Source organism: Corvus moneduloides, chromosome 1 (genome assembly GCF_009650955.1).
Source record: "Corvus moneduloides isolate bCorMon1 chromosome 1, bCorMon1.pri, whole genome shotgun sequence".
Lineage (NCBI taxonomy): Eukaryota > Metazoa > Chordata > Aves > Passeriformes > Corvidae > Corvus > Corvus moneduloides.
Window position 1 is genome coordinate 40,469,312 of NC_045476.1, and position 144,179 is coordinate 40,613,490.

General features: G+C 41.8%; 3 protein-coding genes across 4 annotated transcripts in view; 2 read left to right on the forward strand and 1 right to left on the reverse strand.

Annotated features, from left to right (window-relative positions):
• Positions 1–8,373: 8,373 nt before the first annotated feature.
• On the forward strand, positions 8,374–72,335 carry TRIM71 (tripartite motif containing 71). Its single transcript, XM_032107403.1, has 4 exons — positions 8,374–9,499; positions 52,129–52,296; positions 61,742–61,876; positions 64,536–72,335. The coding sequence occupies exons 1-4, from the start codon at positions 8,612–8,614 to the stop codon at positions 65,985–65,987; spliced, it is 2,643 nt and encodes an 880-aa protein (XP_031963294.1). The 5' UTR covers positions 8,374–8,611; the 3' UTR covers positions 65,988–72,335.
• A 3,120-nt stretch (positions 72,336–75,455) lies between these two features.
• CNOT10 (CCR4-NOT transcription complex subunit 10) lies at positions 75,456–108,541 on the reverse strand. Of its 2 annotated transcripts, XM_032107411.1 has the most exons (19): positions 108,350–108,541; positions 102,665–102,756; positions 99,847–100,008; positions 99,190–99,340; positions 98,047–98,192; positions 96,523–96,609; positions 95,733–95,816; positions 94,877–94,994; positions 93,857–94,006; positions 92,059–92,261; positions 89,337–89,458; positions 88,550–88,726; positions 85,857–85,937; positions 81,045–81,158; positions 79,555–79,685; positions 78,749–78,784; positions 78,520–78,647; positions 77,209–77,284; positions 75,456–75,749 (listed from the first exon to the last, which is right to left on the reverse strand). In XM_032107411.1, exons 1-19 carry the CDS (start codon positions 108,369–108,371, stop codon positions 75,595–75,597), a joined length of 2,235 nt encoding a protein of 744 aa, XP_031963302.1. In that variant the 5' UTR covers positions 108,372–108,541; the 3' UTR covers positions 75,456–75,594. The 2 variants fall into 2 exon arrangements, with proteins under 2 accessions (XP_031963302.1, XP_031963307.1); XM_032107416.1 differs by lacking the exons at positions 102,665–102,756; positions 108,350–108,541 and adding an exon at positions 100,916–102,628.
• A 27,014-nt stretch (positions 108,542–135,555) lies between these two features.
• Positions 135,556–144,179, forward strand: part of DYNC1LI1 (dynein cytoplasmic 1 light intermediate chain 1) — a 25,967-nt gene continuing 17,343 nt past the window's right edge. Inside the window, exons 1-2 of the mRNA XM_032107429.1 lie at positions 135,556–135,765; positions 136,072–136,145. Of these exons, the coding sequence (XP_031963320.1) occupies positions 135,596–135,765; positions 136,072–136,145 (244 nt within the window). The 5' untranslated portion in view covers positions 135,556–135,595. The remainder of the gene's footprint in view (positions 135,766–136,071; positions 136,146–144,179) is intronic.

Below are 144,179 nucleotides of genomic sequence, written 5' to 3' on the forward strand. Positions count from 1 at the left end.
CGCAGGGCCCTTCTGTGCACAGCGAGGAGGCACGTGCAAAGGGACATTTAATAGCCTCCAAGAAACGTGCGGCTCCTTGGGCTCATTTTCTGGGAGGAGACTCTCACCCAAAGAGTTTTAGCTGCCTTTTTTCCCAGTGGCATGCGACAGGGGCTTTGGGCTGTGACGCAACTCATCAGCTGTTTTTGTAGGTCCACTTTTATGAAGGACTGTAGGGATGCCATTGGGGTCTCATGTAGGAGAGGAGGCAGCTGCCTGCTCCCACTGCCAGAGAGAGCCAGCCAGGCCAAGAACTTCTCCCTTCTAAGCTCCCTGATGGAGCAGTGAGGAGGGGAATAACCTCTTCACAGGTCACTTCTTGTTCCCAGAGTCTTTGCAGAGAAGCCAAGATAGGAGACTCCAGCCAAGACAGGAGACTCCAACCTCTTGCATGTCCCGTGACTACACAGCAGCTTCAACCAGTAACCTGAGCCTGGAGGAATGGCATACTGCAAGGTAGCAGAAGCTTCCACGGAGTCCACCTTACAGCTTTCCCTACAGGAAACACAATTATAACCACAATAAAAACTCATATGAACCAGAAAGTTTGATTAGCACCCTGCCTGGCTGCTTGCTCATTCATTCACTCTCATAAAGGAGCACATTACCTTTGTATGTACTGTCCCTGACCAGCGGTGGTTTCAACATATAAACCCTAAACATTTCAGGTCCAATTAGCTCCAACCATGTTTCCTGCTAAGGACAATGCAGAAATAGCACCGCTTTTCTCTCTCAGCATTCAATTTATACCTGTCTTGATCAGAGTGACTTCAGGAGAGAGCAGCACCCGAATGTGGGTTAGGATTAGCGCTGCATGTTACACGAAATCGTCTGGGGGAGCATGCCACTGGATGAGGGTCACAGTTTGCCAGTGCTCAGGGAATTACACTGCATGGCCCTGAGGGAGAATAGATCTGTCCACACTCCCCAGGGAATAATGCTGAGGAGGCAGAAGGGGAGAGGCAGTGCTTGGATGCAGATGGCCTTAAGATGTAGAAGATGTAGGCGACCTTCACAACCATCCAAAGAGATGGGAGGTACTGTTGTCCCTCTGAACACAACTGCACAAGCACTTCACCCTTCCCGGCACAAGGTCAGCCATGGCAGTGCTGCAGCGTGCTAGGGGACACTCACATGTCCCAGTTTGGGGGCTGGTAATGAATAGCTGAGGGTGCCAGGCTTCCCAGCTCCCACCGCCAGATCTGAAGGGGAACAGCTGCCTGCTCCCAGAGTTTACACAGCTGTGGGGAAGCATTACCAGCTGACAAGCCACTCTCCCTTAAGCGTCAGCGTACACCACCTCTTGCTGTTAGAAGCACTTCCCCAGCCGAGTAAAAGGATCTTGTGGACGTGAACAGGAGTGAAGGTAAGGTGAACTTTTGAGTTACAGCCAAGTTAACTGTGCAGAGAGGATAAATGCGGAGTGAGGTATCGGAGCAGAAGCAGTGTCAGGAAACAGGATGCTAACAACAAAACTTTTGCAGTTATTAGCCCATAATGTTGGCACCTGCTTTCTACCTCCAGCTGCTCAGAGCTTGCATTTCTTGACCTGCAGAGCATGTTTGCAAGGTATGTCTGTTTTGCCAAGCTTCTCCTGAAAGGGAAAAGTGATCTGATGGGACATTTTGTTGAAGGTGAGTTTGAGAACCTTTAAGACTACTCCAGCATCAGTTTTCACACCCAGTCAGTGAAGTCACTTCTTGTGATTGAGACATGGATTTAGACCATTCTTAATGGTAGGCATTGCATTTGAAAGCTGTTTAGAACAGAATCAGGGTGAGAAGAACCAGACATTTGCATCTTTTGGCCTTGAGCCCATCCTTGGGGGGCAATAGTTGAGCTGTCATCATCAAAGATTAAAGCCAACACAGGTACTTAGTCTAACAAGAAATCTGATTGAACAGATGGTGAATAGAGAGAGATTTGAGAAGTCTGGAAGAGGAAACTGGTTTTAGAGATGCAGTCATTGGGAGGTAAAGGTGCTAAAAGTCCTTGTGATGCTAAATCCCACTATGTGGTTAGAAATGGATGATTTTCAGCCAGAATTTCTGAAAAGAAGAAATTAATCAGAATGCATGGGAAAAAGAAAAAAAGAAAAGAAAGGTCATTTAGTTTTGTCTCAAATGCCCACTGTGCAGTAGGAAAGCTAGAGCAAGGCCTAAACATAAAGGTGCTCTTGGAGACATTACAATAAAGTGAAAAAACCCAAAACTTTCTATAGCACATTGAAAAACGACATCCTTGCATCAGTTGCCTGCAGAGCTTAGTGCTGTAAAGCAAGACAGTAGGTGTTTGCTTTTTCTGGGAATAGACTAAACCCGGTAGTGCCTCTGGGGTTAAAAGTAATGTCAGCTATTTGAGTGCAAGGTCTCTGCTGCTCAAGCCAGCCCTTGAAGTCTGTAGAGATGCAAAATGCCTACCAACAAGATCCATAGATTTCACTTGCACATGTGCATAGAGGAGGCTCTCTCTGCTCCCCTCTGGATCCCATCACACCCTAACAAGCACATCTTTAAACTCAAGGTGACCCTGCTGTAGAGGAGATAGATGGGTGGAGGAGGGGGTGTCAAGAGCTTGAATTAATATGCTGAGCAAGCCAGTTTCCAATGATTTATACCATGGGGACAACACTTACTGCTTCTTTGCTCCCCAAGCCTCCACCCTGCTCAAGATCCAGCATACCATACAGGAAGCTCAGCAACACATGCAGAAAGTTGAGCTTACTACTGTACTTACTAATGGATCCAATGACAGATATATGGTTGAGCGAGAGTCAGTGTGCAGGAGCAGGCATGGCAAATTTGGAATCTGAGGCAAATTTAGAAGTTTGTGCTCACAAGAGGAAAAATGAGGGAAGGAGAAAAAAACCCAGCACAAATCAGAGCTAAAGTGGCTGAACTTAAGTGGCACAGTTGTGCATGGATAACAGTTGTGGTGAAAACAAAAAAAAAAAAGATGGATATTCCTCTGAGTATAATGAATAAGTCACTAACAGCGAGTTAAAACCAACAACAAAACCTTCCTCTTTCATTTATCTGGCGCTATTTGTGGAATCTCTGAAGGCTACACCAGCATCAAGATCTTGCTAAAGACTTTCCTTGTGATAGACCTGTTGAAAGTGCTCTTTTTGTACACTGATTTACTAGATGAATTCTTGAGCAGGGGAGGCAAAGATCCAAGCAAGTTGTAATGCTGTGTCTCTTGTCTCTTTGTGAACAGCTAAACAAGGAAGGGGATTCTCTGGTGCATCAGGGAGAATTTTAGATCTTGGTAATCCCTAGAAAAGACTGTGCAGAATTTGAAGCGATGAGCCACACTCTGGGCTTTTTATGTCTGTGGTATAGCAATATGGGAGTTGGAAATGTTTTCTGGGTGCGAAACAGCACCAACGATAACAGGAGCTCAGACCTCTCTGTTTGTCATTACCTGTGCATGTTCAGGGACTTGCAGCAGCTTCTCAGTGACTCCTGCTCACAAGACCTGCTGAGCTCTGGGCTTGCAATACTGCCGGTGCTCAGCACAGCAGGGCAACCCGCACCAGACTGCTGAACCACTTCACACAGGCAGTACAGGGGAGAGCTCTTTCTGTGAATGTTTGCCTCTAAAATTACAGTAAAATGTCTCCAAACTCACGATTACTCTACCTGGTTCTCTTTAACAAATCTTTTAACCTCCAGACCCCTGGGTTTTCCAGCTGTATTGCTTTTGGCAGGAACACCATTCTGTTTGTTCTGTAGTGCTGCTGGCAGAAAGCAGATGCTTTACTTCAAGAAAACGGAGCTTCCAAGTGGAAATCACATCCCGATATTCTAAGCAGATGCTAGAGAATGACTCAGGTGCAGTCTTCTGCCCTAATGTCCTACTTTCCACTAAAATTTAAGGGGAAAAAAGAAAAAAAAAAAGAATTTTTAATGCATCCTTTAGCTGCAGTGGCTGGGCAGTTAGTCAAGGACAGACAAATGTTGCCAAATAGAGATTTTTCAACTAGTAGAAGCTGGCCTGGATCTTCAGAGTTATTTTGATTCTTGTTAAGTGTGTCTGAAGATCTGGCCAGTCATGCCCAAGTTTTAGCATTGTTAGGATGTTTTAATGGTTAATGTTTTAACACAGTTCTGATGTGATCATGACACAGTTATGATTTCAACACGGTTTAAAAGATGGGCTTGCCTTTAGTACAAACCACATCGTTTCAAATTCAGACCAGCAACAGCGTATGAATGGAGGACAAAAGAAAGATGAGAGAAATGGGTTGAAAAAGACTGGAAAAAAAGGGGATAAAATGCGAGAAACCTCAGCAGGGCGACACAAAGGAGAACCAGCAGAATGCAGAGAAATGTCTCAGACGCTCACGTAAGCAGGGAGATTTCATTTATTTGGCACAGAGGGACAATAGCCCGGCTAACCAGGATAGCTATTGTTCTTTTGTTTTTAAGAAACAAAAAGGGAAAATGTGAAGCACTAGCTTCCCAGGCGAAAATCATAAAAATAAGTTCTCATCCTGCTGTCCAACAAGGAATGAGAAGCCTCCCGCACTTCACCTATCGCCCCCACGCTGTTATTCACTCACTTGTTTGTCAGCTTAGAAAACAAATGAAATATACTGAGGCCTCGGTCTGAGGAGAGCTGAGGGTGTTTTTATAGCAGAACAAGTTAATTGAATCGAAAACCATTGAGTCAATGCACTAAGCAGAAAAATGCACGGTGCTATCTGCTGTGTAGTTGAGCACACAAGTGCTCCAGCAGCCAATGTTTCAGAAGGATTTTAATACCGGTGTGTTCCCTTTAGCTTTGTTTCAGCATTTCTCATAGTGGAGACAGAAAGCCATCCACAATTGGAGGAAGTCTCAAAATGTTGCATTCCTTCGGTGGTGGTGGTGGAGGGAGAAGAAAAGGAGGACTTTGATTCAGCAAGACAGAGGTTCTCCAATATGAGGGTGACAGCTGGAGAATAAGGACCCACTGTTCAGGGACAGTGAATTGCTTATAGCCTTTTACAAGCTCGGGGAGGGTGTAAGCTGTGAACGAGCCTTGGGAGCTTTGGCACAAACACAGTGGATCCTGTCAGCAAAAAAGACCTTCCACAGCACCTAGGTAGCATCGTGAGCCTGTTAAGGACCATTTGGAGCATCGACGTGCAGAATTGCCCCCTTCAGCCGGTTTGCTGGAAAGCAAACAGCTGTCACTGAGGGAGGCAGGGGTGTCAGATATGCCTGGAGACACACATCTGGGAATTTCTGACCAATTAAAATATTTCTGAACACAAAAGATGACAGTTTCTATTGAGGGAACTGGTGCAAAGCGTTATCTGGGAGACCCAAACAGATCAACCATGCGCTTGCTGCTCGGGGAGTTCCCGCTTTTCACAACTAACTGACTTCATCGGGGAAAGGACAAGCTCTGAAGCATCATAACTCTTTGCGGCAACCACAGGACAAATAAACAGAACTGGGGCAAGGCTCAATGATTTTTTAACCTGATAGTCAAAGCTGTGGTGGATTTCACCTGCATGCTCAAATGTGAAAATATGGATTTGTAATATAAAGAACACAGCCCCAGAGCCAAATCCTTCAGTGATACATAAGGCAAGTTCTCAGTAGAATATACTACTGAGGGGCATAATAAATATTCATGCTTGTTTACAACTTAATGCACGTGTGTTGCCCCATGGACTTCATCAGCGATTCCCATTGCTTGGTCTTGCATACGGATGTTAGCACTCCTGAGTTTCTCAGTTCTCTGAAGGGCTTTTGGAGAGAGCTCTCCACAGGCATGGCTTGAGCTGTGTTTAGTACCTGTCAGTAGAAGACAAAAGGCATTTTTAAGTAGACAATTTAAGTTACCGTTATTTGCGTGTCTAAGGCCTAAATAACATTAGTTGTTTGTACATCTAAGGTCTAAACAAAGGAGAAACATAAATGAATATGTTTTAATAACCAGTTTTCCTGTTCCGTGGTGGTTCTGAAAATTTATTATCATTACTGAACAGTAATTTGAGTTTATTCTGCTTATTTACAGAGGCTTTCATTCACTAATCTGTATATTTACCCATTTTTATTCCTTTTCCTGTTTTGTTGACTTTCCAATCCCTAAGCCAGTTCCACGTTGTAAAATTTCTCAGCATTCCCAGTTTCCTTGTTGAGGGTGCAATGCCACGCGTCCTCTCTTGCTACCACAAGCCCCGCTAACCAAGACAGTGGCCACTCGGTCGTGCTGCAGAGCCAAAACTTTCCACCCATACGTTGCTGGTTGCGCGGCGTTTCATTAGAAACAAAATGATTGTTGCGAATTTTTATTGAAGTGTGGTCTCGCAGCAGCGCAAATGGCATCCCCGCTAATTTTTGCTAAATTCATCGCGTCACTTTCAAGGAGAGGAAGCGCCTGCCCCTGCCCAGCAGCGAATCCCCCCGGGCTCGCCCGCCCGGGCATGGCAGACCCGGCGGCAACCGCAAGAGCGCGGAGAGGAGCCGGTCACCCCTAGACCGGGCGTCAGAAAACAATTACTCGAGAGACTTAATGTTTAAAGCTGCATTAACGCCTCGGTGCTTTCAAAGAACGGCCCCGAAGCCCCGCTCGCATCCCAGACCCAAAAAGGGCGCGAGGGTCTGGCGACCGCCCGAACCCCCGCGCTTCAGACCCACGGTGGGAGGGGGGTCCCCGGCGCTGAAACCGGCGGTATTAAAAAATGGGGGTGGGCGGAGGGGGCTGGATGCGGGCGGATGGGGGCAGGTCGGGCCGGAGGAGGGCGAATGTTTCCTGCCCGCCGCCGCCGCCCCCCGGCCGCCCCCCGCAGCCGGGCGGAAGTCAGCCCGCGCCGTCGGAGCTTAAAAGGCTCCCGCACGCCGCGCCGCCCCAGTGCCGGCGGCCGCAGCGGGGCCGGAGCCAGCGCCGCCGCCAGCCCCGCGCCCCCCGCCCCCCCCCCCCGGGGCCGCCCTCCGCACCCCGCCAGGCGGGGAAGGCGCCCGGCGCGATGGCTCTCCCCGGATCCCACGCCGCCTGGGACGGTGCTGCCGCATCAGTGAGTAATTCCTGCTAATTCACCCCCCGGGGCCGGTGGGCTCCGGCTCGGCAGATCGCGGGGGAGGCGGGCGTTTTGGTTATCGCTGCTTTCCCCCCCTCGCCCCTCCTCTCGCCTCTTCTCCGGGTTTTATATTATTTTTGTTTTCTCAATAAAACACCACGCGAAGAGGCGAGATGACAAAGGAAATGTGATCCTAGGCGCTGCAGGGGCTCAGAGCGAGCGAGAACCGGAGAGGAGGAGGAGGAGGGGGCGAGCGTAGCGCTCTCGGATAGCATTGCACAGCGGCTCCAATTTGTGCGAGCGAATATAATACACCCTCCATGAATAATTCAGGGCGGCCGGCGGGGACCTGCCGCTGCTCCTCTGCCCGGCCGCCGCAGCCTCTGCGAGCCGCGCCGAGCCCGCGGCACTGACCGGCAGCAGCCGCCCGAGCCGCCGGGTACCGCGTGTGGCGGGGCTGCTGCGGGCTCGGCGCTGCCCTCCGCGGGAAGCCCCGCGTAAAGGAAGGCGTCCGGCGGGAGTCGGGACTCGGAGAGGCGAGAAAGAGGACTGCCCTTCTTGGCCGCCCTCGGAGCCCTTTTATTCTTCCCATCTCCTCCTTCTCCTCCGCGTCCCGCCAGCGTGAGTCTCTGCCGGTGGGGTGGGCACCAACGCCGCCCTCCATCCCCACCCCCCCAGTCATGCGGTGGTGGAGCAGGCGTCGGCGGGGGAAGACTGGAGCCGGAGAAGTCTGCCTGGCCACTGTGTTTCAGTGCCTCTCTCTCTCCTAGAGCTGCTCTGGATTGCAAAAGTGGAGGGGGGAACTGAAACGAAATTTCCCCTTCCCCCCCGACAAGCACAGGTTTAAAGGAAAAGAGGAAAAAACCCAACGCCCCAAGAAGAAAGAGCGAAACTTGAGTTAAGCCCCTGCTGCCCCCCACCCGCCCGGCCGAGAGGGACTTGCACTGCCGCCCCGACCCGGTTCTACGGCCGTGGGAACCGGAGCCGAGCCCCCGCGGACGGAGTTCGGTCCCCGCTGGATGCGGCGGGGATCGGGCGGTCGGCGCCCATGCACTTTCCGTTTAGGAAGAAGACAAGTAACCAAACCACGTTGTCAAACTGCTGACCCGAGGGGGAGATGAGAAGACTGTGTGAGGTATTGACCGATCCGAGAATCGATGCAATTTGTCTAATGCAACGGGGGATCGGGGGTTAAGTACATGAGAGGGAAGAGAGGATCCATTTGCTGAGGGAAAACGGGACAGCTACACCTTGATACCAAAAATACTCCCCCCTCCCTGCAGCAGCCAGCCCGGCAGCAGCGAGGTACGAGAGGACCCAGCTCCCTGCAGACCGCCGGATCGATGACACCGTATTTGCAAAACCGGCCCATCGATCCCACTTGGCAAAACGACTGATCGATGCCAGCTTGCTCGTAAGCTGCTCGCAGAACTACCTTCTCCCCGCGCCTCTGTTTTTCCGCCCACGCTTTTTTTTTTTTTTTAAATTGTTTTTTTTTTTTGAGGAAGGAGAGACACGTTTTTGCCCCCCATCGGGGAGTCAGGCCCGTCGCAAATGGCTTCGTTTCCCGAGTCCGACTTCCAGATCTGCCCGCTGTGCAAGGAGATGTGCGGCTCGCCGGCTCCCCTCTCGTCCAATTCCTCCACCTCCTCGTCCTCCTCGCAGACCTCCAGCTCCTCCGGGGGTGGCGGCGGCTCCTCCTGCGGGGGCCCGCCGCGGCGGCTCCACGTCCTGCCCTGCCTGCACGCCTTCTGCCGCCAGTGCCTGGAGGCGCAGCGGCACCCCGGCGCGGGGGACGCGCTCAAGCTGCGCTGCCCCATCTGCGACCAGAAGGTGGTGATCTCGGAGCCCTCGGGCATGGACGCGCTGCCCTCCTCCAACTTCCTCCTCAGCAACCTGCTGGACGTCGTCGTCGTGGCCGCCGCCGCCGACGAGCAGAAGAACGGCCGCGCCGCCGGGGCCGGCCCCGCCGCGGGCTCGAGCGCTGGCGGGGGCGGCGGCGGCGGCAACAACCGGCACCACGGCCGCCCGCCGCCGGGGCCGCCCCGCGCCGCCGGCTCCTCGCCCGCCGCCGCAGCCTCGGCCGCGCCCTCCTCGACGTCGTCGTCGTCCTCCTCGGGCGGCGGCGGCGGCTCGGCGGCGCTCCTGCTGCGGCGGCCCCACAGCCGGCAGGGCGAGCCCCGCTGCAGCTCCTGCGACGAGGGCAACGCCGCCAGCTCCCGCTGCCTCGACTGCCAGGAGCACCTGTGCGACAACTGCGTGCGGGCGCACCAGCGCGTCCGCCTCACCAAGGACCACTTCATCGAGCGCTTCGCCGCCGGCTCCGCCGCCGCCGGTCCCGCCGCGCCGCTCGCCCTCAGCCCGCCCTACCCCGCCTCGCCGTACAACATCCTCTCCGTCTTCCCCGACCGGGCCAGCTACTGCCAGCACCACGACGACGAGGTGAGCGCGGTGCGCGGCGAGGGAGGGAGGGAAGGGGCGGCCGCGCTCCCGCCCCTGGCCGGCGCCAGAGGGCCCCCGCCCGCATCGCCGGGGACCGGCCGCGGCGCTTCTGCCGCCCCGCGGGGCTGGGGACGGGGGGCAGGGCTGGTGCGGGGCGCGGGAGCCGCTGGCACACCGGGGGAGGGCGTGCGGCGAGGCGCCGCCGCCCGGGAGGAGGAGGAGGAGGAGGAGGAGGAGGAGGAGGAGGAGGAGGAGGAGGAGGAGGAGGTGAGCCGGGGGCCCTTCCGCGAGGTGCGGGACACGCTGTCCCCGGAGGCGGCTGGCGGAGCCCCGGTCTGCCCGTGTGCGGGTTGTAGTGGGGGCATTGGGCTGCTGCGGGCGCTGTGCCCCTCAGAGGGAGCTCCTCGGGCTCGTGGAGATGCAAGAGAAAAAGGTTTGGGGCCCCCCAGAGCCCCAATGCTGAGTTAAACTGTTTTGTGGAGTCTTTGTACAGCCGTGTTCGGTGTGTAACCCACTAGAGAAAGAAAAACGAATAAATAGGGAAGGAAGATAACTGTGTTGAGAAAAGGACACCTTTTTGATTATTTATTTATAAATAAATAAAAGGTAGCAAAAAAGTTAGGAGATATATTCACGCTTGCATATGCCAGCTACATCTCCTGCCCTTGGTCAACATTTTGTCTACTTCTGTGGTGGCAAACATCTACTGATGCAAAAACAGGAACTTGCTTTATGTGGTGTTAATTTAAAACGCTTTGGCTTTGCAAGTTTTGATTCTGGTGACCCTAAGTATTGTTTCATAGATCTTAAGAGGTAGTGGCTTCTTCAAAATGTACTGAAAGTGTCTTAAGTTTCACTGGGATAGTTTCTTGCTGTGATAGTTTGAAACTTGATTTTTCGTTTGAAGCTGGAAAATGGCGATCTGCTGATTTTCCCCTTTTGCTCTGGGGGTCAGCGCAGGGGGATTTTGCTGGAATTTTCCAGTAACCAGCGTTGGAGGTAGTTTCCTCCCAGGATGAAATTGGACAGCACAACAAGGGGCTTCAGGGAAAACCTGCCTGAGGACAGGGGTAGTACAAGAGTTTCCTGTGGGATGCTTGCTTAACTGATACATGAAGGCATTTAGCCTAGGGAAATGTGGTGATGCCTTCAGTTTTCAGGGACGCTTTTTCTATCTCCTCTCATGTTGTTATAGCTATGAAATAGTTCCAGAAAGGTCAGGTTTTGTGTTTCTTGAAGTTGCTAGTGTCAGAGGACAGAATGTATGAATTCTGTGGAAAAAGAAAGACCTTAAAATGACATTTGGGAGACATGAAGTGTGCTTGAGGAACAATCAAGTTTTTAACAAAAAAACCCAAACCAACCCAGAAACGTTATGGCAGCTGGGCTGTTTACAGCTCTTTGTGGTATCTCGGTATCTCCCTAAGAGTGGGCTTCCTAAAGCACACTTGTAATACTGAATGCTAGACTGAAATAAGGCATGATGTTCTTAAGACGCTAAAAAAAGCCATCTTTCTGCATTCATTTTGGAGTATAACTTTGGTCTTGTGGTACAGGCTAGAAAGCTTCTAGTTTTTGTGTTCTCAGTAGGCCGAGTAGTTTTACACACTTCTTTTTGAAGTGTGTAAAATAAAACAGTTGAGGGCTTTTGGCCATAGCATAGAATATCCAGCTTCTAATGTGATATATTCTCCATCATTTAGTAAAAGAGTAGCTGGGATAGGAGCTCCAAGGTATTTTGTGGACTTAAAAGCTTAAATTGCAAGTGGAACAAAGGTATTCTAGCCTTGCTTAAAGTGTACAGCTTTTCTAGAAGTAACTTCTGAAAAAGCTTAATTTATTTTACATAAATAATTTTACTTTCAACAGTGTACTCTGAAAAGAGTACACCTCTTAAAGGATTGGGTTTGGGTGTTCCTGTATCCTGTAGACCTAGAAATTGTTTTAAAACAAGTAAGCATTTTCAAGCCTTCAGCTCCTGTTGAGAAAGGCTTTTATTCTGCAAATTAATGATCTACTACTGTTCTTGATTAGTGCATTTTGGTGGCTCCTTAATGCAGTTGTGCCTGATCAGTATTTGCAAGTATTTATTATTCACTCAAGGGGAATTGTTTGGGAGAGACTGACTGTTAGGAACAGTTTATCCTGTAAATCTTTCTTGCTTTGGCTAAAAATATGGGTGAGGTGTACAAGTTTTTTTCTGAGAAAGGGTGGCTGCAAAACTGTGAGGGTTATTGCTTGTTTAAGAATGCTATTTACAGCCTCATAAAAGGCACGATAATAGAAAGGCAGCCTTCCAGGAGAGTACTTAGTGCATCACTTAAGTACTTTGTTTGGCTAATAGTGTAAAAACAAACCTAAAATGCAAGGCAGGAATGGTAGCCGTAATATTAGTAGTTAAAAACTCTGGTTCTGCTCAGTATGTGAGAAAAGCTGGTGAGCAGGATATTCCCTCAGACTAATTCATGCAGGCATAGGCAGATCTCATCTGTAAGCTGCTGGAAGAGTAGTTCTCTTAAATGCAGAGTTCTCCTTTGCCAGGGTATGTCCTCCTCACCTTGTTTGAGATCAGTTATAAGGAGTTTGACCCCATCTCTGAGGGTTTTCTGCACAAAAGTTGCTGGTTCCCTTATTCTGTGCCTCCTTGCCTAGAACATGATGCTCCTGTCCTAATATTGCTACTCATTTGTTACCTTTGGTCCTGTTCCTCTCTGGTGTTTCCGTCCCTCCTTCTGGGAATCACTGTCCATTCCCCATAATTTTTCCTCATTCCACCTCCGTTTTGAGACTCCCTCGAGTGAGAAGGGAAATAGCACCGTGGGTGGTTACTTACTGGGTGTTCCAAGTCTCAAAACAAGACTACACATACACATTTGCCAGACAAGATCAGTGTAGTTGCTCATCCTCTTAATGCAGAGAAATGCAGATTTCAGCTCTTAACTGGGATGTCTGGCATAGTGTCTTTTTAGTCGTGATGGTTCTGGTCTCAGTTGAGCTGTTGACTCTGGTTGTGTGCTATGAGTATGTAGCAGTCTCTGTAACAGAGAATATTGACTGTTACAATAGTGGCAAACATTAAAGAGAACCCCGAACACTGCTTTTAGGGCAGCAATGCCTGCAGATACTACAGTGATGCAAAAAAGAAAGTGAATAAAAGTGTTGGGGGGGGGGGGGGGAGCAAAAGCCAATTCTTTGTCACAGAGCTGCTGTTGAAACCCAGTCTGGTGGTTTACCACTGGGAACCTCACAGTCTGATGTAAAATGCTATCATGGCAGCAGGGGAAATGCTTAATCTCAGATGTTTCAAAGCATTCTACAAAAGTAAAGGTGTCGCAACCCTGATAATTTTCTTTTGTCTGGCAGTGTTGTATGGACAGAACTATCAATGCTACTGTAGCAACTAGATGTTATTACTATAAAATCAACTAGAATAGGACTTGAAAAAGATTTTACTTTAGTTTTACCCATAATTAAATCAAATATCCTACCTGATATGTCAGTGTGTTCTTGATTGTTTCATGTGACTGAAAGAGCACCTCTATTTTTCTTTTCTTGGAAGTCTTAATAGTCTGCGAACGAAACCACGCTCTTAGAAAATGTTGGAACAGCTATAGGACACTTGGCTTGTACTGATAAACTCTCTGGATTCAAGTGAGTTTGCAGAAAGTGGAAAATGCCACAAGTTGCAAGTTAAATAACTGGGGTTTCATTTATGCCAGAGCTCAGCTGCTGTGTGCTTTAATATCATTTCATGATAACAGTGGCGGATGGTCCAAACACTTCAATAACAGACTTCTAACACTTTCTAGGGAAAGTGTGGAGTTGCCAAATTCAGTCATCTTAACAGTGTGTGACCCTTCTAGTTCTCATATTGCTCTACAGATTCCATTTTAGGAGTGGTTCATGGACTACCAAAACATACAAGACAAAACCCTGTAGCGCCACAGCTCCCTCCATTGCAAGAAAGGATTTTAAAGGTCTTTCTCCCTTGCCCTTAGACACACTGTTCCTTCATTTTCCTTGCATCAGTTCTGTCTTTGGTCAGGTTCTTAACTGATCAGATTACTTTACAAACTCCGAAGTTTTTTGCCATTTTCAGTGAGTTGCAGTGGTTCATGGGGCTATTGGAGCCCTATGGAGACTCAGTAAAATTAGATTGCTATGTTGAATTCTGGGGCTGCATATATTCCTGGATTTCTTATCTTTTTAGATTACAAATAAAATGCATTCCTTCTTACTGTCTTACAGACTGTAAAAAATGCGATTTTTGGAGGATTGTGCATGTATAGGGGAAAACATTCAACTGCGTATCTGTCAGTTGAACTGAAAGCTACTTATCTGGTACCTTGGCTAAATTTGCTGATTGAATTTGTCTAAGCTGCTCTAATGTAGGGTAAAGCTGTGGTTTCACAATAGGGAGCAAGCTGTCTTAACATCTCACGGCTACTCAGAATATAGGGGATCTCACTTCCTCTTCTGTTCTCACCAGGCTAGGCTGTGTGCACTCAGGAGATGCTTCTGTGAGCCAATTTAATTCACTTAACATGACAGAAAACTTTTTTCCCCTTTTCTACCACTGGTAAAAGTTTATTTTAACTGCAGGCTGAACTGGTATGAGGGGAGAGGAGGAATAGAGTCCTTAGACAGGAATGCTAGGTTAAACGGGGTTGCTTTTGTGTAATGGCTTTCCATACTGCCAAATGCTGAGCTTTGCTCCGAGGTGCTCCCAGTGCCATCCACCCACACGTCTCGCCAAAGCACTTGGCTGATGCAGAGGGAGTATGCTTGTGTTCCCAGTTCCAGTTCTCCATCTCTTGCTCAAGGGTTATTTATGTGAAACTGCAGTGTGTGATACAGGCTCTTGCTGTTTCTCTTTCTAATGATTAAGGGTTTTGCCGCCTAACAAAATGATTAAGGATTTTAAGAGTGCATCCTGAGGCAGTCATCTTAAAATGTGATCCTTGTGCACAAGATAGAGAAATTCGTATTTCCAGGGTACGTAAGAAACTGCATGTAGTTCTTTGTACTCATGCAGCCTTCATTTACCATACTTACTGTGTCTTTTCTGATGTCAAATGCACATACAGGTGCCCATCTGAAGGCAGTGCTTCAGATTAGGTTACTGACAGTTGTGTTTTCCTTTTTAATTTTTTCCTGATGAAGAAAGCAGGGTAGTGAGTTATTTTGTTCATATGTGATTTATGGAATGTGGATTTATAACATCCTTAGGATGATAAGGGATTGGAATAATCTCTAAATTCACAATATTTTAAAATTTACAAATACTGTTCAGCTATCAGCTGTTAAACCTCTTGGATTACCCTGCCTTACCTTCCCTTTAGATGCCTCCATCACATCTGTAGGTCCTGGCTCTTCCCTGCATGCAGAAGTCTTTTTATTTAACTCCTTCTCTTTAGTAAGAGAATGAAAACTTTGGGTTTTAAAACAGCTTTGATACCATACTGGACAGAATCCAAACCCCCCCTGCTGTGCTGTGACTGGTGTTGAAACCTACTCAACATTTTAGGGTAAACGCAGCAAAGTTGTCAGGTTTTTCTCCTGGTGATAATGATATTGTTACACTACTGGCTTAATTAAACATGACTTCAGACAATTTCCAGTGAGTAAAAACTGGAAGAAGCAGAAATGCCTTGGATGTTCAGGCACCTTTCATGGACTATTTTTACTGAGAGCATGTATTTGTAAAACCAAGTGTTGCTGTATGTAAGGATATTAATGCTTGCAGGCTGCAGCATAGACCTCTGAGGTTAATAGTGACTTTTTCTGAGAACACACAACTGGAGATGTGCATACAATAAATAGGCATGAAACTAGTCTACTGTATACCTGTAATTTTTTAATTACAGTTTTGTTTAAAAGTGATTTCTTGAAGCGTCTTGTAAATGGGAGAGAAGGTCTAGCTGAATTTTTGCTTCCATTTAGTGATGAAATCTTGCATCTCATGTGTAGCAGTTTTTCCTTTCAGCTAAATCTTCAGAGCATGTAAACATGCTTTCTAGACCATGCTTCCTTAAAGGAAAACTACTTAGTTCCTCTGTTTTAAAGTAGAGGAGGTATCATTCCTCTTTCAATACTGTCTTGACCCAGTCTCTTCCTAGTTTTCCTCCCATACTCCCTTCCTTCCTGCAAAGTTGTTGGTGTCTTTCCATGAGACAAAGAATCATGATGTGTTGAGGGCATAGATCTTAAGCTGCATGAACAATGCACTGAATGCAAGACCAATGTTACCACAGATAAGATTTCACAGAAGAGGTTTATTGTCTTCAGCTGTAATCCACTTTCAGTAGAGCAGTTACAAATATAATCTTGGATCATAATGACGTAGCACATAATTTTTACTAATGCTTTTAACCTATCATTTGAAGTCTAAAGTGTGGAAATACTGGATGGGAATGGGACTGGCTACTGCTTGGCAATTCAAGTACTGGTTAATGTAAGGAATGGATGTCCCTGATCCTAAAATATATTGGGCATATTGACTTTGTTTCAGCTGTTCTCCTCACAGGCTCAGCTGCAGCTCCTTCCCTGGGTTGTCTTCTCCTTTCCCTGGCTGTGCTTGAAGAAGGGCTCTGTGGGTGGGATGGGTTTGGTCCTTGTACCAAATTAAGCTTGTGCATCCAAATCAAGTCACAGAAAGATTCTACCCTTTTAAGGAATTGGAGCAATACTATCTGCCAACTTCTACCTTGAGTACAAAACCTTCTTTACTATGTAATGTCACCTCAGACATCATTTTATCTTTGCCCTAATATCTTAAAGAAGAGAAATTTTATGTGGCTAAGACAGTCATGTGCTTCTTTTCTAAAGTTCTTTTGACTCTAAGCTACTTGTTTCTTCCTCTGCTATCAACCCTCAACAAAATAAATTCTTTTCAGGTTTAGAGTCCATAGCTGCTAATCTTTTTTTAGCAACTAAAAATGTTGGCCCGCTTTGAATGCTCTAGCTGTATAGCACAGTATGAAAAGGAATAAAACGCAGTACTCACGGATGAGGCTCATGAATATATGTTCTGTGTTGCTCAGGCATCTTGGATATGTGTGCAATACTGACACAAGAATTAATTCATAGTTACATGTTAAGCTCTAAGAAATAAGAGCTCCATTCCTGTTATTTCTCTTGAGTGTGTAATATGCATTTCTAAAACCCCAGATGGTGAACTTGTTGGATAGGATGATGACTAGTTAGCAGTTGCCTTCATACGTGGTTGAAATATTTTTGAAGTGACTAAGACTTGAACTGGAAACTTCAAATGCTTATTGTTTTATGGTTCTGCATGCTTTGTGCTGTATGCCTCTGCACTGGTGCTGACTTGGAGAAAATGGATTACCTCCCAGGAGCAGGAAAGTGACTTGAGACAAGCTCTAAACCTGTTGGGCTGGCAATGGGTGCAAGTCACTTTTCAGAGTTGAACACTTAAAATTCTGGGGACTCTGAGGTGTGCCTTGACTGCTATAGAGGAAATGATCTCTACTGAAGAAACACGTGAATTGTCTTAAATTCATCTCTGAAGTGGACAGATTAACCCAACCAAAGGCTACTGCTGTCACCTCAGCAGGTATGTTTTACTCCTGTTTGTTACTACAGTATTATCTCCAAAGATCACACAAGCAATCACCGAGGCTGCTCTCATTCCAGTGCTTTCCAGGAATGTGAGAATAGCAAATGCTCTGAATTTGTGTTGTGGGGAAGAAGGGTTCTTTAGTGAGCTAAAGGTAATAGCTAAACTTGTGTTGTATCATTTTCACTCTAATGTTGGTTAGTCTCCATGCATAACCAAAATATTTAAAGGTGTTCCGTCAAGTTTGCTAAACCTTATCTTTTTCAGTTGTTCGTTTGTATTACATGCCCACCCCATACATTTTGTGGCTAGTCAGTGTTGTTATAGACTACCATCTACTGTAAATACTTTCTTTTGCTGGGCAAGGTATTGTGAATGTGCAGAGCTACCAAATGCTGTGTTTGTCTGGATTAAAAGGCTGGCAGGGATCTCAAATTCAGCAATCAAACTTCAGCAGGATTCTCGGATGGTAGTACTGGAGCTTGTTATTGTATCTTTTCCATGTCCCATGTTGTCTTGGGTTTTGTGGATTCTCTTTGAATGTGTAGGTACTTGCTGTCCAGAGTGGCTGACATATGCCAAAAAACTAATTTTATACAGCCTTTTGTTCAGCTCCTCTTGGTTAACAAAAGGCAAACTATTATTTAGGGTAAAATGTCAGCTATGAAACTTCAAATCCTCCCCTTTTCCCTCCCTCTTCACTTCAGTGGTTCTTTTTACTCAGCTATTCACACTGTCATCTTATTGTAGAAAATAAAAATCCCTAGCCTTAAATATTGGGCGCAAGCAAAGCTTGAAAGCTGTCTGCATTATGGATGCCCTTAAGCTTTGTAATCCAACCTGGTGCTGCATCAGGGAGTAGAGAAATGCTGCTGTCTTGTGTCAGGGTTGGTGGTGTGCTCTGTGAATCACCAGTGAGTGAGTCAGTACTGGTTGCCTGACAAGGTTACTATTGCTGGTCTTCTGTAACCTTGAATAATGCCATGTCAGGTGGTGGAGGGTGTAAGGGAATGTGATCAGGTAGCTCCTGGGGTCTTGCTGCTGCTGTGTCTTGCTGTGCTTTGGAAGTCAACTATATAGTTCCTGGATGTTTTAGTAAGTGCATGTATCTGTGAGGCAAAGTGGGTCTGTTACTTTGAGTAAGAACTTTCTTAGGGCATGGAAAGAAGGAGCATCATGCCTCCAAGCCTTCTTTTTTCCCTTTAAAAGCAGGGCTGGTAAAGGGTTAAATTCCAGCCCCCTGCAGCACACCCCGCCCCCACCGCTATATATGGTGTGCCCAAAGGCACTGGAGATTTAATACATTGAAGTTGGAGCGTGAAGGGGGTCTGCAGCCTGCTAGACAAAGTCACTCAAATTTCAAGAATACTTGATCCATACAAGGATGTTACTTGAGAAAGGCATGGCTTCTCTGTTAAGAAACCGGTTGCCGAATGAGCCGGCTGAGTGTCCCAAACACGGCTTTTGTGGCTAGATGAGCAAATTGGAAACCAGATTTTCTTTAATTGGTGACTGATCAGCAAGCCAGCTAAAGTTGTTGTGAGAACCAAACAGTCTCCCTTCAGAGAAGTGGTTATTTGTAGGGGAAAATGAAAATGGTTGTTTCTCCCACTGAAGTGCTTGCAAGTTGTGGACATTATTGTGCAGATAATGATACAAAAGAGCTTAGTTGAATTGAATACTAGACTAAAATAATGGAAAATAATTTCCCCAGGCTAGTTACTGGAGAAGCAGCTACAGTGTTGCAACTGTGTCCCAATAGGATATATTTGGTGTTAACTTTTGTTAAAAGGCTTTTAAATGGATGGGCAGATATTTTGGGAAGAAAGGAGGGACAGTTTATGGAAGAAAAAAAAGACAAAATTATTATAATAAAAAAATTGGTACTGGAAAGATCAGGCAGTGGTCTGGAGTGGATTCTACCCTGAAAGAAATAACAACCAAACTAGGTTGGGAATTGGAAAGGATGAAGTACAAAAGAATTCCTAGAACACTGAGGTCCCAGTCTTTCTAGTGCTGCTCTTGTATGTACTAAGATGGTAATGGGAGTAAAATTTAATACGCTCCTTGCTTCTTCCCCTCTTGTACTTAATATAATTTTCAGTGAGGGGGTGGATGTAATAATCCCTGCCTCCCCCAATATCATGAAAGCATTGATAAGATTAGAATTAAGAATTGGATTAGAGTTATAAATGGTGGCTGTTGACAGAGTTCCAAAAGGTACTACATGCCCTTTCTTAGCATGAAAGTGCTGGTTTTTTTCTCTGTTCTAGACAACATGTATTCTAATTGACAATATTTCATGGTAGCTCTTGCTCTCTTCTAGCATTACTAATTTTTTCAAGGGCTCTGAGCCTCTTGCTAGATAACTAATGTATGGCCCTTGAGCTTTCTGCCCATGAAGCATGAATTACCCTGAGTGGTGGTTGGTGGGACAGTTCATAGGGAGGTTCATAGCGGGCAATCTAAGTAGGCTGGGCTAAGTGGAAGCAAGGCTGAAGTGTCTTGAGCTGGCTTTTACTGCGTAGCTGGCAATTTGCTGGAGGGCTGTCCACTCCAAGCCTCCAGACACTCCTGAGAGGTGCTTTTTCTGTTTGTATGCACTTCCCAATGCATACAAATTTGATAAACTTCCTAAGATTTAGACAGTTGTCTTGTCAAAACAGACTTTATCTTCATGTTATTGCTTTTCTGGCAAAGGTGTTATTATCCCATCTTTGCATCTTGTCAAAAGTAGTTCATTATGTACCTCTGAATCTGAACTCTTCCTCAGTAGCAGCTGTGTCAAGTCAGCCCAATTTCTTTGTCCCTTACCAAAACAAGTGGTAAATCTCTAAGGCAATGTTCCTCCGAACCTGAAGGGGTACATGTGGGCCCCTCATTCCAAGTGGCTTATTCTTCAAATAATATTTCCAGGGAGCAGTTGTACACCTTCATTGCATATATTGTTACATATTGGTACATGGTTAGTGCATGTTGATACCTTCTAGTAATAATTGAAAATTCTCTATGATTTAGGCAGCTACATCTTCTAGAGAACTACTAGAGAGATTTTGCTGGAAGTTCTGAAGCACTGCAGTTACAATTAATATAACGTGTACATTTCGTTTCCCCTTGTAGGAGACTTTGGCATTGACTTGGATATAGGTAAGGTCAGCATGTCTTTGCAAAGACTGGAGTAGTTGGATTCTGTGGCTGGCCACTTGAGCTTGTAGTGGCATACTTGGGCTTGGCTTAGATCCAGAGGCTCTTCTTTCACTGGAATGCTTCCTTGTCAGTCCTTTCCTGAGCCAGTGAAGCGAGTTCAAGTAGTACGTGATTACTGATAGTCTTTACTAGTGCTCCTATCTTGGTCTTTCAGCAATGATGCCAAAAAACTTTATACACTGAGAGAACAAATAGGAGAACCATAATTTAAAAGTGCAGGTGTTAACATGAGCTTACTTTCACAAACTGCAACAAAAAAAATCAACTTGAGCCATTTTTAAAATTAATAGTTTCATTTTCATATCTCAGTCCTTAGATGCAAGCAATTAACTTATTTTTCTTCAAAGAGTACCATCATTTTTATAGTTGTAGAAGTTATTTAGGGTGTTAAACTACTTATAGCTTTATTTTAATTGGTTTCCAAGTGCTTGTCTAGCTGCAGAACTTTGAGGAGGAGTTACTCAGCTGCCTCATTTGGCAACCAGTTTCTTAGAGTGAAGTCACACCTTTCAGTTAACATCCTTGTAAATACAATTCATAGCATTTTTATTCTGTATGTGATATCACTTCTGATACCTGTTCTTAATGCCAGCCTATGCCAGTCAGCAGAGAACAGGGGCTGCTAAGGAGCTTCAGCTGATGAAACTCCTCAATGGTGTGGACCAAAGATGTATGGAAGGTCCCTTTCTCTTGTCCAAACCTGTTCATCTCATTTCCTTCCTTAGCTCTGCCTTATACTTTGAAGTTGAATAACATGGATGCTTTGAAAGAATTTTTGGTGAAAGCCATAGTTGTGCATGTCATTATAAAGCATTCTTGTGACTAAGCATCTCTTAAATTTAAACAACTTTTAAATTGTTGTGTTTTTTGCTAGTGCAAGTCACAAGTGTTCATTCCTCGCAGTAATACACTTTATCTGTTGCCATTCATTTGCCTTCATTATATAGTGTCAGTGTGTGTATGTAAACATCATTTTTATATAGTATTTATGAGGGTTTGGCTAGCATAGTAAGACCAACTTATTTTCTCCTAAATGAAAGATAAATCTTGACAGTTAATCAATCTAGGAATAATGTATTGGACCAGTACCCTGTCAGAACTGCTGTTTTGTCTTCACCAATGTTCAATACAACTGTTTCAGGAAAACAGAAAGAAAAGGTGTTTAGTATTTATTTTAGAGTAGCTGGTCTACAGTGTGTCCTTCTGCTTTAATTTTTAAATTATCACGGGGAAGCCTTGACAGTGTCCTGTCTTACATTATTTTAATATTAGTTTTCTAATATAAGCGACAGGAAAAAATCATGGTCTCAACTGAAAATATCATACAATCCATGAAATTCAATATCATCTTGTCTACAGGAGAACATAGTATTTTCATCAATGTGTTTACTGTTTGAATTTTAAATTCATTTTAACACCATCCAGGGAGGAAGCATAAAAGGAAACACTTTTCACTAGCTAGGGGATAGATTGGAAAGACGAAGTGTTGCATATCAAAACAAAGACCAAAATAAAAAATAGAATAGTGATACCTCCCAGCTGAGATTATTTTATGCTATCCAAATGTGCTATCAGCAGGTGAGAGACTCACTGACATGGAATGCTGTCTTGGGAAATCTTGTTTGTTTCATCCAGGTATTCCTCAGCATATGAGAACACAGTGTTAACCTTATTGCAGAATTCAGATAGATTTGTATATGGCTTATCTGGGGATGGAAAGCAAACAAACTACTTGGGATAATGAGTACCTCCCTCATTATAACTCTATCCTATTGTCACTTTTTTTGTAGTTTATTCTTCCCTTTGAGAACAATTATCTCATTATATGTAGTGGCATATGATTTTACTCCAAAGCTTCCTGGTAATAATTTTCCTCAAGGTGTGTGTAAAGAAATAGTTGACACCTGTGTTAGTAGGTTCAGATTTTGGATGTAGATGGGCAGTTTTCCATTTGGCTCCTGTGGCAAAGATACTTTGACAGACAGCTATGTAAACCCTTGCTGAAGGAGGGAGGTAGTAAGGGGAAGTAATCAAAGGTGACTGACACAGCTCTAAATCTAGTAACTTGTTTTGGATGCACATACTCTAATAAAGTAGCACAAGTTTTTTGAGCAGCATGATGTGAAATGATATAAAATGCCACACTTATTATCGAAGAAAGGAAACTCCTCTTCAGAAACCCCTGTCTAACCCAGGAAAACCGTTGCTAGTCCTGTTGCAGTGGGGATCCTGCAACACGCATATATCAAACCAGGAGTCCCGTGGAAAGGAAATATATATGGACAGACAGATTCTTGCTAGATGTTTCAGAGATGTTTATTTCTCCAGCGGCATGGCCGGGGCTCTGCCGAGGAACTGTTCCAGTCACGGGACCAAGGGTCCTTCTGCCCGCGCAGGGAACACAAACCAACCAATGGGAACGAGGCTGAGCAGGGGCAGGGAAACCCCGTGTCTGTGCCCTCAGGGCCCCTCTCCCAGGGCTCCATGGCAGGGGAGGGACCCCAACACCTCACCCGTTTTATTTTAATAAAAGGAGAATGAAAACAACTGGATAAACATAACAAGAACAGTTTCAAAACAAAACAAGCCACCCTCCTGAGTCTTTAAATGTCCAAACAGATTCTGTGGAACATCTTAGGGCTGACAGAAGGGAGACAGAACTCTCTGAGCATGCTTTGTGGGGAAACTGAGGCAGGAGAGGGTTTAACTTCTTCCCTCCCCCTTTTCATCCTCCACTCGGCATTGGAAAGGGATTTTTGGGGAAACAGTTGGCAAAAGCATGGTTTTGTGAGGGAAACCATGGATGAAAAAACGGATTGGGAATACACTGGGGGTAATAGGACATAGGGTAAAAGGGAAAGGTGGGATTAGGAAAGGGAGACTGTAGGGGGGACTTACAATGGAGATACTGTCTAACATGACTACGATTTTTTGCATATATACTGCCTTTTACAGGAACACCATCAGGCCCAGTGACCTGCGATGCTTGTAACCCTTTTCTACCTCGTATAATTTTGAATTGCACCACCTCTCCATCTCCCAAGCTTGGGATGTATTTTTCAGGGTTATTCTTTTTAATAGCAGTTCTATGCACGAATATGTCTTGCTGGTTGTCACACCTTGTTATAAAACCATAATTTTACTTAACATTATACCATTTTACTATCCCTAAGATCTTAGTTACTATGATCTTTTCCTTTTTCCGAGTGGCTGCTGTTTTCTGTCTCGCTGCGTCTTTGCTCTCTCCTTCGGTCACTCCCGTGTTGGAATTGTCGGGGCTGCTGGTGCCTGCGCGCTCTTCCCGGGGTCGCGTTCGGGGCTGCGCGGGCCGGGCCGGGCCACGCCGCTCAGTTCTCCGTGCGTCGCCTCCTCTGGTCGCAGCTTCGCTGCCGCTGCCGGGCGCTGCACCCACATCTCGGCCGGGCCCCCGAGCGATGACCCCCCCGCGCCCTGCTCCAGCGCGCGTTTCGGCTGGGTGCGGCTCCGTTCCAGCGCCGCCAGCCGCTGCCCGCGCGCCGCCCCTCTCGGTCGGGCGTTCCCGGGGCTCGCTCCACCACGCGCTGCACGGGGCCGGGCGGGCACCGCCGGGTCCCGCCGCTCCCGCCGCGCCTCGCTCCGCCACCGACACTGCGGCTCGCGTGGCTCCGCCCGCGCGCGGGAACTGCCTCGCTGCTGCTCGCAGAGCGCTCGGTGCACGTGGCCTGGGCCGCACGGTCCCTGCGCCAGGCTTCCCTTCGCCAGGACACAGCTGACATTGCTCAACAGTCTCGGTAACTAAATAATATTCACGAAAATATTCTTCCATCGGCATATATTTTGACTCAAATATTAACTGTGTCCAAACGGTTTTCCAAAAGCCCTTGGTAATAATTAAATCCCAAGAAACATAGAAAAAGTTCTTAAACAACCATGCCAGGAAGTGTTTCAGTTCTTTTTGAGCTTGAATCAAGCTAAAATTTACAAATCGTTGTTCAAGAATCATTTTAAGTTTAAGATAAATGTCCATATGCGGCTCTGAGAGCCAAGAGTCTTCCCACGGTTCCTCCATAGTTTAGATATGGAATAGCAAAGCAAAACCAAGAAGAGGAATCCAAAGTTTCCAGGGTTTACTCACATAAATCAGTCACTTAGGGATCGGGGATCGTTCTACTCACAATTCTCCACCATTTGTTGCAGTGGGGATCCTGCAACACGCATATATCAAACCAGGAGTCCCGTGGAAAGGAAATATATATGGACAGACAGATTCTTGCTAGATGTTTCAGAGATGTTTATTTCTCCGGCCGCATGGCCGGAGCTCTGCCGAGGAACTGTTCCAGTCACGGGACCAAGGGTCCTTCTGCCCGCGCAGGGAACACAAACCAACCAATGGGAACGAGGCTGAGCAGGGGCAGGGAAACCCCGTGTCTGTGCCCTCAGGGCCCCTCTCCCAGGACTACACGGTGGGGGAGGGACCCCAACATAGTCCTTCGCTAAGGAGCGAATGGCTGTTGTTGGAAGATACTTTCCTAGATCAGGAAGACTCAGAGTATCGTGGTGTGTGGGTTGTTTTTCCCCATTTCATGTATCTGTTTTTCTCCAGGCAGGGGAGACATTCCTGTCAAATACGTATGCCATGGCTCCTTTTCTGCTAAAACTAGGTGAAAATGCTTTCAGAATGAAAGAGCTTTGTAAATCAAAGTTTAAACAAACAAAAAGAAACAAAACCAGCCAAAACAAATTCTCAAAACACCCAGCTCTCATGCGGTCAAAGAAGCCACTTCTTGGAGTAAGCTGACTTGTTTCATGTTTGATCCCATATGGAGTTACGGAGGGAAACCATTCCTCGAGTGCTTTTGTTAAATAAAGCTGTTGCCATGAATTAAGCAACACTGCCCTGGAATGTTTCTGATCATGGTCTTGCAGAGCTTGTGACCTTTGCACTGAACATGTGAACTGAAACTTCATCTTCCAGTGTTCAATAACCATGTTAAAAATTCAGAGGTGAGGCAGTCTTGGGATTTCCTTAGGCTAGCTTAAATGCCAAGTGAAATTTAAGTACTGATTTATACAGTTACTCTTCCCTTTTTTTTTTTTTTTTTTTTTTTTTTTTGTGGTAAGTCTAAGCTACAATTTTTAATATAAATCTGAAAATTCTTACCAATTAAAAATACCTCCACGATTGCATAGACAATGTCTTAAAGTGCTTTCATTTATAGGAGCCTACTAAAGCATTAGATACTGCCACCTTCTTGTCTAGATGCATTCAATTACTCTAATTAGAATGTTTGTAGTAGTATACTACTGCTTCTTAAGGCAATTGCTTTGACCAGTAACTGGTTGTAGTGCCTGCAGAGGATATTCAGTTTTAACTGGGCTGCAGCTGAAAGGGGGAGAGAAGCAGTTTAAAAACTTTGCCTCTTGCAGTCCATCACTTTGATGCCACTAGGCTTCCTACCCAAATAGAATGCTATAAACAATTAGTCTTTTTCCTGTTTACCAGATAGAAACACTGCCACCTCTTGGCTATGCAATATCCTGGCCTTTCTGAACAACCTTATTGTTTCTTGTGATGTTTTCTGGTGCAGTGTTTCTGAATAATTAGGAGGTGGTGTAGTGAAAGCCTTAATATACCATACTGTAGACTTGAGATTTTTATGGCAGCCCTAGTAATTGTGGATTCTACCCTGGAACAAAAACATGGAGTATTACTTGGTCAAGTGACTTTCAACTCTGACCCATTGCAGTATACATCCCTTAAAAATATACTAAGTTAAGGTAGACTTCTGCCCTTGCTAGATTAGCTGACCACACAATTTGGCAGCAGTGCTGGCATCTGAAAGTAATGTCTGGCACAAAAGGGATTCAGCCTTTGTGCCATTAAAAGGGACTGACAAAAGTATTTTCTACTGATCTTTTTTTATTTGGTTTTGGTCAAAACTATGTTGATCAAATGCTGAATTCTGCATTTGGGGAAAAAGGCTGTGTTAGGTTCTGACAATGTTTCCAATATCAGTTTTAGTGAAGCTGGCTTGAGGAGTAGTCTAAAATATTGCAGCTTCAGGATTCCCTATATTGTGGGGGGTTATAATAGTTAACCCTTAATTCCATAACACTTCCCAGTCAGGAGGGAAGTTATGCTTCTACCCGAAAGCCTTTTCTTGCTGTAACCAGCTTTGTCTTTTTCTATAAACATCCAGTGTTGTTTGTCTGGTTGTGCAGTGAACTTCATTCTCAAGAACAGGTACGGAAGGGTAACTTCTTCAACAGTTAACCTGCCACAAACTAAATGAGCCTTGAGGAACACCCCCAACGCTGGCTTTTACTCTAACAAGCCAGTCCAGTGAGTGCTGGGAAGAACTCATACTTAAAACCTGCCCATGTGAGAGAGAAGTCTGATGTGCCATTTCTCAGAGAACTTTTCCTGTAGAGAATCCTGGTGCAAAGCAGTGACACCCATAGCCCAAAGAGCTGTAATAGCAGTTAGTGCAATCCCCACCTCAAGCAGCAAGTTTTGGTGGAATGTGGAAACTTGAGAGAGACAAGGTGCTTACAGAACATGAGAGGACTTCAGTGGTTGAGTGGGATTGTCAGGATGCTAACAACATCCTGACTCCTATATTAGCAACGGGAATTAATTTCTTGACGTGTAACTTAAGCTCCATAATGGTGATAAAGGATCTGGGTTTCCAGCATCTGTTCATAAGTTGCAGCTCAAAACCCTTTCTCAAAGGTAGTCTCCTTCCTACACCCCCTACCCCAGCCCCTTCAGGTGTGGGGGTGGGAGGTCATGGTGGGGAAGCAGCTTTCCACTGTTGTATCCCTGTTCTGTGCACATCTCAAAAATGAGGCAGGTGTAAATCCAATTTCCTGTGAATGAACTTTCAAATATAACTTCTGAGATGGTGTTTTGGAGTCTCTTGTGGGAGAGACTTTATAGAGAAGAACCTGAGTGACTGGCCTGAGAGAGAGAGTAATGAAGAGCCTGGCTTCCTCATCAGTAGGAGAGGAGGGGTGTCTGGGGTGCCAGTCAGTACTCCAGTGGCTCTTATTTCATACGAATAAATACCTTATTAAAAAAAAAGACACAAACTCTGGTATTACTGCAGTACAAAGTGGAAAATAAGCTGCAGAGCTTTAAAGACCTTCTGTAGCCATAGCAAATAAAGCTTCACTGTGCAGGCTATATGCTTCCTTCTTGTAGATTTTAGTGAAGTAACAGAAAAGGGTGACAGTTACTATACAAGCTTTAAGCCTTCTTGTTTGGATTCATGAATCAAGGTTTAGAACTGCTGAAATGTCATTCTTGGATTTAAATGACAAGTAATTTGATAGTATGGAAGTTACTGAAATGTTTTTGTTTAGCAGAAAACCCTCTGTTGTGTTTAGTTTTGATGGCATACAGATTAAAGGTGTATTGTGCTGCTGCTATGGCATTAATGAAAATACTATTTAATGCCTGTTTTTCAGCATCATTAGTGCAGAGTTAGTCACACTGTATAAGCAGTAGTGGTGGATTTTTAAAATGGAGGCCTGCTGAAGGGAGGAGGGATTGGCAAATATGATGTATCTAAAAATTACTGGAAAACAGTAATTTTCAGAAGTGTTTCTCTAGGCAGATTCATTAGGATAAAATGTTAACTGAATAGTTTTGGCTAATTTGTGATGAAAGTGAATAGAAATTTCAGAATTGCTCGCGGCTATTATGATGGCTAAGTATTTTGAATGGAAGAACAAAAACCTACCTTAAGGATTTTTTTCAGCCTTTTTGACAAAGCTTAAGAGTTTTTAACATCTCAAAACATGTTTGACCTCCCCACCCTTAAGCCATTTTGACACTCTTTACCATTGCATTTCAACAGGAAAGAAAGATCCTTTTTATAGCCAAATGGCTTCCTCCTTCTCTTCTGCCTCTTTTCCCCTCCATCCCCCACCCCAGAGAGCCTTTCTAGTGCTCAGGCTTCAGCTGCTGCCTGGATACTGGCTACATCTGTCTTGTTTAGATGGTCCTAAGAAAAAACAGCATTGACTGTGACCGGAGGGCCAACAACAAGATATGTTTCTTTTCAAATTTGAAAGGAAGCCCTGCACTTGCTTCTGCCTGTTTCTCTAAACTCTTTTTAAATCAATCATGGCTGGTACTGGTAAATGCCTCCTCTCCCCTCCCTCCCTGAAATGGTCAAAATCCAAAACATTTGAAAAAAGTCTAACGAGTTAAATATGGTGGTGTTCACAAGGCTGATTCCCCTCATACAGCTTCTAGTTGGATAAAATAAACTCTTTATGGGCTCTTGCTTTGAGACAGCCATTGGGAAAAGTTTCAAAGAGAATAGTGTGACTCTAGGTGGAATTTGGAGGTTTGCAAGTCCATAAATACTTACACTGATGGCAGACTGAACTTTTGTACTTGCATTAAAAGGGACAGCATTAAAAACTGATTTTAGACCTAAGCAGTGCTTGATGTTTTGTGGTGAAAAAGATGGTGAATGTCAGGGAAAGAGGAGTAATTATGTGGGGCAGATGGAGGACTGAGTAGTTCCTATTTTGGGGGCACTCATCTGATACTTTTAGAGTGAAGGATTAAGGCTGGAACAATGACAGTCTTTGCCAGTCAAGAATGCAGTTACAAAAATGTGGGGTGGTGGTTCTGGTTTTTAAAGGTTCATCAGCTGGGTGGGGGGAAGCCATGCAACTTGATCCTGTTCATAAAATTCAGCCATAGCTGAAATGGATTTGCCGATGTGACAATATCTTGTTACACACAAAATAGGAGGAGACTGTGTTAGTGCATGAGAACATGCTGATGTTTTTGCATCACAACCTATGCGTGTCTGGCTGGAGGTGCTAACTTTTGGTTAGTAGTGCTTTTACCACCCCCCACACTGGAAAATGCATCTTTATAATGAACTGCAGGGAACAGAGGAGAAACAAATAGCAGAAGAAATTGCTCTTTTAAGAGTTCCTATTATCCCTTGATTAAATAATGGTTGCTACTACTTTTACTGGTTTAAGAACTTATTAGCCATTTCATTTTTAATAGGCTTATACTGCAGTGAATAGTTTTACACATGAGCTCTATTTAATTGCTAGCTGTGATGTTTTTAGTCATGAAAATAAGTATATAAGAGATGCAACCTAAGTATTTGGCATGTTACTGGTGTGACTTGGGTGTCCAAGAACCCAGTCCTTTAACTTTTGTGAAAATGTTGCTAGAGTGAGATTTTCTGTTTCATTTCAGCATTTCCTCTGTAGTTAGTGCTTGAACTTTGGAATCCACTTTCCTGGCTTTTGTGTGGGGAGGCAGAGCAAAATGGATGTTTGCGCTGAACTCAGCACGTGTTCTGAGCTTCAGATAACAATTATTTGGCTTTTTAACATCTTTGTGTTTGGCATGTTGAGCCAGCCGCACGGGGCTGTCCTGGGTATTCACACACAAGGAGCAGGTCAGCTCACTGGAGCTTTAATTTCCATTAACCTCGTGTTGCTGCAGACTGACTTACGGTTCTGTGCAGAGGTGCATGGAACCATATCCAGCTCTGAGGTGGCTTCTGGAACAAAGATTCTGAAGTTTGGTTCTTAGATGTGTTGTAAGGACAGTCTCTACCTCAAAGCAGTCTCTCATGACACATGCTGCAGGATTTGGTGTAGAATGGGTAGCTTACTCCTAGAACAAAAGGAGTACTTTTAATATGTGTTTCCTTGTGAAAAGCTGGATCAAATAGGAAAATAGATTTGCAAAAAGTGAATTTAATAACTGACTCAATTTCTTCCAGTTTTGAGGGGGTAGATTTCAATTTAATTCACCGATTTAATAAAAATTAGTGGCCTGACATCTGTTGGCTCTCAGCAGACCTTAGAGAGGTCACAAACTGGTATAGGCTGTGCCTGTGGGTTTAACAGTGTTGGCACAAGCTGACATGTACACTAGCTAGATTTTGTCTTCAGCCAAGAGAGCTGTGGAGACCTCTGAGTCCAAACACTCTCAGTAAGCTACAGCTTTGTTTTCAGACTTCTTTTGAGAGGTGTGGAGTTCCCTGTCTGAAACGACCTGCTAATGCCCAAAGACCTCCCTGATATGAAATTCATGTCCCATTTTACAGCCTGTGTCTTTCCCCTGCAGAAAAAATGGGGAGCTGGAGATTAATGTATTAATGATCAGCCCTTACTTTAATTTTCAGTTTGCTAAAAGCTGAGGAATTTTTGAGTTTCTGTCATATCACGCTGTCAGGATTGGTCTCACTGCCAAAACCCCGCACTTGGCCCATACGTAGCTCTGTGTGCAGCCCTGTTCGTCTGGCATGAGGTGGGAGGATAAATATTCACTGCACACAGGAGTAGTGTGCAACTGGGGGGAACACCGAGGGCATTAACAATACTCTGTCAGCGCTAATATGAATCTGCCATCACTGGAAGCTGAAGTTTGGCCTCTCCAGCCTGGGCTGAATGCCTCCAGCTCCTCAAAATGGAGGCTGTTTGCTGATACAAAGGCAATCAGCGATGCTGCTGCTGTTGCCGGAGGGCGTTCCCTCCCCACCACTCAGCTCCTTCAGGCGCTGGTTCTGCGGTGGCCCCAGCGAGCGAAGGGCAACGCTGCTGCTGCTGCTGTGCCGGGGAGGAGGGGCACGCCGGCCCCTCTCCTCTCTGCCCGGCTCTTCCTGCCACTGCCTGGTACATCAGCACCAGCTTTTACACCTGTAGCTGTACTCCTGTCACTTTCCCAACATCAGCACAACAGGCTGTATTAGCGAACTGAGCTGACTGATGAGCAACTTAATCCTTTATAGACCATGGACAAGTTTTCAGGGTAGTCTTCAGATTGGTTCTGTGATGGCACTACTTGGTGCTGATGCTTGCTTGTCTAAACTGGGAGGATGCTTGAAAGGGGGGTGGCTCTGGAAGAGGTGGGTTTGCTTGGGTCAGCCTTGAAGCCCTTGTGAAACCTCTACTGTGTATTTGTGAACTCAAGTCTGAGGTTGTACTGGGTGCTGCATCACAGAACAGATAAATGCTTCATGTAAGTTCAGAATCTTTTTGGAAGTAGAGCTGACTTCCCCTAACGGCATCCACAGTGCAGCCCTGGGGATTTGTGATTCTGCCTAAACTAGAGAAGTGGTGTGGGTTGGGATAATTACTGAAATTTGGAGTCTCTTCAGATTGAATAGCTTCTGTTCGATACCATGAGACCACAGTACTAAACCACTCTTTCTTGCAGTAAACCTTGAACCATGTGCACCTTCAAGTCCAAAGTATTGCCTGCAGTGAATTTCCTAGATTTTTTTCTTCAGCACCTTTAACTATACCACTAACAGAAGAGCAGTCTTTATCAGAAGAGACACTGGTCTACTGCATTAGTTGAACACAAAGTCAGTGTGAAATCTAATAGAGGGCTCTTGCCTTGTTCCTCAGTTTACCAAGGCCTTCTGTAAATACCAGCTTACAGTGGAGCTCTTTACACTTTGACTTGTTAAGTTGTAATCCTTTAGCTTTCAGATTTCCTGCTTGTGTCTGGCACCACAACTTTTCACCTGTCTTCTAATTCAGTACTTGGGGTTTTTTTTGAATGTGGCTTTAATGAACAAATATAACTTTGGGTAAAGGAAAGAATATTAATGTACAGTGTAACTGGGGCTTCTGTTCACTGTAAGGGTCTTTTGACCTGCTTATTAGTGGGGGCATTGTTCTGGTAAGCCATTCCAGGACCCATCCTGCCAGTCTTCTGCACAGGATTAATCATTTCCTCTTGACCTCCTGCTCTCTTTTCCTAACATGTTGCATTGATCAGAATCCTTAACTCGCAAGTTTGCTCCTGTTTTTTAAAGAACGGGAGGAAAAGGAGGGGGGAAGGAATGCAAAGAAATTAGATATAATGTCTGCTGTTAACATTCTTAGTAAGCTTTATTCCTTTTTTTCCTGCCTGACTCCTCCCTTCTCCCAAGAAAAGAAATCCCTTCCTGAGATGTATTAGCTCCAGATCTCAAGCATCTTGAGTGCCTCTGTTTCACTGGAATTACTTTTTTTGAGCATGCAACTTCCTGCAAGATCAGCTCTGCTTAGAAAGGTCACATTTAAAGCTTTACCTAGCTGAGGCTTTCAGCTACTGATCTACCAGATTAGAGCACTTTATTAATCTTTATCTGCAGTATTCCCATCATAGGTAAGGCAGCATCAAGAATACTGCATGTGACTCTTAATTTCCCTCTAGTTTTTTTTAATGCCAGCAGAGGGGAAGGTATTTATGGGATCATGTGGGGTACCTCCTAGTAGTGAAAGCTCCATGCTTGTCTTTACTGACAACATCTTTGTTATGCCTTTAAGGGAGCTGTTGACTTTAGGGTACAATGGTCTGCTGCCAGCCAGTCCCAGATTATATCAGTAACAGAAAGGAGGACTTGTTCTGTTCAAATCACCCACGGGCCCCTGTATTCCCCTACTACCGTTTGCTGGCAGCTGAGCCAGACTTCACAGGAGTAGACCTCTCTAGACTTCAAATTTTACTTCTGCATGACCTAATTGTTCCAGCCCACTTGTGTCCAAGTGTGGTCTGGTTTTGAGAAGGCTGCTGCAGCTTGTGCTTCCTTTTCTAAGGTGTTAACAGCAGCTCCAAGGGAGAGAGTTAAGCTGAAGAAAGGCAATGGGATAAAAGCAGAGGTCTGTTTCCTGTTCTCACAGAACCTCTTTCTGTGAGGCTGTATGTCAGAGGTAGTCTTCCACTCCTAGCCCTTGCTTAAGACTTCATCTCCTGGAAATAAATCATTTAACCTGCCTTGTATCTCTGAACAGTGATGCTGGCTGATAAGCTGTTCTAGGTGCAATGGCCTTGCTCAGATTAGAGGAATGCTAGATGTCTGTACCCATTCCCAGGAGTACTTTGTGCTACTCTGGGCTACCTGGGGATTCATCTTTGTACCTCAATTGAGGCTTGGAGTGGCTCCAAAGGGCACTGAGCCGTGTGACTGACATGCGCAGATTACTTAATAGCAGAAATGGCAAAGCTAGAAGTAGACCACGAGCTGGAAATTAAAACTGGGTATAGTTGTCCTATCAAAAGCGAACTGATTGGAAGCTCTAGTGGCAAAGTAATAGTCCTGTAGAGTGAGAGATCTGACTTAGCCCATCCACCAAGCCCATGGCATGTGAGCATGAGACACAATAGCCCTTTGTTCCTGAAGCTGTGGGAATTACTAGATTTTGTTAACTGCTGGTTTTGGAGGAATCTCCAAATTCCATTTTGTTTCCTGCCCTGAGGTAGAGTTGTGGGACTGTAACAAAACTGTGATGGCTAGTAATGTCATCTTACTTCCCAGAGATGTGTGTTAGGAGCAAGCAAAAAGGCCACATCACAAACCAGCATTTTGTTGCTTTGTGTGTGTCCCAAAGAAATTGGGGGCAAGAATTCAGAGATAATAGAGGATACCTCCTAGTAGAGAAAGCTCCATGTTAGTCTTTACTGGCATCATTTTTGCAATGTTGTTAGGCAAGGCCTTTCACAAGAACACCTCTGTGGAGGTGGAAGTGGGCCTGTTGTCTGCTTGGCAATAGAGCAAAACAAATCACCTGCACTGAAGGCAGGTTCAAGCTGATAGCTCTGGCACTATGCAGGGGAGGGCTGGGGCTGGGTGGAGGGAGCTGCGCATTCTTCCTGCTTCTTCTCTCAGAAGATCCTGTGGGGTGGGGGGGGTGCTTTCAGCCATGCCCAAGACCTTGCATTAAGTAGTTGTTTTTAGCTGCTCTTGGCCACCACACCCGAACATCTAGGCTATTGTCCCTGGGTGCTGCTGCTGGCTGTTGTGCTCCCCTAGCATCTGGCTCTAGTGATAAGGGACAGTAGCAAAGATGAGGAGGAATGCGCAGTCACAGAAGGGGGCCTCTTGTTTGCCCCTGGTCCAGCTCCAAAGGTCTGTGTTCCTTTTCCCCAAGCTTCCTTGTGGAAGGCTACAAGGTCCCTTACTGCTATTGGTTGATATCAATTGCCATTGGGCCCCTTCAGTTGGGGTGTGGAAGGGGGTAGTTGCATAACAGTCTTCTCTTTTTATGTGTTATCTTGATGGACTGTCTTGGCAGTTATTAGCCTGTTCAATCAGAAAAGTCTACTGACTTGTTTCTAAAGCTTCAGCTGTGTGGGCATACATACCACCATTTTCACCACTGAGACTACATGCTTGCAAAAAAAACCTGAAAAACCATTACAATGGTGATTCTCCAGGAGTTTCTTGTGAATAGTTCCAAGATGCAAGATGTAAATCTGAAGTCCTGGCTCCAGTTCCATTTACACAGATGAGAACTGAGATCTAATGGAAGATTTTTTTTTTATTCTAGTATAAGCAGAGATGATATTTTTCATTTTCACATGTCACTCAGAATAGGGCTGAGGCAAAATCAGGGCCTGTCAGTCACATATGTGTGGTTCACATCTTGTTTCGCTCCCATGCCATCTTCTGCTGAAGGGCACGTGACTGACTACCTGAAGTGCTAGTCCAGCATTTGGCTGCTTGTTCTGGTCCAGAGAGTACACCTGAACCCCTGAAGAACTCTAGGGCATTGTCAAGTCTCACTTCTAGCTCAAACAAGAAACAGAACTCTCTTTTCAGGAAAGAAGGTGTCCAAGTAGCTGAACACTACTTTAATATTAAAACAATAAAACTTATAAAATAAGTTTTTGTGGCAGAAGCTGTGTCCCAATTCCAGAAATAGCCTTGTTATCCAGTCTGAAACCAATGCAATTTGGTAACTGGCCTGTTTGTATGAGAACTGTTTTTTAAAACTAGAGATGTGAGGAATAGGTATTTCTAGTAAGGCCTCTTTTAAGCTTTGTACATCTTTACTCAAAGTGTGGTGATGCACTGGGACAGATTGCCCAGAGAAATTGTGGATGCCCCATCCCTGCAGTGTTCAAGGCCTGGTTGGATGGGGCCCTGAGCAACCTGTCCTAGTGGAAGTTGTGTCCCTGCTCATGGCAAGGGGATTGGAGCTAGGTGGTCTTTATGGTCCCTTCCAACCCAAACCATTCTGTGGTCTTGTACTCCTCTTGGAACCATGGAAGGTAGTACAGCAACAACCATGAGAGTTAACTGAAGTAGCTTGCAGACCTGATGCAAGCTTTGATTTTTCTCTTTTGGAGGGAAATTGTACAGTGGTAGAACCTATCCACTGTCTAGGAAACAGTGGGCACATGCAGGCTGCATGAAGTGAGGGTAATACTTCCATGGTGTCTCAGCAGTGAATTGGAGTTGGTGTTAGTGTGAGTAAACCAGAACACTAACCAAGGAAAAAAAAAAAAAACAGTTCTGTTTTCCTCAGAATGGTCTTGATGAGAAATGTGTGTCTTCTGTACAAGAAGGCTTCTGGTTACTTGTTTTGCTCCTTCAGTGCTACCTGAATTGGGTGCAGAAAGGATTAAGATTGGTGCCATCTGTATGTGTTGATTTGCCAAGTAGATGAATTTTGAAGTTACTTTCTCTAAGCAATTACCAATGTGGTCTTTCAGTGTCCTATTGGTAGTAGGTGTTATTAAAGCAGATTTAAATATTCTTTTACTCGTTTGAGTGTTAGAATGCTATGCTCTTTGAAGAGAGAAGTCTAACAGACTGGTTAGCTCTGTGACCTGCATGTAGCAGTCTTATCTACATATAGTTCAAAATGTGCTATGTTTGTATTGTCTGCGTGATCACAAACCTTTCCTAGAAAGAAAGGATGTGGGAAGAGAGGTGGTTCTGCTCATCCTCATTCATTAAGGTACGTGTAAAGGTGGTGTGCTTTTCACCTTGCTGGTGAAAATAGTGACTGCATATGAAAGAACCCTGACCAGCACGTCCACGTGGCTTACAGCACAGGGAGGTATTTTACTGAAGTTGTTAGTGCCAAATTGCAGTTCTCTGAAAACATTCCTCCTCCCCCTTCCTCATCAGAGGTTGTGGGTGTACAACTCAGTCCATGCCTAAAGTCTCTGCTGTAGTTTAGTTTCTCACATGAAGAGCTGGCAGTGAGTAATCCTGACATAGGATGAGGAGGGGAGCTCTCTACGTTCTATTTGGAAAACTTGTGCTGTTGTCACAAAGGAAAACAACAGCTTATAATTGTATTGCCCTTGCAATAAAGTGTGGGTTGTGTGACCCTTTTAGATTAAAGAAATTGCTTGAAGTTGCTTAAATAGGCGTTGAAATGTCTTAAATCCACGTAGGAGTACCTAAACAGCTGATTGCACACAAACTGGCTTTCCCTGTGTGTGCATGTGCTCAGCTGCTAATGGAGGCTCAAACGTGCTCTTCAAATGCCCCTTGGTTGGTCGGAAGCCCCTTTGATACCTGTACTGCCCTTTGCCAAGCAGCAATAAAACCAAACCCTTTCTAGGAACTTGGAAGCAGCCAGACCAGAACTCTGCACGTACAATGCCAACATTCAGCTGAGCAGTTTATAAGGACCAGTCAGAAACTATTAGCAGAGGGCAATAGCAGATGAAGTTTAAGATCAGGGAAGCTAGAGGAAGAAAGCAGAGGCCAGTTTCTTACTTTGTCTGTCTTTCCTGCCTCAGTAAAAAAGTAGTGGGGATACAGGTAGACTAAAAGCGTTGTTCTGGGTCCTTCTTCATCTGAAGAAGCATGAGCTCTCTCAGATGTATTGTTTTTAAAAATAAAGAACTAAGTAAACTGCTTTAAAATGTAATTTCTGAAAACTTAACTCATTCCAGGAAAGAAATGCAATATTCTAGTATTCTCTGCAGTTAATTATATTCTTAAATTCTGCTTGTTCTCACTGCTATATGATTGAAAGATACTTGAATGATTCAAATGCTGGAGTGTCTTCTCCTTAAAGCTTGATAATTTAATATTCATTATTTGCACTTACAGATTCACAGTGTAAATTTGGTTTAGAGAAATTAAAGTTAGTTTAATCTTTGCCTGCAAGACCTTAAACTCCTCCTTCCTACCCACCCCTTTCAAGGATAATATTCCACTGTGCCAGATTGCCCATATTGCCACCAGAAAATTGCTTGGACCACTTCTTACAAAATCAAAGGTCAACTCCATGCCTTGGTGGCAGCTGGGAAACTAATGATTTAATGCTGCTTTGACCTTTGGCTTCCTAGTCCGTTTGAGTCTGACCCAATGTTTTAATTTTCCAATACTGCTGGGCAGTTGGCTTTTGTCTGTTTCCAGATGTAACTTGCATATTGAGGCCTGTTACTGAAGTGAGAACAAAACAACAAAACATCTCAGCCTGCAAGGGGAAGGAAAAATAACAGCACCTACTTCTTATGCTACAAAATACAGCTGTCTGATGACACTGATGCTTCCACAACTAACAAGGTCAGATTTAGAATAACAAAACGTGAATATTTGTCCCAACATTCACATCTAGATTTAAAGTACATTAAGAGCACTCTTAGTGAAATGCTGCTTTTTTATGTGTCTGTAAAAAAGTAACCGAGTAAAACCAGTAGCTGTTTCCCCTCTGTTCTGCCCTTAATCTCTCAAAAGAAGTATTTATTTTTTTCACTGGAATAAAAGTCAATGTTTGATCTGATACTGGGAAATACAGAAAAAATAACCAGTTGGTTGTTGAAAATGCACATACTTGCTGTGGGTTAGGGAATTGAAAGAAGTGTAAAGTGAGATGGAAACCAGTGCTGACTGACGTACCCCTTCATTGAGATTGGGAAGTTCCTTTTTTTTCTTTCCCCCTATAAGAAAAAAAAAAAAAAAAAAAAAGTACTGCTCGAGAGTGTTTTGTCACGGATTTTTGGTGTATACACAATGTGAATATTGCATTAGGTTTTTGCAATACCGGTAATTTTGCGACCATTGCCAGTATAGTTTGCATTTGCTGTTAATGGTGTGATAATGGTGGGGAAAGCACCCTGAGGTGATTCGTCTTTTCTTAATGAAAAGACTGCTGATTGTTTGGGAAGCTCCCCCTTGAGTACTGATGCATATGGAAGCTCCCCCTTGAGTACTGATGCATATGGAAGGCCCTCTTTGCCTGAAAGTGCAAATGTCTTGTTTTGCCCGGTCTGTGTGCCCAACACAAGCACCGATTGGACTCGATTCCTGACTTAACTACACTGCAGCTCTCAAAGGTCAGCTCATACCCGGGCCCGTGTGTGAGGTTGGTTTTGCAGAGCAGATGGGCTCCTAAAACTTTTATGGTTTCCAGTCAAATCACCTCAAGCTGTAATCTCATTAAATCTGAAGTGAATCAGTGGGTCTGCTTATTACTTGAAAGCAGTGTTACAGGAAGTGATGTTCCTGATGCAGTAGGTCTTTTTCGGCACTACGCTACCAGAGGTACTTGCCTGTATGTGGCTCTGAAAGCTGCTCCCTTACTCTGATAGCAAAGGTGGTGTGTGGGGTGCAACAAGTTAACCTTTTGGTAGAGGACAAAGGTAGAAATGCAGCTTTTCCTGAAACTGTAATTGTGTTTGCTTCGGGAGTTTAAATTCTCCCTTGCCCTCTTGATCACACACACCCATTGCACTGTCCCAGTGCTCATTTGTGTCTTAAAATAAATTAACAACTAATTTAGGAAACCAGCACGGTGCTTAGTGATATGCACAGTTGCTGAGAGAGCTGCATGACAGCGCTGTCCAAAAGCCTGACCTTCCTCTTTTTAAATTCAGTATAACTGTCTTTGGGGAGAAAACAGTACATAAAAGAATCTCTGGAGGAAGGCAGGTAGCTTAATTGAAACTCATTTGACCAAGCAGAGTTGACTCTAGTTTTAATTGTCTTATGCTTAGAAATCTGGTTAAGCATGTTTTGTCCTTCTGCCTGGACTGCAGAAAGGCTTTTTCCTTTTTAGAGAAAATAAACCTAATCTATGACCTCCTCATACTTGCTTCTTAGCAAACAGGGGACGTGTAGGACTAGTTTGGCAATATGTAAAAAATTAATGGTCATGGCATAACACACAAGACTTGTGTACACAAGAGCATTCATAAAACACAACCTGCTGATTGTGCAAAGATAATAAAAAATTTCTTCTGCCTTGCCTACCCACTTCCTCCCTCATGATATGTGTGTGGTGTATGAGACCATACCTTGTGTTAACCCAGTCTTTTGGCTAGTTCATGTACCTTAATTGCATCAAAGTCCTGCTGATCCTTGTCAGAAATAGCCTGTTCCTAATTTAGGTGTTTATGGTGCACTTTAAGAACGTCTTCTTCCTTAGAATTTTATATAAAAAGACAGTGAAGATAGGGATTTTTCTGTTGTTTTGTACTAAGACTAATGTGTATTTTTCTTTTCAATAATAGGGCAAGGGTTTAACCTTCTTAGCCACCCCTTCCCTCTTCTTTCTTCCTTTGGTAAAGTGAATCACATTAAAATCTTCCCCTCTAGTTCAGCCTGGATAGCTTTTCTTCCCTTCACTGATGATTGAGCAAGCCTTCTATATTTACATTTATCCTGATTTAAAGCTTTAAACAAGGCTACAGTTAAAGTTTAGGATAAGGCTAACTTGCCTGCACAATGTAGAAGCCATCTAAAGCTGGTGGAATGTGAAACAGTGGATGCTGCTGTTGAAAAGGCTGGTGCTTTCACTGAGGGATTCAAGGTATTTAAGCATTTTAAAAATTCAGAATGCTTTTAAATTCTTAAAAGGGTCCTTGAAATATAGCACTGAACTATGACAGGGTGGCATCAAACCACTAAAAGTTTGGTTAGACCAAAGCTGTAATGCTCTACAGCAGAATCGGTTTGGTGTTTGTAGGAATGCCACACTGTATACTTGCCCCGTGGGAGCACCATGGAATGGATTAAAATAGTGCCTATCAATCATAACTTAAACCTTGGCTGGGATATAAGATTGTCCTCGTTCTCCCAAAACTGAAGCTACTACTCAATAATGGCATCTATGGCACAGTGACAAAGTGGAGTTATTAGTGCTATTATCTGTAAGCACCTCCAATCTATCCTGCAGTTTGAAGGAGTAGTGGTCATGCTGTCAATTTCCACTTAATTGAATATTCATCCTGGAAAGCTTATGACTTTCCAGCATTCTCAAATTCAGAAGGAAAGCATTCTGAAGTCCTCCCCATGAGGAAAAAGACTATTAGAGTAGGACACTGTGCAGCTCTTAAATCTATGACAGAATTGCAGAAAGTACATTTTCAGGGATTTTTAAAAAAAGTTCCCATAATCAGCAAAGACCACTTGGGGGAAGGGGGGGTTTAAACTTGTTTGTGCCTGTATTTTAGCACTTGGAAATAAGTATGAGGTGGGTAGGTAATTAATTCAGAGCTCTGAAACTTGGAGGTTTTGCTTTTGCTCTGTTGTCAGTGAGGTAAACAGAGATAACTAAAGACACACTTAAGTCCTGGTGGACAATATACGTTTTCATATATAAATAAAAATTCTCTCATTTTATGTTAATGACTTGTTAAGAAAAAGTTTCTGTTGTTCATGGCGACAGAGAAAAAAAATTCTGTGCAAACACTTTTGACTTCCTGGAACAGCTCTTCTTATTCTTAGATGTCTTTCCTTTATGATTTACAGTACCTTCTTTGGCAGTAACTACAGAGCTGTGTAATTATATGATAGATGGGCAAGAACTTACTCATTCACTCATGAGGGATTAAAGAGTAACCTGCAGTAGTGTTTGTTATATGATTATTGAAATGCCCTGTGGCTGTTAAGACAGCTAGGTCTTCCAAAACAAACATTAAATACTAGAGTTCAGTTGGAAGTAATAGTGCACTAGCACCCATTGGATAACACTTCCATGAGGAGTCTTTCATAAAATGTGATTTGTATAATCCTCCTTAAAATTAAGAGGAGTTGTAACAACCGTATTAATCTGACAAATGCAGTCTGACATTCTACTACAAGCAGCGAAGCTTTGCTCCTCAGGGACAACATTGTTTCTCTGAATAAGATACTCCAGCGTATGTGCCAAGCCCTATGCTGGGAGCAGATAATGATTATTTTTGACATGGATGGTACAATTTGATGGTGTTAGCTAAGGAATACACTGTAATAATACACTGTCAGAAACTACTGCCTGGATCTGGAGCAAACCAATTTTGTCTTTTCTTTTAATGCCATCCAAATTTGGTTTTGCTTAATTAAGATTCCTCATTTATGAGGAATCCCAAATGAAACCTCAACATGTTGTAATCTTTCTTCCTGTTCTGAAACATGTGCACTTAAGCTAGTAAAAATTTTACACTTCCATATTTTTGGTGTGTGAGTGTTTAAAAGTACGATAGTATAGGGGTAGAACTTGAATACTTTTTGAAGATACCTTCCAAATGTTCATGTTGGCTGTTTTGGTGAAGAAAGAAGTTCCCTGAAAGGCCCTATTCTATAAGGACTTCATATGTGGGTATATAGTTGTAAAAATAGTGTGTGGGACAGAGTAAGGCAGAGGAGGTGAGGCAAAGAATAGAGTGGGCCAATTCAGTGCTGCTTTTGTGCTTTCTACAAAAGCTGTTCCACATAAGCAGTAACTAAAAACATTGCAGTATAAAACACTTGGAATGGGTTTATATGTCAGTTTTCCCAGACAACCGTCTTGCCTGTATTTCCTAATAAAAGGCTATAGTTGGTCATATTCACTTTGACCTGAGTTTGATGTGCATATGGCACTGGTAGTAACTGGACTTGTTTAATAGGAATGGATTGTTTCACAATTAAAGAAGAAAAAATTTAACAGTTCCTGCTGTGGGGGTTCAGTACCATGGCTGTTCATGTTACAGCTTTTCTCTGAAGACAGAGATTCAAGGCAGAAGTTGGAGGAGCAGTGGAACTGTGCTGTTCCCATTAGATATCGGGGCTGCAGCAGTACCCAGTGCCTAATGCTGGGGTGGGACGGGGAGAAGGAGAGGAGAACAGGATGGCGCTTTCTACCCTGCCCAGTCGGCTTCACTCACTTGGCCAACTGGATAGTTTACCACTGAGAATGTAGGGAGGAGGAGTTCCTTCCTATAGTGTCCCAGGTGGTCAGCTTATGCCCTAATTGGGTACATTTCTTTTATTGTTATTTGCTTTTACTCCACATAGAAACAGAACCATAGCAATTCTATGGAAGTTTAAGCTAAGTTTAAACCTGATAGAGGTATTTAATGTTTTGCATATGTAAGAGTCATTGCAAGCAGCTGTGCTATCTCTTTAGGGATATTCACTCCCATAATACTGGGTTACTCTCTGAAGAGCTGATACTGGAAAGCAGGGGAGGAGGGACAGTGTCTTGTACAAGTTGTGTGGACTGATTTTGCTTACCAGGCTGTTACTCAAACTGGAATTACCAGAGTCTAGTAGTGGTGGTGTTAGATATCAGAATTGCTTCACTTTGCTGAATGTGTGCTAACAACCCTCTTTGTTAAAAGGACTTTGAGATTGGTTAGTCTACAAGTTGATGCATTTTTCTTTCATCCTAACACAAATACTCCTTTTAAAAAAGTATATGGAGAAGCTTTTTAAAAATTATGTAGAGATGATGTAATGTTACTAAAATTACCTTAAACGAATAATCTGTATGGAGACAACCCCCCCCCAAATATGTGCATTTGAAGGTCAGAAATTAAACATGTTGAGCTGTTGCCTATTGCTGGTTTTATGTTCATGTTACTTCCATGTAAAAACTTCTTTATCTGAAATTTATAACTTTTTGAGCACTGTTCTCTACTAATTGTTTTGACTCTGGGTTCTTGTGCTTTTCCCCTGTGATTGTCAGTAAGGCCACATAAGCAAGGGGGAGCAAGGAGACAATAACGCTGCAAAGTGGGCTCAGAATTCGTGCTTGCTTAGTTTTCTAGTACTTAGTTTTTCAGTATTCTCTAGCTTCTGCAGTTTGACTTAGAGGTTACTCATGTGGTGCTTCAACTGTGGGAGTTTTCAAATACATGCTTTCAATCTTTTTTTTTCTCTTATTGCAAATGAGGACTAGACGACACAATTGAAGCATTACATGTGAAAGAATAAGTCCAAACTTGTGTTCTGAAGAGATACTTTTCTGAACCAAGATGTCTAGTACTGCTTAAACAACAGAAAACAAAACAAACAAACAAAAAAACCCAAAAAACACCACCAAAAAAAAAACCCAAACAAAAAAGCCCCCAGCACAACACCCCGAAATCCTCACACAAAATAAAACTAAAAAAAAAAATCCAAAAAACCACCAAGGTAGAACCTATCACAAAGTTCGAATAGATAAAGCAGCAGTTTATCTGGATAAATGTGTTGTTTCTCCTCATACTCAGTTTTTCCCTAGCAGTTGAGCATTATGAATTTAAGATGTCTAGTCTGATAGGCTTCCTGACCCCCCAGAGAAGCCCTCTAACAATAATTAATGGGAATCAGTTGCATCAAAGTGAATTTTGTTAGGTAGTGGTGGATTGACTACAGACTAGCTGTTTAAGAAAATCAACCCTATCACGCCATGTTTGTGTTGGGATCAGGGAAGTCTCTCTGTCAAACGGCACACAGCCCATCTGTTTAACATGTTGTTTCCCAATTGGTTTGTCCTCGGCATGAGGACTAGCTGCCCTTGAGTGAAATCTGGGAGCTTTAGGGTCGTTTGTTTCTCTTCTCACTCCCTTCCCCCATCAAATCAAAAAAGATTAAGTTTTGTCTCCAGTATATTAAGAGACAAGAACTTTTTTATTTATTTGCAAGACATTTAATGGCATCCTTGCTGTCAGGTTTCCATGTGAAGATCAAACAGTTGCCAAGGACCTGAACAGAGATAGTGTTCTGTGCAGTGGTGTAGGAACAGCATGGGGTTGAGGAATATGGATTTTAAGAGGTGAGGTCTGTAGTGGTGATAGTCAGAGAGACAATACAGGAGCCTTGAGAGTACCCTGACTCTTAGTCTAACATTTCTGTGCATAGAAGGAAGAATTTCAAATGCTCTTACACTGAGCTGTGTGGGAAAGGGAAGACGTTACATAAGGTGCTTCTAGGGATGTTAATGTTTTGGTTCTCTCTAAAATACAAAGTGCCTTGTGCAATAGCAAAGAAGTTGTCAACCTGTTGCTGTTTACAGCATCACTGAAATCATGGCCCAGCTTTGGCTCAGAACTTTAAGACACTCTGGTTTTCAGAGAGCTGAAGAGTATACTGACTCTTAGTGGAGGACTTGGCAGGGACTCACAGCAGTGCCTCGGACAGATGGACTTGAAAGTAGAACTGTGTCCTGACCCACTCTGTCAGCTACCACAGCAGGCTATTAGCTTGCATACTTGAGCTGTTGAATATTTAGATCCACCCACTGTCCCCTGTGCCAAGACCACCCTGCTGCTACTCATGTCATGCAGATTTGGCACAGAAGCTGCATTTAAACAGCTAATGAGTTGCATGTTGAAGCACAGGCCGGTCTCCCCTATTGAAATCCATGAAAGAGCTGTGACTTATCTTGGGCTGAGTAATCTACTAGCTACTGATACCATTGCATCTTTCCCTAGACTGGCTACTTTACCTGCTTCAGTGTTGAAATAGATGCTGTGACTTTAAAAAAAAAAAATTATATATATATATATATATATATATATTTTTTTTTTTTTTACCCCAAACAACTTATTAAAGGAAAATTGCTGAATGTAGACTTGCTGTTAGGTAGTAATTAAACAATAGCCCACTGTGGGATAATTATACCTGCATCACCTCAGTATTAACATTAAAAGAGCACTAAGCCTTGCTCATCCCTATTTAGGAAGAATTAAACCAACGAGTTAAGTTGGAAGCGAGATGCCCTTTCCAGTCTATCAATAACTGGAATCTCTGAGGTGGTGCATTAGATCAGCTGCCTGAGTTACCTTGCACCCAAGAGCTTTAGAAAGTTAGCTGATGAGATGGGCAAAGTCCAGTGACTGATGTGGTGCTCCCTCCATAATCAGAGTGGATCAATGGGGGCGTAGTGCATCTGGCAGAGGTGCTGCCGAGAGAAATGCTTGGGATGCTGCAGTTCCAAGTGAGTGCCTAGAACCAGAAGCTGCAGTCATCACATGAAGTTTCATTTGTAAGATTTTAACTTAAAACACAGAGGATGCAATCTCATAGCAGGCTGGAGCCAGCAAACCCTTAAAACAGCTTTGTCAAAGGTGTGACTTCCTGTCTCCTGGCCGGTTGGCAGCCTGTTGTCGCACCATTTCAGTGCTCATGTGGCCTTCAGAGTGAAGTGGAATTTGATTGTCACTTCTACCCCAAATCCATTTAAATTTGCAAATGCTGTTTGTATTGGCAAAGACAAAGTAAATGGTCTCTGCTCCACTCCCAGCTGACTGTTAATACCTACTGGGTGTTCTAAAAGTGATTAATGTGGCTCTGCATCTTTCAAAAAACTTTGCTTTTAATCTGGATGATTTGACTGACTCAATGCTGTCACCGCTCTAAAATATGTAGCTGTTTTTACCGGCTTCATGATATCACAGCAGGATGGAAGAAGGTAAACATTAGGAATTTTAAGAGTATAGTAGTCTGTTTGATTTACCAGCCTGTTTAACTCAACTCCAGTTAGATACTGTTCTCTTCCAGTTAGAACTTGAGACGAATGCTATCAATGAGAAGATTTACACTGATTTCCAGCTGTGAGGTTGGCAAAGTACCAGATAGTTGTCAGCAAATGTCTCTATGCCCTTAATTATGGGTTCTTCCCCCTTCCTTATGCTGTTCCTACTGATCTTCTGATCCCAGCCTCAGCTGATAAAAATAGTTTATTCAAAAATGAATTTTATGCTTTTTGTAAAGATTCCCAAATCTTTTCACTGAGTCTGGAGGAGTATGAAGGGGAGGGAGATAGGAGCAAGGAGGCAGGGGAGGTTTAGGGCTTCCTCACAGAGCAGCTGTCAGTTTAACTGTGGAGTGAAATGACAGCCTTGAGCTGTATGTGGTTTCACATTTGAGGTTTTATTTGTGAGCTGCCTTCACCTTCATGTGCTGGGCCAAGAGATACCTGTGTGGCTGAGAAACAAGGAGCAGAACCCAGTGGAGCATCTGGGGAAGGAAAGGTATTAACACTAGTGCTGGGGGAAAAAGTGTGTGGAATTACAGCTTTATTTCCTATAAACAGACTTGCATGAGCCAAGTCATCTGCTAGCTGGGCTTTTATTATTCCAGGTGGGGTAAGGAAATCAAGGTGAATTTAACAGAAGGGGGCTGAGTGATCCTCTTGCACTTGATGAATTTCTAAACAGACCAAAACCCACCTCTGTTCATGCAAGCGGCAAAGGAAGGTAATAGTAAACTAATTTCACTGTTGCCACTCGGTGCAGCTACCTGTGTATGCTGCATGCCCTGTGTGAGATAGGGCTGTAACACTTCAAAGTGCCCATGCTTCTCTAGAAATTTTGTTATTAGACCATTGAGCTAAATTCAAGAAGTAACTCTTGCCTGCTGTGGAGACCTTCTGGAGCTGGTGTACAATTTCCCATTACCACTGGATGCAGTGAGGAAGATTGGTGGTAAGCCAGTCTCTTCTACACCAGAGCATCAAGTTGAAATACAAGTTCTAGGAGGAATTTGATCATTAACTGGTAGGGAGAAACATGAGGGTTTTAAGTATATTTGAATGCAAAACGTTTAAGGTGTACTGGGAAAATGCCCATAGTTCTGATGTGTATCATGCGACTTGCTCATGTCTTCAGTCTTTCTATTTAGCACTCAAATTTCAAATTAAGGTTCCCGAAATACAACTTTCGTCATGGTGTGAAGCAAGTTAATTGTCATGAATTGCCATTGAAGTGGAAACTAAGGACTAGCTTCCTACAGAGTAAAAATATTACCTATTTTGGCAACAATTATCTGTATCAAACTCTACACCACTCAGGATGACTGGTTCATTTGTATGCTGTTTCAGAAAAAAGGAAATAATTGCTGCATGCAGGGAAGCAGCTTTTTCTCCAGGGAGGGAGGGAAGCAAAAAAAAAAAAAAAAAACAAACACAAAAAATAACCCCACAAAAAAAACCCAAAACAACCAAAAAAACCCACCAAAAAACCCCCCCCAAAACCACAACAGTGCTGAGGAAATAGGACCAAAATTCCTTGGAAAATTGCTTTATACTAAACTCGGTCATCTAAGCCTTACATGCTACCTAACAAAGCCACTGGTGTTTGAGTTACTGTCAAGGGAACTTGATAATAAAACACCTTTAGTAATGGAAAACTTTAAACTGACTGGTAAGTCAGTTTAAATGGTAAGTTTAATTTTTTTTAATCATAAAATCAACCTTCATTAACTTACAAGTGCCATACTGAAACTCTTCCAAATGTAGAAACTAAGAGGCTACTGTTTTGTCTGTAGACGTTTTTTATTGTTGGTTAAGGTAAAAGGGTAGATTTTTAGAGCATCAGACTTGCATTTTAAGAATAAGGTGGCCTTGTGTGCTGCTGCCTTGTACAAATTCTTAACACTGTAGGCTTAAATAAAATCCTTGCAAGATACTGAAATGTCATGGCAGAAAACAAATTTTGAACGTGATTAGATTCCCCATGCTTTATTGTCCATTTGCATGCACATGTGCTCTGAAAATGAGAGAAACGAAGTGTTTGCAAGCTGGGAGGAGACGGCACTGTGAGTATTGCAGAGAGAACATTTATTTAAACACAGTGTAAGGATAAGCCTCCTCAGATGCTGTTTCTGCTGAATTCTCCTCTGTCATGGTGCCTACTACATTCCATTGCTTTTGTCTGGGCTTGGTATTTGGGAAATTTTGGTGAGGGCTGCTGGAAGGTGGGGGGGGGGTGGGATGGGACACGCTGGAAGCTGGTCAGCAGTAAGGAGAGAAGGGCTGGTGTGGGAATTGTGGAGTGGGGTCAGGGTTTAACTTTAGTGGCCATTCATCAGATGATGATTGATTGCTGTGCAGTCCCGGGGGACGTTTAACAACATCTCCGCCCATCCCCCTGCCCCCTTTGAAAGCAGATGGACCAAAAAATGGGGAGAGCGACACCCAGGAATTCCTGCTGTTGTAAAATGTTTTTACGGTGCACTGTACAGCCTTTCCTGAAGCAATCACATTTATGGCCTTGCTGTTGTATTTCTTGGGCTGCTGTGGCTGTAAAAGATGAATAGCCCTGTAACATGGTTCACTGATTCTGTTTAAATTGAAGTAGGCTCCCTTTATTGTTTTGTGTCTAAAATTGTATGCCACCAATTCAGGAAATATTTCCTGTTTGGGAAATAATCAACCCATAGCTGATTTATTTTAAAATAAATCACTTTTAACTATCTATAAAACTAGTCCCCTCTTCCTTCTGATTTCTCTCTTCATTTAGTTCTGGTGGAAATTCTAAAATACTAATTAATGCAGTGGAACAGTTTTAAAAAAGAAATAAAAGCTCCTAAACTTGCTTATTAATCTTTTTCCCCTTACTGGATAGGGTGTTGTAGGGCACCAGTTTTTGTCTTAAAAGTGTTGTTTGTACTTAATTACTTGTTAATTACTACAGAAAGAAACAATTAATTAAATGCAATTTACACAGATTATAAATTTCTTTGAAATGAAAAATCTCTGCTTTCATACTGCTTTCCTTGCTGCCCATCAGAACATTAGTGTGGTTTGGAAAAACCAGCAATGTTTGAAGGTGTTTGCTTATAAACCAGTTTTTCCTATCTTTGGGTAAATAGTGAAATTAACAGGACAATAGTTAATTTACAGCTTGATGGATCATGCTCTGCCTCTTCAGAGGGGGGAAAAGTCCTAAAAATTTCCTATAGGTACTGCTTTGCTTTTTTGTTTTGGTGGGGGTTTTGGGGTTTTTTGGTGGTGGTGTGGAATTTTTTTTTTTTTACCTGAGTGTAAGCTGGTGTGTCCACTAAGGAAGACTTAGTGTTACTCTTCCCTTCTCTCCTACTACTCCTGCCTATTCCAGACCAGTCTTATTATTTGTCCTATAATGAGCAAAGAAAGGAGCATTACAATGCTACAGTAACAGTGAACTGAAATGTGGGGTGGCCGTCTCCCATTGCTGAAACTGGAAGAGGGGCTCTGCCAGCGCTTTAGGTGCGCTGTGTGTATCAGTTCTGAAAGGAGAACACAACTGTGCATTGTCCTACACCTATCCTCAGTATGAGTTTTTTTTCCAGGGAGTTGCTTGTTTGAGGGATGGGGGGGAAAGGGGAGATCTGGCTCCCCCTGACCCCACTCTATTTAGAAACAGGCATAGAAACTTAATCTAGCAGTACGTGACCTTTGTGGCCATGACCTAGGGACTGGGATGTGAGCAGGCTTGAGCTTAACAATAAACTCCTGGCTGTGGCTGCAAGCATGGGCGGGTTGGATGCTGTGCCCAAGCCCCGTCAGCCCAGCTGGCACAGCCCCCCTCCCTCACTGTTGTGCCCTGCGCAGCTGAGGACTTCACAGCTTTATTCTCTGGGAGCATGCTCCCTTTGCTGGGTAGAGCTGATGTACAGCCTGCTGGGTGCTGCTGACATGTGTGTGTGAGACTGACCACAGGAGGAGAACTGCCCTTGTAGCCCTGCCAACTTTGGGGGTTCTGCTGTAGTCTTTGTGTCCAGAAAGGAGTTTCTGGGGAGTTTCTAGTTCATCTTGAAGCTGGCTGACTCCTTCAGTTCTCTGGCTAGCTTCCCTCCCCACGGAGAGCACTAGGGATTGTGCGTTCATGCTTGTCTCCTCTGTGTACTTAAGGTAAAGTGTAATGACAGAGATCATTACAGCACTATCTACTGCTTTTTGCCCAAGTCTGCTAACTCTTTTGCTCTCAGTTTTAAATCTAGGTTGTTTTTACCTTTTTTGTTTGACTAAGAAACAAGTAAGGCCTTATCAATGGCTCTGTAGTATTTACCCAAGACCTTCCCCCGCTGTGTCCTGTGTAATCTTCCAAAATGAGAATATGGCTCGTCACTCTTCATTCTAAATTCAGGAGTGATGTTTCCCGCCACATTTTGGTGGGTGGCAAGAGGTAACTGAACAGTTTAAGCTTGGTTTTTTCTTTGGCTTGAAAGGCTGGGTGACTCTTTTACCCAGTGGAAGTTGTTGCCTTGTAGCAGGAGTGGACTGAGCTTTTCCTTCTGGTATTGACTGTTGTGGAGGACTAGTAACAGAATTAACTTGCTTCTGGTCTTCTGTTCATATGGTCACCATTTTCCTTTCAGCTGCTCTGCTTGACTGAGGCCCCAAATCCCTGCTGTATGTTTTTAAAGTATATCAGATTCATATGACTTAACTTGATACCTTGTCTTGGTTTTCATTCTCTCTCTCAACTTCTCAGTTGTTTAAGTGGAGTTATTTAGCAACATGTAATAAACATTCCCTGTAATTTCAACAGAAAAATGACAGAACTGTATGTGCAAGTGAACATTGTATACATATTTAGACAACTGCAGTGTAAGGACAAGGATCCCTCTAGCTGAGGAGGATGATGTGTTTGAACAATGCATTTCAGAGCTAAGGCATTTTTTCACTTACAAAAATGGGAGTCTGAGACACTGTTTGAGGATTTAGTGTTTGAACAGAAGCAAATATAAGTCTGTTGCAGTTTCCCTGCAGCAAAACTTAGTTTCAAAAGAAAAGGGCAGATTTTAGTAAAATCTGACATGTGCACACGAACACACACATACCCCTTTGAGAAATTAATCCATATACCACTTCAGCTGTTGTGCTTAAAGGAGCTTAAAATGTCACTTTATGCAGCTCAGGCAATCCAAGGGAATCACCTGTCCTGTCCTTCCCCTTGCTTTTGAGGGAGAAGGGAAAGGGGGATGTTATGCACCATATCACGAGCTGTTAGCTGGAGTCGGGAGTGGCTGGATGACAGCTGGGAGAAGACAGGCATATCAGACACTTGTCCAATCTTTGTTCTACTCTTGCTCCTTTCTGTGAGGTAGGCTTCAAATATCTGGTGATGAAAAAGTTGTTCATGGTATGAAACCTCGTGCCATTGTACTCTTCCATGGTAATACAGATTTTCTGTTATTATTATTACACTCTAAGAAAAGTAGTGTATGTAGTTAAGAGTAAGACTTGAATACAGAACTTTCTTGTGTTGGACTGTTGTGCTCCTTCATTTGCATCTTTGGAAACAAAAACTAAGACAGCTGATTTCTTCTCCCCTCTAAGAAAACACTCTTCCACGAAAGTTGCTATTTCTGTGTGTTACTTCCCTCTAGTGGATGGAATGGGAGCGGCTACGGGTGATGAATGGCTCCAGCTTTCTAGGCTAACATCTTGGTGTAAGATTGTGATTTGAATATAGGGTTTGGAAGTGCTTTGTGAACAGAACGGAGATTTAGTGGTTACCCACAGGTCACTGTAGCATTCAAATGCTCTGATGGGCATGATAAAGTTCCAGTCTTGTTTTCCAGCTCAAGCATCACTAGCATAGAAAACACTGTCATAGCAAAGGTTTTTTGCTTTGTTGTTGGGAGTGGCAGGGGAGAGTTTTGCCGAACATTGTTGCTGTCCTGAACATAAGGAATTTGCATATTTTGAAATGAGAGGATGTTTTTTAGCATGCATGGTTTGTTTTCCCCTTGTGAGGAGTGGGTGTGCTGGTGTTGCAGTTCTCCAGTGTATTGATTATTGAATGACCCACTTAAGAGAATGTGGTGTTTGTATTTGCAGGAAAAGTCTTCACCTGAAACTTGCCATAGATGCCATCTCCAATCTGTAAGTGTTGGCAGATGGCTTCCGCTCTTAAAGAGGAGCTGATGTGGACACTCTTCCTAGTATTGTATTGCAAAGAAAACAATGACACTTCCATCTAACTGTTAGGGCATGGTTTGGAGTTTACTGGGAAGGATAGCTCTTCCTCTGTGGAGAAACTATTGTGAAGTCTTTGCCTATTGCTACTGCCTCTAACCATCTCCTCTATAGTTGAGCTTTTGGATATATTTTTTTTAAACATCCTGGCTCTGTTTTCTTTTTAATTCTGCTTTTATGTAGTGAGAAATATCTCTGTTTTTCCTTCTAGGTACTGCATTTCTACTGTGATACCTGTTCTGTCCCCATATGTCGGGAATGTACCATGGGACGACATGTGGGTCACAGCTTTATCTACCTCCAAGACGCCCTACAGGATTCCAGGACTCTCACCATTCAGCTCCTGGCAGATGCTCAGCAAGGACGACAGGCTATTCAAGTAAGATACTCCCAACTTAAGTACTTTATTTCCCCCTCCTTCTTCTCCCCCCTCCCCCCCCAGCTTGTCTGTTACAGGGCAAGGTGTCAAGGCAAAAAGCTTTCTGCTTCTGCTGTCAGTCTTCTCACCCCTTCTGTTTTCTCAGATCTCTGACAGAAGTGGCGGTGGAGCTGAAAATAAAGTGCTGCTATATAGTTTTGCATTCTTGCAGCATAATCCTGTGATGTAAATCACAATATATATGAAGCTCTGTACAAATGCACTTGAGTGTGAAGCATTTCAAGAAAGCTCAGATCTTGTATAGCAGTGCCAAACCTGGTTTTGTTGTTACGACTGAGACTTACTTTGGGCATCATCCTGCCTGTATAGCGCCTAGCACTCTACCTACCTTTGGATCTTCTTGTCTCCAGGGTTGCCACCAAATACAAAATACTAATCAGCTGCTGGATTAGTGTGAAATTTCGTAACCTGCATGTGCAGAGGATCTAGAGCTGTCTCCATGCGAGGATTGCTCTGCACACAGAGATGCACATTCTGCCTGCTATTGTGTTCTACCTCAGCTGTGTTTTATAGCGCAAATAGAAATACCTGGCAACAACTGGACAGAAGGTAGCACAGTGCTTCAAACTAGAGAAGGAATTTCCATAGGGAACTAAACTGCAGTGATATGTAGATGCTTACTTTTGCTGAGTATACCTAGTGGTAGGTTTGCTATGGTATTAGCAGTAGTTTTGTCGATAGGGAGACTTTGAGTGGGGAGAGCATAGTGGGAAGCTTCACTCCACACCTCCTGCCACGTGGTTTTGTTAGTGTCATGTTCCAAATTTGAGTTTGGTATTGCAAAACTCAACACTATGTGCTTTAACTACGAAGTTTTTTTGGTTTTTTTGAGTCAACATTTATAGAATGTCATGGATAAGGAGTAAAGTTACTTTGTGAATTGGGTGAGCTTTCCGGGCACATGCAGGGCACAAACAATAATTAAAATAACAATAATTAAAATAAAATTAAAATAATTTTAATTTAATTAAAATAAAAAATTAGAAGCTCATTGTCCTTCCTGTGCTGCTTGTTTCGAGTAAATGAGGGAATTAAACTTCTTCTGTGAGACAAGAACAAATAATTAGTCCCTCATTAAGTCTTTGCACCAGTGGAATGATAATAGTTTATATTGGTATAGATAGTAAACAGTTGACAGCTCCCCTCTGCTTCTGATGTTAATTTGTTACACCAGCATAGTAAACACCAAGTTTTTGGAGCTGGATGGCTAACTTTAAACTCCACCTTCAGACAGAATCCTGGAAAACATAGCATCTTCCAAGATTTGTTTTAAACTAGGTTATAAAGCTCTTCAGCAGTATCCATACTGAAATGTTTCACACATCCCCAAATTGACAAGGAAGGAATTATACTAGTTTAAAGACCATCACTGGTGCAGTGTTTTGAATTTCTCCAGCCTGTCCTAGACAAGGGCTTGCCTGTTAGTAATTAAATTACTGCTTTTGACCTTCAGGGCTCTTAATCATCTAACTGGTGCAGCTAAATCATCTAAGAACTGTTTTTTGGAGTAGAAACTAGCAGGAGATCATGGAGCACCACTCTGCTACTATTGCATAAATGCTTTTGTGCCTGATTTTGTTCCCACTGAGTTCACTTTTCTCATTCCTCCTCTTTTTTCTCTGGCTTTTAAGCTGAAGGCTCCTGCCATTGTGGTCAGCTGATTGTTACTTGATGGTGCAGGTAAAAGTTGCATGGCACAGGCTATGCTCATGTAACTCGAACAAGCAGCTCTACTGAACTTAGCTTGTGCAGCTTTGCCCTGGTCTGGCTACAGCCCATCCAGGTTAAGAGGCTGTCTTGGAAGCATTACCTGAGCAGCTTGTGTAAAGATCTGTAAAATGAACCATGTTTTCAAGAGCTGAGTTGTTTCATTAGTTTAGTGGGGTTTTTAACCTGGAGCACGGCACAGAAGAAGGGTAGTGAGCAAACAGATCAGTGAGAAAACTGATGGGGTTGGAAATCTGTTTGTACTTGTGGAGGAATGGGAAGATTGTTCAGCTCAAGCCAGCTACTCCTGGAGCAACATCAGCAGCAACTAGAAGAGCATGTGATGCTGTTAAAAACAGAGGTGCTCAACTCAAAAGTTTTCAAGGAGCAGAGCTTTCCTTGTTCTTGGGGGACAGTATGGCTATATGTTTATCCTAGGGAAGAGATAGCATGTCAACATGAATTTAAAACAAAGTCTAAAATAAGTAGTCTCTAAATTGAAAGAAATTTGCTTGAGTGGTTTTCTTAAGAGTATGGGAATAGAATTAAATGCCAGTACAAGCTGTAATATAAGGAACACAAGACTGGAGCTCTAAGAGGCTTGCAAAGTAGTACCTTGTAGTAGCACTTCTTAGTGAGACTGATTCTTACTGCTGTACTAGAAACTCTTTCTTAATAGGCTCTGAAAGTGATAGCTCCCCTGACAGGAGATGTTGAGGGTGGATGAGGAGGGGTAGTTGAGAGTAAATGGGAAAAGGTGGAATTTGAAGGGCGTTGCAGGAGAGAGGAAATCAAGCCATGAGTCAACTGGCTGGAGAGTATCTGGTTAACCAAAGTTGAAGGCTTTTAGGAAGAAATGTTTATTTAAGCTCTTCCTGTGGCTTTGGAGGAAAGATTGTTTTTCAGACTTTAAAAAAATGCTGTGAGTTGGGATACATTTCAGCCTCTTGATCCAGTGAAGCCTGATGTAGTCTGTCACTCCAGAAGAGTCCAAACCTCACTTTTCAAGGAAGTTGAAGTCCTCTGCAAGAAATAGCAAGCCTAAGAGCAAGAGGTTTACTTTGCTTTTGAAGTTTCTGCAACAATAGACAGCTTTCCCTGCTTCCTTGTGCTATGATGGTCCTGGCCTGCATTTCTGAGCCTGTCTCTAACATGAGAACTTGGGCCTGTGTGGTGAACTAATCCAGCTGAAAGGGTAGCCTTTCTGTGGGTTTACTTTTTGGCTGGGTCAGCTCCCTGGCTGGTTGACTGCAGTGCTACAAGGACTGTTGATGGTGCCAGGGAATGGAGCAGAAACATCCAACTCGGTTGCTGGTAGGACTCTTCCTTATTTCAGTGGAAAGCTATACTCCTAGCTGGGATACTTTTCCAGTCTTTTCGGAGACTCAGATTGATTCACAGGGTGATGTGAAAGCCAAAGTTGACCCTGGATAAATGGTGTGGGAGGAATCAAGACTGCTGCCTTTCTACATGGGGAGCGTGTCTCACTGCCTTGTTTTACCTCATGAAAGTGCACACTTAGCTGTCTTCTTTCAGAATTTTTTCCAAGGACTAGGTCACAAACTGAACGTAAATCTGTTATGATGAAAGATAGATGGCTTCTTCAAAATGTCACGTTCTTAAAATACATCTATACGTGTGTAACTGTATATATGTATGTATGTATGCGTGTAATCTAATGCACTTGCATAACAGTAAAGCACTGAGTGCTCCTGTTCATTTAGGGTCAGTTTCCAGGTGGACATGTTAAAATACATTTTAATTTATTCATCTCAGATGTCTTAAAAAGTGGGTTTATTGGAAAACAAATTCTTTCTCAGTTGAGCCTGTAGTTGGTTTTGCTGGGGTGTTTGACCATGCAAGCTTCTCACTGCCCCACCTCACCAGTGAGACTGGCCATGTGTAGAACACAGCGGGAGCTGCTCTCTTATCTACTGTCATGAAAGGCTTAGGAGCTTCCCTCCCAAATTTGTGGGGGAAGTGGTATGAAATAGATTAACACCTTTATGAGGGGTGAGGGGTTACTGTAAGGAACTCGACTGGCCAGAGGAGGAAGCTGATCTATTGCCCTGAGCCTCTGCCCTTCAGTGGGAGCTTCCCTGTGGGTTGCCGTATGGATCTGTGCTGCTGGGAGGTCGATACCTGAGAAGGATGGCACTGCTATGCTGCAAGGGATCGTTTTGGGGTTGTCACATTGAGTTAGCTCAGGCAGCCTTGTTGATGGCTTTGAAGTCAGGCTTGCAGGTTTGAGAATCAGAAATGAAGCTTTGTCAACAAAATGGAGTCAACTGTGCTTTTTCTAAAGCTGGGATTTATGTCAAGAGGCTGAATTTCTTTGTACTTGTAGTTACTGTTTTGTGTGGTATTTCAATGAGTTCTTCAGTGCAGCATATAAGCAGATGGTTATTGGGGAAGATGCATTTGACACGTGTCACCGTCCAAAACTACTGTTCTGCCTAGAACTGTAGGCAAAAAGTCTGTCCTTGCAGTACAAACCAAAATGATTGTTTAGTTGTATCTGGCATGAGTTGACCTGGCCTCTAGCCCTCCCTCCATCAAAGCTTCTTTTAAAATTACCTTTGTGAGGAACTTCAAGTGAGAATGTTTTAGTGTTTTACACGCATTAGACTGAAGCCTTTAAATTGGTCCAGCTACTGTGATTTGTACTATGGCTGCACCAGTATTACTGCAAATTCACTACTAAAGTTGTTAGTTGTAGTACCTTTCACTGTGACTGTGTAGGGCCTTACAGTTCATTTTTCTAGTGTAAGAACATTAGGAAGTTTGTATCCAGTTCTTGATGCTGGAGAAAGCGAACTGTTATGTCTTGGTTGTTTTATCCTGCTTTGAAACAGTGATAAGTAACTGGAAAAGTTCAGTGAAACAAGCCCACTGTATCTTTTTGTGACCTTAAGGAACTGAAAACGAACCACTTATGGCTGGAACACCTTCCATTTGGTGGAAGAGGGCTTACTTGAGACATACCAAAAAGTTTCCTTCAGGACTTTTTGTATTTACTATGCTTGTAAAAGCCAAAGAGGAGTTTGTCAGAGAAGAAGCATCTCAGCTGCTTTTTCCCTGCTAAGTAGGGTTAACTTAGTCTTAAGTTCCTTAATGGTTAAAGCATAAATTCTCCATACTGAGGTAGGAAAGTGTATGTTTAATACTCTTTATTCAATACCTGTGATCCATCCACCCCTGAAATACTGAAGAATTCCTCAGTAGAACCAAAATTTGCTTTTAAGTTTGAATTTTCTCTCCAGAGGGTTTGCACCTTCATTGGAAAACTTGAGATTGGGAAACTTAAATACTGAAATTAATGCCTGAAAAATTATACCTCCCTCCTATCTTTGGATGGATGGATGGATGGACGGAATAAAAAAATCCTAGAGACCTTTTCAAATATGGTCATGCAAGCCAGCACTGATGTGTTGCAGTATAGTTACCATGAGCAGCCTTTATGCATCTCATGGTGCTGCCACTGTGGTGTGTTGGGCTGCAGTTGGTTCAGCTGGATAAATTCCTGGACTGAATTGGTGTAACGTGCATCTAACAACATGGCTCAGCATCTGGATTATCAGACCCTGCTGTTTCAGAGAGCTGAGTTAGCATCTTCAAATATCTGTGTGCTGTGTGGACCTAGCTGTGGACATATTGATTTAATTTGAGTATCAGACAGCGGAAACCATGCAGTGAAGGCATCAGCACCTCTGTAGTTGCTCTTCAGAACACAAGCTTTGTAGCAGTTTTTCTTTCTCCCAGAGAATTGTATGCTTTTGATCATATTTTTTTCGTTTAAAAAAGCAGCACTAGTGAAAACTTGGGAGTCTAGAACATCAAATATTCCATAGGAATATTTAAGTTAAGTAAACATGGAATTATATATAAAGTTTTTTATGACTTGAGGCTCTAGTTCCTACTGTTCAACAGAAGACAGGAAATACAAAAAATTGCTGAGTGCTACCATTCTACAAAATGGCAAGTCCTGATTTGGGCACCTCTGTAGTCAGCGCAGATATCCTGAAGCATGGCCAAGTTCTGTAATGCTGCTACCTTGCTACTTCTGACTCTTGCACGTTTCCTCATAGGTTCGTTTTGCACCATCAGTTGCTGTAGCCACTGTAGCAAGATCATGACTAGTTTTTCCCTCAGGTGGTGAAATGTACATAAAAGGGAGTTCACAGAGGTGTCCACCTAAAGGGAGCTTGCAAAGGACGCCCAGTTTCCAATACGACTTTGCCCTTCACCTTTTACTCAAAACCGAAATGCGCTGCTAGCAATAGCTAGTGATGGATGTCTGCATTGCTTTCCTTCATGTTTGTCTGCCTCACTGGAAGCTATGTGTGCAGTTTCCTGGTGTGGTGGCCCTCTGGAATGTATCACCTGCACAAGGACTGTTGCACTTCAATTTTGCTCTTGAGGAATTGAAAGTACCAGTTTTAAAGATACACTGCAAAGTCCTTTACTTGTTTTTAACAAACACAAGGCACTGGTGACATCTCTAATAGAATGGGGAGTGGTATTGGCCATCTTCAGACCCCTGAGAAGCCAGAAGTGGAGAGGTACAGCAGCAACTAAATTATGTACTGCATTGTCCAACAGCAGGAAACAAAACAGTTGCTCTCCGTCTCAAATTCAGTAACCCAGCATAATTCTTGGCTAAACACAGGCCTTGTCTTCTGTCTCCCAAGTGTATGAACTGGTTGACCATCTAATTGACTAGCGCTGGAAAAATTATGACATACCGTGAGGAGAGAGCATCATAAAAGCTGTTTTTCTTTACAAGTATTTGTTGTTAAAAAGATTATGTGGTGTCTGAACAGAACAAGAAATGCTACTGCTTAACATGCTTCCTAAAAAGCTGACCTCTCTAAGTTCCGCACAGGAAATGCCTGCAGAACAGCAGGAGTGAGTTTTCGTGGCAGAACTCTGACATCTTAGAGTAATCAAAGTGAACAAGGGCTTTCCATGTGAAGAAGAATCCCAAAAGTTGTGCTTAATGCTCTTGGCTTTTGCTTCAGATGTAGATAACTTGCCTATTGCTGTTCCCCCCATCATAACTATGCATGTCTGATGCTGTCAGCCTTCCCAGGCTGTTCTAGCTTATTTGGGCAGAGTGCAGGATCCTCTGAATTTTACCAAAACTTCACCAGTATCCTGGATATTAGAGTCTTAGCATTTTGGGCATCCCCCACTGATCTGAGCTGTTCATACTTGGGCAAGTAAAAATAAATCCAGATGATGAGATGTGTAGTTGGTAGACAACCTTGTGCTATTGTTATTTGCCCTACCATAACTGGTTCCTACAGCTGAAGGATCACAGCATCCACAGGGAATTGCTACCTCTCCTGCTACAATGGAGTTCTTGAAAGGTGGACTCTGGTTTTAGTGGGGGTTAATGAGGAAAGTTGGGATTGCTCCTATCTCTAAGGTATAAAAAGGGATGCATATACGTAGATCATGCTTCTAAATTGGTACTGCTGTACAAAAAGCAAAAATAAGTGAATCAAGGCTTTTATGCTTTCACAGACATCATTGTTAAAATTGGAATATGAGTGGATAGTTTCCCTAACACTTCTCAAGGAGATACCTCTTTCTCTTTGCTAGAGAAGGAAGGTGTTTTGCTGTACTTGATGGGAATCCAGGTCTGTTTTGGAAGAAATGCATGCTTTTTCCCTACAGTAGGGCAGGTTCTGTATTTGAATGGCAAAGAAGAGATAGAGGCACAGTATTGTTACGTTTTCCAGCTAGGTCTGAGGCTTACTGGCTTTTATGAAGCCTTAATCCATGGCCAATTGTGACTTCATGTCTGTTTCGTGAAGTGTTGCAATGAGATTTTCATTTTTTGTCAAATTCGCCTGCCAGAAACTTTGTGAGAAGGCAGGTCAGGTCAGCCTCCAGTGGGACTGGGATATGTAGGCTGTCTGAGTTTGAAGACATTCCCTGTTAAAACTGTAGTGAAGGTGACTCTGGGAGCTCATGAAAGAGGAAGAGCTGAAAGACCTGTTCCTCTTACTGAGTCCTGGGCTGCAGGCTGGCTGTCAAGTAGCACTCCTGTTTTCCCCAGCAGTTTGCAGGAGAATTCTTTGGAGCAAAGATAGAAATGTTGTCTTGTCCGATTTTTTTCGGGGTTGTCTTCAGCTTGTCTCCAGAGAGCAATCACCCAGCCAAGTTAGTCTCATTTTTCTTTCAGAAAAGGGTCTCTTATGTGACCTGAAAGAATACGTCTAATTCAGACTAGTTGTCTTAAAATAACTTACCTGGAATGAAAATGTCCACGTAACACTATATTTAAGGTTTTATGTTTTGGCATTCCAACTGTTGGCATAAACTAGAAGCTGCTGAACTGAGAATTCAAAAATACTAACAACTATTGAGTGAAAGATGACAAAGTACTGTCTGACTTTCTAGATGATGCTGGGTCACATTGGGTAGTTAATAGATTGTTGCATCAGGTGGTTCTTAGATTGGTACATCCTCATATGTAGAATTAAACTGAGGGTATCTTCCAGAAGGTTCTGAATCTATGATAAAGCCTTTAAATTACTTTTTTGCTGACTTCAATAAGCCTGCATTTCTGAAGAAAAAAAAGTGTTTCCTAATGTTCAGAGGGAACCACTGTTTCAGTTTGTGCCCATTCCCTCTGGTCCTGTCACACGGCACCACTGGAATGACTCTGGCTCTGCCCTCTCAGTGCCCTCCCTTCAAGTATTTGTATAAATTGGTAAGAACCCCTCTTTTTTAGGCTGAATACCTTCACATGCCATCATTTAGTTCTAGAATTTTGTGACTAATAAGTTAGTCTTTTTTTAACCTCTTTGAGGTTCACAGGCTCATCTACTGGTTCACTGTATGACAAAGGTGTTGAAAAATTGTTAACCATTGCTATTGAACCTTTTCCACTGGGAACTGTGATTCCTTCAGATTTGCCTGGTCTTTGTTTTTATGCCCCTTTCTGTAATATTTTGTGAAACTTGGGAGTAGTTTAGGAAGGATTTTTTGAGGAAACCATTTTTAATTTGAGGGGGGAAAAGAGACATGCTCCTTCTGTGTGCATTCTGCAGAATGCTACTACAGAATGTTTTTAAAATACTAACATTGCAAGGTTAAAATAATTTGGTCTCTACCCAAGGTGTGAATAGCTGTATGAATGCTTTTTACTGATAACCTTTTTTTTTTGGTTTTTCTTTTAAAATTGATTAACTTTATGCGATGTTAGGGGTATTTCTGTGCAGCTCAGACACATAGACAACGCAGTCTATTCCCTACACTGTCATTTCTTACTAGGAGCGGACCCATCACACAACAACAGTCTGAACCGTTTTGAGGGAGTAGAAAAATTGGCTTCTCTACGTGTAAGAAAACAGGAGTGTGAATTTCTGTGCTAGTCTCTTGTTCACCATACTAGCTGCTTGCTGGAATTGCACAGGGAATTTAGTGCTGTGGTGTTGGTGCAAGGCACAATGAAGGTGTAAACTCCATGTAATAGATGTATGTAAACAATCCTGTCAGTTTTTAGGCTGCAATGTATGAAATGGGTGAAGGCCTAGTAAGAAACTAAGAGTTGTCACTTCATGCCTTCACCTGAAGGTGTAGTGAAATGTAAGCAGCAGTCCTCTGATGCATTTTTAATTGGTTTGGTCGAGCCTGAAGTGTGTTTGTCTGTTTTTCTCCCTAGCTGAGTATTGAACAGGCCCAGGCTGTGGCAGAGCAAGTTGAGATGAAAGCGAAGGTGGTGCAGTCTGAAGTCAAAGTAGTGACCACTAGACATAAGAAGGCATTGGAAGAGCGGGAGTGTGAGCTGCTCTGGAAGGTATGCACCCTTACATTTGTGGTTTGTACTGCTGACAAGTGATTTTCAAACTGAAAAAATACTTAAACTACTACACAGCCAGATTCTGATATCCAAGGAAAACTGCAGGTTTCCTTAACGGGAGCTGCTGGTGGGGTTTTTGCAGGGGCTGCTGCATCCTCAGAGCAGTGCAGCCCCACATGTGGGCTGGGCGCTCCCCCTGCTGGCCCAGCAGCTGCCCTGAGAGGAGATCTGCTCCATAAACAATGTCTTCAAAATATCTTTAATGTGCTGCTCTAGAATCAGGTGCATAGTATAATCAGTTTCCCGATCTGCTTCTCATAAAGGACAGGAGCAAAGCTGTATATCCCATCCATTTTTTTTTTTTTTTTAGAAAGACTAGCAGAAATTCTGTGAGACCAATTTCATTGTCCCCATCCCTAAAAACCTTTACTCTCAATCAAGGTAGCATCCTCCCTCTAATTATTTTTTTGGAACTAGTACAAGAAAAGAGTACTCTCCAGCAAGAATATCTGCACAATCCTGAACTGATGGGCTCGTTTCAGCCACAATGCGTGTGTGGTATTTTGAGAGGAGGAAAGGAAGTAACAGGCAAGTTTCTTATTCCAGAAAAGTAACTTAATGGTCATGGCTCTTCTCTGCTTGTTTAGCACAGATTAGTTTGGATTGGCCGTTTGCATCCCACTTGTAGAATTGAACAGGAGCACACTCTCAGCTGTAGGATTAGGACTTTTAGATCACCAAGTCAAGCTGACTTGTCCGATGACCCCATGACTGCTATAGTGCTAAAAGGGAGCAATAATGTTTGGTCAAGATGGGAAAGGTTTATGAGTAAACCGAGACTGCTCCTATAACAAGCAGTGGCACCAGAGCGTGCAGCTGGAAACCAGGTGCTGTGTGGCTGCTGCCTGTACTGCAGAGCTGGGCAGGATGGCACATACGTGTGCTTGGCAAGGCACAGGCTGCCCAGAAGCAGTGCCATTCTGCTAGGGCGTTTCTCCCCTCTTCTCCAGCAACATGAATTGGAACAGTAATTTCCTGGTTTAATATCTGTTGCCAGCAAAATGACCACTCTGGTAGAGGTTTTTTGTATAGAACTGCTCTAGCTACAGTGAGACTCATCCCCTGCAAGAGAAGCTTTGTTTTCTTTTGTAAGTGTCACTAACAAGATTAAAAATGCACTTTATATAGTTAGTGTACTCTGAAGGCTGCTTTTTCTGAGGTTTTGGATCGAGGGAGATAAGTTCACTTTTCACTGTTAACCTTCCCCAGGAAGCTTGGCAGCTTTCTCTTTTAAGGTATTCCTAGTACAGGAGGAGTAAGAGCTGCCCCTAAGCTCTTTTTATCCCATGGTGCTGTACAAATGCACTTTTTGGGAATATCTGCACTGAGAGCAAGTTCTCTTTAAGTTAGAAAACATTATTTTAAGAAGAAAATATGGTGATAAATTATTTTAGCAAAACAAACTGAGTCGAACAAGCTCTTGGATCAAGTATGCTAATAAACAATTTTTTTATACTAGAGCTGAGTCTAAGGATTAAGCTGAGACCTAAGATCAATTTGTCTTGGACATCTATTGGAAGAAGCATCTCCAATTCTTTTTTTACAGTTTGGTAAAACCTGCATACCTGAACTTACAGCATGTTTGTACATATGTTATGTAGTCAGTGTCTAACCGAGGGGTGTTCCGACATTGAGTCTTCCTTCACTAAAATGCATTTCAGTTATTGTTCTGCAGCCAAGCAGGTATTCAGACATCAGGAAACGTCTTCGCTTTATTGTTGCAAAAGTACATGTCACATTAGTTTTACAAAGCGGGTGTCTTTGTCAGATGGTCCTAAGTGCTTTTTCACATGTAAAGGTAGACACAGGCTTATATAGATGAGTTACAAAACAACCATTTTTGCACCAATTTCAGTCCCTCAAGCAGGGACTGGCAGCAACCTTCTGTGTTATTTGAAGTGACGTTTACAAAGCATTCTGTTTTAAAGCACGAGCTCAGCATGACCGCCAGTATTTACAAGAAACTATTAAAATAATTGGACCCTAAAAATCCCTGGAGATAGATGTCTGCTATTATCCAGTCACATGAAAACAGTTCTGGCGCGAAGGGGAATGACAGGAGCCCACGTGCATTAGCTGATGCTGACTCCCAGCCTCAGCTCTGTGGGACAACAACCCACCTTCTGAAATTGGTCTCAGTTCTGGTTAGTGAAGCCTCAGCCTCTGCTCTTCTTGAGAGGCTGCAGTAACCTCTGTCTTCCCTGGGGGCTAAATGGAGGTGTGCCTGTGGATGATCTGTCAAGTACCTTGCAACTAGAAAACAGAATACCATTTGGGGAAGCAAATAATTACAAGTAAGCAAGTGATTCTTGCTTTCGAATGTCACTCTGATGCAGCAGATCTGCAGGGTAGGAATGTATGGTTTTGCCTGGAGGGTAGGAGAGACTAATAATCCTACATTTGGATAAATAATTAGTTTTCCTTGTTTCTTCTTGTCTACATCGTGGCTTTTGGATGTTTGTTCTGCAGCTGTGTGTCAACATGCCATAACAACTCTCCAACTGGCTTTTATGTAGAAGGGAGACTGGAGGAAATCTGTGTTCTGGTCTGTCTTTCCTGATGTAAGTGTGCTTTTCTCTCCCCCGTTTCCTCCAAGGTGGAAAAGATTCGCCAAGTCAAGGCCAAGTCACTCTACTTGCAAGTTGAAAAGTTACGTCAGAACCTAAACAAGCTGGATAACACCATTAGTGCTGTACAGCAGGTCCTGGAGGAGGGTCGTACTATGGATATTCTTCTGGCTCGGGACCGCATGCTGGCTCAGGTGCAGGAGCTGAAGAACGTCAGAGGCCTTCTCCAGCCACAGGAAGATGACAGGATCATGTTCACCCCTCCTGACCAGGCATTGTATATGGCCATTAAATCTATGGGCTTTGTCAGCAGTGGGGCTTTTGCTCCCTTGACCAAAGCCACGGGGGAAGGTCTCAAGCGTGCGCTGCAGGGCAAGGTGGCCTCTTTCACTGTGATCGGCTACGACCACGACGGGGAGCCTCGCCTTTCAGGGGGTGACATGATCTCTGCAGTGGTCATGGGCCCAGATGGAAACCTTTTCGGGGCAGACGTCAGCGATCAGCAGAACGGAACCTACCTGGTCAGCTACCGTCCCCAGCTGGAGGGAGAGCACCTGGTGTCCGTGATGATGTGCAACCAACACATTGAGAACAGCCCCTTCAAAGTGGTGGTGAAGTCTGGGCGCAGCTACATCGGCATCGGGCTGCCGGGGCTGTCCTTCGGCAGTGAGGGAGACAGCGACGGCAAGCTCTGCCGCCCCTGGGGGGTCAGTGTCGACAAAGAGGGCTACATCATTGTCGCCGACCGCAGTAACAACCGCATCCAGGTGTTCAAGCCATGCGGGACCTTCCATCACAAGTTTGGCACGCTGGGCTCCCGGCCGGGCCAGTTCGATCGCCCTGCCGGCGTGGCCTGTGACATTTCGCGTAGGATTGTCGTGGCCGACAAGGACAATCATCGCATCCAGATCTTCACGTTTGAGGGGCAGTTCATTCTGAAGTTTGGGGAGAAAGGAACAAAGAACGGGCAATTCAATTATCCATGGGATGTGGCTGTCAACGCAGAGGGCAAGATCCTGGTCTCTGACACGAGGAACCATCGTGTTCAGTTGTTTGGGCCCGACGGTGTGTTCCTTAACAAGTATGGCTTCGAAGGGGCACTCTGGAAGCACTTTGATTCCCCCAGAGGTGTGACATTCAATCATGAGGGCCACTTGGTAGTGACGGACTTCAACAACCATCGCCTCCTGGTCATACATCCAGATTGCCAGTCAGCACGCTTCCTGGGCTCCGAGGGCACCGGGAACGGCCAGTTCCTGCGCCCGCAGGGAGTGGCCGTGGATCAGGAAGGGCGCATCATTGTGGCCGACTCCAGGAACCACCGGGTGCAGATATTTGAGTCCAATGGTAGCTTTTTATGCAAATTTGGCACTCAGGGAAGCGGCTTTGGTCAGATGGACCGTCCTTCAGGTATAGCTGTCACCCCTGATGGCATGATTGTTGTGGTCGACTTTGGAAACAATCGAATTCTCGTCTTCTAATCTGTGTTTGAATTAGGAAGAAACTGTCTCAGGGAAATTCTTCTAAGAGAAAATGAAAAAAATACAACGTTAATTCAAACCTACCTCATCTTTAATTTTTTTACAGATGAATGTACTTACCTTTTCTGCAGGGAGTGAGCCTGTAAAATTGAATTCTATCTACCTCATTGTCCTCCCTTCCCTCCCCGGTTTCTTGCCCCCTCCCCATCCCCACATACTCATAGTTCAGAACGTTTTACCTCTTTCCCCCCGATGGGGTTTCATGCACAAACAAGTGTTGCTGTGCACATTAGGTGGTTTGTGTGGTGAGTTCTGTTAGACTAAGCCAGGAAAGGCGCTATGTAACTTTTTAAGTGGAGAAAATGGTAGTAGGTGTTTGTAGAGAATTTGTGTTCTTGACCATTCTGCAGTTCTGTGGGTGGGGACATGGGAGGGAGGGACATTTGTTGTTGGTTTGGTTTTTTTGTTGTTTTTTTTTTTTTTTTTTTTTTTATTGCTGCTGCAGCAGAGAACTTTTTCCCGTTCTCCTTTTTATACCTCAGTGTGTTTGATTTACTGGCGAGCACAGCATCTTGTTCCCAGACAACTTTGAACGTTTTGTGAAAGTGAGTGGAAGTCATTCACCAGGAAGAGCAAGTTTGCATCTTTTTTGGCATTTCTCTGTATTTTTTTACTAAAACACAGTAATTTAACAGCACAAAGTGAAGCTGATGAAAATGCACAAAAATTCTTTTAAGTTTAAACCAAATTGTTCGTTTTAGTGGCTTAGTGCGGTCACTGTAAAGTTAAGATAAAAAGCAAGGCTTCCTTTAATGTATCCTGTTGTTGAGAATTTCATTTTTACCCCTTTTCACCTGAAAGCTAAATTAGTTTGAAAAAAGTTACTGTTTCTTTTTATCAGTGCCCCTAATCTGGGAAACAGAAGAGGTTATAAGGAGCACTGAAACAGGGAAAATCAAACCCTTTTGATTTACTTTCTTTCTGAAATGACTAGCGTTTTTTGCCCCTCCCCGTAGAGTGGCTTTAAGGGAATAACGTTTGATTTTGTTAGAACAGAAGTGGTACCTTTTTCCAAAAGTAAGAAATAAGCACAGCTTTGGAGATTCAGGGTGTGTTTTGGAGAAGTCAACAGTTGTTTTGCTTTGTTTTGGGTTTTTTTGTTTAGAGAGGATTGCAATAACTCTATCGGTGATGAGGTTTTGTTTTGTTTTTTTTTTTTTTCATCTTCTGGCTTCCCCAAAGAGCTGGACTGAAGATTTTGAGAATGTCTTCTGTAGCTTTTAGGGTGGGTGGGGTGGGCCTGTAACTCCCTGCTGCAGGATCTCTGGCTACAGATCCAAGTGAAGAATTACCAGTACCAGCTAAAGGCAAACTGCATCGAGGTGAAACTTTGCTGCTTTTTTCCCAGGGCAGTACCAAAGAATTCTGTGTAAAATTAATGTATATGATCCTTAAAAGCTTGGAGGCAGGGGAAGTTTGCCCTTTAGGGGATATAAAAACAGGTGTTCTGAGAAGCAGAAACTTTTGGGGAGAATAGAGATCTCTTTAGCAAAACGTGACTTTGAATCCCTGGGAGGATTTGGTTTTATTCTTCGATTTCTTGCATTCCGGTTTAGCTGTTCATGCAGATATGGTCTCTACAGACCTGTAGCTTCACCCTCTGGTGTTGGCAAAGGAGAATTGTTTAAAGTGGGAAACAGGGCTCTTCTGCAATGCAAAAACTCATGTGTCAGTACTCTTGGGTTTGGAAGTGCCATGGGATTTACCTTACTGTTTGCAAGAGATCTCCGAAATGTAAACATGGTCATTGTTGAAAAGTCTGAAGAGCCTTAACCATCCTCCAAGGAAAGGGTTCATCTCTCTGCCAGCCACCATGCACGAAAGTGACCTGAGGTTGAAAGGCTCTTTACAAGTTTGTGAGAAATCACAAGGTGCACTTTCCTTCTTGCTGCTTTTCCCCTCCAAGGAGTGTTAACTTTCTGGGTTTTGTAGAAATACCAATGATGTGTGCAGACAGAGAGAGCTGCCACTTTAGAGGAGGCTTAAACTAAAGGACCAGAAAGAGACAAGAAAGATTCATGAGATGGCAAAACCTCTTTCAAAAGAAGGGTGAGGAAAACCACCTAAGTTAAATGGGATAAAACAACTGTGCTCCCTTTCAGCCAAAGCCTCAAGGAAGCAGACTCTTCAAAGCAGTGTGTTTCAGTTAGGCTTAATCTTAGGATGGCATGGTTTAAAAACAGTCTTGGAAGGATAATCTTTTATACAGATGTCTGTCATTAAATTTCTGTGGCCACACAAAATGTGTATGAGAGAGCGCTAGTTTACCTTCAAGTTTTGCAAGTTCTGCCTGCATACACGCCTCCCTTCTTGGGGGTGGCCTACAGTTGTGACAGATGTCCATGGTTGTTTTGTATTATTCAGCCCAAGAATTATTTGCAACTTGGGCTGTGAAAACTAATAGCCTGCAAGATGTAGATACCAAAGAAAATTGGTTTTAAAAGCTTTAATGTTTTGTCTGCAGTGTCCTTGCATTTATCCTATCATATCTTAATGAAAATGGCAGGTCTCTTAATACTTTGACCAGAGTGGCTGACAGTGCTGAAGTGTCCTAGAAATGCTCTTGTGCTTAAATGCTTGTGGCGTTTGCCCTTCTCTGCAGCTAGAAGGGAGTTGTTTTTCCAGGCATTAAAAAAAAGTGAAGTGTGCAGTCAGGATTGTGTTGAACTGGAGGAACGTTTTGCCCCCCCAGCCTGCACCGTGTGGAAGGTGACAGACACTGAAGCTGCCCTTTGCTGTTTTGAATGGAGCCATTGCACAACCCCGCAGCCCAGCTCAGTCAGGAAGAGGAATGACTTGAACTCTTTTTAAGTTGCTGTCTATTTAACTCATAATTTAGTGGGATTTGCTTGCAAACTGAACCTGGAGTGTTTGACCTCGTGTTGGGGAGCTTTTTCGTTTTAAAAACACTACTATTTAGCTACCCAAAAGAATTCCTTATCTTTGTGATAAATAGTGCTAAGCACACTTGGTCTCATTGAAAAGTGGTAGTGTAGCTTATAAAATGGAGTGTTTTATATGCAATGAAAAAAGTAGTGCTAATATACAATGCCAACATCAGATGCCCCATAGGGGCCTATTAAAAAGTAATATACTTAAATGAGATTCAAACCTTGCTCTGCTTTTCCATGCATGTTCTCAGGTTAATGCCCCAGTATGACAACATGCATGCATGCAGAGAGGAAAAGCAAGGCTTGGAAGCTGGATTGCAAACCAAACAAGCATTCAGAGTAACCTTCTTAACTAGGGGAAATGGCCTAGAGAAGGGTGAAGTGAGTGTGTGCCTCTTCATTGGGGAACAGCAAATGTGGGTGACAGAGCTGTCTTCTACTAGAACTCCCAAAGGATTTTCTCTATGCCGTATTAAACCAATGGCTCTCTGCAAACCTTTTGCTTGACAAAATGTTATCAGCAATCAGTGTGGCTGGTTTGGGTATATAAAGCAATCTTGTCCTTTCTTAGAATTATTTAAGCAGGAATTTTAGTAGCAAGCTGAAGCAGATTCAGTACTTGATAATGCAGGTCCTTCAGATAACTCACTCCTTTTTATTTAGTACCTTTTAAATATAACTTATTTAAGGAAGTCCATAAACCTTAAACTTTTAAAGAAAGCAAGGGAAGGAAGATAACACCTGAAAACTAATGCATGTTAGGGCCAGACATAACCAACTTGGGAGAAAGAACAAGTCACTTGGATTTGGCATTCCCTTGGAATTGAAGGAGAGTGGGCCCAGTTTGTTATGTTACAGTTAAACCAAAATTAATTTCTGAAGAGAGCAGGTTTATAGGCTCATCTTGCCATAACTTTGATAATAAGATTTATTTGTTCAGTTCTAGTTTAAAAAAATATTGTGCCAAAGTTTTGTTTATTTTTTAAAGGAGTGTAAGCCAAATGGTGCCAAAAAGGTAATAGGGTATTTTAAAGTAGAGATATTTAGACAAACAGTTTGGAACTGTATAAAAAAGGAACACTGGTACTTGCGTTAGACAAATATTGTACCTTTGGTCTCTTGGGAGTTTGAAACCGTTTGCTGTGGTACAAAATGCACAACTAGAGATGCCACTATCTTTTGCTTGAAGTTCTACCTCCATTTGCAGAAGTAAATCATCTACCTCAATTTAGCATCAGACAGGTTTGGGAAATAGCTGAGAATCTGCCTGGGGGGAGGATTCATCCTGCCTGTTGGAAAAGCATTTTAATTGAAAGAGATACTAAGTGTGTACTATGTGGTGACTGCTTGCTTTTGTTTGCTTTTGTTTTTGCTGCCTGCCTATGGAGATATTAAGCTGCCCTCACTAGAGAATCTGTAAATAAAACCAAATGTTCAGGCAAACTGGACTGAGACCTGAAATGCTTTTGAGTTTGTTCTGGTTTCACTACGAGGTATGGAAGTGTAAACTTTTGTTCAGTATTATGACACTACTGGCTGACGTGACATATTTCATGTTCATTTGCAGTGTTCTTATGTCCGTAAGACCTTTAGGTCTTCTCTCTACGAGAGAAAAACTTTTATGCATGCCTACCAATGGGTCCTGTTTGGGAAGACTGGTGTTATGATTGCTGTAAACACAATGCTATACCAAATGCTTGAAGGGAATAAGGTCCTGATTTTTTATTTTATTGACTTGGTGATTGTATTAGTAGCTTGCTTGACTCAATGGGATTTTTTCCACCATGACAAAGCAATCAAGTTCCTACTCCTGGAGGGCAGCTTAGATTCAGACACACTCAGGAGAGGCAGTTTAAAACCAGTGTCTTGGGGTTTTAGGCAAGTTTAGTAGTGACGTGCAACATACCCCCTGTTGTACCTATGGAGTAAAGTTGCAGAAGCACATTTTCAGACTACTCTATTGGGGGGAAAAAAAAATCCTTTTTCCTCCCCAGTTCATATTAAGGGGTGGCAGAAGTGGGTACAGGAGACCCCTAATAACAATAGGCTGTGTTGGGTTTGGTAAATGTTATGGTGGGAAATGTACATTGATGTCTCTAAGTGATCTTACGGGTTAACAAACCAGACTGGCATCTTTTTCCATCATTGTTCAACTAATAATGGTTCTAAAAGTGCTTTGTGTACCTGCATGGTCTTAGACCTTCTATTAATGATTGTATCAACTTACAAACTCAGGTAGATAATTTTTTTAAGCTCTTTTCATGGAGCCTTACTGACTGAATGTTAAGTGTCTGTGTACTGATGTAGTTAAGTAACTTCCTTTTGAACTACCAAACTAGTTTAAAAAAAAAAAAAGTCCTTTTATAGGTTTGTAGAGTACTTTTCAGACAATGTAGTAGTTTTTCCTTCAGAGGGAGAGATGCCTGTTTCTGGGTTTTGTTTTTAGGTTTGGTTGGTTGTTTGTTTTTTGTTTTTTTTTTTTTCTAAAATGACTAGGAGTTTTTTAACTAGTTTGTAAGGTTTGCTTAGTCACCTGAGTTGGTGGGGGTTTCTTACATCTGTGACTCTTGTTTGTACTGTGCATTACCTGTCATGCCCTGCTCACTTCGTGCACAGGTCCTTGGAGGAGCTGAGGGTGTTGAACACTTGCCTGAGATTTAACTCAAATAGAAATTGCAAGCCTGGAACAAAATGAAGCTCAGCCCCATGAAACCAATGTCAAACATGCTTTTTTTTTCTCTCCCCCCCATTTAATTGGCTGTAGATGTATGCCCCATCTTACAAAATTTTAACTACTGATTTATAAGTGGCATTGCCTTGGTGCAAGTTTGCATTGGGATCCAGGCTGATCTTGTCATTCTTTGGATGTTGGACATCTTGAGTTGATTTGGTTTTTTGGTTTCCTCTTCTGTTATTTCTTTTCTACTTTAGTTGACTAATCATGCTGCTCTCCTAACAATAATAAAGTATCTCAGGAGGACAGACAGTGCTCTACTTTTAATGAGCCGCTCAGAGCTTTTGTATCTAATTGAAAATGAGCCAGGCTGTGACAAGAATTGCCATGCTCCAAAAAGGGCATCACATTTCTACTTGGACAAAAAGTGATACAATTTTTACTTGTCAGATGTTGAGTACTGCAGAGAAGAAAGCATGACAGGTTATGTGCAAACTTTTACATAGAATAAGTGAAAAAAATGTTAGAACCCTTGTGTTAATGGAGGCTTCTGAATGTATCTTTGTGGTCCATAGGGAAGGCTGAAGGATGTAGCAAGGAGACGATGTATCAGCTACTGGCAGCCTTAAAACAAAGTCAGTGTCTCTCTGGACTTTAAAATGTTCCTATGCAGTTTATTTTATTTTTGTTTAATCAAATAAATGTGAGGTTTTTTCATGGCAACTCTGTGTGTGTGTGTGTGTTTCTGTACTACCCAGAAAAAGTCTTCTCTTCTATGAGGATGCAAAAAAGAAAAAGCCCCTCTTCATTGTCTGTGCTGTTAGAAAAAATTCCTCATTGTCATGCCTGGAGGAAAGAGTTGTGATATTGAACTCACTGTTTCAAATGCCATGCTTTTTTTCCAGTATTTTGCCAGAAAGTTTCTGGTTTAACTTTTTCAGGTCCATTTCTAGGTTTCCATTCCTTCACCTTGGCAACTGAAAGAATGCTTCTTCTGCATGGCAGTGTAAAGCAAAGCCACCAGAACATTCAGTAGGTATCTCTGGCATCTTACAGGGCAGGCTGTCAACAAAAGCTGGGTGAGTGGAAAGCTGCCCTCTTTCTTCACTACCTTGGAAAATGTTTAAAAAGAAATGGTGAGCATAGGAAGATGCTCTTTAAGGAAGGTTTGAGAATTAAAGCCGCTGACTGAATTCCCAGTATGGGTAGCAGTGGAGGTGGATTCCAGGTTCTGGAAGTGCTGGCTGCTTTAGCTTTTCAAAGCCAAGATTCCTTCTGGGCCTTTACAGCTGTAGGGCTCTCAGCACCATGCTGTGCTCTATTCATCAAAATCCTTCACCAGGCCATTGCTTTCTTCCTGCTGGAGCAGCTGGCAGCAGGTCAGCAGTACAGAGCTCATTTCAAGTGGGAGGGAGGGAGGGAGAGAGAGAGAAGGCCCTGTGGAGGTGGGGACAAAGGCTGCCCAGGTGACCTTGTCCAGCTTCCTCTATTACTCTATATTCCCTTGGCTCCTGTGTGCCCTCTTCCTGAAGACAGCAGGAACCCAGCAGCTCACTGAACACCAGGAGCTGGCTTAGGATGCTGCTGAATGAGTGCTGTTCTTGCACCAGGGCCATGGGCGGAGCTAAAGGCTCTGACGAGAGAGAACAGCAGTGGTGCAGGACCATGGTGCAGGAACAGTGCTGAGGTAGCGACAAGGCTTATGGTGGGTGGTGGGGGAAAAAAGGGAATGCACCCTCTTTTTCCTGCTGTGGGAATATGAGCCAGTGCATGGCAGCAGAGGAAGATCCTGGAGGTAAGGGGAGAGTGGGGGGATAGGGACAGGCGCCCTTTCCTTCAGGAAGTGGCCCAAACCAAACTGATAAGCATTATTGCATTTACTAACTTAGCCCACTGCTGAGCCTGGGCTGCTCATGCTCCCCCTTTTTCCATCAAAGGACAGTTCACAGTTTTACTTGACCTTCACTTCTTTCTTAACAGAGACTAAAAGCAACTGAGGGAAAAGGGACTGGAGGGAGAAGCCAGGTCCTTGGCTGCTGCCTCCCTTGATGTGTTTTGATACTTATTTTTTCTTTTCTGTTAATAGTGAACGATGGAAGCTGAAAGTCGTCATCAGCACTCATCCATCCCTCTGTGCGAGACAGCGCCACGGGCAGGGGGGAAGCGGCAGAGCTGCTGTGGGGGCTGAGCCGCCTCCGGGCACAGGAGCAGGCAGGGGCAGGGAGAGCTGGGGCCGAAGGCTGCGGCTCACGTGCAAATGCGGCTGCGATAAGATGTGCCTTATCTGGGAAACAACTGCATCCGTCATCGAGCCCGGGCACGGCGAGAGCATCTTTTGCATGTGAATGCCCCGCATTCCTGGGGGGGCGGGGAAGGGCGGGGAGGAATCTTCTCTATTCAAGGCCCGGGACCACACAGGGAGCATCTCTAACCTTTTGTATTTAATCAGTCAATCTACTTTGACGTAACGGATGTATCCGCTCCCTTTCTTCCGTCTTTCAGAAAGGTGATGGCTACCTACTTTTTCCTGATACGTTTTTTATTCCTAATGTTTCTAAACTGTTTGCCCCTACCTGAGGCCAAGGGTGCATTGCACCTCCTGCAGTGATAGAAAAGTTCCTGGAAAAGGCAGCTACGGCGTTGTTATTCTGAAAGGACTGAAAAGCAGCGCAGGCAGTTACCTGACACGAGGGAGAGTGCAGGTCTCAAGCTTGCTGCTGGACTGCTTCCTGCTGGAGCCACACTCCACAACTCGCACTTTAATACACTTGCTGTTGTTTCTGTCCGCTGGTTTCTGCAAGATGGCAGAGACAAACCCAGGGCTGTCCTGCTGCCGCCTTCTCCTGGACACTGCATTACCTCAAGCTCACGTTACTGCGAGCGGAGGCTGCAGGTCCCACAGCCCAGTGCTGCTTGGAAAAGTGACCTTGGTGCTGGCTGGAGGCAAAGTACAACAGCAGCAGCACAGGGAGATAAGGTGGAAGCTCAGCTCTGTGCTGGAGATTATTAGGATAGCTGAAACGGCACAAAACAGCCCTGGAGGGACTGTGAGGAGAAGTGCTGGGCTCCTTGCTGGGCTCCAATTATCTTATGCCTGCATTAAGTCCCAAGGTAGGATGGCCCCTCCCCTCCTGTGCTCCCACTAAGTAACCCAGAGGAGGGTCCTTCATTGTGCTGCCGTCTTCGTTTGAGTAAAAGGCAGAATTTTTTTTTTTGAAAGAAAGTATTCCTCTACAGTGGAAACTAGATTTAAAAACTGCCAAAACCCAACCAAAAAAAAAAAAAAAAAAAAAAAGGAAAAAGCTCCCACCAAAAACACCCCATACCTAACAACAACAAAATGAACAAACAAAAAAAATAACCCACACACAAAAAAAACCCCAAGAAACCAAAAGCAACAAAACAAAAAAACCAAGTAACACAAAAAAACCCCAAACAAAAAAAAGCCAAAACAAACCCCAACTTTTTCCTTATAGCCAGGCACACACTTCCACTGTACCTGCACCATTACATGTTTCTGCTGGGCAAAGGAAAACCAGGGAGAGGAAAAAAAAAAACCAAACCAAACTAAAAGGCCAACAGAAACAGGTTCCCTCTTCTTTGAGGAAGAGCATGGCTCATATATGTCAAAACAGCAGCCAACACAATAGTTCAGCTGCTATTTCAGCAGGACTTTAGTTCAGGTAAATGGTTCTCTCCACTCACTGCTCTCCCCTCTTATTCTATTCAAAAAGAGCTGAATTACACACTTGGATAACCTTTTTTTTTGGTAAATAAACTACCACTCCCATTCAAAGCAGCTACCAACCTCCCATCATTCATGAAATAACCTTTACAAACAAGTTTTTGGTTTACATCTTTTATTAAAAATTTACATAAACAAACACACTCCAGCAATTTGGGTATTCAGGTGTCCTAGGTTAAAAAAATATACAAAATCCCAAGCCCTCATGATCAGGGCAGCAGCAGGTTAAGCACAACCTCACTTCCTTTGAACAGTGGTGAAAGCTGGCATCTGAATGGGCTGGAGTGAGTGGACTGGCTGGAAAACAGGCTTTTTCCGCATGTCAGAGAGTGTTTTCACAGAAGGGAGCAGCTGGTTCCTCTTGATGATCTGCAATGCCAGCTGCGTGTTACCTACAAGACAAGTTTCCATTAAAAAACCCAAAATACCATTTTATAACACATGAATTACTGTTCAGGGACAGAGCTGATGAGCCAGCCCTGGGCCCAGGCCAGGTACAGCAGCAGTCCTTCCTCTCTACTGAAATGCTGACATAGCCAGGAAAAGCAGTAGACAACAGTAAATTTGAAGAAAATAGTTTTGATTGAGTCCACCTATCCTTAACTGAAGACCTCACGCTTTTACCTCAGAGCTGGAAGATGCCAAAGCACCTTCTAATTTCCCAAAGGACACCTCTTCTCTCTCCCAGCTGCACAGCGAGGCTCTAGCTCTCACACAAAATGCCCTCACACTGTGACACTGCAGGCAGTAATGCAAATGCCAAGGGGACAAAACATGTTTTTAGAAGAAATATGATTTTCAACCGTATGTATGGCCCATCAAATAACCCCCAATATAAATGGAAAACTTACTCTTCATTAAAAATTAAACTTGTAAAATTACAGGAGAAAAGACACTGAGTTCTGAGGACAGTGTTCCTCCCTCATACTTTTTTTCCACTGAAGTTTTCGTTTCAGAGGAGCTGCACCATTTTGTTGTCATTTATAGAACAAAAAATGTCTTTAGCCTCTTTCCGTTATATACTTGGAAGGAGGTGAGGGATGTAAATCCCACTTCCTACTCTCTTCTGCTCTGTACATCGTTGTTGCGGAAATAAAGGTTCCCAAAATTCTAATTTAGAGACATCTTTGTAAGAAAAGCTTTACAGAAGTCTCAATTCCAAATGCAAATGCTCAAATCCTCTGCCTGCCTGCAATGCAACATCACTGAAGGGGAACAGGCACACAGAACATTTCACAACACTTGGATATTAAGTGCCCCTCAAGGGGCACAGGTCCACAACCGAGACAGCTTCAACCAGCAGCTGCACGAGGTCTGCTCACACTGCAGAATTCAAGTGCAACTTTTCCAGTTTCCCATTATGCAGAGCTTTTCCCTCATACAAACACAGTGAACCTTCAAAAGGAAGCATTTTGGAAGAGACAGTTATCATTATTACAAGCTTTGCTGCCATACTTGCTACACAGGCCTTGACAAGGCTTCTTTGGGAAACCTGGATTGTGGTTGCCTTTTAATGGAGAAAGCTTTCCAAACCCTCTTTTTAGTATAAACCTCATCAAGGGTTTCACTGAGCCTATCTGAGACCACTGACTTCTGCACAAAGTATAGAAAACTTCAGCTCAGGAAATGAGTGTTTAGGAAGTCTGGAGTGTGTGAGAACAGGATGGCAATAAACTATGGAAGTGAAGGTGCACATGCATGGATCCACAGCAGTGTAAAATGGAGCCGAGGCAGGGCCTAAAGGGTGTCATTCAAAATACTGGCACAACTCTATATGGAGTAGGAATGATGACTACTGCCCTCCTCCCTTTGTATCCCAAATTTAGGTTGATGGAACATTTCCCAACTTACCATTCTGTAATTCAAGATACACAGCCAGCAGGATGGCCTCTGGAGGGATCTCTTTGGGGTGGATCAGTGAAGCAGCCTTATTGAAAAAGAAGAGGGTAGGGAGAAAAAGTGCTTAAGAGAAAGATCCAGCACAAACAAAGTGCCCCTTGACAAGATTGCTACCACCATCTCAGGTAATAAAACTAACAATTCATTAACTAAGATCACATTTTTTCAAACTAATACACTCCATCAGGTTTAAGCATGCAAGGAGAGACTACAAGATTCTCTACATAGCAAGATTGTTTCACACTAATTAGCAGGACCATCTGCTGTGTGCTTGTGTTCATATGGATCTGTAATTCTTGGGCCAGACTAGTGTGGTTTCCTGGTGAGGTGACAGGTGAAGGTAACCTCCACTGCTCCAAAGTTCAGCATCAAAGTTAACAACAATCATTCATTAGTTTTCCATATACAACCATTTTTCAGCTATGAAGTCAATGAATTTATTGTAGATGCAGAGCCCCACTATATTTTACATCCATGGCTGGCCTTGGACTCCTTTGGGCTTTACACAGGTGTTAGAGCCCAAGCACAGACACCTGCCTCATCATAAGAAGCCTCAGGAAGAAAAAGAACCAGACAACTGCCCTAAGTAGCTGAGAGCATCAAGGATTTGAATCTGTTCACATGCACAACTACTGTGAAATAATTTGGAAGCTGCTGTTTCAGTTGGTAGCTCAACAATGCATCCAAGTAGTCTTCCTGACAGACAGGAATGGCTGCAAAAAGAAACATCATGACTGAAAGAGACAGGTCCCAGACATGAGAAGGACCAATTGATGTGACACAGGCTAAGTGGAGACAGCATTTCAAAAGCAGTACTTGAGAATTCTTGGGACAAAAGGCAGACAAGGAACAGAACTGCAGTTTGTTCTCACAGCTCTAAAGACAATAGTTCTGATGGTGAGTTATTAAATGACTAGGGAAAAAGCCTTCTCTGAAATATAACAATTACTACTAGACCATTAAAAAGACCACAAAAAAACCCAAATAAACCAGCAAACTTAGAAAATATGAAAAGGCTTCCTTAGTCACCTTCCACTGTTCTCACATGACCTAAGGAAAAGAAAATGCTGCATATAGTGGTACTGAACTTTTTACACAAGTAAGAAATTTGGAATTCTTCATTTTGTTTCTAATAGAGACTGCAAATAAGGAGTCTGCAAATAAACTTGGGCTGTGAAATCACCAGAATTTGCTGTGATCTAAATGGCACTTTTAAGGAAGTACATTTCTCCCTAAAGGTGCCTTGAGATTTGTTTTTCATACCTGATGAAGACACTTTCGAGCTTTGTCATATTCACTCCTCAAGCAGTAAGCACTTCCAAGGTTAAATAACATCATTGTTCGTGCAGACGTGACCGAACTGGGGTAACACTGTGGTGTCTGCTTGCCAGCTGCAATGAAAAAAAAGTAAAAATCTTTTTTCTCTTACACTTCTATTCCAACTGGCCAAGTAAATTCTTGTACTCTGCTAAATACAGTGGTTGGTACTTACAAGACTCCATTGCCTCATTCTCTCCTTTGTCAGACCCTGCAAAGAAAAAAACACCAAAAACAAACCCTGTCATATTCTGTGACCTTTTTTAAAGGTTATTACAAAAATAATACAAAGATACAAATTTTCTGCTTTCTTCATGGTCTGACATTAAAGAGGGAAAACAGATCAGTTTGCTCAAGAGTTTATGTCATTTAAGACTTCCTATCTTCAAGTGTTGTGCTTTTAGATTTGCAGATGAGTATAAGGAAGTTAAACTGCAGACATGTCACTGGAATCAGAGCTCTGTAGACTTCACTATACAGATGGGTTCTGAAGTACTTTCCTCTTACAGAATACACACTCTCGCCAAGAAGACTAAGATACAGATTAACTAAGTTCTCCCCAGTCCTGTATCACACTAAGGTAGATTCCAATGCAAAGCCTGGTTTAAAGACCAAAAAGGTGAAAGAGATGGTATGAAACCCAAACTTAACCATAATAGCACATTTAACAAAAGCAGCTTTCCAAAGTTTCCTTCAAACAAGTCAGAATACCACAATATACAGTCCTATTGATGCTACAAAATTAACCATTTCAGAGGAATGACAAACAGGGAAAAGACACACAAAACACAAAGTAGGAACTGAAGCCAGGAAAATAAAAACACAACAACAAACCCACAAACAACACTCTCCCCCACCCTGCAATAACCTACAGGTCTTAAAACAAAATGTCTTAATCATCATTATATTTGTGTCTAGAAAGTTACAGCAGGAAGGCAGCTGAAAGCATAACCAGTTATAATGAAGTGTGGATGCATTAACCTTGATCCTGCTCATTTGAAGAGATCCCAAGGGAAACATCAGTGACATTCTCAGGGTTCAAGTGAGTGATGGCATCAGATATTCTGTCTAGAGAGATGAGAGCTTCTGCTGCATACAAATGCCCGAGAAACCTACAACAGCGAAGGGTTAGGGTACAAATGTCAGCACAGCAATCCCCACAGTTTGTTATGTGAGTCAAGCAATGCAGTTTTTAATGTGAGCACATGGGAACTATTACTGGGAACACTTGCATGGAAATTAACTTGCTCATAAGGTATTGTCATAATACCCAGTTCTACCATTTACTGCTTTTAGGCACCAAAGTTATTAAAAAAAACAACACCTGAATAATGACAATTCATCCATGCACAGGAATTACCATTCCACAGTGAAAGTACCTTGGTGTGGCTTTATTCACAGAATTAAGAAAAGCTACCCCAGAATATTAATATATCTACAATTTAAAGTGTTACATGACTTTACATTCAATAAAAATGTATTTTCCTGGGACCAAGATACACACCTCTTTGTCTTTGCAAAAAACCTGTCATTTAGCATTTCCTTCATTACATAATGGTAACACAAAATTATGTGTTACCTTGCAAACTCCTCAAAGATCCTGCTAATACAGTGACTGTGCAAAAGCATGAGCTCCTGCAGTAGTGTCAAGAACAGGAGCCAAAGAATTTAATTGGCATGGACCAGTTTAGAGCATGGTGCCAGCATATAAAAATAAGCATGAGTTACCTTTGCTTTCCACAAGTACATTACCAGTTTTGAAAACTGTTAGTACTGTAAAAACCTCTGCTATATTTTATCCTGTGTGTTAAATGCACAAAGTCAGAAGGATGGGGCTAAAGTTGCCTTTTTTGAATTTGTAGAGCTGTATGAGAACTGGGGGGTAGAAAAAGAATGCACTTTGAATATCCTTCAAAAAAGTACAGTGCCAAATGAGAGGTGAACAAGAGAAACTGAAGAATGGAACCTATATAAGCAGCAGTCGCAGCTGAAGTGACAAGTCCTGCACACACAAGATCTGGTACCCTGAGTGACTGAGCAAACCTTCCCCTCTGAGGCTGTAGTTTTGTAAGTGACTTTTCAGCAGCGTGGGTTTGGGCTGATGTTGGCTACCCACAGCTGCACATCCCTGCCCCTTGTGCTGGGCCAACACAAGCACATGCAACCCTACAGTGAATCACAAGAGAGACCTAATGGTCCTGCTGCTGCATGGGACCCAGAGCTGGAGAAACAGCAACAGAAGCAGCAATAGATTCCAAATTATGTGGAATTCGTGCACAAAGGAGGGAATTCATGTTCCTGCGTGTCAATGGACACTTAGTCAGGGCTTCAACAAGAACAGGAGCAGGCCAAGCAATTCTTTGCATCAGATACAGAATTGGCAAGCAACTACAGACACTGGAAGCTTCAACTCAGAACTCTCCAGCAAAAAAACAGGGCTGAGGGAGAAGAAATGACCCCACCAGACTTACTTAAGAGACCCTGACAGCTTTGGTTGCTGTAGAAGTTTATCTGCATGATTCAATGCCATAAGATTATCTCCCAAAGCCAGAGCCACATAAGCACTGCACGCAAGGATCGAGCACCTGGAAGGAAACAGACAAAAAAAAAGGGGAGGGGGAGAAGCCATTATGTTAAATGGAGAATTCTGTGATTCCAAATACACTTGTTAAATCTTCTTTCTTGTTTAGTGCTAAAGAAATAAATCAAACTTTCAATAATGACTTCCCATCTAACTATGAAGTAAATGAGTTAGTGTTCATTATTTATGGGCTCAATTGTTCTACCAGTATAAACCAAGGATCACCATTGTGTGTCAGTAAGATCTTGCAGTTTTCATCATAAATAACAGACTAAAAAAAGATGGACTTCACCATGTGTCATTTTTCTCATGGACAGTTTCCCTTTCTCACACTCTTGTTATTGGTCTTGCCTTGGACTCTCACTTGTACTCCTCTGCCCTCACCTTCTGTTGTAGAGAAGAGTAGCAGATTTCTAGATTTCTGTAAGACACAATCTACAGACACACAGTAGCTATCAATTAAGCTGTAATGTATTTCACTCTTCTATTGTACAATGTCTGCACACAGGGAGATAAACACTGGAGAATTTGGCATTTCCAGTTTTGTGTTCAGTTGAGAGCTGTAACCCTGTGCCAAGATTCTGACTGATCCATGGCATTTCGTTGCCATCACAGACTTGCTTATCTTTCCAAAACCAGAAAATCTCTGGCAGTTCATCTAATGAAATCTGAACTACTCACATTTTCCATCTTCAAACAATAACCCCACGTCAGGATGCCATCATTAGGCCAAGGTTCACACTTTGTAATAGCTCCCCCCCCTCACCAAACACTGTTCTTGGGGATATTTTCCACTTGGTAAAACATCATTCAGTGCAGGCTGCCTTGTCCTCAGGGCACAAGCCTCTGCCCATGATGCCCTGCTGTGAGCAGGACTCTGTTCTTCTCCAGGGAGGACAAGTGGATGCTCTGAGTGGGGTCACACGTTGGGAGTGATGGGAGGAGAGCCGTCAGCTCTCCCGCTGGTCGGCGGGCTATTATTGCGCCAACCTTCTGGCAACTGTCAAGCCCGCTTTCGGTCCAGCAGTAAGTCATGTAATTCATGGCAGGACCTGGGGTGCCTTTATTCCCCTTTCCCAGGAGGCATGCTCCTTAATTATGCACAAGCAGGATAAGAAACTTCTCCAGTGTTTCCCCCTACCCCCCACTTCCTCTCCACCGTGCCCAGATGTCACATCAAATCAGAACACATACAAAAGGTTGAGAGAGGGAGAGGAAAGCTTCCCCAGCTCAAGTCCCAAACCTAAAATATTTCTCAAAGGTTGTGACTGGGGAGGGGGATGGAATGGGGAAACAAAATTTTTGTAATAACAGCCTGCTTCTAACTAACCTCTTTTTGTCTCTGCCTCAAGGAAGTACACTTCTAAATCAGTAGAGATGCTGAGTGTCACCCTTAGTGCAAAATACCCTTAGACAGGTATTCAGTCAGGGCCTGTGGAGTTGGTTGCTACTGCCCTTTACAGCAATGTGTCTTACACTTCCCACAACTTTCTTAAAGCCTATTTTTATTTCTGCAGGTGTAAATTCGAATACAAGACGTGCTCCAATCACACAACAGGATGAAACCTACTCCTCTGCTCTAAGGACTAGTCATTATTTGGGCCACGTAAGAGCTAGCAAAAGCCTTCTGCAACAGCCATCTGAAGAGGAAAACATACAGGTTTCTTCCCCTGCAGTTGTGTTCTTGCACTTGGATCCATTGTTGAGTTGGCTGAACCAAATGCTCAGGAGAGCTGACAGCCAACCGGAGCAGAAGAATTGCACCACAAGGGAATAGACAAACTAGTTTTTCACCCCAGTCAGGATTCTGACAAAACTCCACAGGTCGCCTTTGAGCACGGCAGACTTCCAGCATCACCGAGCCTCCGCATGCCCTAAATAAAACTGCCTTTGCACTAGGAAAAAGAAAAATGTTTTTTTAAACTGCCAGATTATGTCAAACAGCCTCTTGTGTAGGTTTAGGCAACAAGATTTGTCAGCCCACACAGACTGCAAGTTTATGGAACCCAAACTCCGTTTCTGACTTGCCTTATTTCTCAGGGAAATGGCAAGTCAGAGCAAATCCAGTTCTTCAAAACTTAGTATGAAGGCACCAAAAATGACACTTCAAAACCATCAAGAGAACATCACTAATCTGAAAAAATTCAAATAGCTAAGCCCAACAATGGATACAAACTATTTACTTTTTATGTTTCAACACAGGCAAACAATACAAAATATGAAGAAATACAGAATGCAGACTGAGCTTACTCCAAAGGGAACTTCAGCACCAGCAAAGGGGAGATGGGGAAGAACTACACAGTGGCTAAGAGTGAGGGAGAAGAGAGTGAAACAGCTGTGAGTGATAATCATTGTAAGTTTCTAGTATTGTGACAGGGACAAACAGACCGCTGCAACCTTTAAATGGGTAACTGAGGCAAAACTGGGTGTGGAGAAAATGAATGATCAAATTATTCCTTTATCTGCTTTGAGGGGAAAAATTAAGGTTCTCACACAAAGACCTTCAATCTAGGGAGAATAACTACAACAAGGTCTGTTGCTGTCCATCTCAACTTTTACAATAAAATCCACAAAATTTTCCAAATGTAGCACTGTGATCTACCAGAACTTCTTTACTCTTGATGCATCCTAACAGTGTTAGGTTGTGGTGTGTAGAACATAGCAGAGGCTGAGAGCAGAGCAGGACAACGTGCTTGTCCAAGGATAAGAAGCAGCAAGGAAAATTGTTTAGAACAAACTCAGAAGAAAAATCTGGAGTTTCTACTTCCAATGCATAAATTCTTAGCAATGATTGGTCTCCTCAGACTTCTGCTTGTTGCTTTTAAAACCTTGCAGTTGAATTACTGCTTATTATGACAATAGTCCACTCAACCAATTTGTGTACAAGCACCAAGCAATATATAGGACATGTAAACCTTTTCTAGATTATATTTTTAGCTTTTAAAAACTGTTCAGGGGCAAAGGTAAGTCAGGCATTTTCAACTCTTACAAGGATGCGCAACTGTATAAAATCATCCAAGAAAAGCATTCACAGTCCCTTTTCAGTTCTAGAAGCAGGTTTTTCAGTCCAGTGACTTAGCAGGAAAAAACTGAACAGACACTTATTCCTTAGGATAATCCCTGACAACATCCAGAATCTTTTTTTCTTCATTTTCCCCGACTCGACAAGAATTTCCATTTTCTCACTTAGCTCCTTAGTGAGCAAGGCTACAGGAACACACTATTTACAATATAAATATACAAGATTACTATTTGAGTGTAACGTATTTTGCTTTTCAAAAATATCTTCAGAAGCTTAGAAATAGTTTCAGCAGAAACACTTTCTAGGAATGTGTAGTCCTCTAGATTAAACCAAAGCAGGTAGTAGGAGAGAAAAAAAATTTTTTTTAAAATCAATGCTTTTCCTTTCCTTATATGAATGAAGTTCTTTACCAGAAGCAGCTCACTGCTTGCTGAACTGCTAGGTTTTTCCTGACATGTTGTCAGATTTCATCAGTAGATAACAACAGATGATTGTGAAAGAAAAGACTACGTATTAAAAAAAAAAAATCACAAAGTGACACCACGTAATTTTGACATGTGGCAGCCACATTTTCAACAGTCAGGAGGAGAAAAAACCCACAAAACCCACAAGCAACCCACATCACTGTTTTCAATCCAGCGTGTTTCATTTGGAGTAGCGCACTCTTGTACCACTTCAGAATAAATAACTGACGTCGCCTCACAGATTCCTCCTAAAGTGCTTTTAAATGAGTACAAGAAGATTTGCTACACATAGTGGAGCAAAGGAAAGGTTAAGCTGGTCATTATGAAACATAGGTTACCTGGGGTTAGGCTGAAACAGAGTGTTTACCTAAGAGTTCAAGTAGGAAATTACTGTATGCTTTGCCCATAATGGAAACTTAAAACAGATTTCTTTTTTCTAAACAGGTGCAAGCTTTATAGTAAGAGATTTTCAACGGGCTGGAAGCCACCTGAAACAAGTAACATTGCCAGTAAATGGTAATTGTTGGGGGAAAGTAAAGAGGCTCCAGACAATATGATACTTATTTACACACAAGTGAGTTATTCTATCTGGAGAACACTCAGACTCCTGAACAAGCAGTTTAAGGATCTTTGAGAACACATAAGGAATCTACAGTGAAATTTTACCTATGTTTTTGCATTGGGAGGAAGTCAAATGCCTGGACAGAGGCATTTTTACTTTCTATTTTATGCAAACTATGGATTTATTCTGGCTGAAAGGAACACCATTCTCATCAGTAAAAGCAGCTATGCTGCTTTCCACTTTCATTTTTTTTCCCATCCAATAAGCAGATAATGTGGGGACTGAATTCCAAACTAGCCTTATCATGGCTTTAAAAGGAAAAGGTACATACAGTAATTTCCATCCCTTTCTACCAATGTCAACAGCCATTGTCAGGTTTCTAGCTTTCTCTTACGGGACTTGGTATTTTCAGCTTTGCCCGATATGTAATGCCAAACTTACAATAGTGGGATCAAACAGACTGATCTACCTAAATTGAAATTCTGGATGATTTCTATTTGTTCAGATTCAAAGCTCAGAAAAAAGGAAGCACACACATTTGAAAAACAGATTACCAGTTACAATTCAACATCCCAAGTGCCTACAGAAAAACCTAGGAATCACAATTAAGGAAGAGGCTTATTTAGTGGTGAATATTTTATGTTATTTACTTGCCTTAAATTCTCTAATTCCTGTTTCTTCAAAGGCGAAGAAGGAGGAGCTGCAATGAATTTATCCCCTTCATGACTTTTATTGCTAGAATAAAAAAGTGTATTATTATAATAAGTAATTTAAAAATGGTCAGTGTATTTATTCACTCTATTTAAAAGAACATAAAAAATTCTGCAGCCTAAAATAAGAGGGAATTGAAGTTATTCAGAGATTGAGGCACATGCTCTTATCCTAACCATTCTATTTGAGAAGGAAGAAGTGGGACACTTGCTGGAAAGGATTTGACTGACAGACCAAACAACCCACACCATTCTTCACAGCCTTGAGCTATTTTTGAAGTTCAATGTAGGATAAACATTTTTAACTGGAGGGACACAGAATTTGCTGCATTTGTAGCTTCTCTTCTTTTAGCCTGTAAGAAAAGCAGTAAACTAGTTCTCTCTAGACATCTTGAAAACTAGTTACATAAACATTCTAGAAAGATAACCCACAAAGTGCTACAGCTTCCTTTAGACTTCTAGCTACCGTTTATTACAAAATGTCCTTTTTTTTTTCCAAATAAAATTCCACTTTCTTAAAATTGCACCTTGGTTTTTTGGGGGAGCATTTGGGGAGTATTCATTCTATTTAAGAAGTATGAAACTTCACCCTCCAATAAGCTGAAAGAATCTCCTGGAATGAAAATTGAAGAGACAGCTAATGGCTGTATCTTGGTAGTGAGAGACACCAAGGTCTAAAAAAAGATTTAAAAGAAAATTCAGAATTGAAACTGAGTCTGTCCACTTAACGAGAACTTTTTAATTTACCAGTTTCACATCTGTCTATTACAAATAGGTAAGATAACTCTAACATTCAAAACAAAGAGCAAAAAACTCCAAGGAAATTCATACTCAATACTGCTGTAGAGTATATACTTCATGCCTTTACCAAAAATTAGATTAAAAAAATACCCTTAGCCACTGAAAGTATTTGCTGTTTTCTTGTGAATAAGAGAAGAATCTGCCTTAAGAGTCAGCTTGCTCAATTAGTGGGATTTGCTTTAAAACCATCCTGTTTAATTAGTGTGATTTTCTTCAAATGCCTTGTATGTTCTAGTGTTCCCTCACAGAGGTTCCCTTGTCCGAAGGAACAAATCCTTAGAGAACCTTTCAGAATGTGACACACAAATTCAAGAACAGCCTCCTTTGTTGTGGATATTTTGAAATTGGCAGTGACTACTGGGAGATATGAGGGAGTCCTTTCTTTAGCTTTTCTTCAGCTGAAGAAGCATCTGGTTTTGAAAGCAGAAGGTAGCAAAGGATCATACAGGGCATGTTTTCCTTTCCTCACTCCTACAAAAATAAACAAAAAACACCCCAACACAAAACAAAAAAGGAGGTCTTGTCTGAGTAAGGGCCACCATTCTGTTTTCATCACTGCCCCTCAGTGACCCCCAAAAGCTTAAAATTGAACTCCCATTTAAACCAGAGAAGCTTCATCTCAATGGGCTGCATATATACTTGCCAGAGGAGTTAGATCACAACCTCCAACCTCAGTAAAGAAAAAAGGAAAAAAAAAACCGAAAGCAAACGGCCAAACAAAAAAAACCCAACAACCACCCCCTCCCCCCTCCAACTTTTGTAAGTCATATGGTCACTTGACAAGATAGATTGTAATTGGAAAAACAGAATTACAGAGAACAGCTTTCAAATATTGTTGTAACAGTAACAGCCACTAACCCCTAGCCACAGTCCATCTGCAGGCAACCCCACAACATATGAGGATGCACCTTGTGCCTACACAACACAGTGTGTGTGCAGTAAATCCTGCCTTCTGACAAATGGATCTTATCTTCTTAACATTTATCTGTACTCAGGTCTGACAAAACCAGCGTGTTTTTTCATTACTCTCTAAGTAGCTCAAGTTCTACCACAGACACTTTTTCCAGATGAGTTATTGTAACATTTCCCCTCAAAATGGTCTTTAATGAAAGTGCAGACTATGATCAAAAGTTACTTTTCAAAAGGAAGTCCAGAATGTATGAGATGATGCAATAAATTAAACCACCTTCCTTTACCATGCACTGTCTGCAAATTACGTTTTCTGAAACCTTAATGACAAAAAAAAGTTTTTCTTAAACTCTTTTCTGCAAAATATGATTTATTAAGCAATAGCTCCATGCTGGTTTCCTACTTCACTTTCTAAATCTAGATTCCCATTTTAAAGCAAACACAACAAAACATACTAAGACTGATGAATGTCAAATTTGATCATGGGGAAATGTTTACAACTGAGTTGCCAGACATTCATATATATATATATTTATTGAATCAAGTACACAGCGCACGTGCGCACACACACAAAATCACTGTAACATGTGAAACTTCACTTACAATTAGAGAAATACCAATATGCACAGCAGGAGGGTGTGGGAAAACACAACATTTGCAGCACAGAAAAAAAGATGGCCAAGGGAAAAAATAATTTCAGTGTTTAATTTAATAAAAGTTTTTAGGGACAGCAGGAATCAACTCAGTATTTTATTCTTAAATTAAAACAAGCAGCTAAACTATTTCTTTGAATAGTCCAACACTATTAAGAGAATTTACAAATATGTTCTATTTTTCTGCTAGCCAAACAGGGTAAGTAGCAGACACAGACTGTCAGCCCAGGGTTACTCTGGACAAAAAGAAAGGTTTATATTCAATTCTGTTTACCTGCATGCTTCACTGCTTTCACTGTTTTCTGTATTTCCCCCCAGCTGATTACTAGTTTTAGATCCATTTTCCTGCTTTGGCTCCTGTTGATCTTCTGGCAGCAGCAGCAAGGCATTTCTTAGGCAAATTGCTGCAAACTCCATGCTGGCTACAGGTATTGCTGATGACTGCCCATCACTTAAAGAGACAAAGAAGTTGACCAATAAGAAGCAGTCCTACTACATTAAAAATAAAAGCAGAGCTCCAGAAATATCTGAATGCAGAGAAAATTTCACCCTAAAAATGTTAAATAATGTTTTAATATAACAAGTTTAATTTATGAGGACGTAGTATCTTGTTATTTTTACATATTGAAAATACACCATGATGCCCAAATAGATTCAACCACATAATTTCTTGATTTCTTGATTTCACTTCCTGAAGTTTTATGGCAGAGCGACTAGATTCTTCCTGCATTTTTCTAAAGTGGATAAGTGAAAAAATATATATTTTAAGTGAGAAAAAGAGGACAGATTTAGCTATCTGAAAATATAAATTTCAGATAAATAAATTTTAAGCTTTAATGCTCATCTTAGTTACCATAAACACACAGTTAAGCCCTCTGCTGGCCATCACAGAGGCGGCACAAAACGATGTTTAAGACTGACCAAGCATTTTAGCATGCCTCTCTCTTCACTACATGAATAAACAGTTATTCCACAACGGTTTTAAAACCTCTGATAAACAGATATATATCCTTAACAAAGGTATAAAAACCAAATAAATAACCCATGGAAAACATACTCACTTATAAACAACATTCTGTATGGACTGGGATGCTAGGACTATCTTACGGTGGTAGCCTTGACCTACTATAGATTGCACAATTCCCTTTTTGCTGGGAAGACCTTTAGTCTCTTGTTCTGATGTCTAAAAGGAAAAAAGGAAAAAAAAAAAAGAGCTTAAATATCAAGGCTATTGAATGAGAGCTCGACAAAATAAGTGAAGGCTGAAAGAAGACCTTGAACCCCGCTAAAATATAAGAATAATGGACACAGTTTTAAATCTAAAGTACAACGAAGGATCAGGGATCTTCTATTGTCTTTATGTTGCAGAGGGGTTTTACTGCAGACTGTGTAAGCACAGATTAGTTCTGACAGCTTGTCTGATAGCCTACTGACCTAGTTTCTCCTCTGTTTTGAAAGCAAAAGAACAATGAACCAAGTCATACTAAAAGAACTGACAGGATATCTAAAAAGAAATAATTTGATCTGCCAAATAACATTCAGACTTGGCACTGTAACGCTTGCCATCTTCTCTCTCTGCTTACACAGCACTCAAAATGCTCTTTGAAAAAGCTGCTCTCAAACTGTTCCATGGGGAGCACACAGCTGAACAACAACATATGCAAAGATACATTAAATTAACTTGTTTAATGGATTTTTGGGTATGCAGACGCATTCTGTGGGTCAAATAAACTTAAAGTACCCTAATTGTGAGTCCCAAGAATTATTTCTACACCATATTTACTGGGCTTTGTTTGGCTGTTTTACCATGAGCCACCTTAACTTCACTGGTAAGTTAAGTCAGTGACAAAGAGTTGCAGTTTTAAGGAAAAACTTATCCTAAATCTGGACTTGCAATAGCTATCACTTTTCAAAAAAATTATCGGAATCTATTGTAAAAATACTGACATAGTAGCATTTACTGCCACATAAAAAATACATACACTGAGTTTGGATATGAAGCGCATATTTCCAAAAAGGTGTTCGAAATGCAGGTGTTTAAAAGGGAATCTTCTTCCATTTACATTTTATGAACTAAAATACTAAAGTGGGTGAAAATTAGTGAATTTCAGTGAAATTGCTTTTCTGCATGGTGTTCAGAGCATAAATACGAATCCATACTTAGATATAAAGGAATATTATTGTAAATTGAGTTGTGAGGTCAAATTAAACACACTATTGGCTTTAACGCCTCACTTGTCATGTTGAAAATCTAACAATTTAAAGACACTTCCTCTTTGCCTTTAATATTAACGGCATCCAAAGTTAATTTTTTGCTTCCAAGATTACAAATTTAGGGAATAACAACCTGGTTTTTTGACATGAATTCAAGTTCTCTGGTACACCACACATCATCCTAACTGTAGCAGGAAGAAAACCTCAGGAGCCTGGCATAATCTACTACTTTGCCTAGTCTGCAGTAAATAGGGAAGTGCCCCATAAGGATCTGTTATTTCACTTTTCCAGACTGCTAAATACTGCCCTTCTAAATGGAGTCCTAGCTTTGGGTTTTTGCCACAAAACTTAAGCTAATCAACTCTCTCATACTCAGCTTTTCACTAGAGATGATCAGATGTGTCTTCTTTATCTATGTGTGACTTCAACCCAGTAGGATTGATACAGAGAATTGCAAAATTAGTATGAAGAAAGCTGTTCTTCCTGCATTTGATGTGCTTTCTAAAACTCAGGCAATCAGACAACAAGTAGCACATACAGAATCACAGTCAGTCCAGTTTTGACCCAACACTCTTGAATCTTCAGTGCTCTGCCTCTGAAATGGGTATAGAAGCAAACCTCTGCCATAAAGTTGTGAGTATCTTAAGTTTTCTGAAATAGAGATACCAAAATATTGAGTACTATTCAAATTCCCAAGGGAGAAGTTCTGAATTTTGTATTTGGAAGTATTTGGATAGTATGCAGTAAATAAATGCACTGAGGCCCCCCAGAGAGGAAAAACAGAGAATTCAGGGGTGGGGAGAAAAAGAGAGTGAATATAGCTACTTGTTCAATTCATCCTGCACATCCTGTGTAAGGAGTGAAAGGGGCATACTGTGGAAATAACTGCATAGAATCATGCAATTACAGATTACATCATCACTCCCCCACACTTAAGGGGTGAATTACAGTTTTACAGGGAATCAAGTATATCTTAATTTCACAGATGTACTATTTAGGTGCAGTATTTTCTTGTAAGAGCAAATAATCCTGTTCTCAGCCCTCTGAATTTTATCATTTGTATTTATCCTATTCATATATAGATCAACAGGCTGAAAACAAGATGCCCCAGAGGACATGCAACATGCCTGCCATGAGCAGGTTTCCACCAACTCTGCCAGGAGAAGGTGAAGACTTAGCAGTTAGAGATTCAGCTCCCCAGCAGCCGTGATCCCAACAGCTTCAGGATAGAGAAGGCTGATCTCTGCTTCCACAGCCTCTGTCACTTTCAAGCTACCCGCACTACAAAGTCTCATCCTTCTCCATCTTTAGTGGCAAATGAGTGAGGAAACAATAAAACTTTAGATGAGCTTTGGCTGCATGAAGAGAAAAAGATCACATGCAAAGAGTTCCCCTCACCTGTACCAGCTCCAGATTAAACACATAAAAATACATATACACAAAAAATAATTAATCTGGATTTACAGAGGTGTTACAACATCAGGCCTTCAAAATGAACAGCTTAACTATTAATTCTACCTTTCTGTAACCACATGCCATTCTTTAGAAGAATTTTCAAAAGTTACTTACCCCTTTATTGGCAGCAATGCAGCATTCTGCTATTCTCAGCCACAGACGAGGGTTTGAGTGATAAACCTGGACTGCCTCAATCAGGCATTCAAAGGCAGCTAAGGGCCTCCCAATATGCAAGAGCTGAATTCCACAGTTATAGAGCAACTCATATCGTTTGTTAGTCAGTAGTGTACACATGGGTCTCCCCGAAAATTTTTTACCTGCAGAAAAGGATTACATCATATTGGATATGCAGCTCAGGAGAGCACAAAACTGAGGAAGACAGAAGATGTGAGAGACACCCCAAAGCTACCAAAACCCCCTTTCATTGCTGAAATCCACTAGCCTCCCTCTGTAAATAAATTCCTTTCACATCAAAACTGATTTCAAAGACAAATTAATTGTATTCTTAATAAAGATTGAAGTATATTAAATACTAACCTCATATGTTCCTTATCACACAAGCTAAGTGTTATACAAGAATACTGAATCCCAGATTTGTGAGAATACACATCTACACACATTCCAGAGAATACAGATTGCAGAAGAAAACCGCTTTCTGTCTTCACATTAATACCTAAGGCTGCACTTAGGTCCAGGGGAGAAATAGAAAAAACAATAAAATGTCTGATAGTAAGTAGATATTAAAGAAAACAAGAAATGTAAACAACTATAACTTCATCAAGAAATGATGAAGACTGAGTGATGAGGCAGGCCCTCTATGGTCAGATAGGAGAGGTCTCACATTCACAAGCCCTGGTCCTGCTATCTGGGACAACACAGAAGGGCATAAACAATCCAGGAGACTCCTGGAATGTGTTTATGATAACTTCCAAGTGTTGGAGGAGCCAATGAGAAGAGGTGCTATGCTGGACCTTGTTCTCACCAACAAGGAGGGGCTGGTCAGGACTGTGAAACAGTGGAGTTAAAGATCCTTAGGACAGCAAGAAGTATGCATAGCAAGCTCACTACACTGGACTTCAGGAGAGCAGACTTTGGCATCTTTGGGGGTCTGATTGGTACAACACCACGGGATAAAGCCCTGAATGGAAGAGGAGCCCAAGAAAGCTGATTAATATTCAAGCATTACCTCTTCCAAGCTCAGGAGTGATGCATCCCAACAAAGAAGCCAGGCAAAAATGCCAGAAAGTATTTGCCAGGAGCTCCTGGACAAATTCAATACAAAAAGAAAGCCTACAAAGGGTGGAAGCAAGGAGCAGTAACCTGGGAGGAATACAGAGAAACTGAGAAACCAGGGATCAGGTTGGAAAGCTAAGTCTTGGCAGGATTAAATCTGACCAGGGACGTCAAGAGCAACAACAAAAGCTTCTATAGGTATGTTGGTGATAAATGTTGATGTTGGAAGACTAGGGAAAGTGTGGGGCCCCCTCCACAAGGAAACAGGGGACCTGGTTACCCAGGATACGGAGAACACATCCTTCATGCCCTGATGGTTCTACACAGTGTCAGCAGGACTATAAATAACCTATGCAAAATAGGTCACAAAAATTTTATTTTGCCATACCTCCCTAACTGATGGACCAAGTCTACAAATGAGGGAGAAGTAATTGTCCCAGCACCACAGTACATCAAGAAAAGCAAAAAAAATAAAGAACATATTTAATCATCACCATGTATTTCTGGCAACAACAACTACATTCTTACATCAGATTATCATCAAAGTTCTCACCCTTCTTCCCTGTCCTCCACAAAGAGACAGACGGGGAATTTTGCTGATAATTACTCAAACCTTCTGTCCTCTGTTTCCTTGATTTGCCCACCCCTCTTCCACCATCTGTTTGAATCTCCTGCTTACCTGGATCCGAGCTGCCCGTTCCTAGCTGTGCACATGCATTATCATTCTCTTGCAAGGCTTTTTTAAAGTAAAAAATTCCTAAATTGTGCTTTCCCATTGCAAAGTGGATGCAGCCAAGATTGTTCCAGAACATACACCTTAAGCATTCACCTGACAGAACAAAAGACCATTTTCAGAAAGTGAAAGTTGTTGCTAAGCCCATGAAATGCTCCAACCACTCTCTCATGGGTCAGCATATTATGGCAGTCTATTAAACATGTTTTTCAGTGAGATGTTCATGGATGATGGTGTTATACATATATGTATATATATATATGCCCCAACCTAACCATACAAGTGGGAAATGCACTCTTCTTTCTAAATATATGATGTTCAGGTAACACTGTAAGAGGTTCTTTCTAAATAATAAAGGACAAAAATTTAAACTTTTCACTTATCTGCTGGTGACTAAAGTTTTACATGGATAATAAAGAAAAAAGAAAAAAAAAACCACCCTAAAAATCCAAATAACCAGACCATTAGCAAATTAAACAGACATTATTTCAGTCATAGCCTAGGAAGACCACTAAGTTAACATTATATTGTGCAAAAAAGGTAATGCAAAAAAGTGACATGACTGTAAAGTTTTCAATAAAATTTTAAGTCATAAAGAGAACTTTAAGCACATAAATTGCCAGAAAGGTCTCAGTTCTAGATCTAGTAAGTTGCCTTTTGTTTCATTTCTTGATTAAGAGACTCAATTATGAGCCTTGCAAATAGAACACACCTTCACAAATTCATTTTTATGGACAATCACAGCCTTGTGTAGAAGAAAGTTCAATGAAAAACACCACAGTGTTATATGAAAGAGCATAAGATGGAAGGTGAAACACATCCAGCATATAAACCCATGACTTTCAGGGCTGACTGTGTTAAATCATCATTAATGTCCTTAAAATTAATATAAACAGTAGTCCTATCAACTAGTTCTATTATACTAGACACTGAAGTACCTGCAAGGATGAAGGGTTTTTATTTTACCTGTTTTCATGAAGCCTGGATGTTCAGCAATGTTGGCACTGTTTAAAAGTTTGACAGCTTTACGGTAATTGCCTCTCAAATATTCAAAATTGCTCTTAAGAAAGAGAGAAGGAGCTGACTGTGAAGGAGAAAACAATAGTTAGTTATCTCTCGGTTGATGATTTCTACTGCTAGTGTTAAATCACTTCACAAACCTGCTTCTTCTGCCACTTTAAAAATAAATGGGTTTAGGCCATAATACTTTCAAGAACTCTGTCATGGAAATGGCTAAAGGCAGAGGATCTCTAACCTGTCTTCTAATACCTTCCTCCCCACACTTCCCCTCCCTGCAGAGCTCCTCCTAGGCTGTAATCTTCCTGGTCTGCCAATAGAGACCTCATGATCTAGAAGGTTTTCTGTTAAACTTGCTTTCCAGCAAGACATAAGCCTCCCAAAAATGTCAACAAAAAGAAAAAAAACAATGCCAAAAAATGCCCACATATCCCAGAATTAATCTTTTATGAACTGGTTTAAACCACCAATTACATCAAAGTTTGTAATATGCATAACATCCATAGTAAACTAAAACTTGTTTCATTTCAATTATAAAGAATGCTGAGCCTGTTTATTATGTAGTGTTTCACTGTTATTTTGGCACCACAAAGTGCATTTTTTTAGCAACTGAAAACAGCACAAATAAGAAAATTCTACATTGATTACATCAGCAGAGAGATTACAAACCAAACTGACTACCTAAAGCATTACTTCATGCATTCACCCTCAATTAGATGGTTTTTCATAAAGAACATTAGCAAATTCAGTTTTAAGATAGAGAATGTATCTATATTTGAAAAACAATAGTCTTAAGAATACTTACATTCCCAGCTGTATTCATAACAGACTTGATCTCCCTTTTGCATGCTTTTAGTGACTTCATCTGGATATAGGCTCTCACCTTATACTGTTACATAATTAAATTTGTTAAATAATATACAATAATTTCTGCAGGTTTGCAAGACAAACTGTATCTAGATATTTACTGCAGAATATTTTATGTACGTCTTTAAAATAGGTAATAAAAAGGTGTTCAAAAAGTCTTCATTTAAAAATTCTATTCAGACTCAAAACACCACATTTATATGGTTTGTACTTACAATAAGCAGATAAACATTTTGTTCAATGGCCAACAGCTGCTTTATATTCAAACACAGATATGAGCACTCAAAATGACAAACTGATTAAAATAACCTAACATCTTCATCCCAGACATTTACCTACTAAGCTGAAAACAACAGTAAGCAAATGCTAATAGAGAACCACTCTGATTCTTCCCATATTTTTCAACAGAACAGCACAGTAGAATAAAACCTCAGCTGATTTAGACTGTTGGAGGTTGAACAGACAAATTCAATGCAGAGAACTGCCATGTAAAGAAATTATTATAAGATGCAGGTACTGAAATGGGGGGGAGGGGGAGCTGTTAGGTCAGTTTTTCCTGTACATGGATCTTACAAAAAGGAAGACTTAGATAAATTCATTGTTTTGTTTTACACCAAGGAGAGAGAAAGCATCATAATTTGGGCTGAACTAGTTTTGAAGGAGATGGTGCTCAGATTTTAAAAAACCTTAAAGTAATGCTCTTGTAAAAATAATATGCAGACCCTTACCTGATGTATCTTAGATTTAGCAACTTCTATTAAAGCTCCACTTTCAGATTTTTGATTTGAGGAATCTTTATTGGTATTATTACCTGACTGTCAAATAAAAAAAAGGAAGTTTTACTGTTAGTCACCTTTTAAATTCAGTTGACAGATTCAACTCACATGAAAAAAAAAAGTATTTAATAGTATTTCACAATATTTAATATCAAAATACACACATCCCACCAGAAACTAACATGAGTTTAACAATTAAAATCGACAAACCACACCAGCCTATGAAGAGCTGAATTCTGTACTAACATTAGTGTTTCATTATGTTGCTCTGCAGTTAAGAAGAATTCTTTTGCCTAGAAGGATGACATGCACATTCTGGAGTACCTTTTTAATATTTTCACTGGTAGAATTACTATACACTTAAAGAGAGAATGTTTTATCTTAAGTGTGACATTCCATCAACAGGAAAACACTGAAATGCCCTCTCTTCACTTCCAAACCACTACAGATTCTACTGATTTTTCCAAAAGGCACATGAAAGATTCCATTTGAAAGTATACCTCATACTTTCATATACTATATGAAAAAGATACTTCATTTCCCATCCTATGCTATGCAATTGCAGTTCCTCTGACACTGACTTCCCTTTCAAACTTAGGGTCTCATATGGTCATAAAGCAAAGACAAACAATATTTGACTCTGGAGACAACTGTCTTTCCAATGTCTCTGACTGAAGAAAGACAGCTCCCTGGAGTAAAGAGAAAAGGGTGAAAGAGAGGGAATAAACAGCTGCTGTACACAATTAACTCAGTTATTAACATATTTAAGCTGCTGTCTAAAGTTACAGGTGATCTAACATAGTTTTATAATTCAAAAGTCTTAAAACACTAATTTTGGATTGAGCTAAAGCATACTGTTGGAACCCTGGATTCTGAGAATTTCAGCCTTTCAGTGCTGAGAGGCAGTGATCCTCAGAAACACACTGTATCCAATCCAACACCCTGGGAAAAGTTTCCTAAATTGTGTGATAACACTGAGGTTGTTGCTGTGTAATTAAATGTTATGTCACTGGGTGAAATACGTAGAAATGTAGAAAATTAGGTTTTGAACATATAGGTAAGAATAGGTTACAACATGGAGGATTTTGGGTGTGGATTTTTGTCTTCTTCCTTCTCCTTCTTCACAAACCTGAATGTTCTGTCATTGGGTCAAAAGTTCTGCACTGCAGAACTTGAAAAGTTAGTAATTGGATTGTAAGTAAAAACATATCTCATTACTGGTTAGTTTAGATTTTAAAAAGCTTGGAAAAGTAAAACTCACGGCCATTTTCCACCCTTCCAACAAAGAGGCACTCTCTGTGCAGCTGTGTTACTGATAAGATATAATAAACAACTAAGTCTGAACAAGAATACTCGCTCTCCTGTGTCTCAATTCAAACTCTGAGTTAAAAGAACTCAAGATGAAAAAGTAAAAGAAGAAAAAGTAATACATATTTCTGATAAGATTTAGTGGCATTTGTATTACTTTAAGCTTACCTCATTTTTTCCATTCTTGCTGTTATTGTTGCCCTGTGAAATCATTTTTTCCAGAACCGCAAGCAGATGCAAGGCTTTCTCAGCTTGGTAAGTTAACAGGTATAAGTCTACAAGCAAGAAGCACACAGCCTGGGCAAACTTCTCTTCTGTGAAAAGCAAAGAAGAAAAAATTATTTTGCAGCTCTAATACCAATCCCTCCAAACATGGTTGGAAAAAAAAATTACTATAAAGCGCCATCTATGCAACATTATGAGAAAAATCAATCTATTATGTAAGAAAAAATAATGCAGCCATCTCCAACCCACAGCTAAGTACATACACTGAAAAGAAAGCTCATTCATTCAAATGGCATCAGCATAAAAAGCACAGACTAAAGACAGCTTAACAAGTATTTCATGTTCATAGGTTTTGAGAACTGGTCTAAGCAGATCAGCAGCAAAGATGCAGCATCTGAACAGACAGAGCCATATGCAGACGTAGAATCCCACAGAACTCAAAAAGATTCTGTACAAGCACATCTCCGCTTGGCTGACTTCACAGAGTAAATTATGCATGTTGAAAACTGGGAGGAACTGAAGGAGAAACACAGTAGCCTTTACTTCATTTACTGAGACACACATACATATATCCTTCAGCCTTCTCACTTCTAAAATTTAACAAGGACTATGAAATTATTTCATACAAGTATGGCAATTCCACTGCACAAGGTATCATAGCTCATAAAAGCTGCAGACTTCATATTCAGATATGAGCACATACAATTATGTATTACCTAATACAGGTATTTTAAAATGAGTGCCCTGAAAAACAGACACCCACCTGTGAAGTTGCATGATGACTCAAAACATTAGATTTTAAATAATTTCATTCGCTTGTCCGTATTATTTACATAAATACCTTCTCAAGTTGAAAAAATCCATTTCAGTTTCATTGCACTTGTCTGCTAAAGCTCTCTGAAGTACCTTCCCCCAAATTCGTTTGCTGTCCTTGATACAAGTAAAACATATTCTTCATTCCAAACCCTACCTAATTTCTTAAAACCATATTAGACAAATTACAAATCACTCGTCTGATAGTGAAAAGGACTGAATTGTCTTTCTGTAGTTCTTGCATGAACAAGATTCTTCTTTCTGCCCACATACCAAAAGGCTCTATGAACTGGTACAGCTTCTCCCCAACTGATATAGCTTCAGTATACTGACGCAGATGGTACAGGATAACAGCTTGATTGTAGTACAGCATACTGTTCTCAACATCATCCAAACCATCCATTTCTTCAACAACAGAGTGAACCTGAAAAAACCCCACTCATTTCATTAAACTTTCATTACCTATGATTTTAGAGTACCAGGTATTTAAAAAAAAACAACTCCAAAGCTATGAATTTCTCTAGAGGTAGATTATAATTTACTGACCTAATAAACTTCATTGTTGTTGCACATAAACACAGCAAAAAAACATACAATGAAATAGAAAGTTGTCAATTGAGTAGTAAAGTAATATTTTCACTTTTTTATTATTTCACAAACTATTCCAGGTTAAGGAACTTTCTACTGAAAGAACATAGCAGGTCCTTCTATTGTTATAATCTCAGACCAATTTCAACAATAGTTAAAAACACAACTACAAAAACTGTCCTACAAGATTAAACTGCCTCAGATGTTTAAAAGTGATGTTACTTTCTTATTTTATTAAATCTAAGGGACAAGGGACAGAAGTTTTACTCCTACTCCACTGAAAGATTCTGCCACCATTAAAAGTACTCACAATCAAGTACCATGTCAATATGGTTGCATTACCTGGTTTTTCAGTTGGTTAAGGGTTTGTCTCAAATTGTCTGTGGTAGTCTGGTTACTTTTACAGAACTCTGCAACAGCAGTATTCAAAGTTATTTTGTAGTCATCTTTGTTTATGTCTTGAAGGGTATTTAGGTGTTGTAAACAAGCATCATAGTTTCCAGCCTGTAAATTGCACATACCAGAAACACGCATTAGAAGATACAGTCTCCTTTATCAAAACAAGTGAACTAAATGTCTATACACACACTTCATTATTTATGCAGATTAACATGGATGAGAAGCAAGTCTAAATATTGAAGCCATATCCAAATTGCAAAAATAATTTGATGGAGTAAGGACAAATTAAGTAGCTGATTATTATTAACAGATGTTTCCATGAAAAGCGTTATTCTCATTTCTCTTATCATATTAAGTTTTGAGATTCTGTTTCCTCAGTTTTCATAATTTTTCCCCATTTCACGAACATTGAGCAGCTGCCGTTGCTTACACAAGTTCCAGCCCAACATTTTATGCTCATTCTTCAGTTGATCTGGATATACAGTGATTTACATTTTGATCTATAGAAGTTAGCTCAGGAGAGATTGCAAAAAGAAAGTGTCACTTTCCCAGAGTAGGTTTAAAAAACATTTTTACAAGCTTTAGCTGTTGGATGAAGTATCCAATCACCTAGGAATGCCTAAACAGAAACTAGGAGCCAAGCACGACGCTCCACTGAGGTGTGATTTAATAGAAAAATCCCTTTCTTTGACCTCAGGAATAAACAAGGACTTGAGAGTCACGCACCTCTGCTGCTTTCAGTTTTCGTCTTTTCTGTGTTGGTACAGGAGAAATTTAGTGACATCAAGGAATGAAAGAGAACTCCTGACTCTTTCAACTACATCAAGTTGATGTTTCACTTAAGATGATGCTTCACTTTCAACTGCTCAATTCCTACACAGGAATAATCACATTCACCTCTTCCATATCAGAGTTACTTCCAGTCTGGTCAGACAGATAAGCAGATGCATTTCCACCTCTGTCAATGGTTCACACCCAAAAGCTAAGCTCTTGAATACCACCCTCCACTTACTCCTCCTCTTCAGGTGCTGTTCCACTGAGCTTCTCCTGGGCTCCTGAGTAACTTCATATTAAGGGCAGAATACAACAGAGAAGAGCTCTGGGGTCCTTCTGCTCTTCCCAAGGAAGATGCCATTCTGCAGCTACTTTCCACAGAACCATTCCAGTTCCTTCAGTCCCCCGTGAAAGCAGAGTTACAACACAGAGAGATGTAGCAGGACATTGACACATTTTCACAACTCTAAGCATCAACAGCATGGATTGCCTTGTGATCGTGCGCACAACACAGGGACTTGCAACTCAACTGCTGGCATGCTTTTTAGTTGAGACAGTTCATCTCCCAGTGATTCTCCTCCCATGCTCACACTTAGAGCTTCTCTTCAACAGGAGCTTTCAGATCACAGCAGCAAGGCTTCTAAACATGGCTGGACTACAAACCTTGAACCTTTAAATGCTCAGCTTATTTTGTGATGTTCTTCATCAGCTAACAGTCCTTTATGCCACTCTACTAGACAGGATCTAAAATATGATACCCATTTTTATAGGAATTCTATCAAGACTGAAACTGGATGTGTAATATGATAAAGCAGCAGGCAAGGCAGTCCACAATGCTATTTGGAGCTACTCAACAACAAGAAAATTCCCGAACAAGGCACCAAATTAATTCTGCTCACATCTGTTGCCACCTCACTCCATGAATTCAGAGAGTTCTTAAAACAAGAGAAAACATTACAAGACAAACCAGATACACTAGACCAGTAATGATGAAGTCATTAGCAGATCAAAAGTATTTTAGGCATTCAGATGTGTGGGCAAGGTGGAAAAGAAATTACTCTCTCATGTGTCTTCAGTTCTCAGGATCAAATGCCAACAACAAAAATGTTATTGAAAAAGAGCGGCTGAGCTAGACAGCTTTCAAGAAAACATCGGTGAACAACATCAGCTGTAGTCAGTGTAAGAACCAACTGCGTGCACTCCATGTAACAACATGAGTGAAACATTGAAGCAAGAATCTCAAAAGCCAGACCTTAAATTCTTCCCTGACCTATTTCACAAATTCAAAACTGAATTTAAATCAAGGCTTTTTGGAGACAGAGATACAACAACTGAAAGGAAAAGCAATTACATTTCTTGTCACACCACATAAAATCAGGAGACAATACAAAGAAAGAAAGGAACTGAAAGACCTGGCACCTGAACTTTAACACACAAGAAAAAAAATCTTCCAAGAAACACAAAACGAGTAGTAAATACTGCCTATAGGTGTTATGCGTTCAGAAATACGTTTTCATGTAAAGTGACAGAGCATTATACAACACTTCTTTGTGAAAGAATATAGCATGATGCTAAAACATAAAAGGATTTGTTTCGTTGCTGTTTTTTAAATACACGTGGTTCCTTTAAACACTAACACAACATTTTTAGCTTGATGTCAGTAACTCTTCAGAGAGATCATGCATTTCCAACGCTGATGCAGAATAGCAGCCTGCTTCTTCCAATTAACTCATCATATAGCTTTTAAGGTTACTAAGTTTTGAGAATCAAGATTAAAAATGCTCCTGGTTCAAGTATCCTGTTCAGTCTTCTCGCATCACAGCAGATAGAAAATGCATGTGCTGTCTTTATAACATAACTAGTGCTACTTTTAAACATCCTCTCAATGTATTTGCAACTGTATTAAGAAAACAGGAAAAACAATTACACAAGCCCATTTAGCAGTAATGTGGTAACTAAGAAGTCTCAGAGTTTGACTTTGTCTTACTTGAAAAGCTTGTAATGCACTGCTCGACAACTCCTTTTCCTGATCAGTAATCCCAGAAGTACCCGCTCCTTCATGTTTCTCAGTACCTTGATCTGTAAAGACAGAAGGTTACAACAAAGTTTGCAAGTGTGGTGACAGCTGTGCAGCTTGAAATCTTTGTTTCTTCCAGTTCTCAAGGTCCTCCTGCCAGTAAGTAATTCTTCAGATAACTGTAGCAGTGTCTCTACTACACTATCTATATCCCAAGTTACATCTCCTACCACAATATCCCAAGTTATTCTGTACTCCTAGTGAATTCCTCTCCATAAAATGTAAATTACAGTGCTCACTGAATAACCAAAGTCCTGTAAGTTAACAGACAACCTATGCATTTTAGATTTCTCTTTAAAGTTGCAATCATACACTACGATTCTTATTTTCCTCAAAAGTCAGCAGTGAAGGCCATGTATCATAAAATATGTACCACAATGGGTTAGATGAAAACCCACACAAAATCCTGCATACTGCTTCCTAAACAGCAAGAAAGGGATACTCCAGGGTGCAACAAAAGCCAGAGTAAAGACCAGAACTTCCACACAGCTCCCGACTTTGGAAGAATATCTCCCCAAATAAGAGGCTGCAATTGAAACATCATTGTTAATAATCATTGACAGACCTGATATACTTTTTAAAAAACCTCTCTATACTTTTGTATTCTTCAATGTACTCCATCAAATGCTGTCTGGTGACTATATTGCAAGGCACAAGCAAATGCTGACTGTTCACTTTTTCAGCCTCACTCCAAATCTTACAGATCTTCCTTTGAATCACCTCTCTTCCAATTGTGAGCAGGAACAGTTTATTCCCCATCTTCCTCACTTTTATTTTTCCCAGAATCTCTCCAGTTCTATTATACCCTTTTCCAGATTAAGACAAGAACATGTAGCAACTATGATGGTAGCCCCTTTATGCATTTGTATAACAATGTAATAAGGTTTTGTCTTCAATTTTTTACATAGGAATCCTATCATTTGTTTCAGTCACTATTGAGCATATTTTTCAGAAAGAAGTCTACTAAATCCTTTTGTCATCATGTAATTAAGAATTCAGTGAAGTTGCATGAAAAAGCACAGTACAGACATGCCATGTCAAAGAAGCTGAAAAAAACCCCCACTAAGCCCTTCCTTGTGCTGAACACAAACTACTGAGGAAAAATAAAACAACCCCACAACCACCACACCAGACGGAGTATTTCTAGGAGCATTAATTAATGTGCTAGAACATACCGAAATCATTTCATGTTTTTGAAACAAAGACTTTATAAACCAGCAATGGTTTCCACTTCTGCAGAAGATTATTTCTTGAATTTCACAATGGAAGATCTGCTCTAATATACATTTTGCTATCTTAATAGACTATGTAGGCTTTGTAAACTCAACGTCTGCTTTGTCTTCCCTATAATGCAGGGATACAATGCAAACTCTGCTAATTTTGTTTTCACTTTGAACAAATGAAAACACTTAGGTGTGAGCTCCTGGCAAAATCCATTCCTCATGATCACCAATATATCTGGATCTTCTACTACTGACCATGAAAATTTACAAATATAGGACAAACAACAGTCGTAAGGGACAGTCAAACCTCAGAAGATTCATCAGTTAACATCCTCAGTAAGAACAAAACAGACTTATTAATCTATTAAGTTTGTGCCTGTTGCTGGGAAATAGTGAGATTCCTTCCCCCTGCAGTAACACTACTGCCCCCTATAATAACACATTTGAGCAAGAATTGTAAATATTTGGTTGTGACTTTCATCCTGCATTAAGATGTCAACAAAGATGAGATTTTAAAACTTCAACAAATCTTACACTCGCAAGAGTAATCCACTGTCATTTAGATAAAATTCAGGGTTCCGCAACTTCAGTACTCTGGAGGGATAGATCCTCAGGGGCCTACACCTGCTATGAAATCTGATTGCATAAGGCATTGATCAACACTACTTGCACTGCCTTGTCTTTGAAAAGGCAAAAGAGAAATTTAAACCACAAAAAAGCTCAGAACATTTTTGATGTGCCAAAGGCTTTCCACAGCAGAAAAGGAAAGAACACGAAGCACCTCTGCTTCAAGCTAAATATAGCATAGGTCTGATTCCAGCTCTAAACCTTGTGATTAAAAAGATGAACCGAAAGCTCTCACTCTCCAGGGATCTCTAGAACAGCAGCAAATAAGCAAATGCATCTTCCCTCAAACTTTCACATTAACAGTGGCATTATCTGCTTTATTTGCTCAGCATGCCTGTCAGATTGTGCTAGTAAAGGTAACCACAGTGCAAAGCCTTGAGACTCTAAAGCTTTTGAAGCTGATAACACTCAGTCTGATCAGGTTCTTCACATACAGGTTTATCTAGCAGAGAGCCATCAACAACCACATGGATTACTGCCTTTGTATGCAGGTTTGTAGGACCAGCATCTCAAAGGAAGTCTGAATTCTGAAGTAAAACGTCTTCAATGAAGTGACAGATAAACCAGGAGACACTTGACTAAGGTAAAAACTACATTTACATAGCTTCGCTGATGTAATTGCTAAGGAAAAATCAGGACAGGTCTTCAAATTTCCCTGTCTCTCTAAGCTTGTTGGTACATTAAAAAAACACGAACAAACCCAAAACATAAAATGAAACTGGGGACTACATCAAGCAAAACCAGAGCTGTCCCTGTAATCCGATTAACTGCACCTACTACCACTCAGTAAACAAAGCAGGTTTGTGAAACCTGAATTGGAAGCTTATCAAGAAAACAAAACTAAAGTCCAGTGGATGTAGTTCACAGAGTAGCTCCTTCCTTTGAAAAAAGCCCAACAAAACCAGTTTGGCTACTCTCTACCCTTTTTGTCCAAACACATCTGAAACTTGTTAAAGACCTAAAAGCCACTCCAGTCTAATGTAATACTGCTATTCTTGTTTAGACTGGGATCTACTGCTTCAGCTGATCTTTGTTATCAAGAGATCCCTCCAAGAGGAGTCACCTGAAAGCTGTCTGGCACAACGTACTGAACAGAATTCCCACCAATCCCACTGACATGGCGGTGCAGGAGAAAGTGCTCCTGTTCTCTTGGCTGCAAATGGCTATCCCAGTACTTGCAAATAAAACTGTTACCTCCATGTTCTTTGAAGCATTTGAAAGTGAAACAGGTAGGAAAATTGCTCCCTGGCAAAAGATACAACATGCCACTTGCCCACCTGGGCCCCTGTGACCTTTGGCACTCTTGCAGAAGCACGTGGTGTGGGTAACACATCACACCTGTCACCTCCAACATGCTCCCATCCATAGAGCAGCCAAAATTATCAGCTGAAATATCCAGGGCAGTGCAGATTCTCTACTTCACAAGCGAGAGAACTTGATTTATCTCTGTAACTTGTATTTAACCTGTTTAACTTTTCATTTGTCCAACCTTCACGAGTACAGACCAACTCTAAAACTAAAACTTGTGTAGGGTCATGATGAGGGGCAAAAGGGGCAACGTGGAAAAGGATGTAAAAATCAACTGCTCAGATTTTGACCTGGAGAAAGCTGCTGCACTAAGTTGGAAGTTAAAGAAGCAAGCCAGGAATTATCTTCCTAGCTATCGATCCTGGGGCTGAGCTGCAGAAACACTACGTCACGGAGGCTGGTTTGCTTTGTACAAGCAGGAAGATGCTCTTGCTGGAGAAGGTACATCATGGTGGACAGCAGAACTTCAGGAAAACTGGCTCTATGAGAGGAGAACAAGGAAAAGTATGAGACTGCCACCTGAAAAGGAAGATTGCTCTCCTTGTGGGCTTGCTGCCAGAATTTCATAAAAGCAGCAAGAAAGTCACATCTTCCACATACACGTACCTGAAGACACCTGAGAGCGACTACAATCATTATCCTTCTCATACCTGCTCTGTGTTTCTCCAAGGACTGCTGTTCCTGAGCTCTCTTGTTCTTACACCCTGCGAATTAGATCTTGCATGAACTGTGCTGTTAAACACCAGAGCATCTCTGGAAATACTTTTCATTTCCAAACTGTACAGGCAGAGGGAAAATCTCTTTCTTGAAAGGAGAGGAATCTATCACGTGACTCTTGCTCCAAAAGAATTTTGAAGGGTATGAAGCCCAGGCAGTGTCCAGCCATTACAAGATAACAGTTTGTGGCACCAAGACTTACATTTTAATTTTTGTAGGAAGCCCTTCACTACCAGTATAGGTATAATAGGCTTCTTTGCTGTGCAATGAAAAGCAAACACTTCTCAATAGAAAGCTACCTCTAGCTCCCTGCTATGAGCAAGTGCAGCATGTAGAATATCTTGCCATAGCTCACATCTTTGATTCATTTGGCACAGACTTTTAAGAAAATAAAACTGAAAAGTTCCATCAACACTTCAAAGAACATCAAAAAAAAATATTAAAAACTTGATGCCAATTTTTTTTCTTGTAGTTTAGCAGTCACTTACAGTTCTTATAAATAAACACATGATAGTTTAGTAAACATTACTCAGTACAGTATACTTATTTTTCCTGTATTTTTTTCCAGGTACTGAGGCGTTTCATATTTAGCATCCAGAGAAAAAAAATTGCTTAAGGTGATTTTAAATAATGCTCCCACCACATAAAAACAACTAGAAAAAAAAGGTGACCAGAAACAGGACCTGAGGGAACGGCATGAAGCTGTGTAGGGGAGGTTTAGGTTGGATATTAGGAAAAGGTTCTTCATTCAGAGGGTGTTTGGGCACTGGGATGGGTTCCCCACTTGGCACCAAGCCTGACAGAGTTCAAGAAATGAAAAACTCTCACAGGCACATGGTGTGATTCTTAGAGATGTCCTGTGTAGGGCCAGGAACTGGAATTTGCTAATCTTTATCGGTCCCTTCCAACACAGGATATCCTACACTTCTATTAAGTAGAATTATACAATTCTAGAAGTAAGCCTTTCCTCCACATTGTCCTCTTCTTCCTCCGCGAGCTGCTATCTGATGGAATGACCTTTCCTGCAATGAAGACTTCTTGCACGATGGGGAGTTGTACAGGAGGTGGACAACCAGTAGTTCATCAGTGCTACACAGCAACTGTATTTGAGATTTATTCTGTCTGTTTACCAGAATACAGCTTATTTTTTAGTCTCAGTGATTTCTCTCTGCAGTGTCTTCCCAGGCCCGAGTTCAGTGAGGACCCACTCATCCCCTGAAACCAAAGCAGCACTCCTGCAGAAATCGGTCTGAACTCCAGCGATTAAGCAGCACCACCAAGAGTTATAACCTCCCTCATACCTTCTGCATGCCCCAGTTTAACAAATTAACCCAGAAGTTCGACTTTTGTAGATGTTATCAAGCTCTAGGAGACAACGCCCGCCCCCCCCCCAGTACGTCCATAGGGCCCTCCCCACCGAGCCCTTCCCGGCCAGGAAGGGGCAACAGCTCAGCGCCGCTTGCCGAGGGCACAGAGGGCCCCGTCCGCACCCGGCCCAGCCGGTGACCCGGCAGGTGCCACAGGGGCCCTCACAGCAGCCCCCGCGCCCGCCGGACAGGGGGGCACTACCTCCCCGGCGGAAGGACACGGCACACAGCAGGGCAGGCGGCCGTTCCTCCCGGCGCTCACCGCCACCCGCGCGGGCGCGTGTCCCTCCGCGCCGGGCGGCGCAGGCCCGGGGCGGGCACGGCGGGGCCGCGGCCTCCCCGTCCGCACTCACCCGCAGCCTTGTCCGCCGCCATCTCCGCCTCGGACGCAGCTCCGCGCGGGACCGCGCAGCCCGAGCGCGCCGGTAGTTGCCGAGAGTCCCCCGCGCGCTGCGCTACGCCACAGGCGCTGCCCGACGGCCGCCACCAACCGCCCGCTGCCCCCGGCACTACTTTGCCGCCGCCGCCGCCGCCGCTGCCCTGCGCACGCCGGACCCGCCCCGCCGGTGCGCCGCCCGCCCCGATTCGCCCGCCGCTTCCGGGTTCCCGGCGCGCCCGCGACGTCCGGTCGTTGCCGGGGTACCGCGGATGTGACGCCAGGACGCCGCGGGGGGCAGGGGCAGGTGAGCGGGGCGGGGTCGCCGTGCTGCCGTGTGAGGGTCGGGCGGGCGGTCCTGCCCGGTCGTCCTGCGGCACGGAGCTCACTGGCAGCTGCCGACCGCTGTCTCGAACGGGTTTTGTCCGTTCTGCCTCTTTCAGACGTGCCAGCCCTTATCAATGTGTGTAAATAACGAAAGGTGGGGTGCTAAGAGGATGGAACCAGGCTCTGTTCGGTGGTGCCAACCAGTAGGACGAGAGGCAACGGGCAGAAACGCATCCATGGAAAGTTTCACCTGAACATGGAGATGAACTTCGTTACTGTGCAGGTGACCAAGCACTGGAACAGGTTGCCCAGAGAGGGTGTGGAGTCTCCCTCACTGGAGATATTCAAGAACCAGCTGGACACAATCCTGTGCCATGTGCTCTGGGATGGCCCTGCTCGAGCGGGGGTTGGAGCAGCTGACCCCACTGTGGTCCCAACCTGACGCATTATGTGATCCTCTCCGGAGCAATAGCGGTGACCTGGAGGCTTCCCTTCAATACGTTCTGTAGTTTATGTGGATTATCAGGCCTCAGACCGTCTCTCTAAAGTGTTGTTAAGGTGCTTCTCACCATACTAATTAATGGCGAGAAATGCCCGAAGCAGGTTTGGTGCTTGCATCCCGCATTCCTTCCTAAGTGGCTGTTTGGGCACTGGAGACCCGAAGCCTGGGCAGAGGGACAAAACCCTCATCAGACTGAAGACCCTAATTAGTCTTTGTTATGGTCATCATTATATTTCTCATTAACGTAATAGGCATGGGATAAATGGCACTGGCATAGTCATGAATACTAAAGATTCTTAAATGTTTGTGTCCAGTTCCAGGCCCCTCAATTCCAGAAGGACATAAAGGTGCTGGAGTGGGTCCAGAGAACGGCAGCGAAGGTAGTGAAGGGTCTAAGGGATAATGAGGAGCGGCTGAGGGATTGTTTAGCCTGGAGAAAAGGAGGTTCAGGGGTGACCTTGTCACTCTCTGCAAGTGCCTGAAAGGAGGGCATAGTGAGGTGAAGGTCAGGTTCTTTTCCTGGGCAGCCAGTGACAGGACAAGAGGACATAGCCTCAAGCTGTGCCAGGGGAGGTCGGGCATCCTTCATGGAAAGAGCAATTAAACATTAGAATGGATTGCCTAGGGAGGTGGTGGAGTCGCTGCCCCTGGAGGTGTTTAAGGAAAGACTGGACATGGCACTCAGTGCCATGGTCTGGCTGACGCAGTGGTGTTTGGTCATAGGCTGGACTCCATCTCAGAGGGCTTTTCCAACCTAATGGATTCTGTGATTCTGTGATTACTTGGATCTGCTATAGATAGTATTTAAGTATTCACCTTTGCTAAGATGTATCTTGGTAGGCTCAGCAGCCACTTCTTGTTCTGACTCTCGGGCATGGACTCTGGGGATGAGTGCAGAGGAGCCAGACAGGGAGTTCTCTTTCAAGCCCTCATAGTTATACAGTGGGAGGTGGGATGAGGTTAGAAGGCACCCCAGAGGTGTCTCACCTCAAGCACCAAAAGGCTCCCTGTGTCTCCATCCCTTAAAGTCAAGCTCCAGAGACACAGCGTCAGTTACCCTTCATTGCCATCACCAATGTGCACTCTGTGCTTCTTCTGTGTCACTGTGGGGTTCCTGTCAGACACTGCTTCCACAGTGATAGTCAACAGTTATCTGTTGATATGGGAACACTGCTATTATTTCTCCAGACATGGTTCTCCAAGATTTCCCCCTCCCCCACTCCTTCCTAATTTATTCCTGTTAAACATCACCTTGTTTTCCCACTTGTGACAGCAAGTGTAGATACACTCAGTTCTGATTAAGAGATTTTAGCTTGTACGGTTTTTGCCTTGTTGCCAGCAGGCAACACTTGTCAAGAGAGCCCAGAGTGTCTCACGCACACTGTACCTATGGCATGCCTCTTGCACGTTAGAGAAAGGTTTAAGGAGGAAATTTGTCCTTGGGGAAGTCAACAGCAAAAGGGATTTAGTGGAAGCATGATTTCTTAGCAGTCTTCTTGCAGTGGCTTCCAGCAACAGTGTTCTCCCTAACTCTGCTGTCAGGCACCTCAGAGAGGTCGGGTTTGTAGGTAAGGAAAGATTTAACACAGGGATACAGCTGGGAAGAAACACCCTTTAACACATACCAGCTCTGAACACCTTTAAATCACAGCTTTTATTGAGCCAGGCCCTGTAATGTAAGGGATTCTGAAATTGATCATATTATTTCAGGAATTTGAAGAGCAGGATGATTCTTTCTGCTTTGTAATTGAAGTTCTGAATATTCCAAATTATGTCTAATAACTTACTATTTATCACCTCTTCTCCAATTCATCTTCACTCAACTCTGATCTTCAGAATTTCTTTTAGACACATATATATGAAAGAATCACACAATCCTTATTCTTAAATACCTTGTTCCAAGTCTCTGGATTTGTTGTATCTTCTTTTCTAAGAAAGAGCTGTTGGACAAGACCCGTATGTATTTGGAAATATCTGCAAGTAAAGTTGTAAGTAAAGTCCTCCCAATGTGTATATATTTAACAGTGTAATTATTTATTTATGTTGCCATTCTATTTATTTATATGTGCACATATATGTAAAAACCATGCTGTTTTGGTAAGAAATAAAACCTGTAAAGGGAAGAGCACTGTGCTACAAGTGTAACTGCATGTTCTCTCTGATTTTATCAAAACAAGAAAGTCACCAAAAATCTATGCTGAGTGACCAAGCTGGAATGCCTGATGTGGACCTGATGTGGATGTAGGTGTCCCTCTCTCCCAGGCTTGGTCCAGTGTTTATTGCCAGTACCTGAGCAGGAGCCTGCTTGTTCCAGAGCATGTCACATCAGGATGGGCACTGCAGTGAATTTGCTGTTCCCTACTGTAGCTTTTCTTTAACGATCTTGTCAAAACCTATTTAGCTACAAGTGTGGCAGCCCTGGTATCCAGCTGCTCCTCTTCCACATCATGACATCTAGAGGACAGTAGTAAGAGTTTGCTTTATCCATCATGCCATGATTTTGCCACAGGACTTGCTTACCTGAGGGGTACACAGAGCAAGCTTTGGTATAATTTCCATCATTATTTTGCCATGTTTGTGGCTTGTAGTTCCAAAATAATTTCTCTTTTTCCATTTCTAGGGGACAGACAAAGCAGTTTTTGTCAGCTGGCCTTTTTTTCAGTATGGATGATCTTAAAAAGGAACTTAACACAAATAAAATCTCTTCTAATTAATACTCAATTGCTTATGTGTGTTGAGGTTACTGAAGGAAAGGAAGAGACCTTCCCTTTATTACAATTCAAGCACACAGTTATGCAATCAAAAATGTTGACATTTTTCCTTCAAAAATATTGTGGTAGCATCACTACTTTCCTCTAAGGACAGAGGAGCAAGTTTCTTGCATAATTGTTTCTTATATTACACAATTGTTTCTATGTTATACAAGTTTCTTGTATAATTTGCATTCTGCTTGGGATCTCTGGTCTCAGGGAGGCAGGCACGCCATCTGCTGTGGAAGATACAGAATAAAATCAAATACCATTTGGCAGAATAAAAAAATGGGGGGGGGGGGGGGGGGAACCAAAGCCTACTCCTAAAAAATCACCTGTCCTGGAATTTTGGTTTATCAGGAAAGAAATGACCACAATTCAGGCTTTTAAAACAAATCTCATTCTGAAGAAAACAAACATGGTACAGCGATGGGCAGATTTTCTAGGTTTCTTTAGCCCATTTCTAAGCTAAATCATTAGAAGCCCATAGGAGCCAACTGTAATTTGTAATTTCAAGGAGAGTGGGGGAAATTTCAGGAGGAATAAGACCTATCTGCTCTCAGATAGAGTAGTCCCAGTGTCTCATTCCCTCCTTGTCCCGCCTTCCCTTAGCAGACTAGATAAGTAGAAGTAGGCCAGGGTTTTCTCTCTGATTTGGCCTCACAAAGCAAACTTTTCAAGGCTCTATTTTAAGTCCTTGGAGACCCAAACCCAGCAATACAGCAATCTCCTACCTGGCCTTGCAGCCGTAATGAGATGTAGATAACCTCTCCACTGATCATACCAGCAAGACCTGGCTAGCAGAGGAGAAAATCAGGATTTGTGGCATCCCCAATCACTGCCAGACTATGGAAGAGAGAGAAGAGTATGGCCAGCTCCAAAGGGAACTGTGGAGGTTACAATTCTTTTGCCAGATTCCACAGTATGGAAATCTCAGCGGCACTTTGTTTGCCTAGTATATTCCAAAAGAGAATTTAATAGAAGAAATGCTTTCTGTGTTATTAATAGAGCTCCCTCTCCTTTGCCACTTAGTTTAATGGCTTTTACCCCCTAGGTGGCACTGTACAATAAAGCAAGGCATGTTTAAATACAGAATGATCATTAACAGTGAGTCATTAAGGTTGGAAAAGACCTCCAAGATCAACATGTGGCCAAACACCACCAAGTCAACTAAACCACAACACTTAGTGCCACATCCAGCCGTTTATTGAACATTTCCGGGATGGTGACTCCAGCACCTGGAGCAACAGGTCATTCCAATGCTTGACAACCCTTTCAGTGAAAAAATTCTTCCTGATGTCCAACCTGAACCTCCCCTGGTGCAGCTTGAGGCCATTTCCTCTTGCCCTGTCACTGGCTGCCTGGGAGAAGAGGCTGATCTCCACCTGGCTACAGCCTCCTTTCAGATGGTTGCAGAGTGATAAGGTCCCCCCTGAGCCGCCTCTTCTCCAGGATAAACATCCCCAGCTTCTTCATCTGCTCCTCATAGGACTTGTACTCCAGACCCTTCACCAGCTTCATTGCCCTTCTCTGGACACGCTCCAGCCCCTCAATGTCTTTCTTGCAGTGAGGTGCCCAAGACTAAACACAGAACTTGAGGTGCCGAGCGCAGGGGGATGATCACTGCCCTGATCTTGCTGGCTACACTATTCGTTTTATAGGCCAGGATGTCATTGGCTTTCTTGTCCACCTGAGCACATGCTGGCTCATGTTCAGCTGGCTGTCAACCAACACCCCCAGGTACTTTTCTGCTGGGCCAGTGGAGTTCTTGTTTACAGTGAAAACTAGCCTAAGTATGTTGAATGTAGCTATTAGTCTCAGCTTGGTAATCCTCTTTCTCTGAATCTGTCTCTCAAAGTCAATAACACATACTGCTGTGAATCTCATATAAATACAGTATTTTTACTTTCAGAGTGCTATGGAATGTATTTTTCTGGAAAATTATTGTGCATTGCATGTATTTGTTCTGTCTGTGCACAGTGAATAAACCAGCAGAGGCTGTGCTTACTTTAACAAGTCATTCAGAGCAGCAGGAGCAGAGTGACAGCTGTAAACTGTAGGGGCTGAGGTTCCTCACATCTCCAATATATTCTCACACAGAAGTTATTTTGCATCTGGTGGGAATTGGCCCAATACTACACATCATCATCACCTATTTTGAAACTCCCTGACATAAAGCTCTCCCACAAAACTTCCTCGACCATGGGACTTCTAAGAAGCATCAAGTTTCACTTTCACCTGTCTCACCTAGGTATGTTTCACACCAGTCTCCACTATCTACATAAAAACTTCATAGGCAGAAGGAAGCTCTCTAATTTTTTTCACTCCTCCAGTTTCTGAGTGACACTGTTTTACTTGTTTCATATGCTGCTCTTCACTCTGATGCTGGAATATGGTTTGCTTGGTGGCACAGGGGAGGAGAAATAGCCCTTGCCCTCCAGGCACTGTAGCAGTGCCAGGAAAACACCTTGAGTACGGCCTTCTTACCCCTTGCTTTCACACAGAAAAAAAAGAGATGAGATATCTTTCTGACAGTGTTTACCACTGTGACAACTTTCTTCACAGTCAAATAGAGATGCTGAACCTGGGAGACAAGCTTAGACAGACAGGACGTCACCACTATTGGGATGTGGAAAGAGAATAATTGAGTGCAAAACTTCTGAGAGCAAGGGGCTACCATTGAGAAACAGGGAACTGTGGAGCATAAGGGATGTAGAGGAATGACACCACAGCATCCTCAATAAATTTCTGTAATTCCCTTTTGAGAAGAGGTGCTGTGGTTTTCCTCACATTATAGTACATGGTAAATAACTCCATCATGTACCTTCTCTTTGCTCATTCAAGATCTCCTCTGATTTTCCTTGTATATGGTATTATGAGTTGTCTCTTCATTTGGCTCTCACAATAGCATCATTATTTTTTTCTGTTAATGTGTTTAAGTCCAGAGATCATCCAAATTGTGCCATGTAAGGCTTTTCTAGGATAAGAAACAAAATAGGGTTTTATATAATCTTAATTTTTCTCTTCTGGTCTCATCCAGAAGAAATCTGCACACCCAATTACAATTACTCTGGCAAACAAAGAGGTTGTGGGAGGAGAACTGTTCATGTATCACCATACATTTTGGGTTGTTTACCTTCCTGTAGAGAAGGCTAGCACAAAGATTACAGAACTTTGGTTTCCAGTTCAACTCTCAAATTGACAGAAGCACCTTTATTTCAATGAAAGTGTACTAAGGCCTAATCCATAATTTGCAGAGGGGCAAAATTTCCAGTGTTACCCAGTTAGGAGTAAAAGATCTCTAAAACATTTTGTGATTACATCAGTGCCTTCTAGTGCAAGCAGGAATTGATTTATTCATAATAGGAGGATGTCTCCACGACATATGTGTTTATGTCCAATGTGTCAAGCACTACTTTATGTCCTTCTACATTACAGAGCCTTGACCCTTTTTGAGATGCAGAACTAGAAAACAAACATACCTGTGTTGAAACAAAAGCTTTGAGGAAACGTTGGTTCTTCCAGGCCAGCCTTAAGGATTCTTCCTGTGCTGATATGCACACTTTGTAGGAAAAGTCTAATACTGAATGTCTTTGGTTTGCAACAGCTAGGAGGCTGGAGCTTATTAGGAAATTATGTTACGTCTCCAGGCACTGAAAAAGTAAATTCTTACTAATGACTTGTCTATTGTAGTTGTTATTCTCAGCATTTCTTCAGACATTCAGGAATAGATTATTTCTCTCTTGAGAAGTATAAAGCAAATTTTTGCACTAAAGATACAAATTATTTTGCTGATAGAGCCTGCATGAGATGGTGCAAAAGCCAAAAAAATGCGTTCAGTACAGTTTTTCTACCTTCACAGTGTGTAGTAGAATTTTTACATATGTTCTCATTATTCTTCCTTAATTTTTTAAACTCTCACAGGCATTTGCGTAAATTTAAAGTATTTTTTCCTACAAAACTTTTAGGAACTTAGAAACATAAGACCGTCACACAATTTGTTGAAAGACGTTAAGTTTATAGTGATGTTTTTTTAAGAAATAGGAGGGGGTTTTACCTATTATTTGCCCAAAATTGTAGGCCTCTGTAAAACTTGCATCTAAATGCCTTCATACTGCACATATGCAGATCATACAGAGATATCCCATTTTTTTGTTTGTTTGTTGTGAAGAGCAAGAGGAAATACCCTGTTGGCAGCTACCATTGTTCTCTGTGTGAGTCTGTGAGGTTCTGAGTCAGTCTCCAGTTCAAGTCAAAACCTCAGGTTTTAATGATACATCATTAAATACAAAGGGTTTTTTATTAAATTTTAACTTGCTGTGTTCCATCCCAGGAATAAAATACTGCATGTGATCCTGAATGAATGCAGGACAGAAAAATCCTAACCCATATGTTTTCTTTATTTGTGAAGATTAATGTAGACTTTATTTCATTTCAATAATTCATGTTGACTCTTGAAGTTCCAAATATATTTGACTGTAGTAGTAATTTTTGCTATTTTAGCTTCTTTCTATCTGTCCTTCCTGCCTCATCTAAGTCAGTTGTAAATGCATGGGGCTTCAAAGGAAGGAGGAAAAAAGCATAATGAAAATAGTCAATGTGCTCCAAAATGTTAAAAAGATGGAAAACTATTTAAAGAACAAAACATGTCTCAGGAGCTCAAGAATCACTGTGGACTGACATATGGTAATCATATGTCAGCATATGCCTGTGCTGCTTCTCCAGCATATCTCCATTTGCTAAATTCTATTTGTGTCCAAAGTTGTAGCAAGAAGATCAAGTTTCAATGCAGTTAGAAAAATGTACAAGCATGATGATACGTTTAATTTTTAATTTTCTGTAGAACCAATCCTACATATTTTTATTCTTCCTTGTTCCTTTTTCTGATTTCAGAGACTATCCTGACATTATATTTACCCATCTCATCCCATGCTAAATTCTCAGTATCAAGAAAGATGGGACTAACTCCAAGATTAACAAATATCTCTTTAAGTTGTGGTTGGAAAAAGATTCAAAAGATGCAGTGCATAGAATAGAATAAGAAGAGGGGAAACAGTTTCAGTTTCCTGCTCTAAATCTAGTAATTTAATAACCTAACCACTGACTCATTGTGTGTATTTGTTTCTGGTTTCCAGTACACAGAAATCCCATTCTGAACCAAAGAAATCTTCCTTTGGAAAGTTTTGCTGAAGTTAATGTAATTTTAGTTTCAATTAAATAGAAAGATTATAAAAGTTCTGGGAAATTTCAGCTGCAAACTAGCTGTGAGATATGAGCTAACCCCAATTCTCATGTTGTTTCCTAACAAACATTATTTCCTCCATCCCAAAGTTGAGGATAGATGTTTGTTTTAGTTTTAGCATATATGTTAAAGCTAATAAACTACGTATTTGACTCTTCTGGCTACTAGAAAAGTAGGCTATTGGGAGCTGCAAATAATGTTGACAATTAACAGTGGCAATACTGAATATTGTATATGGGTCTAAGATTTCTTCCATTACTCCAGTGTAAATGGAAAGCATTTTACTTCAGGATACTGCATGATAGGGAAATAGCTTAGCACAAGAAAAGATTCCAAGGGTAACACAGTGTTGTTTGAGGTGCACGGAAAAAGTAAACGGAGCACGTATTTCCTTTCTATCTGGAAACACACAGTGAAGAATTTCAATTTCCAGTCAGACGGCCAGGGAACGGATTCTCCTCTGAAGATAAACCCAAAATAACTTTGCCAAACGAATGTCTCTGGATTGATACTGCTATACTCCAGATGAGAAATTCCCCCACATTGCTGAGTCTCAAGCATGGATGAACACAGCAGACTGGTGAAGCAATCATTTAATCATTCAGTTCCATTAAATGCGACATAGGATAGCTACATGTGTCAAGAGCTAGAATGAGGCAAGCTACTTTTTACAGGCACAGGTCCTAGGATTAGAAAACCACCACGATTTCTGCCTGAGCATTGTGGCACTGAAATCTCCTGGAGGTTTCTATCATAACCCAGCGCTGTGGTGGTGGTTGAAGAGAGGATGTGCAATGGTAACTGCAGTTTCTGCTTCACTGCATTACCTTGTAACGACATTAGCACATATTTTACATTCTGTGAGGGGAATGCTTCCCTCCTTCTCCCCGCCGCTTAGAAACAGTGAAGAGATGAGATCTGACACTTGAAAATGCTGTAGCGCTGTGACCTCGCCGGGGTATAAGATGGTCTTAGTGGAGGCAGAAAATTCAGATGCCTGAAGTACTTTTGCTTCGTCCAGCTGGTGTCCTACTGTCTACAAAGCTGCTTCCAGACAGCAGTGCTTTGTTATTCACTTGACTTTACTAGCCCTTGTCAGCGTTAATTGGATTTGTGACATGGTCAGATGTTTATTTCTTGATTCTGTTGTCCCTTGCCTTACAGGACACATATGCCAGGGGAAACTACAGAATATCTAGCAAATACTAAACTATGAAGACATACATAGACATGCCGTCCAAGTTTTTAGGAGCTAAAACTTAAGGAAATGGGGGCGTAAAATATTTTTTTCCTCTAATTTATGACAATATTGTCACTCAGCACTGATTTATCATAATAATTAAAGCAGTTATAAAACTTTTTGTTTAAATATATCCAGAGCTCTCTAGACAGTCAAATGTCATTCATTAATGTGGTCATGTATAAATGCCCAACTAAACCTTATTGTAGCGGTATGTTGTTTTGGAGAAGAACGCACATAAATCACATAATCACAAGGTTACACTTCTGGTAAAATCTCTTAGCATATTAAGTATTTGCAAAACTTACTCCCTTCATGGAAGCCACTGGCTACAGTCATAATTTTATTATAACTTCCTTTTGTTTTGTATATGAGATTATAATCTCGGGCTGTATAGGAGTTGTTCTACAACTCACTTTCTAAATCTTCGCTACTATTACTGAGGTAGTATTTTGTAAATGTTTTTAAATACAATGAAAAAAGTGTTTATCAAGTTATTGATACCTCTAAATTATTTAAATCAAAAACGTAAAAAAGAAGAGGACTTAATTTACAACTGCTACAAAGAGCATGAGTTTTGGCACCGAATCCCAAAGAAGGTTTTATTCTGAAATGCAGCCTCCCTGCTTACAGAAATTTCGGTTGGATGAGAGGCCCACACGTGGTCTTAGAGAACAGATAAACACACACAGAGTCAGAGACTGAAAATAGTTCATACCTCAAACATTGATATAAAATTTTGCTCATTATAAAGAAGCTACAGCCGAAGAAGCCTCCCTGAAGAGTGGGACTTTGAACTGAAAGTCAAACTGCTGGTTAGATAAAGGGAAACACATTGTTCAGTCATCTCAGGCTGAGGGAGAGGTATGCATCCACAAAAGGCCAAAGCTACCAGCTGCAACTATCCCCAGGTGAGTTTGGGGTGGGGGAGAGCACAGCTCACAGAAGCCAGGTTTACAGAGACTCCCCCCAACCGAGGGGGAGGAGGAGATTTTGGGTGCATGGTGCAACCTCTGGTGAGAGACACTAAACACCCATCCTCCATTACACAAACTGGCCCAGCTGTGGAACCCCCAACCCCACAGGGCACATCCACGGGACTTTCCTGTGAGAGGCTTGGCCCCACAGGGCTGCACGTGGTGCAACAGACCCAGAGTCTGCTGTGAGAGACTGACCCCCACCCCAGGGGGACATGGCCGGACATGCCCACCCAGCCTGAGCATGTACACCCATGGGACTCTGTGCCTTCCGGGGGGACCTTCACCACTGAGAGTCCAGCTGGAGAGGCTCAACGAACGTCGCTGGGATCCACGGAGTGGTGCTTTTTTCCTTATTCTGTCCCTGTCACACTTTCTGTCCCCCCACCTATCTTCTTTCTTTCTTCCTCTCTCTCATATTTACTGTTAAATAAAACCCTTACTATTGTCGCTGGCATATGGTTTCGTTTGCACCTTAATTTGGGCAGAGGCATTTCTAAGAACCTTGAAACTGGATCATAACACACACACACACACACACCCCCCCCCACTCTGGAAGTCACAGTGGATGCAGTCTTTTCTTCAGGCTTGAAACAAGAGTAAATCAAACATGGCTTCTCTACACAAAGAGTGTACAGAAATACCTGAACATTCATTCATATGTCAGCATGAGCTAAATTTCAGAGACATTATAAGACAGTAGGACCAGGGAGAGAGAGAGACAGATTGACAAAGCAGTTAAGCATGGGCTTAACTTTAAGTTTATATCCAAATCCTCATGAAGTCAACAGCTATGCAGTTGGAGCTATGCCAGGATGTAGCTGAAGATGTGACCATCATAGTCTGCTTTATTTAAGCATGTTGCTACTAAGTTTGTAAGCAGAAATGGAGTTAGGCAGCTATTGATAATCTGTAAGTGTTGTGAAAAACATGTTGGCAAAATTTTTATATTGGCTAATGCAAGAGAGTAATAAAATCAAAGAGAAACTACTTGTCATCACATCAGCAAGAAACAGTGTGTATGAGTTATTTCTATTCCATTCTAATTTTATTATTAACAGACCCCCAGTGCTTTCAATACACATAAAGCTGGAATAGCACAGGGGCAAATCAATCCAGCTTGGTTTCATTTTGGACAGCTATTTGGAAGCATCTGGAAAATGCACAAGACTAACCTCCACTCCAACGTATTGTACTAGCTGAGAAACAGGAGAGGAATTTTTTTTTTTTTTAAATTATAGTGCTTCTGCCTTTTGTACTGATTTTGACAGGCCGTTGCTCCATTAAATAAGGCAGTGTTTGGTCCTTCAGTTCTTGCACTGTTAGATAACATTGTATAAGCCAAAAGACTATCCACCTAGACTCTGAAACTGTTCCTCTACCCCACTAGGAACGTCAGGAATGGGCTTACTACCTTTAGTGGGGCAGTATGAAGGTATGAAGTAAAATCACTAAGAAAATTTGCTGAAAGAGTTACTAAGCTGGACAAATTTTATCAGAATGTCATCTTCTATAGTATCACTGTTTCTATTTGCCAAAGTAATTACATGATTTTCTTATGCTCTACTGTATTATGTTAATTAAAAATTCTTCATTAAATTTCCTCGAGGGCAATCATAAAAGAGGTGTCATCTCCAGACAACGGTCTATAAAATATTTGGTGTATCACAGGTCCTTCATTACATCTGCATGTATCGTTCAATATCATTATTTAGCTTCAATAAAGCTGAGATTTGTTTATTTATTTATTTATATGGCATCTAGTAGCAATCTACAAGCAATAGCTAGAGCAGAAAAAGTAGTTCTTCTCCAACCCTGCCTGTTATTGTGGAATTGATTTATTTTTGGAGTAGAGCTCCATTAGGAAAGATAAGTTTTCTAGCAAGCTATTCAAAATGCAGTAAAATATTAAAGAATTATCAGGAAAAGAAAGAAAAATTGCTTTGTATACTTTTATTATTTATTAACCTGAGCTGGCACTCACTTTTATACAAAGAGTTGCTCCATGCTGTTTAACTGTACTTTTCTCAGCCCTAAGAAGATAGGATAAAAACTACTAAGGTCAATAACCATGTACACACCAACATAAAACTTAGCAGCTTTTATTCACTCTTACAGTTCTTTCACAACACATTATTAATGCCAAGGTTGTATCAACTACCATGAATATTTAACTGATTCAAAAATCACATGTTAGCCCACAAGATATTGCTGATGTCTGATTGAATCTCAAATAAGATTAGATATTATTAGGGAAAAAAAATAATGTCCGTTAAGATAAAAGGAAAGCACAAAACCTCAACAAAACCTAATGCTGTGTCAGAAGCCAAATTCCGACTTGAAAAGCAACATTCCTCTAGACATGCTGTTGCATTTTGTGTCATTTCTTCATGAACCTTCCTCAGAAGCAGGCCTGCTACAAAGTGATGTGTTAAAAGCACACATCCCTGTTTTAAGGTACAAGGCCTTCCTTAGTGACAGAAATAGGATGCCCACTTATGAAACAATTTCTTAAAGAACTACTAAAAGTTGGCACAAGATAAAACATTTCCAGGCCTGGAAGTTCCTTAGCTTCCAGCCCTGCCAGGAGGCAGGAGACGCAGCACATCACCCCAGGGTGATGGGGGACCCTTTGGGACAAAGTCCATCTCGACACCTGCTCAGGAACCTGCAGCCCTGCAAGTGCTGCCAGCCCTGACGCAGAGGCAGCTGCAGCTCTTGGAAGGCTGGGTCACCTGCCAAGTGGATGTGTAGAGAGCTGGCAGGCAACCAGCATGTTTCTGGCAAAAATCTGACAAGCTTGGGTTCCACAAGATTTCTCTTTTATAACATGAGAATGCTACTTTCTCTCCACAAGAAAACACCAAATAGTTTATGTTAGGAAGTGCATTTGTACAAGGCCATTTTCTCCCTCCAAAAATATGCGTTGAGTAAAATTTAACTTGACAGTTCGTTGTGAAGTTCAGATAAAACCAAGCATTAAGCAATATTTGTCTAATTAGAAAAATTAGTATTGAAATAAATAGAACCATACAATCTACCTGGTATGTCTGTTGCTTGAGTAGCGCAATACAGGGCACTGTAGAAATTCTGCAATTAGTTCTAAGGAACACTGAAGTATCACAAGCAATGTATTTGCTCACCCATGGCACTTCCTCAGGCAGACCAGGGCCACATGCAGCCAGACATTGACTGTAATAAGGGGTTAAAATGTAACTCTCCCAAGTTTTTGTTGACTTCCCTTAGCTAGAAATAGTAAAAGGATAATGTGATTTCCTGTTATAGTTCAGTATGAAGTTGTCTCAGCACAAATTTTAATCTGTATTGTAGACATAAATTAGCACATATTAATGTTAATGGAGTTATATTGCTTATTGTGTCTGAGCTAGAACCTTCAGCTTGGGTTGTGCAGCTTGCTTACATATTTAGAAGGGCAGGAAAATCTACAGCCCTCCTACTGCCAAACAGCATAATAATTAAGTAATTAACCAGCAACTACTTAGCTCTTGAACTAGCTAAGCTAAAGAATCCTAGCAGCCTTTCTGTGTAAAATATTTTTGGGGATTGAAGGCTGAATCCACATTGATGAATCCAATATTCCTTCTGCACTTGTGTCAGTGCTTTACATTCTGACAAGATGGCTGGCAAGCCACAGACCAAGTTCATATTATTCAATATCCTTATATTGCTTTACAGTCAGAAGTTCACTATAAGGAATGCTGACTGAGTTGTCCCTTGTGAGTACCTACATTTCACTGCATTTGTTTTTCAATATTCCCCTTTAGCTTGAAACAAATGCAGGTTTCATGCAGCCAGCTAAGTATTAATTAGCCTGATGCCTATCACTTGGGGGGAAAATAACTTCATGCCATGTTACATTCCTTCAGTTCTTACAAGTGCGAGTACCAGTTTCAGCTGTTACGCACACTTGAACTTCTGCTTTTTTTGTGCAGGTACCTAAGCAATCTGTTAAGGAAGGTAGGAATCACTGTAGCAAAGAATCACTGTCCCAATCTGTCCTTTGACAGAAAGAAAACACCAGCACGTATATATCCTTTTGCAACCAGGAATTTCTGTTCTACCAGTACAAGATTTCCAAGAGAAAATATCTGGCAAAAGACAATGAAAAGTGCAAAGTCTTGTCTCAAAGTTTCCATTTTATATAGTACACAATTTAACTTCCTTGATCAAGGAAGGTGGTGAAGGTCAACCCTTCTTCCTTGACAGCCAGCAGGAATAAAAGTAGTCAGTACACATTTTAATGTGCTGCTGTCTTGTGCACTCTCTGGAGCATCGAGAGAAACTCTGCATTCCCTGTAAGGCTTCCACTATGATGAATCTCATCTCTTTGGCTGCCTTCCTAATAATACCTAGCAGCATCCAGCATACATGCTCATACTGTATTAGAATATAACAATTTCGTAAATGTGGAAAAGAGACTTTTCTGAAGTTAATGACTGCAGCTAGAAAAACCATATCAAACAGGACTGCAGACCACTTGTGTAAGTCACAGCCTTTTCTTCAGAGAAGGGCACCTCCATTTCATGAATTGATACTAAGCTGAATTTCTTTTTCTACCTTGTATGTTCCTGGACACTGACATTTTTCACGAGACAAAGCAAATGGTGATCCTCTATGGGCTGTAAGGGAAAACAGCTCCTAGTTAGAACTGGGATATTGAGAGCACTTGGTCAACCCAACTTCATAGAAGGTTTAAGTACCTCCAGACTGTACCACATCTGTCAAAGCAGCAGCAAATACAACACAAAATGTAGAGCAGGTCCAATTTTTAGTGTGTCAGTAGAATCAGCCTGCAGTTATTTTTAACTGCCTTGGAAAGCTTAGCAGGCAGATACAGTTAATCCTTTAAAGGATTTGCAGGTATTCATAGCTTAATAAGTAAGTATAGTGGATTAAGCCAATAGAAGATTGCAGACAGTCAAAGACGACCTTTACATGCTAACATTCAAAAAATAAAGAGAACAGTTTCTTTTACATAGTTCCTTCCTGACAATCACCCTCAACTGTATGTTGAGGTCAGTATGTGCCAGAATCCCAGGCAGTGAAATATGAAATAAAAATGTTAGTCATTCACGTTAACACTTGTGATATTTAAGTTAAGAGAAAGCAGTGAGTTTCTGTTGTCTTCTATTTCCATTATCCTATAAATGCTTTGAAAAGCAGAACTGCTTTCATGAATTAATGTGAATCTACTTATGTAATAAATAAATAATAAAACTTAAATGGTAAAATTCATTTTAGGAAGAAGAAAAAAGGCTGAATTATTATTATAGGTCAGATTTTATATTGCTTGTATTCTCTTTCAGGATTCACTAACATAGGTTCAACTGAGAGATGTCGGCCTTCAATATATTAATAAACAATGTGGAAAAGAACACCCATAATAAGACAAAGGGAAAAAAATCAGATGACACAAAACTATTAGGCTGAGGAAATCTAGGGCTGGTTATGAAAAGCTTTGGAGGTAGTTCAATACTGAATGGGTGATAAAATGCCAGAGGCTATTCAGTGTCATTAAGCACAATGCACATCAAGAAGGGAAGAGAAAATACACGTATATGTATGTACATGGGTTGTCAGTATCACCAGGAAAGAAATCTGAAAATATCTGGTGCTTAAAGGAACAAACAAACCGGGGATTTATTTAAAAATTAACAGAGAAAACATAAAAAATCTGCCCTGTAAACACTCAGGACACAGACACATCATGAATACTATATGGAGTTTCAGTCATTCCATTATCAAAAAGGTTATAATAGAATTAGAAAAATATCTAGAGAAGAAATGAGAGCAATGTACTAAATCATGAATTTTATTAAAAAGGTGAGCTGGGAATAGTTATTCACTAGTTTTCACAATATAAATATTGGAAGGCATGCATTTTTTTTGGTAATAATAAACCAAACTTACTTTCATTAGATATTGAGAGGCACAAATGGTACATAGATCAAAAGAATCATGAGTTCATTGATTCAGCAGTTCTATTCAGTAGGTCAGCAGTAACTACTAAACAAAAGAGTCTCCTAGTCACTGAAGGCCCAAAGAACATGATGGAAAAATCACTAAGCACGACTGCCTCCAGACATTTTTTCCATAAGTATCTACTAACTAGCTTAGGTAGACTTTTCATTTGGCTGAATTCAGCAGTTCTCAGGTCCTCATGACTAGAATGACTGAAATCATAATGTGTATTGTTTGGCATATTGTTACAAGAAATTTGGCCAAGAGCTCTCCGGTTCTATCACTGCTATTCAAAAATAATCACAATAAAACAAAGTTGCTTCATTAACTACAACTGAAGCAGCCTAATTCCCTTACACATTTTTAAAGTTATATATTCTGACTACCAGGAAAACCACTGCTCTAACACCTCAACTGTGTTAACTGAAATATAGTTGAAATAAATGTAGATAAGAGATATATGAAAGGTAAGAGCAGAATATTGTTCCACAAGGTTATAATTAGGACCCTGCTCTTCCCAGATGATTCAATAGTAGGACATATTGTTGACTCTGATGCTTGAACAGAATTGTGAGACATATGAACATAGGACTAAAAAGGAACTCCAGAATCACTGCAAGCACTCAACTCTTACACTTGCAGTTGTATCACCTAATTTTTTTCGGAAACTGACCAAAGCCCCTTTTGTAACTACTCGATCAGACGGCAGTCTCAAAGTGTCTCTCCCCCGACAGAAAATTCTCTTTGATTTTTAGACTCAGTATATTCCTAGTCAGTTGATGACTTATGCTCTTCTACTAACACAGCCCCTTGGTTTAACTCTCTGATGGTACATTCAGAGAAGGAAATCGTATCATCTGTTAATACTCATTTAGCTTGGCTCATCGAGGCAAGCTCTTTTGCAGCACATCTCTCCTACCATGGTATGCAATGTGAAGAGGTCCCAGCTGGCTGTGACACCAGGCCAGTCAGTGCAGACACTGCAGACATTCTACACCCGCATGCCCCGGTCCCAAGAGCTGTGCAGAGAGGTTAGCACATTCCTCTCAGGCCAATGTGCCCTGTCACCAAGACAGCCAATCCTCCTCAACCTGTATTCAAAGCCAAACTAACGTGGCTGCACTAATTCACTTCTGGAGATAGTTTAGTGGTGGTTAGATCAATTATTTATATACTATACTTCCCTGTGTAGTGTAATTACACTCCTAGTCTCATACTGTACACTTCTAATCCCATGGATCACCAAGCTCTTTCTCCTCACTAACTCTGTACTGATTTGCCCTTCTGGAATGCAGAATTTCCACAGAACAGACTCCAGTTTTTCCATACATCTCAAAGTCTATGATAATCTTTGACATGCAAACTGAAAAAATTTTCAGTGTTTGCACTGACGGCTTTGCTGGAATGCTGAGCCCTACGAGTCACTACAATGACTCTGAAGCTTAGTGACAACTCTATTATGAGAATGACATCACATCTTATCATTTAGGAAGAAACAATTCCTTAATATAGTAGTGGCAGATAACTGACATCACCATCACCAAGTTCCTAAGAGATGCCTGAGAAGGGAAGAAATGCAGTTAAAACAGTAGGAAATAAAGATTGACAGAACACTTGACAATGGTTCTGCACTTTTTAAGAGCAGTCTATCTTAGTTTCTCACAATCTAATCTTTCCCTTGTACAATCCAATTTGCTTAGGTAACCTGGACATCTTTCAGTCCTCATGGTTTCTCTGGCTCTGTTCCACACTGCAGATTTGTTGCTGCAAGTCACTCCTACTAACAGACACTGCACAGAGAACACAGTTTCAGGAAGTCTGCCACTTATCTCACTGAGTGCTTCACTGTCATATCAGCACTTTTTCTGAATTCAGGAAGGGCAGGGGTCTAGGACTGGGGACAAGAGAAATTCTATCCTGACACAAGCATGAAGGAAAGACCAGCACAAAATCAACATAAACCTTAAAAAAGTATATGAGGGCATAAAAGGGCTCCAAAACACAGGGGTACCATAGGAAGAGCTTTATCACAGAGCAAATGAAACATAGTATCACAGAATCACTTCTGTGGGAAAAGACTTCCAAGATCACTGTGTCCAACCATTTACCTAACACTGACGACACTAAATCATGTCCCAAAGTGCCACAACATGAGAAGCTCCTGGACCTTAATGGCCTAGAGTGACTTGGTGGGTGGGAGGATGAGGGGCATTCATGATTTATAGATGAGTAAGAAAGGGGCTGTGAAAGAAAGTAGCTTAAGCGAAAGGACACACTGAAAAACATTTAAAATGAAGATTTTATTTCTTTTAAATGTGTGGCCTTCTGCAGAAATTTACATTTAGTTATTGAATATCACCACATCATAGCTGTGTATGCATATTTATTCTCATGAAAGGAAGCAAAATATTACTGAAGTTGAATATGCAGCCAATATGTATTTACCCCAATAAGAAACCATACAACGTTTACCTTAAGGTAATTTATACTATAACACATATTTTGAAAATCTGTAACACATATCTCAAATCAGACTATGTACTCAAAAAGATCTATGTTTGCTTAGCAAAGGAAGCAGGACAGTGGTACTTCCTCATTCCCATTCTGCCATCCTAATGTCCTATTGCCACTGTACCTGGCTTCTGTGTTCCTCACACATTGAAGAAATGAATGAATACGAGGAAGCAGCCTGCAGGAAATGGTCTGTGCTTGACTATCCTTTCATGCTCATTTTGCTTTGTGGCAATTCCTCTGGCTTAACAGGGGTTTCACTTGATTTAGTTCAAGTCAAGGGAAGAATTAGCCCCACGATGTGCCTCACGCCCACTGAGCCCATATACCTATCCAACATGGACTTAACATTCCTGACTAACCTTCTGAATGCCTGTCCAAAGGCAAAACAAAGCAACTGGAGATTTCAGATGCAATCTGAATGTAATGTGATGTGAGCCAGACAAATGCTTCAACTGATCTTGATCTCTTTCCAAAACATGGAACACTGCATCAATAAATATCAATACTCATTTCGAAACCTTCAGAGTACTTAGCTAAAATACTTTAATTGTATTCATACAGTCAAGTGTTAGCAAATTTTCATCTTAAAGATAGATGCTGCATTGGCAGTTTGCAGAGAATTTACACAAAAAAAATAAACCAAACACAGGAACCCCCAATGACAAACACAGGGCTAGACAACTATAAACTTTTTGGGGAAGAAAAACCCCTGATTTTCTTAGAAAACATGTAATGTTGAATAAACCAAGAATTTTTCTTTCCTTTCCTTGGTACTTTTACTCATTCAGGTATTCTTGCTGTGCATCAGTTTCATAGAACAGTACTTCCCTGAATTAAGATTTGATCCTTTTTCTTTATCCTGTCAGGATTCTTACCAAAGTAATGAGAAATTGTTTTTATGATCTGCAAGAAGAAAGATTTATTCCTTTCTTATGAGTAAATAAATTTATTAAAAAAAATCAGTTAATCCTCAGCTACATCCATAGACCTGCTCCCATCATACAGAGATTAAGAATTAAACAGAGGCCTTTCCCTGGAGTGTAGCATCACTGAGCAAAGGGCAGGGATAAGAACCTGGGAGGGTGCCATGAACGGGACAAGAACAGAGCATCTGTTCCTGTGTGGATTTTTCTCTCCTCCCACACATTAAAGGGAGAGATGCATATGAAGTGTGTACAGTGTTTATTTTTAACCAGTCAGGCAAAGGGCCATGATAGCTCTGTCCCATTGCTCTGTTTATCTCAAGGACAGCTACAAATACCTGATGCTGAGATCTGATGTTCTCCACTCATGTCATGGTACCCCCCTCCCTATTCTTTATATGTTGCCTTATATATTAAAAATGTGTCTCAACAATACATATTCTTGGCACCCTGCAGGCAGTTCTGCTCGTTGTTTTTGTGCATCACATCTCTTAATACAACATAAGGATAGATCTCGCCAGGACTTAAATAAAAGCCAAAACCCCCCCCAAACAATCAGGCCTCCTTCCATGCTAAAGAACCTTCATAATTCTGTTTACTGGATATATTATTTCTTTTAGGTTTGCTTTCAAGCAAGAACTCTCAAGTCTCATTGCCAGTATTTCGCCTCTCATCATATTAACAACTTGTTTTGGTTTTCTGTTAGACGTCCTAAGACATTTTAAGGCTATTCTAAGGCAGTTCTTCATATTGCCAATCTTTGTTTATTTTCTGTTTGGGCTATGTTTTTCTATCAATTCACAGAGAGTACAGTACAGGTTAGTCATACATTCATAACTTGATTATACTAACCAAAGTCATCCATTTATGCAGTTCTGAGGAGGAGGGTGATTTTACCAGGCAATTTTATTGAAAAGGACATCATCCTCACCAAAGATATAATTCACAGCAAGAGCAACATGGAAAAGAATATCCTCCTCCAACATATGAAACAACATACCACTAAGTTAAAATAGTAATTTCTAACCCAGTAGTTTAAGGAAGTACATTTATGTATTTTTGAACTCCATAGGGCTTCAAAGACTAGGCTGTGAAAGGGAAAAAATGAGGAAATCATATTTATCACTCTTATTTTGCAGTAAATGGAAGATATCTTACGTTATTATTCCTGCTGAAGACAGAGCAAACACAAAATTCTTCACAGATACCTTGAGACAACATAAATGAAGTAGCTACCACACCACAAACACAGACCCTTGTTTTATGTTAGCCTATCCAAGTAGCCGTGCCATCTGGCAACCAAAAAGTCACTAAAAAGAAAAACAGCTACTTGAGAAACAGTCATTCAGTTCCCTGTGGTAAAGAATTCACCAAAAAAGCAGAATTGCAAATAAAACACAAGGAAGTGCCTGCTGCTGACTACCTCTACAGTAATCTGAAAAATTATTCATTCACGTATATTTTTTCTGAATAAACAGCATTGTATTAAAGAACCAACCAAACAAACATACAAAACAAAACAAACAAACCAAGCAACCTGAGGTATTTCTCTCTTTGAAGAAATTATCCTGCTCAAGCCAATGGAACAATTGTACTTACACCACATGGCCCTGAAAGAGCTGAATGCGCCTTGAGAGGGAATATACCTGGTCTCCCAATGGAAAACAAGGGCACTCAGATCTTGGCTGATCAGACCCTCCACAGTTATCTCCTATAAATACATAGTAAGCACATATTTTTAATCATCAATGAGAAATGTAAAGCACATTTTAAATCCCACTGATTCCAAGTAAATTTAAAGGTGCACTTAAACATACATTTAAGATGCTCTGGGAACAAATTTAGATTAAAGAAATAAAACATTGTCTATGTGAAATAAAACAGTTTTGGTCTACTTTGTAGCAGACCATAATACACTGCTTCACAGTTAGTTAGCCCTGCACATTCTTAAAAATTTACAGGGCAGTATGTTGAAAATAAATTTAGAAGTAAGTGGTATATTGCTGCATGGTCTGCAGAGCTTATATTACCAATCAGCACAAACCATGACTGGATGAATAACGAGATTTATACTTAGTCAAATGGAAAACAGAAATGTGATTCACAAAACCGGTCATAGTCTAGTATTTCTTATGGATTAATCCCAGTAAGGTTCCTGAGACATGTTCGTCATTCTTAAGTAATATCTATACAGTTTATATTAACAAATTTCAGCATACAGATTAAAATATTAATTCTGTGCTGAAGTAATCCATTTGCAAATTGTGCTATTGCAACCAACTAGTCTGGGAAGCCATGCAGTATTTTTTCATTTGTTGACAGAATAACTTGAATGTTGTAAACAAGATCAGTAATTCACTTTCAAGATTAAGTTTCAGATGACTGGCTGCTAATATGAGAAAAAAGCCACGTTCAGAAATCATTACCAACTTCATGAATGCTTTCTGAATATTAACTGCACACAAATTCTGATCAGCAAATAATGAAAAATCACCCAGTCCTTCTCTTTTAAAGGTTTCGTTTTATACTTTCAAATACCTTACAGCCAAAGGCAACAAAACATCTTTTTGGAAATTTTATGTATTCTGCTTCTTCATTTCTGCCTTTTCAAAGGGAAGCTTTTTGCACAGCAAACTACAAGTATGTATTGAGCACAGTGACCTTTATAATTTTGATTTCAACAACAAGGTCAACACTGCTAAGAAGCCAGTTTTGCCTTAAAGGCAAAAGTCTCTCTAAGAACCCAAAATGCATTTTTTAAATGTAATTGAACTACGACAATTCATTTCCATAGGCTTATGAAAAAAAAGCCTTCTAAATTTGCAACCAATTTTACAGTATTTGGCCACTGACAATAGATGCAGACAGGGAAGCTGGACCATTACTTTTTGAATTTCATACACTGCTAACTCAGACAAAAGTTTTTATGTGAAGAGAGACAGGCAACAAGGAGCCCCCTGTCAAGAACAAGCACAGCATAGTCAAAACACATCAGAAAGTGAAAAGGCACAGAATGTGAGAGAAATCAAGACTCCATTCCTGGGATCACCAACCAGCTGTGCACAGGAGGTGTCTTTCCCTGTTGGTGCCTCCTTGGTCAGCACAGCACAGCTGACACAGCTGACTCCCTCCCAGGGCCTGCACCACCCCAGGGCAGCTCACAGAGGGATGGAGACCTTGCCTGTATTAGGAGATTACATTATTTCACCAGCGAGATGCTGCTGCAGTTTACCCTTAAGCATGTGTCTAGTTAAGCTGTTGGCAGTGCTGTTTCCAGTTAAAACTGTTGTAACAATTGTCAGCTGAAAAAATGTTCTCATCATAGTTGACAGACCTGTTTCTTCATTACCTTTGTATTGTATAGTCATACCTATCTCTGCAAGTGTAACAGCCACTGAGTATAGCATAGTATCAAATCAAAAAGTTAACTTTAACTTCAAAATTTACAATTTGATGGTAGGAAAGACCTTATATTTCATGTCCTTGGCTAAATAGCTACAGGTTGGATGAGGTAGGAGAAAATCGGGCTTTTATGTTTGCTAGGCATCATTAACATCCATTCCTGTTCACAGCTACATTTTGGAAAATGCTACATGGAATGGTTGTTCCTATATATTCACAAGATCATTTTGCTAGACAGAAACTTATTTCATAGGGTAGGAAAGGAAAGAATGTATTACTGATTTCCCCCCTGCTTTCCTACGGTTGCTTCATTACAGCTTTCCTAAATTTCCTCTTCCTATTGATGCCTTAGGTTTTAACCTTTACATTTTTCAAATTCTGTACTGCTTGGTGTGTGACTCCGAAGTTTCTTGTAGCCTGTTAATTTCTGCTCTCTCATGCTAGGTAGACATAACAAAGCCTCTCTGGGCCTGCTCTCCAAGGACACCAAGGCTGTCCTAGCTCAAAAATATAAACCAAAGAGCCTCGAAAAGGGGGGTAAGCTGTGGAGAAAACTGAAGCTTTAATTGGAGAATTAACCCTGCTATGCAAATGAACCAAACCTATAAAAGAGTGAAGAACTCGTGACCTGGGATGCATCTTGGGGTCCATTTTGAGAATAGCTTCAGGCTCCCCAGGGTGTATCTCCGAAGGCCTTTCAAATAAATACCTCTTTTAATCCTTTACTCCTGTCTAGTTTCTGTTTCTAGGAGACCTCTCAAGGCATCACTATCATGCTGTACAGCTAACTCTATGAATAATTTAACTGAGATACTCTATCAGCACACTGCAGTTTATGAAGGCATGCTTCTCTCAACGTTTCTGCTTCCATCCTGATTTTTTTGTAACCTAACCTGAGAGTATGATGACCAAGCATTTCCATTTTCACTTTCTCCTCTGCAGCTCCTGAGACAGAAATAAAATTCAGAAGGGGCAGAATAGGAGGGGGAGGGATGCCTTCTGCTAAAGGTAGAAAAAACACATCACACAACCATCATCAAAACTTCATGTGTGACAATCTGGTAAGTGAATCCTCAGGGAATTTTAACTATACACATCCCTTCATAGGTACACTGCAAAATCCTCCACGGCAAGAGGATGAGGCAATGAAAGCCACCTTAAAAAGACTCCAGAATGAATGGATATCAGGGGAAGGAGGAGGGGAGAAACAAAAGAGGTGGTCTCTCTTTCACTGTGAATAATCCTTGCTAGTTTTATAATCACCAGATTTTTTTTTCCAGATAGCAACATTAGCCTCCATAAAAGTAAAAAAGCAGGAAAATTGCACCATCTTTGCTCAATATCAGTATGTTCCTAATGCAGCATGAAGCAACAAGCTTTTATTATCATTTTTCCTTGTAGTCTTTTATTTTCTACTACTTTCACACATTTAAATACTACTTCTGTCATCTATATTCTAGTTTCAAAAATGTCCAAGGGTTGTATTATTTACATATCTCAATTGAATATAGTTCACATATGAACAATATGATAAGGAACATAATTTAAAATAACAAGCAACATAAGTAGTTTAAAACTCTCGTTACTTTCAGTGCCTCTGCAAGTGAGGTGTTTAAAGCTAATTAATCAAATTTCTGTGATTTTCCACTTTTTAAAAAAGTTTCACAAAAATCTAAAAACCATACACCAGGATAAATAGCAATCCATTTCTCATACTATATTAAAAGCAATGTTATCCCTTTTGATTGAAGTAGGTGGCTGAACTTTGGACTCTTAGAAGTGGTTTCTTTTAGGAAATGCATTCCAGAATCTGTTGGGGTTCTTTGTGTGTTTTTCCCTTTCTCTTAGAACATCAGCTCAACCTGCAGCTGAGCTGATCTGTTTACTGTCACTGAAAAGGCATTCCCATCCCACTCTTTCCAAAATCAAACTTTACCTTTCTTCTCCCCTTACTCTCTAGTCAGTTCTGTTCCCCACCTATTGTACAGGCTCGGCCACTTGTCAAACACTTTCCACAAGCTGATTCAGCTCACTAAATTGGAAGTGTTATTCAGCCATTCCATTAACCAATTTTTCTGTCATTTTCATAATTTAAATCAGTTGACCCAACAGTGACAAATACCAGAGATAATAGGTGAAGGCAGTTTGCAGCAGGTCATAAGGAGGCCTTGCAGGGTCATGCAGAAAGTTTTTTCTTGACAGCTTTTCAGCAGCATTCCTCTATTCAGTGGTTCCTGTTTACCGGATAATGCATCAACACCAAAACTCTGCCAGTCTTCTGCACCTACATTCTGTGCACAACAACATACTTCTGATCAATAACTGTGCATCTGTTGTGACAGATACCTCTAATTCAGCATATGGCTACTGTGGTTTCACTTATTTTATACCTGAAGAACCTGAACGAAATACACTTTCATGAATAGTGACCTACATGTTACAACATCCGATCGCTACTAAAACAACAAGCACGTGAAAGAAATGTCTATATTTTGGGTTGCAAAGCAACAGAAAGCCATTAAGAGAAACACATGGCTAAAAAAAAACAGATTTTTTTTTCCTGTTTAAAAATACTACTTAAAATTAATGTTTTCCAGGAAAAATAAAATCAACACAGCAGCAAGAAAAATAAAAGTACAAACTGCTGGCACACGTAAGTCGCTAATACAGCCAATACCTTTCCGTATACCCAGTCTCTGGGAACGTGCATCCTTTGTTTGAAAGAGAGGACACAAGGAAACGTCCCCTGTGTTAGGTTTTCCCTGAGTTCCGCTGAAGGGACAAAACTCACCCACTGAACTCTTACAGAATTTACAGCCATTCATGTGTTACCCTAGGAAACATATAAAGAGAGGGCTGGCACGCTTGCTTGCTTCTTCTGGAACTTCCAGCCACAGCCGAGCTGCTCAAATGATGGTGATGTGACCCATCCTTTCCGAGTTCTCAAGCGATACTCGTGAGCGAAGACCAATTAACGAGGCCTCTTGGATAGGATGACCACCCTGTCCTCCCCAAAAGGCACATCTTGCCCTTGAGCCGCACTTACTTCTCTTGGATGCGAGGCGCTTCCTTCAGGGCTGGGGCTACCCGGGGAGCAAGCGGCACAGCGCAGCCCCCTGCCCACAGCAACACCTCGCACAGGAAGGCGACTTTGGAGGCAGCCCAGCCGAGCCGAGAGCCGCTCGCTGATGCGCGGGGCGGCTGCGGGAGGAGGCTGAGGGGAGCGGCCGTGCCGGTGCCCCCGCCCCGGCCCCGCCCCCGCCCCCCCAACATCCGGGTCCCCGCCGGCGCCGCGGCGCCGCCGCCCGCTCCGCGTCCCGGGGAGGTGGCGGGGCAGGGGAGGGAGGAGGAGGCAGCAGCGAAGATGGCGGCGGTGGTGGGGAGAGCCGGCTCTTTCGGCTCCTCTTCTTCTTCCGGGCTTGGCTCGGCTGCCGGCTTTTCCTCTGCTTCCTCTGCCGCCTCTGCGGCCACGGCCAACAACAACAACGCGGAGCTGCGGGCGGGCGGCGATGAGGACGATGGGCAGAACCTCTGGTGAGTGCCCGCCCCGCCCCGCGGACCCAGGCGCGCTGGCCGCCGCCGCCGCCCTCGGAGCGCCTCGGTGCCCTGCGGGGGGGCGAGGGGAAGGGGGCTGGATAATCCCCCCGCTGGCGCTCAGTCCCTCTCAGTCACTGAGCGGGGGGGGGGGGGCACCTCCCCTTGGCAGTGGCAGCTCCTACCCTGCCCCCCGCCCCTCATGCCGTAGCCCCCCCTCTCCCCCCCATCCCCAGGAGATGGCGAGGGTGGGGACCGGGAGGAAGCGGGAGACCCTTCCTAAGCGCTGTCGTCTCTCCGCGCCAGGTCCTGCATCCTCAGCGAGGTGTCCACGCGCTCCCGCTCTAAGCTGCCTTCGGGGAAGAACGTCCTCTTGCTGGGTGAGGAAAGCATCCTGATCCTTCTGCCTTCCCCTCCGCACACTGGCTGAGGAAAGCATCCCGATCCTTCTCCCATCCCCGCCGCACACAGGCTGGCTCCTGAGCCCTCTCTTGGGCGCCTGGAGCTTCCCTTCTTTAGAGCCCCAAGGGAAGGGAGGGGTGATCGGTGGCAAGGCGCTGTCTTAACCCTCCCGCTTCCTCCCTTGCATGGCTTTGCTTCATTTTGGAGATGCAGTGTCCACAGATGCTTTAGAGACGCCCCTCATCGTAGGTACCTCGCCATAATACCCTCACGGTCCTTCCCCCACCCTGGCTCCATAGCTGGAGAATGCTTGGATGGGGAGCTTTTATTGTCTGTCTCCCCCGTGAGCGTTGGCTTAGGGGGACGTGCGGCTCCCGAGCCCTCCCTCGCTGGAGCCGGCGGTGCCGCTTGCCGGCGCTTGCGGTGTGTCATGCGGGCACAAAAACTGCTTCCGTGGCCCGAGCGGCATCAATGACGGTGCTGCCTGCGGGCCGGAGGGCGGGGAGGGCCCTATGGGCGTGCGGGCTCTGCCCACTCGCACCCAGCGTGGCGGCACCAGCGGCAGCGCTGCCGCCCCGGGATCTCCACCCAGGGCCTTAGTCCAGCCTGGCCCTCGACAAGGTGAGAGGTGCGGAAGGGGACTTTGATAGGGCGGTAATGAGACACCCAGCTGCAATTCACTGTTGAGGGAAAGAAGGAAAATGATACGTCAAAATCAAAAGCTTCCTAGAGGAGAGAGAGAAATGGATGCTCTCAAGTGTGTGTGTATGAATATATTATTGCTATTATTATTAGTGTGGTGGGTTTCTTGTTTTTTGGGGGTTTTTTGCTTGTTTGGTTTTTTCTGAAAGACTATTAAATACTATTACCAGTAGGCAACATAATGAATCCAAGTGTATGGATTTAGAACTAGCTGCCGCTTCCACTCCTTTTGCCAACCTCTCTGTCCCCAGAAAGAGCCATGTTAATATTTGAAAACAGGGTTAAAACTCATCAAAGACATTAATGCAGACTCTGTGCACACTATGGTTCTGCGTAGTCTTGTGGTTTATACCCTCTTGAGGTTTTTCGAGTTAGGCTTTTTTTTCCTTTCCATAATCCTAAAGCAATCACTGTGATCCTTTTCTTCCTGTTTTGATAAGCTGAGTGGTTACTTAAAACTGACTGAGAAGGAGAAAACTGCAAGGATGATAGGATGGTCTTCTGAAGCTCTTACAAGACTTACTACCCTTTAATTTGTTGCTTTGTATGTTATGTAATTAAGTAGGATATTGAGATTGGAAGTTGCAGTGATATTAAACAACGGAAAGGTTTCATAACAATTGACAGCTTTTTATGTGACAGTTTGAAACTAAATTGGATGATTGTCCTTGTTGAAGTTGGAAGATTCTTCTTCAAGCTGTGATCCTTGTCAAGAAGATTACACTCTTTGTTTTTCCTCTCTCTTCGTAGTCAGGTAATCCTTAGTGCTCAGTAACTGGAGACTGCTTCCTGCAGAGCTAGAAAGCGTATCATAGATTGTTTCCAAATGCTCACTTTGCTATTCAACCTGTTGTATATAATTTTTTTTTTTTTTTACCATTTATGTGCAGCTTATAGAATGACTGAATGTAATACCTTTTTTCCTTTATTTGACTGATGCATTTTTTGAAAAATGTGCAGATTCATAGAAGAAATTCCAATTCTTGCTTAGAAATTGTGTCTTCTAGAAGGCCTTGGTCCTTCAGGGACCAGGGGGGAAAAAACCCTAAACTTGGCATGTATTTAGGAAAAAGAACATCAGATCTGAGGACTGGCCAGTGAGGACCACAGCCATGTTTTTTATGAGAATACCTAATCTTTGTTGACTTGTAAGTCATGATGCTGCTCCTGAAGCACACTGGCACAAGAAAAGGAGAGGTCTTATGTATTCTATATTGGACAGATTCAGTATGTGAAGTTCTGTCTGTTTGGATTCTTGAGCTGTGTGTTTGCAGTTTCTCTGTTATCTCACATTTCCTCTATGTTCAAGCTTTGTTTCTTTAGATAGTTTTGTACTAACTTCTGTTACAACACAGATCACTTCTTGCCATGATTATTTCCAGCTTCTTTATACTTTCAGTACTTTTAAGCAAAAGGTGTAAAGCTGACCAGTATCTTGATGGTTTTCACTCAATTTGTGGCAGGCAAATACTTGCTGTAGAAACAGTCATATTGGTCAAAACTTGCCAGATGAAACATGATTGATAGTAACAAATGAGTGCTTATTTTCAATACAAACTGCATTAAAAAAAAATCCTTAAGCCTCCTACATCTCATGGCCCCACCCAGAAAAACCAACTGGAAAAACCCACCATGTAGTGTTCTTTTGTTTGCTAGGACAGGTTTTCTAATTTGCCTACAGCGTTTATATTTTTCAAATAGTGCATATAGTTGTATGCCTAGTTGTTCTGGGAACCTGTCTGTGTCTGGCATGCTAATTCTGTTATTTCAGTATTTATTTTTAGCTGTGTTAACATCTCATTTTTAAGAACCTGGAGAGCAGTTGGAGTTAACATAGACATAACTAAAGGAGATTGTAATGCCAAATGTTAATCTCTAGATATGGCACATAGTTTTGTGAAGTGAAGGTTAACATATGATGTTGGTAATAATTTGCTCAAAATCAGCCCAAAATTAATTGTCTTACAGTTTTACTTCTCCAAAGTTGTTTCACTTGCAGACATTTTTTCAATAACTATTTTTCTTTAAAGTTTAAGCTCTGATTTGTACCGCATGTGGCATGAAAGCTTCTTATCTTTCTGTTCTTGTATGAACAAATAAAAGCACAGGCCTTTCTAAACTTTACTGTAAGTCCCTTATGCTCTGATTCCTAGGCTGTTTTGTCATAGTGGCTACAGTTATCTTGTTTAGCAGACTATACCAGGAGAAAATGTAAAATGTACATGCCTTCTTAAGGAAGTCAGGTGCTCTCATTGACATTTCTAGCTACTTTTTGCAGATAGCAAAAGCAGTGTGTTTTTGTTCCTCTTGCTTCATTTTTTCTTTTTTTTTTTTTTTTCTTCTTCTCCTGGACTGTTTTCTGCTCACTTGTGTAATAAAGGTAGTTGATCACAGGAGATGGTTTTTATGATGAGAAAACTGATGTGTATAACTGGGAGCTCTCTTGTTCATTCCCCTTCTGATATATCAGCGAGTGGAGTAGAGGGGGGCAGCTGACAACTCACCACTGCAGATTATGGATGGAATCCACAGTGCTGTAGAATGTGTGAAGGCTTGGATTCAGAGACCTGAACTAATCATTTATCCAATAAACTGCAGCATGCATTCAAGCAGTAATGTTCAAAGTCATTCCAGGATGCACCAGAACACAGGCTCCCAGCTGGCAAGTGAATTGAATAGTTGTTTTCTGTCTGGCTTTGTATTTCATACATTGCTGTGTCTCTGAAGCACAATATATTCTTTGCCTACAATTTTTACAGTTTCAAACCATCCGGAGACACTCGTATGTCCCTCTGTGTCTGTATTGCCCAGTAATGCTTCTACTGAATCACTAATGGGTTTGGGTTTTTTATGCATTTTACTCCACTTGATGATAAAAGCTTTGAGTTTAAAGGGCAGTGGGAATTTAACTGCCTCGTGTCCACATTTTCTCTTTATCCCGCACATCTCACTTCCCAGGGCTAGGCCTGTTTGTTTGAATCTTGGAGCTGTGCTCCTGTCCAGGATGCTTGGGAAGAAGCACAATCTACAGCTAATTTAGAGGTACACTTTTCTGTGAGGTACGCTTTTCTGCTATAACAGCCATTCCCAATATATCTTCATATCTTAGCTTGCTGCTTTCTTCTAGTGCACCTGTTGAATATAAAGAACTTGAAAATTAAGTTTTGATACAGCAAATTTTCATGAGGATGTAAAAACTGCTTAATTAAATTTGTACTGAACACTATAAAAATTAGTTTTCCATTTTATTTTTTCCTGTTCAAATAGCTGACAGCTTCATTGTTATAATTTAATCATTGAAACTGATAAAATACTACTTGTTCATACCGCCATATATATTCATACATACAATATTATTAATCTCCAATATTTTAAATTCATGAGTACTGCAGAAGTTAACTCAGAGGGTTTCTTTTCATTCTCTTCTTGCAACTAATTCACCTTCTGCAGGCAATGAAAGCCTCCCAAATGTAGTCAAATTGCATTTAGGTCAGCAGAGTTATGCTTCTAAAGTGTCAATTGTTTTGATGGGGCATTGACCTAGATAAAATTCTAATTGCTTGTTTTGTAGATACATTTTTTTGGAATTAAGTAGTACTTCTTTGTTGTGTCCTTCCTGCTATAATACCCTGCCAAAAATCCAGAATTACATGGATGCTGTGTAGTAGAAGTCACTTAGAACAGCGTGGAAAGTTCTGAAATTGTTGAATTGCATTTATTTAAGTTAGTCTCTTCATTGTCAGAAGTGCTGGTTACTGGATCTATCTCAGAAATAGCTCCAAAGGTGAAGAACAGTGAAAGGAATTGTGCTGCTGTGTTCTCCAGGCAGGTTAGTGGCAGGAGTACCAAGAAAGGTGTCCTGTGGATAGTAACATGGGATTATTCTATTTTGGTAGTGAACCTGGATAAAATACACGAGACAACTTCCTGCTGTGTTAAAGGAGACGGATTGAGGCAGGAGTGGATACTGTCCATAGTCACTGTAGAAGTCTCTGCAATATTTGCCTTTCTCTGACTGCGGGTCTCTCCAAGCACAGGTAACGCTTACTGCTGTACCTGTTTCCACAGTCAGGCCGTGTATTCTTGTGGTGCAGGAGATGGCAAAAGATTTGCTGGAAGAGTTGTCTGCAATCTGCTTTCTGTCATGTTGAAAGGCAGAAGTGCAATTAAGGTGCTCCTCAGAGAAGTTATTTAATTTTTCAGTGCCACAAATATACTGTGTGAATTGTGTGTGAGGGGAAAGACTTACCTGGCAGAGTAAAACAAACTTGGAGGAGAAGAAAATTTTTACTCAATGAGTAAATGAAAATTTAGTGACAAGTTATTTGTAGTCTTGTTATGGCCTACTTCTTGTGAAGTTCCATATTGGTTTGAGGGATTGTAGAGAAAGCTCTCATCAGCATAATTAATTTTGTTCTTATTTCTCTGTAAGGGAACTAAATTTGGCTTACTCTGATTATTTTGGTCTTGTTCTGTAAAAGACATTCTTCAATTAGTATAGAATGTGTAAACAAGCCTCTTTCACTAATATGCAGCTGTAGAAAAGGCAGTTATTAGCTTGTGACAAGTATTTTATCTTGAAAATAGTCATAGTACACATGTGCTTGGTTCTAGTAGGAAGATCATTATGTCTCTATACCACTATATCAGGTTCAGGCGTTCCATGTGGTGTGGAATAGTGATTGCTCTGGGATTCTGGGAAGGCATCTTAACCCCACTCAATAACTCATGTTTAGACTTGATGGCTTTATTCTATCATATTTAAGCAAGATAGATTTTTTTCTATTAATAAAAATATTCAATATTTTTATGTTACAGATACTAGATGTTCTGAATTGTTCTACCCAGACGCTGTCTTTTGCATTATAAAAAGTATAAAGCTAATTCATGAAAGTATTCTTGGCGGTGTGCAGAAGATGTTAATTAGGACCATTACTTCTAGTTTTGCTTGGCCTTGTTTGAACACGTTCTTTTAGAGATGAGTTGTAGAATTCCCATATCAACCTGAATTTTAATTGATGGGTTTAAAATGCTAAAGAAAAACTCCCATCAAGGAAACACTAGGATTATAGATTACAAACAAGTAAGGGCATCCAGGGTTTTTCAAAGAACTGTTGAAAAAAAATCAGAGTCGTGGATCGAAGTGGGGCAAGCTACCAATATTGATGACACAAAAGAAATGTTTACTTCTTTCTTCTTTGCCTTGACATATTTTAAACACACTGGACACTTTACAATGGAGAAACAATTTAAACAGGCAGTCAAAGCTCATGTCTGTTCTGGAGATAACACATTGATTGCTCTTCCATGTACACATTTCTGTGACAAGTAAGAAATGTCTTGTTATAGGACCAGTGAAATTCTACTTCTGTTTTCATTTTCTAAACTGAAAGAAATGTGGAAATAGCATGAGTAGTAAATAATTTGAATTTCAAAATGTTAATTGAAAGTTTGAAAAGTTCAAAGTTCTCTTAACAGAGAGCCTAAGTCCTCTCTAATGTAATGGTTTATGGCTTAACAGCTGATGTAGCAGGACATAGATAAGTGCCTGTTGGCCTGCATTTGCAGAAGGAGATTCATTCACCTCATTGCCCCACCCTTCCTGTCTGGGGATGACCATTCTGCTAAATTCTGCATTGTGGCAGATCATGTAGTGAATCTTGATTTTCTGCTCAGTAAACATGCTTTTTGCCTGGAGTACTGAGAAGGGAGGAGGCTGGGAAAAGGGTTTCTATTATTACAGTTTCCTGTATGTTTGGGGGCAGCAACAAGAAGGATGTTGTCAAAATCTGTTTTGTGGACAGAGTAGCACCTTGGACAGAGGAGCTTTCACAACCCCAAACTCAAGCTCTTCAAAGGAGTGAAATAGTAGCAGTGTGTGGATAAAAATGCAACAGCGTTTGTTTAGTTAAGTATAAGACTTCCCATTTTGTTAACAAGACAGTGAAATACTGTGTGTAAGCATATTGGTTTGGCTTTGTTTCAATTGCTTCCTAGCCTGACTTTTGTGCAAAATTAAATCTGTCGTTTCTCTTTTACTCGTGTTCAGCTTTGCTGCATAGCACTGCTTGCTAGAAACATCACTTCTGTTTCCTCACTGTTGTATTAATGTGTGAGTGCAGTTTGGTATAATGGAGAACTTTTGTTCTTTAGTATTTACGCTGGAAAAGGAGGCCTTTTTATGTTATTTCCAAAAGAAGGTTGCGAAATCTACCTGATTTTTATTCTACGTTGAAATACTCTATCAAAAATGCTATGTCAGAGATGTTTTGCTCCATGAGCTTATATATGGAAGTCAGTTGTTAATTTGGTTATCCCACAGTTGGAAATAAAGAAGAAGCTACAGGATTTTCCATCTTAAAATTCTGAAATAAAGTGGAGGATGATGATAATTCTTTTTGAAGATGCATAAGGCTCTTTTTTATATATTGCTTCAGTAGCACTTGAAAAAAAGTTCTGTTTCATAATATTAATGCGCAGTGATGTTGGAACCTAGGGAATATGAAATTTTCCTTTTGTCTGAAACTAAGCAGCATTACTTTTTTGTATACTATAGAGATATCCAGAGACAAACAAAAAAAGGTAAATATGTTAAATGTGTTAAAGTTTGTAATTTGAAAAGCCATATATTGTGTGTATATATATGTATTGTGATTGACGTTTTTTCTAAACATATATACTTTTATGTATGTCCCAGGTAGCAATTAATGCTAATTGTATTAATATGTTGTGCATTGTCCATCAAACCTCCAACAGCTAATAGACTTTAATTTCCTCACATCTATTTCCCTCTCCTCTTAGGGGGAGAGAAGATTCTGAACACACTAAAGGCATTACAATAAAATGTTTGAGTTTTGAGAACTCTTAAAGTTAGCACTTAGAATTAATTTGATAACGAGATTTCTAATAATTACCTAGGAGTTTTAGATAAACACTGGTTTAAGATTTTGTTTTGATATTCTTGCTGAAGAGTAGCTACAAAGCAAAAATCTGCTATTGCTCTTTCCTAGCATAACTCAGTATATTCAAAGTGTCTTGACTTTTCAAGTGGTTTTTATTGAAGACTTCAGGTTGGGAAAAAACAAAAACATGGATACAAATACATTTGCAATTGTCATGATTTCAAAAGGTGTGCGCAACATACTACACATAGAAAGTAGAGGTAGATGAAACCTCAAGTCTTAGCATGTTGGGTTACACTAATGTGGGGTTGGACTAGCTGACCCTTAAAGGTCCCTTCCAACCCAAACTACTCTGTTACAATTCTGTGTTCTCTTGGCCAAGACAGTTATCTTTTCCTCACTTTTTAC

What these genes read in the sequence shown, in the direction of transcription:
- TRIM71 (XM_032107403.1), top strand. Translation starts at nt 8,612, where the DNA reads ATGGCTTCGTTTCCCGAGTCCGACTTCCAGATCTGCCCGCTGTGCAAG. An exon ending in GCCAGCACCACGACGACGAG is followed by an intron (nt 9,500 to 52,128) that starts GTGAGCGCGGTG and finishes TTTTCCTTCTAG; the next exon opens with GTACTGCATTTCTACTGTGA. An exon ending in AGTGTGAGCTGCTCTGGAAG is followed by an intron (nt 61,877 to 64,535) that starts GTATGCACCCTT and finishes GTTTCCTCCAAG; the next exon opens with GTGGAAAAGATTCGCCAAGT.
- CNOT10 (XM_032107411.1), bottom strand. Translation starts at nt 108,371, where the DNA reads ATGGCGGCGGACAAGGCTGCGG. An exon ending in TTATGAATACAGCTGGGAAT is followed by an intron (nt 94,995 to 95,732) that starts GTAAGTATTCTT and finishes TCTCCTTCACAG; the next exon opens with TCAGCTCCTTCTCTCTTTCT. An exon ending in AACGGGCAGCTCGGATCCAG is followed by an intron (nt 92,262 to 93,856) that starts GTAAGCAGGAGA and finishes CCTTTTCTGCAG; the next exon opens with GTAAAAAATTTTCGGGGAGA.